Source organism: Oncorhynchus keta, chromosome 32 (genome assembly GCF_023373465.1).
Source record: "Oncorhynchus keta strain PuntledgeMale-10-30-2019 chromosome 32, Oket_V2, whole genome shotgun sequence".
NCBI lineage: Eukaryota > Metazoa > Chordata > Actinopteri > Salmoniformes > Salmonidae > Oncorhynchus > Oncorhynchus keta.
The window spans coordinates 1,595,941-1,740,119 of NC_068452.1; the positions used below are offsets into that span (position 1 = coordinate 1,595,941).

A 144,179-nucleotide genomic window follows, 5' to 3' on the forward strand; every position below is an offset into this window, starting at 1 on the left:
CCAGATGCACCTTAACATAGGTGCTACAAACATATTAGTGTAGACACACAGAAGGCCGAACTATCACAAAGGTCAACAATCATCAAATACCAGATGCACCTTAACATAGGTGCTACAAACATATTAGTGTAGACACACAGAAGGCCGAACTATCACAAAGGTCAACAATCATCAAATACCAGATGCACCTTAACATAGGTGCTACAAACATATTAGTATAGACACACAGAAGGCCGAACTATCACAAAGATCAACAATCATCAAACACCAGATGCACCTTAACATAGGTGCTACAAACATATTAGTATAGACACACAGAAGGCCGAACTATCACAAAGATCAACAATCATCAAACACCAGATTTACATTTACATTTACATTTAAGTCATTTAGCAGACGCTCTTATCCAGAGCGACTTACAAATTGGTGCATTCACCTTATGACATCCAGTGGAACAGCCACTTTACAATAGTGCATCTAAATCTTTAAGGGGGGGGGGTGAGAAGGATTACTTATCCTATCCTAGGTATTCCTTAAAGAGGTGGGGTTTCAGGTGTCTCCGGAAGGTGGTGATTGACTCCGCTGTCCTGGCGTCGTGAGGGAGTTTGTTCCACCATTGGGGGCCAGAGCAGCGAACAGTTTTGACTGGGCTGAGCGGGAACTGTACTTCCTCAGTGGTAGGGAGGCGAGCAGGCCAGAGGTGGATGAACGCAGTGCCCTTGTTTGGGTGTAGGGCCTGATCAGAGCCTGGAGGTACTGAGGTGCCGTTCCCCTCACAGCTCCGTAGGCAAGCACCATGGTCTTGTAGCGGATGCAAGCTTCAACTGGAAGCCAGTGGAGAGAGCGGAGGAGCGGGGTGACGTGAGAGAACTTGGGAAGGTTGAACACCAGACGGGCTGCGGCGTTCTGGATGAGTTGTAGGGGTTTAATGGCACAGGCAGGGAGCCCAGCCAACAGCGAGTTGCAGTAATCCAGACGGGAGATGACAAGTGCCTGGATTAGGACCTGCGCCGCTTCCTGTGTGAGGCAGGGTCGTACTCTGCGGATGTTGTAGAGCATGAACCTACAGGAACGGGCCACCGCCTTGATGTTAGTTGAGAACGACAGGGTGTTGTCCAGGATCACGCCAAGGTTCTTAGCACTCTGGGAGGAGGACACAATGGAGTTGTCAACCGTGATGGCGAGATCATGGAACGGGCAGTCCTTCCCGGGAGGAAGAGGAGCTCCGTCTTGCCGAGGTTCAGCTTGAGGTGGTGATCCGTCATCCACACTGATATGTCTGCCAGACATGCAGAGATGCGATTCGCCACCTGGTCATCAGAAGGGGGAAAGGAGAAGATTAATTGTGTGTCGTCTGCATAGCAATGATAGGAGAGACCATGTGAGGTTATGACAGAGCCAAGTGACTTGGTGTATAGCGAGAATAGGAGAGGGCCTAGAACAGAGCCCTGGGGGACACCAGTGGTGAGAGCGCGTGGTGAGGAGACAGATTCTCGCCACGCCACCTGGTAGGAGCGACCTGTCAGGTAGGACGCAATCCAGTAGCAGTGTTATCTGTGGTGATCCATGTTTCCGTCAGTGCCAAGAAGTTGAGGGACTGGAGGGAGGCATAGGCTGAGATGAACTCTGCCTTGTTGGCCGCAGATCGGCAGTTCCAGAGGCTACCGGAGACCTGGAACTCCACGTGGGTCGTGCGCGCTGGGACCACCAGATTAGGGTGGCCGCGGCCACGCGGTGTGGAGCGTTTGTATGGTCTGTGCAGAGAGGAGAGAACAGGGATAGACAGACACATAGTTGACAGGCTGCAGAAGAGGCTACGCTAATGCAAGGAGATTGGAATGACAAGTGGACTACACGTCTCGAATGTTCAGAAAGTTAAGCTTACGTAGCAAGAATCTTATTGACTAAAATGATTAAAATGATACAGTACTGCTGAAGTAGGCTAGCTGGCAGTGGCTGCGTTGTTGACACTACACTAATCAAGTCGTTCCATTGAGTGTAATAGTTTCTACAGTGGAGCTATTCGGGGGCTAGCTGGCTAGCTAGCAGTGTTGATTACGTTACGTTGCGTTAAAAGAACGACAATAGCTGGCTAGCTAACCTAGAAAATCGCTCTAGACTACACAATTATCTTTGATACAAAGACGGCTATGTAGCTAGCTATGTAGCTAGATACGATGAAGCAAATCAAACCGTTGTGCTGTAATGAAATGAAATGAAAATGTGATACTACCTGTGGAGCGAAGCGGAATGCGACCGGGTTGTTGAGTGCAGAAGTTAAATTCGGTAGACGTTGGCTAGCTGTTACCTGTTAGCTGTTAGCTAGCTAGCAGTGTCTACTACGTAAGGACGACAAATAGCTGGCTAGCTAACCTCGGTAAATTAAGATAATCACTCTAAGACTACACACTCTAAACTACACAATTATCTTGGATACGAAGACAGCAAAGACAACTATGTAGCTACCTAACACTACACTAATCAAGTCGTTCAGTTGAGTGTAATAGTTTCTGCAGTGCTGCTATACGGTGGACGTTAGCTATGTGGCTAGCTGCTGGGCAGTAGACTACGTTAGGACGACGAAATACGATAATTACGCAATTATCTTTGATACAAAGACGGCTATGTAGCTAGCTAAGAAGAAATTGCTAAGATTAGACAAATCAAACCGTTGTACTATAATGAAATGTAATGAAAAGTAATGAAAACATGAAAAGTAATACTACCTGCGGACCGAAGTGCGAATGCGACCGCTCGCTCCAACCCGGAAGAAAGACTTAAAGACGTTGCCATAAGCTCTGTATGCAAACAACTTGTTATGCACACACACAATAATTACTAAACTGTCATCATAATCATCATGTTATTTTTCGCTGGCTTGGTACCTGATCTGATCCTGCAGCTACAACCTCAGTAATTAAATAGAGGTCCCAAGCCATCTTCCACCTCATAGGATCCTGAATGTGGCAGGCAGGCGGAGCCATGTTCCTCCCAGTAGGAGTCTATGGAGGCATCCAGGTGGAGCAGGAAGTTAGGCCAGGCTAGTCTATCATCACCCTGGATAGTGACATAATGCCACTGTGTGAGCTGAAGCTGCACTAATTCATCAGGCCAATGACATTTTAAAGTCTGAAGCTCAGAGCTGTCAGAAAGTGAGCTTCATAGTTTCCCACTCGCGTCGATAAATCAAAACACCCACCAGATGAAGAGCCACTGATGAGTCCTGCCCGGCGACAGCCAAGAGACTGAGAGAGTGAGAGCTGCCAGGGAAACTTCTCTAAATGGTGGTTGAAGGACTGAGGATAACAGTTGTTGGTTCCACTCATCTATTCACATTGATGGAGGATTTCAATTTAGATCTATATGTATGTTATTGTGTTCTGAGGCTTGTTTAGCTGTGTACTTCAGAACGCAAAATGCTGACACCAACTGCAGAATTTTAAAAGTAGAACATGTGGTTTACCAGGAAAGAGAGCCAGAAAAAGAGAGAGTCATGATTTAAAGGTTATAAATGTAAGCATTTGAGGACATGTCAAGCGAACTATCTTATGTACAAGAACAAAAACATTGCGGCGCATGAGGGCAGGGAGGACATCGCACAGCATGTGTCACGTCTTCATCTAAAGAATCATTTATTCTAATGTGGTTTCAGGGAAAACACATAACATTATAAGAGCACAAACATTATCGCTTAAGCATATGGTGCGTTGCAGCCCCAAAGAGTGGGCGTCCCGCAGTCTGAATCACGGTCAAGGCTGCAAGATCTCACACAGGCCTCTTTCACCAGACAACAGCTTTTATATTGTCTGCAGTCAGCACGTTTACAGCTATGCCTTGGTCTTTAACGGAGGGAATAAATGGATTTTATTTTAACATTGGCCATATGACTGATATCAGTTAGATGGGACTATTGGATTTCATATCTGGAGGTGCTTTTTTATGAGTGAATGTGAGCATATTACTGTGACTGATACGTCACAAGCTGTCAGTCATGTCTCCACAAGGCAAAGTTCATTACTCCTTAGCACAAAGAGTCTGACAGTGTACTGGCCAGTCTGAAGGTGTCTTGGCCATAGAGAACCTGTATAGAAGCTGCACTATACAGTATGTGGTCAGTCTAGACAGCCATCCCTTCAACATGATCACTTTTTGTAGCTGTACATAGATATAGTACATGATATCACCAACACATGCTTGGGAACACTGCACTATCACTACCTATTCATTATGGTAGTGGATATGATGTGATGACTAAGATGACTGTCATTCTGTCCATCATGTCTGGATCCAGATTGACAGAGGAAACAGGGTGGCATCATATGACAACAGTCTCGGTCTTGTGGATGTTTAGCCTACTGTGAACCATTTATGAGCCCTAGGCTAAAATCACAGTCATTTGCAAGGCAAATGGCAGAATGTGTTTGACTTGTGCTTCCAATTAGTAACAGCAGAGAGAACTTCATACTGTAGCAGATCAAGTATAGAAGGATTTAAAATGTAATTTCAAGCCAGTAGTATTGAACATTGTTCAATTTGTTGGTGCCTTACTTCAGGCTACATACTTGAGTTGTTTCCGGGATTCATTCAGATACTCAACTTGAATCTTTTTTTCGCTAATGTTCTTGGCCCTGTGGTCAAAGATGTGTAGGAAAAACAAGCCTGCAGTCACATAAAGGTTATCTAAGGTTCTTCATATTATCTTGCTTCATTCTTCATCTGAACCCTGGAAGCTAGATATCACAACTGGCTTCTCTTTCGCCACCAAAACAACCTCATTCATTAAAAGGTCCAATATAGTAGTTTTTATCTCAATGTCACCAGGACGGCAAAAAATCCATTCCACCACAACAGGCTGAAGTTTCAGGCAGTCTATTGAAACATTAAAAGATCATTTTCAGTATTATTCCAACCTAATATTGCGGGCTACTATATATATATATATATATATATATATATATATATATATATATATATATATATATATAATTTATTTATTTATTTTACCTTTATTTAACTAGGCAAGTCAGTTAACCTGTTGAAGCTATGGGGGCACTATTTCATTATTGGATAAAAAAAACGTGCCCGTTTTAAGCGCAATATTTTGTCACAAAAAGATGCTCGACTATGCATATAATTGACAGCTTTGGAAAGAAAACACTCTGACGCTCTGCAAACTCATCAACAACAACTCTTCCTAGACCCAGCCACCTTTTATAGTTGTAGTTTAGTGGTGTGTAACGAGATTTTAAAAGGTTCATGTTATGTTTGAATAAGGTGATTGCACCAATTTGTAAGTCGCTCTGGATAAGAGCGTCTGCTAAATGACTTAAATGTAAATGTAAGGAAGTATTTTTCTTCTACATGTTTAGACTGTGAAAAAACATGGTGATTCACAATGCAAATTAATAGTACCAACTAAGTACTTAGGCTTGGTATGTCTGCATTGTTAACCAATTAGGCATAACTGATCTGTGAAGTGCTATGAGGTAAACGCAGAGAAAATGACACTATTAGTTCACTGCTAAAGGCAATATGTATTGTCTGCATTGTCATTGTCATGATAGTGGGTTTCAAATTAAAAGTCAATTAAAAACTTCTTAGGGCTGCAATCCCAATAACGGGATCAATATGACAACAGCCAGTGAAAGTGCAGGGTGCCAAATTCAAAACAACAGAAATCTCATAATTAAAATTCCTCAAACATTCATGCATTTTATACCGTTTTAAAGGTAATCTTGTTGTTAAACCCACCACAGTGTTCACCACAGATTTCAAATAGGCTTTACAGCAAAAGCACCACAAATGATTATGTTAGGTCACCACCAAGCCACAGAATAAACAGCCATTTTTCCAGCCAACGATAGGAGTCAGAAAAGCACAAATAGAGATCAAATGAATGACTAACCTTTGATGATCTTCATCAGATAACACTCTTAGGACTTCATGTTACACAATACATGTATGTTTTGTTTGATAAAGTTCATATTTATATAAGAAAAACCTGAGTTTACATTGGCGCATTAAGTTCAGTAGTTCCAAAAACATCCAGTGATTTTGCATAGCCACATCATACATTTAGATGAAAATACAAGTGTTACACATGGCATTATAGATATACCTCTTCTTATGGCAACCGCTGTGCCAGATTTCAAAAAATATTTACAGAAAAAGCAAACCATACAATAATCTGAGAACGGTGCTCAGATGTTTTTTTTTCATCCGCCATGGAGTCAACAGAGATCAGAAATAACATTATAAATATTCCCTTACCTTTGAGGATCTTCATCAGAATGACCCAGGAATCCTAGTTCCAAAATAAATGTTTAAATTGTTCGATAATGTCCATTATTTATGTCCAAGTAGCTACTTTTGTTAGGGCATTTAGTACACAAATCCAAACGCTCGTGCAGGTCCAGCCGAATGTCTGACGAAAAGTTCAAAAAGTTATATTACAGGTCGTAGAAACATTTCAAACTAAGTATAGAATCAATCTTTAGCATGTTTTAATCATAAATCTTCAATAACGTTCCAACCGGAGAAATCCATTGTCTGTAGAAAAGCAATGGAACGCATGTCGCTCTCATGTGAAATGTGCGTGACAAGGACCTGGCTCTCTGCCAGACCACTGACTCAAAGAGCTCTCATCCGGCCCCACATCACAGTAGAAGCCTCATTCAAGTTTCTAAAGATGGTTGACATCTAGTGGTAGCCCAACTTGAACCACATCCCACTGTGTATTCGATAGGGCTGAGTTAAAAAACTACAAACCTCAGATTTCCCACTTCCTGTTTGGATTTTGTCTCAGGTTTTTGCCTGCCATATGAGTTCTGTTTTACTCACAGACATCATTCAAACAGTTTTAGAAATGTCAGAGTTTTTTTATCCAAATAACTAATAATATTCATATATTAGCAACTGGGACTGAGGAGCAGGCCATTTACTCTGGGCACCTTATTCATCCAAGCTACTCAATACTGCCCCTGCAGCCATAGGAAGTTCTTAAAGGTGTCCTGAGAGGACCTGCTAGGTCCAGTGAACCGCAAGGGGAGCCGACCTGTTGCAGCTTCAGCTGACAAGTGGGTTGAGCACTAAAGATACCTGCCATCTGGAGGGGCATTGAGCTTAGAAATGCACCACAGCAGAGATGGAGAAGGAGCAGCCATTTTGGCTCTGGCTCAGTAACACCTTGCAGGGTCGCATCCAGATCTAAGGTAGGTGCGGGAGGGAAGGCATTTCGGTGGTGTTGGAGGCCATTTTGGATGTAGATCAGCACATACTGTGGGTACATTAATGGACACGAGTGTGTTTATATTGTGGAGGAACCAATTTGGGGTCTGACTCCACAGTACCTTGCTGGTCGCGTCATGACAAAGTGGGCCTATGCACTGCAGTGGTGGAGACTGGGGAGGCCATTTTGACTCAAGATGAACATCACCTTCGAGGATCAGTTTATGCGGAGGAGTGAAACTGCTGACATGAGGAAGCCATTTTGTCATGAAGTGTGTACCATTGCAGGGTTTGCACCACATAAAAGAATGCAACCACAGGTGGATACTAAAGCTTTACTACCTGGCGACAAGTCTGGGAACACACAAAAGGGGCAGATGTTGCTTCTGCTAACACAACACAATGTCCTTTATCAGAAAAATTGTTTACTGCTCTCTCTGTATTACAGTACATCTATTTAAGTCTTGTCGATGTCAGAAACGGGAGGTTTTAGAATGAAGAATCAGTATTGAGCAGCAGAAAGGTGTCAGCCACGGATTACAATGAAAAGAGATCCTGTAAGCGAAAGCGCTCTGGGATTTATAAATTCACTGACTCCTATTAGACAAGGATTGATTTAAACCAGCTTATCTGAAGGAGACTCCTCCAACGACCAGAGCTGAAACCCATCCACAGAAAGGCAATATCCAAGATATTACTATTATTACCACAGAATTGGAAATGCTAATACATTTTTATAGAGTCAATTTAATGCAAATGAAGACAAAAAAAACTAAAATCCTGAATAATATACTTTTTCTACTTATTTTCCATTGGTTTTGTCTCACCTACTTTATTGAGATTTAACCCTCTGATGCCCCCTGTCCTTCCATGTTGAAAGAATTCTTCTGCCGCACCTCGCCCTCCGGGTCGTCCCGAGGCCGGTGTCGTTTGCCTCTCCTTGTCCGGTCGACGTCACCGGTCTTCTAGCCATCATTGATCCATTTTTTATTTTCCATTGGTTTTGTCTAGTCTTCCCACACACCTGTTTTCAATCCCATTCATTATCTGTTGTGTATTTAACCCTCTGTTTCCCCTCATGTCTTTGTCAGAGATTGTTTGCCAGTGTTGTATAGGTGCGCGACGGGCCTCGTACCCATGTCTGTTTATATTCTGTTCTTATTAGTGTTATGGAGCATGTTGCGTGGACACTCATTAAAAGACTCAATTTTACACTCCGTTTGACTCTCCTGCGCCTGACTTCCTTACCACCTATACACACGACTCTGACACCCCCGTTAAATTTGGGCTAATGTTTAGCGGCAATATGATTCCTACCATTGCCTGATTTGTTTTTTGGTAGCTGCCCATTCTGCTGGCAAGCTGTCACGACTTCGGCCGAAGTTGGTCCCTCCCCTTCTTCGGGCGGTGTTCGGCAGTCGACGTCACCGGCTTTCTAGACACCACCGATCTGTTTAATTTTTGTTTTGTCATACACACCTGGTTTCTATTCCATTAATTATGTTCCTTATTTAACCCTCTGATTTCCCTCTCTGTTTTGTGCGTTATTGTTTGTCATGTGGGTTCTCATTGTTTGTGTTTGGGACTATTGTATTTGTTCCTTGTTGGAATCTTACTTATTTTGGAGTACATTTTGGATGATTACTCAGAACTGTGTCCTGCGCCTGACTCTGCATTTTTCCATGTTACCAAAGTCCTCACACAAGCTAAGCGCCACCAGCCAACATTCGGACACATGTCTTTGTGTCCTGAGTATTTTGAAAAGCAATTTTTTGAAAAGCAAAAACAATGGCAAGCAACAAATGTTGGAGAAGCCTAATCGACAAGGTTAATGAGGTAGAAACTGTCAAGAGAATGACCACATATGTTGTTTTGATGATATAACACCTTAGTGATTAGCAAAATTTTACTTCGGAGTCTTCTCCACTTATACAACTTAGTTCTGCCACAAAAGTTGTGCCCATTTTCCTTCGACAGTCAGTGTTATTTTATCATTTCCCAGCCTGTCTCTCTCTCCAGACTGATAATACCTCCTAAGACCCTGACAGACTGATGATGGGTTTGTCCAGATGTGGGCCGCTCCTGTTCAGTATGATCCCTGTGAAACCCAGAGAAGCCAAACTATCCCCCTGACATTTTCACATGCCCTTGAAGTATATGGTTTGCTCTGGGCTGCACTCAACTCCTGTTCATGACTTTATCTGAATAACAGAAAGAGGATGATAGGAGGGGGGTTGGGAGGGGGATTAGGAGTCCATCTATCACTCTACTCAGGATGAAAGACAAAAGGTAAAAAGGTACATTTCAGGCTGTTCCCTCTTTCATTATTCAGCCCACAGTACTTTAATTTGCTCCCCATCCAAAATGTTCCCTGCTGTTTCTTAAAATCACTATTCTTATACTTCCAGGTCACCTTGCTCTCTAAGTAAGTGTATGGCACAGTTGAACAACATGTTGTATCCTGTTGGGTTTCAGAGGATATTTCCTTCTAACAATGACCTGCGTCACACAAACTAGTATACTACAAAGTAGGCTGTACTGTGACATATTGGCAACATTATCTACAATGTTTGTACCAATTTGTAAGTCGCTCTGGATAAGTGCTAAATGACTTAAATGTAAATGTAATGTAAATGTTTCATACTCAATACAATACAAACATAAGTGTACATGGAATATGCCATTTTGAAAGAGTGATGTTGTTATATACCATTTTGTATGGTAGATTACTACTAAAAAATAGGTTTGTATTTAAAGCTGGAATCCTTAATGGTGAAACTGCAACGTCCATTTGCAATATTACAACAAAGAATTTACTTCAAACAATGAATACTGTTTTGTTTATCTCAGATGTCATTGCACGCACAATAGAACAGCAGAGTATGTACTGTGATTTATTTCTACTGCGATGCTGGATGTTCATCTCCTCAGTTACTTCAACTAAACAAAAGCAATAACACATGTGCTGGGAGGAACAGTGGCACTGTTTCACCTTATGCGGAGTTCAGCTTTACAAGCTTTATATATAGACATTTTGGTTCATGTCTCCGTGGTGGCACGATGAACATGTTAAAACCCCTGCATGCATGTTAACCTCTTCAACCTATGGGGGCGCTATGTCATTATTGGATAAAAAAAATTGCCCGTTTTAAGCGCAATATTTTGTCACGAAAAGATGCTCGAATATGCATATAATTGGCAGCTTTGGAAAGAAAACACTCTGACGTTTTCAAAACGGCAAAGATATTATCTGTGAGTGCCACAGAACTCATGCTACAGGCGAAACCAAGATGAAACCTCAAACAGGAAATGAGCAGAATATTTGAGGCTCTGTTTCCCATCGTCTCCTTATATGGCTGTGAATGTGTGATGAATGAACCTAAGCTCTCTGCCGTTCGTCCAAGATGTCTGCAGCATTGTGACCTATTTGTAGGCATATCATTGGAAGATTGGCCATAAGAGACTACATTTGCCAGGGGTCTGCCCGGTGTCCTTTGTCTAAATTGTTGCGTAATCTTCAGCTGCATGCATTTTGCCATGCGATTCAGAGGGGAAAGGACACTTCCACGAACCATATATCATCGAAGAGATATGTGAAAAACACCTTGAGGATTGGTTCTAAACAACGTTTGCCATGTTTCAGTCGATATTATGGAGTTAATTTGGAAAAAAAGTTTGGCGTTTGGATAACTGAATTTTCGTTTTTTTTTGGTAGCCAAACGTGACGCACAAATAATGTTTTTGGAAAAACTGACCATTTGCTATCTAACTGAGAGTCTCCTCATCTGAAGTTCTTCAAAGGTAAATGATTTTATTTGAATGCTTTTCTTGTTTTTGTGAAAATGTTGCATGCTAAATGCTAGGCTTAATGCTATGCTAGCTATAAATACTCTTACACAAATGCTTGTTTAGCTATGGTTCAAAAGCATATTTTGAAAATCTGAGATGACAGTGTTGTTAAGAGGTGAGGTTCAGCAAGAGGCAGAATCCATCACGTCAACCATTTTGGAAGGATGGCAGCTCTGGCACTGATACCCAGCTGATCCTATTTGCAAAGGTAAATGTCAGCCTTGTCCCTGGCCGAGATACTGAGATACACAGTCTGACTTCTGTCTGCAGAGGACGAGAAGAGGGGGATTCAAAAGGCAGAGACAGGGAGAAACAAGAGAGGGAGTGGGAGAGGTGTAATAAAGTGTCAGATCACCATCAGTGCCAGCTCAGGGAAGGGACGTATGCAAACTGTGTTTTCTCCCTCACTGTCACTGTAATATGGGCCAATAAGTTTAAATGAAAATAAGTGATTTTGACAGTGTCAAGGAGATCTCAGAAAGTGTCACACCCTGATCTGTTTCACCTGTTCCTGTGATTGTCTCCACCCCCTCCAGGTGTCGCTTTTTTCCCCCCAGTGTATTTATCCCTGTTTCCTGTCTCTCTCTGTACCAGTTCGTCTTGTATGTTTCCAAGTCAACCAGCGTTTTCCCGTTCTGCTTTTTGCTATTCTCCTTTTTCTAGTCCTCCCGGTTTTGACCCTTACTTGTTTCTGGACCCTGTACCCGCCTGCCTGACCATTCTGCCTTCCTTGACCACGAGCCTGTCTGCCACTCTGTACCTCCTGGACTCTTCACTGGTTTTTACCTTTTTTCCTGTCCACCACCATTCTCTTGCCTTCCCCTTTGGAATAATACACATTGTAGGACTCCAACCACCTGCCTCCTGTATCTGCATCTGGGTCTCACCTTGTGCCTTGATAGAAAGTTGGGGGGTTTGGAGTGTAAACTGAGAGATCGAGGTGAGAATATTCTGGAGGCCCAGTTTCCAAACATGAACAAACTGATCAACTGATCAAAGTGAATTCACTGCTATCAACAAATAACAGCGGTAGTAAAATAAAAGGTTAGGTTATTAAATCAACAGGTTGTTTACAAGATCATCCACATGTATCTATCACATTTTTTACTAATACTGTAGAACTTATCTGTACCCATGGGATGCAGTGATCACAATATAGTGGCACGTTTACAATAGCTGGGTCTCAAAATAGTGTATAAGAGATCATACAAAAGATTTTGCTGTGACTCTTATGTGGATGATAAAACAATATTTGTTGGTCTGATGTGAATAATGAGGAGCATCCAGACGCTGCACTTGATGACTTTATGATATTGCTTCTTCCAATTATTGATAAGCATGCACCTGTTAAGAAACGGACTGTTGGAACTGTTAAGGCTCCATGGATTGATGAGGAATTTAAAAACGGTATGGTTGAAAGACGGGGCTAATAAGTCTGGCTGCACATCTGACTGGCTGACTAACTGCAAACTGAGAAATGATGTGACTAAACTCAACAAAAAGAAGAATAAACTTTATTATGAAGCCAAGATCAATGATATAAAGAAAATACTTGAGTGCTTTAAATGACATTATCAACTCCATCTTTCATCGAATCAGATGGCTTATTTTTTACAAAACCATTTGATTTTGCCAATTCTTTTAATGATTATTTTGTTGGCAAACTTAGGCAGGAAATGCCAACAACGAACAGTGAGCAATTCATGCATAAAAAAAACTAATAATGAAAGAAAAGCATTGCAATTGAGTTTTGTAAAGTTAGTGTGGGAGAGGTGGGAAAATTATTGTTATCGATCAATAATGACAAGCGTCCTGGCATTGACAACTTAGATGGAAAGCTACTGAGGATGGTATCTTACTCTATTGCTACTCCTATCTGTCATATTTTTAATCTGAGCCTAGAGGGAAGTCTTTGTCCTCAGACCTGGAGGGAAGCCAAAGTAATTCCGTTATCCAAGAGTGGTAAAGTGGCCTTTACTGGTTCTAACAGCAGACCTATAAGCTTGCTGCCAGCTCTTAACAAACTGTTGGGAAAAATTGTGTTTGACCAAATACAATGCTATTTCTCTGTAAACAAATGAACAACAGACTTTCAGCATGCTGATAGAGAAGGGCACTCAAAATGTACTGCACTGATACAAATGACTGATAATTGGTTGAAAGAAATTGATAAATATTGTGGCAGCCTTTGATATTGTTATGGCTTTTCAACCTCTGCCATATTGTGGATTCAGAGCTATCTACAGTGCCTTGTGAAAGTATTCACCCCCTTGGCAATTTTCCTATTTTGTTGCCCTATAACCTGGAATAAAAATAGATTTTATTCACACAACATGCCTACCACTTTGAAGATGAAAATTTCAAATGATTTGTATAGTCAACTTACACACATCTCAAACACACATACTTATCCCACCAGACATGCCACCAGGGATCTTTTCACAGTCCCTAAATCCATAACAAATTTAAGAAAGTGTACAGTATTATATAGAGCCCTTATTGCATGGAACTTCAATCTCATATTGCTCAAATAAACAGCAAACCTGGTTTCACAAAACAGATAAAGCATCATCTCGCGGCACAAGGCCTCTCCCCTATTTGACCTAGATAGTTTGTGTGTATGCATTGATACTGTATGTAGGCTACGTGTGCCTTTTAAAGAATGTATGTAGTGATGCCCTTAAGCTGTTATTGTCTATTGATGTTCTCTATTATGCCATTCTGTATTACGTTCCATGTTTTGTGTGGACCACAGGAAGAGTAGCTGCTGCTTCTGCAACAGCTAATGGGGATCCTAATAAAATACCAAATATAAAAAACACCTCAAACTGAATTAAATGGTTTGTTTAATATTAATTCAATCATCCTTGAATCAAAGTCAATCTCCGTTTTACCCCAGTCTTTAATTCATCATCCTCACTCCCACTCCCTCTGCCTGTTACACACAAACACACCATCCTTCCTTCCCACACAACATACACACCTCCCCTACACACTACGTATCCCACCCACATGACTTGACAGCCGAATACCAATAAATTGACAGCTCCTCCACATAAAGGTTATGATGCCTCTGAAATATCAAAGCCTTCAGGTGATTGGATAGGAGTTCTAAACACACCCTGTGGACGAGTGGTCTTCACCAACAGCATGGAGGGCTACTCATAAGACATATCCTTTGGGTTATCATGCCCACATACAGTCAGTTCCAAAAATATGTTGCACCCTTGATGAAGATGAGCAAAAAAGACAGTATAAAATAAATAATACAAATACTGAGCTATGCAACAACAACAAAAAGTGCAGTGTGCATGGCCAAAGAGGTCTATTTTCATGTTATCTGACCGTTTCACAGGTTCCAATTCAGGTGCCAATGCCATTTACCAATCTCTAGGCATTTACATGTGTTGGATGACAAGAGAATATCGCTCTTTGGCCACGTACACAAGTAGTGGGTTTGGTGTCTAAAGAAAGATGCATATGAAGAGAAGAACCACATACCTGTAAATTATGGTGGTGGATCGTTGATGTTATGGGGATATTTGGCCTCCACTGGTCCTAGGGTCCTTGTTAATGACAACGGCATCATGAACTTTACCCAGTACCAGGACATTTTTGACAAAAACACAGCTGCCGCTGCAAGGAGGCTGAAACTTTGCCATAAGTGGATCTTTCAGCATGACGATAGCCACACATGAAAATCCTCAAAGAAATGGTTAATTGCAATAGCCATCTGTCTCCATACTTAAAACCCATTGTGATTTGAATTGAAGTGGCAGTCCATCAACTGGGGCTTTAAACTCAATATAAAGAGGCCAATATGATGAAAAACAAAGGATGTCACACCTCCACCATATCACCAAAGGAACACAGTTGTATGGTAAGAGAGGCCTAGCAACAACAAAAAGCTGTGTTTCTTACACACGCTACAATCTGTTTCCTTGTTGTTGGCACTCCACTCTCTATTTAACAGCACACCTCCATCCATCTGCTGTTGTGACAATGCATATCTGCTATTCCATTAATATAGTAGCTCCCCTCTGTTTGTGCTCTCTATCTCTCCTCACTGTATCCATCATTTCCTGTTGATTTCAGTCCTCTGTTCTCTCTGTTCTCTCTGTTCTCTCTGCTTTACTGTGCCAGTCCTGCCAAAACTGCATCGCCATGCATCCTATTGAGTTTGCGTTCCACCAAGCCTGTGTTTTCTAGTTTAGTCTTGTCTGTCTAAGTTTGGTGTTGGTGTGTATGCATGCATACCAGGCCTGTGCCTGTGCTTCAGCTCTGTATGTTTTCGAACAGGTAGGTGTGTGTGTTTACGTATGTGTGTTTGTGTGATTGCATCCCTAAAACTACATATACATCATCCAAAAAAACACCTTCTCCAGCTTTCTCCTCAGCTGGAAGAACCCCCTCCACAACAACTTCTTCAGCTTTATCCTCAGCAGGAAGAACCCACTCCACAACACCATTTAGTTATAGTATATTGTATTGGGCTTTGAGCCATCCTTCCCCCACGTGACTAATGACACTAATCCTGCTATCTGTAACACGGAACCCAAACCGGCTGCGTGCGTGCGCCATCGTGTATTTAGTATTTATGCTGCAGTAGTTTGTGTCGGGGGGCTAGTGTCCTTTTTAGCTAGCTTGCTGTTGCTAGCTAATTTGCCCTGGGATATAAACTTTGAGTTGTTATTTTACCTGAAATGCACAAGGTTGATAGAGGAATTTTTAAATTCCCTTATGCTTTATTATCAAAGCCAATCAAATTCGCACTCATTTCTAATTCATGATAAGTTGTAAGTTTATCATTTGCATGAATTAGCAGAGACCAGTCTTAAAAAACAAGTTCAGCATTTATTCTTGATGAGTACTGACCCAAAATACAAAGAACATTACATTTTAAATCTGAAGAAGACATAAAATGACGTCATCAGTTACACCCCCTCTCCCAGCCGTACAATGGCGCAGTATTCAGTCCTGGAGACAGTTTCACTCCCCCCATAAACTACATTCCAACCTGCCTAAAGGATATACTTCTCTCTGCTAATGGAATCCAACCAAAACATTCTTATCTGTTTGAAGTACTATCTTATCCCTGCTTCAAAACTTTCCCAGGAGACACAGACACAATTCATTTCTGCTTACATTTTCAGTAACCGTACAATTAAGAACCCATACTTTTCAGATCATAACAAATATAGTATTAGCATGAATGGTTCTAATCATTAAAGTATACATTTGATCATCTAAACTATATTTTCCTCTATCAAAGGTCCTCTACTCCGCCAATGAATCCACACATAAAGCGGTGAACCGAATCATTTCTAGTCATCTCTCCTCCTTCCAGGCTTTTTCTTCTCTTGACTTTATATTGCGATTGGCAACTTTCATAAATGAGGTGCATTACCGCCACTGACCTCGTTCGTCTTTCAGTCACCCACGTGGGTATAACTAATGAGGAGATGGCACGTGGGTACCTGCTTCTATAAACCAATGAGGAGATGGGAGAGGCAGGACTTGCAGCGCAATCTGCGTCACAGATCGAACTGACTTATTTTCTAGCCCTTGGTAATACAGACGCTGGTTGGCGCACGCATGCAGTGTGGGTGCAATAATGGAATAATATAGATTTATACATTTATTTTGCCATGCTCACGCACAGTTTATGAACGATGGCGCACGCGCGCAGCCGGTTTGAGTTCTGTGTAAGAGGCAACAAACCTAATGCAGACAAGGGGCCAATAAAATCCCCATACGCACTGTAGGGCAAGTGAGACAGAGACCGGAGAAGTCACAAACCCTGAGATAAACTAACACTTTATTCAAGCGGCGCTGTCTGGCAATGCAGATTATTTCCCCCAGTGAAAGGAATTACAAATAACCACATACTGAGCTGTTTGACATTCACTTTAAACGGGGCTTAGGCAGTGTGTTGGATTGCTTGCGATGTAATTGTGGTGCTGGGTGACTAGGCTGCAAATAGTGTATGCAGGTTATTGACACAACTCATTGGTTGTGTTTTTTTTTTTTTTTGGGGTGTAACTGTGTGCTTGTTCGACTATGCGAAGAAACTTAACTGGTTTCTGTTGATACATCCGAAGTGGAAAGTTTTTTGCTCAGTTTTTTCAGAGGTTGTTATCTAAGAGCAGCATGATTTGATTGTTGTACAGAATGCGGTAGACTGACGTTCTTCATCTGACATTGTGCGTCTGAGTGGGAGACTACGGGGGGCTGACAGGAACATTATTTGGGGAAAACAAAGTTATGTCAGACACCTGGGGTTCTCCTCTTGACATACCAACAACCAATTGATTAGAACACCAGTAACCTGCTAAGGGAGCTAAGGTGGCTAGATATTGCTAGATTTTGTGATAAACTGGATATTTTTGTACAATCAATGTTTAATGTCTGTCTGTGCTAATGTCATTTTATCTACAATAGCAGCTTTTTCTGAAGTGAATTATGTGCTCTTGTATACACTGAAACTACATAATGGGACCAAAACCACATTCCCAAGTGACCACACTAATTTCAATGTGTACTGAATAGGTCTGTCGTGGAATATTCTAATCAAGTGAGAGAGACTGTCATTTCTTCAAACAATCTTTATTTAAAATCGATTAATTATTGCAATAATGAGATTGGTCTACCCAACAGTCTTGATTATTGGGCCGAGCAGCCTAACTGATAATGAAAAAACAGATCTTATATAGGACCTCCCATAAGCCACCTTGGGTTCGTCCTGTGGTCATCTGCCTCTGGTGTTATTTCCCAGATGCAAGTGTAGCCGATGTGAAATGGCTAGCTAGTTAGCGGTGGTGCGCGCTAGTGGCGTTTCAATCGGTGACGTCACTTGGTCTGAGACCTTGAAGTAGTGGTTCCCCTTGCTCTGCAAGGGCCGTGGCTTTTGTGGAGTGATGGGTAACGATGCTTCGAGGGTGACTGTTGACGTGTGCAGAGCGTCCCTGGTTCGCGCCCAGGTCGGGGCGAGGGGACGGACATAAAGTCTATCCTGTTACACAAGGATGATAAACAATGAAATGTTCTATTGCTTCAGGCTACTATCTCGAGTCACACACACCACGTCTTATCTATGATTGCAGGCTCAGTCAGACCGGAGACATGTGTCTCACATAGACCACTAATCATAGAATGGAATGCAGATGTAAAGTGTTTTATCACCAAGCCATCACTTATCCAGTTGCCATCCCAAGCTTCAAAAGACTCCTCTCAGTTCACTCAGAATGAAGAGAGAGAGAGAGAGATCGAAGAATCCCACTCTATTGCATGAAAACAACCATTCGGTACAAAAACAGTATCATAACAATCTTGTAATTTTGCTACCCTAGGACCCAACAAGTTAACGTTTGAGCCGAGATACAATATGTTGAGAATGGAATACAACTTGAGTCGAGGGGACTTGTGTTTTTTTAAAAGGTTCATCTTCACTTCTGACACTATCACCACTAGCTTCCCACCCCCCCAACCAAAAACAGACTATAAATGCATTCAGAAAAATATTTTGGCTTTCTCGCTTTGAAGCAAAGGCAGGGAAGGTCTTACATGAATAACTGAACTGCACTAAACAACTCTGGCCTGACGTTGTCTAGCATATCAGCTCGTCAAAAGATGTATAAGTGTAACGGCTGATTTCCTCCTCTTCGTCTGTAGCAGGGATCGGACCAAAATGCAGCGTGGTAAGTGTCCATAGTAGAATTTAATGAATAAACCGTAAAAGCACAAAACGTGAAAAACTGAAACAGTACCATGTGGTGAAACAGACATGGAAACAATCACCCACAAAATACCCAAAGAACATGGCCGCCTAAATATGGTTCCCAATCAGGGACAAAGATAGACAGCTGCCTCTAATTGAGAACCAATCTAGGCAACCATAGACCTAGATTAGAAAACACCCCATAAACATACAAAACCCCTAGACCAGGGCAAACACAAATCCCCCATGTCACACCCTGACCTAACCAAAATAATAAAGAAAACAAAGATAACTAAGGCCAGGGCGTGACAATAAGACAAGCAGCTCTAATACTGAAGCCAATTAGGAGACTTGAACAGGTGAAAAGACCCAGAGGAACACAGAAGAAGAAGAAAAAAAGTTCTGTATTGTGTTGAGTAATCATGCCTTTACACTGCCCACATGTTCTGAGATAAGAGTCAAGAGGTCACCCAGAGTTCTAGAACTCGAAATAGAACAGTTTACTCCAGACATAGTAAAGAGACAGCGATTGACCTGCTTTGAATACATGAAGACTGAAGACAAGTAGTAAAGTGATCTGACAAAGCTTGAGACACAGCTGTTTGAATATAGGAAAACTCAATATGTTATCAATACAGGACAGACTGTTTTAAAAGTTGCACTTGTATCGACTCCCAACTAAATATACTTCATTATCTAATTGACTAATCACCATTGGATTTCATGTTACAGTTTTTCTCAGTCGCTTTGGTGCATTTCTTAGATCAAAAGTGCAATTCTTGATACTACTTGTACAAATTCCAAATCTAGTCACTTGTGCAATTCATTAAAGCAATTTCTTATTCCTTTGAACAAATTGCAATTGATAATGTACAAGTGTCGTCTTTTTTCCACATTATCAATTGCTCAGGTCATGTTGATCAAAATATAGTAGATGGTTCTCTGTTGAATAGTCTTACCCCTCAAAACATCTAGGCATTCGTTCCTTGCATAAGCCATTACATGCAAAATTGTTGAACTATTTGTCATAAACTGTCAAGCATAGTTTTACACATTTCTATTAGACCTTTTGTACAAAAACGTGAATTGATGAATCGTGCAGGTGAAATTGACCCTCACTCATGAAGGAATGTAAAGTGTTAGTTCAACCAACAATCAAGCAGTTGTCTAAATTGCTCAATGGTGCATCTCATGAAGAATCAATTGGCAAGCATATATAGACAGACCACAACACAGAGTTGCAATTTTCCAATCATGGATGGACCAGGAAACAAACAGGGTCAACAGCCAAGAGGAGGAAGTTCCGGGTTGGAGAGCGGTCGCATTCGCACTTCGCTCTGCAGGTTGTATAACTCTGCAGGTTGTATAACTTTTTCATTACATTTCATTATAGTACAACGGTTGATTTGTCTAATCTTAGCAATTCTTCTTAGCTAGCTACATAGCCGTCCTTGTATCAGAGATAATTGCATAATTATCGTATTTCGTCGCCCTAACGTAGCCTTCACTGCTATTCGCCCAGGAGCTAGCAACGCTAGCTAACGCACACGGATTAGCATCACTGTAGTGCTATTCACTCAACTGAACGACTTGATTAGTCTAGTGTTAGCTAGCTACATAGCTGTCTTTGTTTCCAAGATAATTGTGTAGTTTAGTGTGTGTAGCCTTGGAGTGATTATCTTAATTCACTGAGGGTCGCTAGCCAGCTATTTGTCGTCCTTAACGTAGGAGACTCTGCTAGCTAGCCAACAGCTAACAGCTAACAGCTAGCCAACGTCTACTGTTTCGAATTCAACAACCCGGTCAGGTAGTTTCACATTTTCATTTCATTTCATTTCATTACAGTACAACGGTTTGATTTGTTTGATCGTAGCTAGCTACATAGCTAGCTACATAGCCGTCTTTGTTTCAAAGATAATTGTGTAGTCTAGAGCGATTTCCTAGGTTAGCTAGCCAGCTATTGTCGTTCTTTTAACGCAACGTAACGTAAACAACACTGCTAGCTAGCCAGCTAGCCCCCGAATAGTAGCACTGTAGAAACTATTACACTCAACGGAACGACTTGATTAGTGTAGTGTCAACAACGCAGCTACTGCCAGCTAGCCTACTTTAGCAGTACTGTATCATTTTAATCATTTTAGTCAATAAGACTCTTGCTACGTAAGCTTAACTTTCTGAACATTCGAGACGTGTAGTCCACTTGTCATTCCAATCTCCTTGCATTAGCGTAGCCTTTTCTGTAGCCTGTCAACTATGTGTCTGTCTATCCCTGTTCTCTCCTCTCTGCACAGACCATACAAACGCTCCACACCGCGTGGCCGCGACCACCCTACTCTGGTGGTCCCAGCGCGTTACCCACGTGGAGTTCCAGGTCTCCGGTAGCCTCTGGAACTGCCGATCTGCGGCCAACAAGGCAGAGTTCATCTCAGCCTATGCCTCCCTCCAGTCCCTTGACTTCTTGGCACTGACGGAAACATGGATCACCACAGATAACACTGCTACTCCTACTGCTCTCTCCTCGTCCGCCCACGTGTTCTCGCACACCCCGAGAGCTTCTGGTCAGCGGGGTGGTGGCACCGGGATCCTCATCTCTCCCAAGTGGTCTTTCTCTCTTTCTCCCCTTACCCATCTGTCTATCGCCTCCTTTGAATTCCATGCTGTCACAGTTACCAGCCCTTTCAAGCTTAACATCCTTATCATTTATCGCCCTCCAGGTTCCTCGGAGAGTTCATCAATGAGCTTGATGCCTTGATAAGCTCCTTTCCTGAGGACGGCTCACCTCTCACAGTTCTGGGCGACTTTAACCTCCCCACGTCTACCTTTGACTCATTCCTCTCTGCCTCCTTCTTTCCACTCCTCTCCTCTTTTGACCTCACCCTCTCACCTTCCCCCTACTCACAAGGCAGGCAATACGCTTGACCTCATCTTTACTAGATGCTGTTCTTCCACTAACCTCATTGCAACTCCCCTCCAAGTCTCCGACCACTACCTTGTATCCTTTTCCCTCTCGCTCTCATCCAACACTTCCCACACTGCCCCTACTCGGATGGTATCGCGCCGTCCCAACCTTCGCTCTCTCTCCCCCGCTACTCTCTCCTCTTCCATCCTATCATCTCTTCCCTCTGCTCAAACTTTCTCCAACCTATCTCCTGATTCTGCCTCCTCAACCCTCCTCTCCTCCCTTACTGCATCCTTTGACTCTCTATGTCCCCTATCCTCCAGGCCGGCTCGGTCCTCCTCCCGCTCCGTGGCTCGACGACTCATTGCGAGCTCACAGAACAGGGCTCCGGGCAGCCGAGCGGAAATGGAGGAAAACTCGCCTCCCTGCGGACCTGGCATCCTTTCACTCCCTCCTCTCTACATTTTCCTCCTCTGTCTCTGCTGCTAAAGCCACTTTCTACCATTCTAAATTCCAAGCATCTGCCTCTAACCCTAGGAAGCTCTTTGCCACCTTCTCCTCCCTCCTGAATCCCCCCTCCTCCCTCTCTGCAGATGACTTCGTCAACCATTTTGAAAAGAAGGTCAACGACATCTGCTCACACTGCCCCACCCTATGCTCTGACCTCTTTCTCCCCTCTCTCTCCAGATGAAATCTCGCGTCTTGTGACGGCCGGCCGCCCAACAACCTGCCCGCTTGACCCTATCCCCTCCTCTCTTCTCCAGACCATTTCCGGAGACCTTCTCCCTTACCTCACCTCGCTCATCAACTCATCCCTGACCGCTGGCTACGTCCCTCCCGTCTTCAAGAGAGCGAGAGTTGCACCCCTTCTGAAAAACCTACACTCGATCCCTCCGATGTCAACAACTACAGACCAGTATCCCTTCTCTCTTTTCTCTCCAAAACTCTTGAGCGTGCCGTCCTTGGCCAGCTCTACCGCTATCTCTCTCAGAATGACCTTCTTGATCCAAATCAGTCAGGTTTCAAGACTAGTCATTCAACTGAGACTGCTCTTCTCTGTATCACGGAGGCGCTCCGCACTGCTAAAGCTAACTCTCTCTCCTCTGCTCTCATCCTTCTAGACCTATCGGCTGCCTTCGATACTGTGAACCATCAGATCCTCCTCTCCACCCTCTCCGAGTTGGGCATCTCCGGCGCGGCCCACGCTTGGATTGCGTCCTACCTGACAGGTCGCTCCTACCAGGTGGCGTGGCGAGAATCTGTCTCCTCACCACGCGCTCTCACCACTGGTGTCCCCAGGGCTCTGTTCTAGGCCCTCTTATTCTCGCTATACACCAAGTCACTTGGCTCTGTCATAACCTCACATGGTCTCTCCTATCATTGCTATGCAGACGACACACAATTAATCTTCTCCTTTCCCCCTTCTGATGACCAGGTGGCGAATCGCATCTCTGCATGTCTGGCAGACATATCAGTGTGGATGACGGATCACCACCTCAAGCTGAACCTCAGCAAGACGGAGCTCCTCTTCCTCCCGGGGAAGGACTGCCCGTTCCATGATCTCGCCATCACGGTTGACAACTCCATTGTGTCCTCCTCCCAGAGCGCTAAGAACCTTGGCGTGATCCTGGACAACACCCTGACGTTCTCAACTAACATCAAGGCGGTGTCCCGTTCCTGTAGGTTCATGATCTACAACATCCGCAGAGTACGACCCTGCCTCACACAGGAAGCGGCGCAGGTCCTAATCCAGGCACTTGTCATCTCCCGTCTTGATTACTGCAACTCGCTGTTGGCTGGGCTCCCTGCCTGTGCCATTAAACCCCTACAACTCATCCAGAACGCCGCAGCCCGTCTGGTGTTCAACCTTCCCAAGTTCTCGCACGTCACCCCGCTCCTCCGCTCTCTCCACTGGCTTCCAGTTGAAGCTCGCATCCGCTACAAGACCATGGTGCTTGCCTACGGAGCTGTGAGGGGGAACGGCACCTCAGTACCTCCAGGCTCTGATCAGGCCCTACACCCAAACAAGGGCACTGCGTTCATCCACCTCTGGCCTGCTCGCCTCCCTACCACTGAGGAAGTACAGTTCCCGCTCAGCCCAGTCAAAACTGTTCGCTGCTCTGGCCCCCAATGGTGGAACAAACTCCTTCACGACGCCAGGACAGCGGAGTCAATCACCACCTTCCGGAGACACCTGAAACCCTACCTCTTCAAGGAATACCTAGGATAGGGTAAGTAATCCTTCTCACCCCCTTCTCTCCCCCAAAAAAAAAAGATTTAGATGCAAGTGGCTGTTCCACTGGATGCCATAAGGTGTATGCACCAATTTGTAAGTCGCTCTGGATAAGAGCGTCTGCTAAATGACTTAAATGTAAATGTAAAAAGAAGAGGAGCAAGGATGTGTGGTGGAAGGCAAAACAGAGGAAGAGGCAGAAGAGGACATAGGCGCATATCTGATGACATAAGGGCCACTATTGTGGACCATGTTGTTAATCATGGTCTTACAATGGCTGAGGCGGGTCGAAGGGTGCAGCTGAATATTGGGAGATCAACCGTGTCCTCAATAGTTCAAACGTTTTATGTCCACCAATGTACAGTGCACTATTACTGTATATAAGCAGTATACTGTATACTTCCTACAATGCTTCATATTACAGTAGTCCACTTGTATTTCACAGCATACAGAAATATACTCTATACAGATACATACTACACCTTACATGCACCCACCTGTATGTTTTACAGTAAAATGTGTGTTCGCATAGTTTTTGTCTATGTGAAAGTGTGCGATGCATCACTGCATTTCCCCACATAGGACTGCAAGATTACCTCAAACCGGTGGCAGAGGACGCCTTTTCACACCTCAACAGGAGGAGGCTATTTGCACCATGGTCAATGCCATGAGACTCAGGGAAATACAAAGGACCATTATAGAAGACAACGATGTCTTTGAAAACATCCATACGGTTAGTATCTCAACCATCGACAGGGTGCTGCATAGAAACAAGATTAGTATAAAACAGCTGTACCGTGTACCATTCCAAAGGAATAAGGACAGAGTTAAGGAGCTACGGTACCAGTATGTACAGGTAAAACATATATCTATATAACTACTTTACAGCAACATTGTATGTGATACATAGTACAGTAAGCATAAACTGCACACATTTCCATTGCTGTGGAAGGAACATGCAATATATATGTACATTTTATGTCACTCTTCCTTACCAAAACAAATTCAACTGTGTGTTCTGGGATATGGAGTTGGAATCAAGTGAACTCTCTCACAACTTTGTATACGTGGATGAGGCTGGCTTCAACCTGACCAAATGCAGAAGGCGGGGTCGGAATATCATCGGTAACAGAACTACTGTGGATTTGCCAGGCCAACGGGGAGGAAATGTCACCATGTGTGCTGCTATTTCGGAGCATGGTGTCCTAACCCATATCCCCCTTATAGGGCCATACAACACCCAGCATCTACTCAACTTTTTAGAGACTCTCTACAGGGCTCTCATCCCTGATGATGAGAGGGGTCTGTTTAGAGAGGATTTGCCAAAGTATGTGGTCATTTGTGATAATGTGAGTTTCCCTCGATCAAACATCATAAGGCAATGGTTTGTGACCCACCGAGGATGCTCATAGAATTCATCCCACCTAATTCACCATTCCTTAACCCAATTGAGGAGTTCTTTTCAGTATGGAGGTGGAAGGTGTACGATCGTCAGCCACACACACAGATGACTCTGCTGGCTGCAATGGATGCAGCATGTGAGGACATCACAGTAGATGCCTGCAGAGGATGGATAAGGCATTCCAAAAGATTCTTTCCACGTTGCATTGGAAGGGAAAATATCCTGTGTGATGTGGATGAGAATATGTGGGCCGACAGACAGGAACGTCTGGATGTGTAGAGAGCACAACAGTGCTGCGGGCAAAGTTGTGCCTTAGGGGTGGTTTCCTGTATTTCTTTCTAATTTAGTTTTTATTCCGTGGTGCCCCTTGGGTTGTCCAGTCTCTTTCAATCAATAACCCACATACAGTAATATGTAAATAGTACTGTTGAAATTGATATATGCCATAGAAGTGCAGCCTTGTGCATTTTCAATACAGTAACTGTCATCCAAACTGTAGCCTAATTTTACGTCAGGTAATACTGTCAAAGTACACAGTTACATTGACAACATGCCTAAACATTTTGACGACCTTGTTCGTGAACAATGACTCAATGACTTATCATTCTGATGACACTGACATGATCATTGGCATGAATATTTACTTTTGAGAGATGTACTAAGGATGTTTAGTGACTGATAGAAACATATCTATTGTATATTGCAATTTGTATAAATTGTTCTGAGAAATGCACTTATTATTTTGCACATGTTAGGGATGATGTGAAAAATGCACCAAAGTGACTGAGAAAAACTGTAAGTTAATCATTTCATCAGAACTATAACTATAACATCTGTTCATAAAGGCGTCTTCTGAGAGAGTTCCATGTCCACAAAGGCCCATCCTTCTAATGTAAACAAAAATCACCAACATCTATAGTGTGCATTAAACAGTCCAAACGTTTGTTACAAATTCATATAGTCCACATTCTCCAACATAGGCCATCACAGACCGAAAGCGCAACAAATTACAACCTCTGGATCTGTCCAGGTTTCATTGTTATGACTGATATTGGGGTCAGTTAGCAACCCAAGGTGTCAGTCTTCCCCTCCTCCACCTAAACCAGACTTCCCTATGTGATAGCCATCTGGGTCGCCAGGTAAGAGGAGGTGGAAAGGGATAGAGAAAGAAAGAGGGAAGTTATTAGTAGAAATATTGAGAGAACGAGGGAGAGAGAGGGATGAGAAAGAGCGAGAAATAGAGAGAGAGAGAGGAGAAAGAGCTAGATAGAGGAGAAAGAGCTAGAGAGAGAGAGAGGAGAAAGAGCTAGAGAGAGAGCAAGAGGGAGGAGAAAGCGAGAAAGAGAGAAAGAGAAAGAGCTATAGAGAGAGAAAGAGAGAGCTAGAGAGAAAGAGAGAGAACGAGAGAGGAGAAAGAGCTAGAGAGAAAGAGAGAAAACAGCTAGAGAGAGAGAAAGAGCTAGAGAGAGAGAAAGAGCTAGAGAGAGAGAAAGAGCTAGAGAGAGAGGAGCTAGAGAGATAGAGATAGAGAGAGAAAAAAGAGCTAGAGCTAGAGAGAGAGAAAAGGAGAGGAGAAAGAGCTAGAGAGCTAGAGAGAGAGAGAGAGAGAGAGCTAGAGAGAGAAAGAGAGTGGCGAAAGAGCTAGAGAGAGAGAAAGGGAGAGAGGGAGAGAAAGAGAGAAATGTAGATACAGAGGAGTCAGAAAGAAAGAGTGAAGGGGTTACCATGTCAACACTCCAGGTCTATTGCTTGGCATGCATCAAGCTGCCACTAGCGCAAACACCTTCACCTTCATCTCTCGGCTCTGTTGCCATGGTTTTTTGGCCTCTTCCAGTGCTTTTCCAGGTCTGCTCTTTGGTGCACTTTGGCTTCCAGTCACCACTTTCCAAATATATGCCCTTTAATGAGATAGAGGTGGTTCAGAATAGCCCTGTGGACCTTTAGGTCAACCATGTGGGGGCCACAACACAACTGCAACAATAAGTTGCTATGTTAAAGAATAGGATAAGTTTTAAGAATAACGTTTTAAGAATATAGTGTAGATCAATAGGCTGTTGTGCTATGGTATTCTGTAACACACCTGTGTAGCAAGAGAGAACGCCATAACTCTGCGTTTACCAAGCGTGATCACATGTTCAGACGATGCATTTTTTTTTTACTATGTCTACATCTGTGATAAGAAAGAACAAATATTTGTGCAATTACGAATCATGTCTTTGTGGGATGCTCTATGTTACCATAGTGGGAGGAATCCTAATTCCATGCTAGGAATAATACAATCTCTACTTTCAGTGAAAATGTTAGTGTTTTGCTCCACATTTGATTAGGAATTTCACTCTCAAGAAAGCAATAACAGAGCAAGATCTGTAAAACTCAAAACATAATAGGAACACAAATGTAGGTATTAAGTACAATTATGTAAATTAGAGCACAAGGTCATGGTATCATACCAAAGACACTGTGAAAGTGCCCAATGTTGATACAACTTAGTTAAGATGAAGCCCTTGGTTTGGAAGCCTGTATGATATATAATATGAAATACTACATTGTAACAAAATCTGACCTTATTGGTCGACTATCTACAGTATTTCTTGGTATAATATGATTTTATTTGTGGGGGACGTAATATATAGAACCAGGGCCTATTTTCTCAAAGTAATCCATAGACATGTTGATTAATAAGACATATATAGCTCAAATATACTTTCTCTTTGTGATGTAATGCAATAAGACATTAACCTGACACCTGGCTTTAATAATAAACTACTAAACCCAGACAGAAGAAGGAGAAGGGAAAAGCGTGACTTGGATAGTGTCACAGCCCAAACTCCTGTGTTTTCTTTCACTGCAACAGATTTGAATTGGAAAAAGCAGCAGTGCATTTGTCACTGACAAAAATAACATCCTCTTTCCCCAGTTTTAACTAAGAATCCTCCCCACCCCTTTTTCCCCAGCTTTAACTAGGAATCTTTCCCACCCCTCTTTCCCCAGCTTTAACTAGGAATCCTCCCCACCCCTCTTTCCCCAGCTTTAACTAGGAATCTTTCCCACCCCTCTTTCCCCAGCTTTAACTAGGAATCCTCCCCACCCCTCTTTCCCCAGCTTTAACTAGGAATATTTCTCACCCCTCTTTCCCCAGCTTTAACTAGGAATCCTCCCCACCCCTCTTTCCCCATCTTTAACTAGGAATCCTCCCCACCCCTCTTTCCCCAGCTTTAACTAGGAATATTTCCCACACTCTTTCCCCGGCTTTAACAAGGAATACTCCCCATCCCTCTTTCCCCAGCTTTAACTAGGAATCCTCCCCACCCCTCTTTCCCCAGCTTTAACTAGGAATCCTCCCCACCCCTCTTTCCCCAGCTTTAACTAGGAATCCTCCCCACCCTTCTTTCCCCAGCTTTAACTAGGAATCCTCCCCACCCCTCTTTCCCCAGCTTTAACTAGGAATCCTCCCCACCCCTCTTTCCCCAGCTTTAACTAGGAATCCTCCCCACCCCTCTTTCCCCAGCTTTAACTAGGAATATTTCCCACACTCCCCTTTAACAAGGAATACTCCCCATCCCTCTTTCCCCAGCTTTAACTAGGAATCCTCCCCACCCCTCTTTCCCCAGCTTTAACTAGGAATCCTCCCCACCCCTCTTTCCCCAGCTTTAACTAGGAATCCTCCCCACCCTTCTTTCCCCAGCTTTAACTAGGAATCCTCCCCACCCCTCTTTCCCCAGCTTTAACTAGGAATCCTCCCCACCCCTCTTTCCCCATCTTTAACTAGGAATCCTCCCCACCCCTCTTTCCCCAGCTTTAACTAGGAATATTTCCCACACTAGGAATCCTCCCCACCCCAAGGAATCTTTCCCCAGCTTTAACTAGGAATCCTCCCCACCCCTCTTTCCCCAGCTTTAACTAGGAATCCTCCCCACCCCTCTTTCCCCAGCTTTAACTAGGAATCCTCCCCACCCCTCTTTCCCCAGCTTTAACTAGGAATCTTTCCCACCCCTCTTTCCCCAGCTTTAACTAGGAATCTTTCCCACCCCTCTTTCCCCAGCTTTAACTAGGAATCTTTCCCACCCCTCTTTCCCCAGCTTTAACTAGGAATCTTTCCCACCCCTCTTTCCCCAGCTTTAACTAGGAATCTTTTCCACCCCTCTTTCCCCAGCTTTAACTAGGAATCCTCCCCACCCCTCTTTCCCCAGCTTTAACTAGGAATCCTCCCCACCCCTCTTTCCCCAGCTTTAACTAGGAATCCTCCCCACCCCTCTTTCCCCAGCTTTAACTAGGAATCCTCCCCACCCCTCTTTCCCCAGCTTTAACTAGGAATCCTCCCCACCCCTCTTTCCCCAGCTTTAACTAGGAATCCTCCCCACCCCTCTTTCCCCAGCTTTAACTAGGAATCTTTCCCACCCCTCTTTCCCCAGCTTTAACTAGGAATCTTTCCCACCCCTCTTTCCCCAGCTTTAACTAGGAATCTTTCCCACCCCTCTTTCCCCAGCTTTAACTAGGAATCCTCCCCACCCCTCTTTCCCCAGCTTTAACTAGGAATCCTCCCCACCCCTCTTTCCCCAGCTTTAACTAGGAATCCTCCCCACCCCTCTTTCCCCAGCTTTAACTAGGAATCTTTCCCACCCCTCTTTCCCCAGCTTTAACTAGGAATCTTTCCCACCCCTCTTTCCCCAGCTTTAACTAGGAATCTTTCCCACCCCTCTTTCCCCAGCTTTAACTAGGAATCTTTCCCACCCCTCTTTCCCCAGCTTTAACTAGGAATCTTTCCCACCCCTCTTTCCCCAGCTTTAACTAGGAATCTTTCCCACCCCTCTTTCCCCAGCTTTAACTAGGAATCTTTCCCATCCCTCTTTCCCCAGCTTTAACTAGGAATCTTTCCCACCCCTCTTTCCCCAGCTTTAACTAGGAATCCTCCCCACCCCTCTTTCCCCAGCTTTAACTAGGAATCCTCCCCACCCCTCTTTCCCCAGCTTTAACTAGGAATCCTCCCCACCCCTCTTTCCCCAGCTTTAACTAGGAATCCTCCCCACCCCTCTTTCCCCAGCTTTAACTAGGAATCTTTCCCACCCCTCTTTCCCCAGCTTTAACTAGGAATCCTCCCCACCCCTCTTTCCCCAGCTTTAACTAGGAATCCTCCCCACCCCTCTTTCCCCAGCTTTAACTAGGAATCTTTCCCATCCCTCTTTCCCCAGCTTTAACTAGGAGACATTGGTTAGATACATTGGGTTTCATTAAGAGTCAATAAACAAACTGCGGATTCTGTGTCAGTTTCTCTTTTTTATTTTCCCATACATGTTTTGTTGTTGGCCTGACCTTGCCATTCATTACCCTAACCGAGGGACAACAAAGGGCCCCCTCTATTCCTCTCAAGTTCTAAGGCCCCGTCACATGTAATTTATAGTTTGTATGGTCAGGTCTAATCATTTTCTAAAATGTCGTATTAAGCGACAGCATTTATTATGAGTGGAAATTGTGTTTCACCTTGCATTTTTGATTATTCTGTCGGGCCCTTTCTCTCCGTCTCACCACTTAGAGGGGAAAGTACAAATGTTAGAGGTCCTTGAAGGGCCTGGGTGGATCAATGTTTCTTCACCACTGAATGTTTCTCAGCTCTCTAATAATAATTTAGGTGAGTCCTTTTCAACCAGGCTCCCTTTATATTTACTGTAATACATTTCATATTAAGACATATCTCTATTGAGGGCTTGTTGTGTAGCTGTGTGTATAGCTGTACTCTGTATATCCCCTATATCACTGTTGCATTTACTGGAAGGCATAACATACACTTTAAATGTTGACAATAAAAGGAATTGGATAAGTCTAGAAATGTATTAATTAACTGCCAAAGATGATTCATCTTAAACCAACCTGATTTAACTTCCTGCATGATAAATATGATTTGCCATGTGACATATTCAATAGTAAACCCTATTCACACAATTTTTCTTACAAAATGTACACAAATGTATTGGACAAATACCATAACTGGACTAAAAACATTCTCATAACCCATCTCTCAGTAGATTGAGTATATTTCCTTCTGAGATTGTTTATGTGGATCCATATGGGCATGTTTATCTGTTCCTGAATCAGTTTTAGGCACTAATTACCACGAGGGGAGGTTACGTAACAGCTCACATCATCAATAACTTTCAGGTCATCAAATATAACATAATTAAGGTCATTAAGATTTTGCTCCACATCCACTTGGCAATTGATCACCAATGCATCTACTGGGAAACAAAGAGGAACGAGGTTGGTAACAACTCTTAGATCAATACAGGCTGGAGGGATAACCTCCAACGACAGTCCAGCGACAGAGCTAATCGTCATGCGAGAAGTGCGATGGTCATTGCTGGGTTGTCGAAGGGGCTGAAGCCTGCTCTGACGGTGCTTGGGCCATCTGATGACCGCAAACAAAAGGGAAGAGAGGAGGAGATGATGCCTCACAGCAGATTAATCTTGTCAATCCCAGATCATTTGAGGTCTATCTGTGAGTGAACACTCTATAGCGAAGGTATAAATAAGCTCATTTCCGGTGAATTGGGACATCAAGTTACAACCATAGAAATAGAATGTCTATTCATTCTATGTCTATTAATTCCATATATATAATATATATCTCTAGAATGCTAGACTCTTCATTATTAGCAGTGGTTGTGAGTCAAACTGTGCAGAAGACCCTGGAATAAGGCTGAACATGCATAAGAGTGTCTTCTTGAAAAGCTTGAAGTTTAATGTCATGCATCATCATTCAAATATATTACCTGCTCTTAGAAAGTCATGCCTCTGGCTTTTTTACTTTAGACAACACGTGAGAATATAGTCGGTGACATTAACATAATCTTGTTGTGTGGAAAACAATCGATTGTCATTCTGGCTATCTATTTCCTTGTAGGAGAAAAAAACACCCTTGAGGCATTAAATACACAAATATATTGTCATGGTGATTTAAGGGTCATTACTGCCTCATCTCGACAGAGATAACTTTCTACGTGTTTTTCTCATGCTACACACGCAGATGTTATGCTTGGCCACTCGAATACAATGAGGGAAAAACAAGTCCCAGGTTATCCAGTAGAGAGTTGGGCTCATCCATCCATAATGAGATAACAGATAAGGTGAGGAGGATTGTGGGTCGGTTGAAGCCAGAGGTCAGTAATGATTGTCTACAAAACATGGCCCTAACAAGGGCATCTGGACATCATAGGATCTCGTGACTAGCTTCGACTGCAATGTAATTGACTAACTTGGGTGGAGAAAGACTTGAGGATCTTGTAGTTATCACCATAAAAGGGAGATGATAAAGCACTTGCAGCAAATCTGTTGCATGTCCACGTATCTTGTGTGTCTTTGGATCGGTTAGCCTATATCCCTGTACCTGGGAAATGTGCTGAATGGGCATACTCTACCTTCAACTACACCATAGGTTCTATTGCTAAATCCGGCCGGCCAGTGAGAAAATAGTCACAGGGTCAGACCGAGGTATTACTGAGTCCAATGCTGACGCAGGTTTAGTCCATCAGCTCAGTATCCCACAAACCCTCTCTTTTCATAGAGGGATTTTCAGGGTCAGGGTTAGTGATCTGTGGACTGATTTGACTCTCTTCAGGAGGCTTAGAAAGCCAGCTGGGGCCTTTTTCACTTCACATTACCAACAGAAAAAAGTTTATTAACGGACGGTGTGCTAGTGAGGGACCGTTACATGACCCTTAAAAAGGTTCAGGAGAGACTGAGACACCGGTGTTATAATGTGGAAGAGATGGTCTGCTTCCCAGAATAGAAATAATCTTCATTCAGAGAAGATGCTCCTACTTTTTTTTTTACTTCTTCGGGATCAGTGTCCCTTCCACGGACAGTTGAGCTAACGTAGGCTAATGCAATTAGCATGAGGTTGTAAGTAACAAGAACATTTCCCAGGACATAGAGATATCTGATATTGGCAGAAAGATTAAATTATTGTTAATCTAACTGCATTATCCAATTTACAGTAGCTATTACAGTGAAAGAATACAATGCTATTGTTTGAGGACAGTGCAAAATTTTGAACATGAAAAGTTATTAATAAACAAATTAGGCACATTTGGGCAGTCTTGATACAACATTTTGAACGAAAATACAATGGTTCATTGGATCAGTCTAAAACTTTGCACATACACTGATGCCATCTGGTGGCCAAAATCGAAATTGCAACTGGGCTGGAATAACACATTATGGCCTTTCTCTTGCATTTCAAAGATGGTACAAATAATGTTATTTTTTCTTGGTATAATCTTTTACCAGATCAATTGTGTTATATTCTAATACATTCCTTTCACATTTCCAGAAACGTCAAAGTGTTTCCTTTCAAATGGTACCAAGAATATGCATTTCCTTGCAACAGGAGCTGAGCTACAGACAGTTAGATTTGGGTATGTGAAACTTTCATTAAATCACACATGTAAGATACCAAATTAAAGCTACACTCGTTGTGAATCCAGCCAAAATGTCAGATTTCAAAAAGGCATATATTTGGCTCATTTGATCCAGAAAAAAAAACAGCTTCCAATTTGCACAACGTCACTACAAAATATCTAAAAAGTTACCTGTAAAGTTTGCCAAAACATTTCAAACTACTTTTGTAATACAACTTTAGGTATTTTTAAACATTAATAATTGATCAAATTGAAGACGGGTCTATCTGTTTTCAATACAGGAGGATCACAAACTAAAGCTACTTTCCTAGTCTTGTGCAACTCTCAAACAGTACACATAACGTTACCCTGATTGAAGATGGCCGTACTTCTTCATTTCACAAAGGAATAACCTCAACCTATGTCCAAAGACTGGTAACATCCAGTGGAAGCGGTAGGAACTGCAAAGTGCCTTAGAAATCTAGTTCCCCAATGAAAACTCATTGAATTGACAGGGACCTCAATCAAAAAATTCTGAATGGTTAGTCCTCGGGGTTTTGCCTGCTACATAAGTTCTGTTTTACTAACAGACATGATTCAAACAATTTTAGAAACGTCAGAGTGTTTTCTATCAAAAGCTACTAATAATATGCATATCTTAAATTCTTGGCATGAGTAGCAGGAAGTTGAAATTGGGCACGCTATTTATCCAAAAGTGAAAATGCTGCCCCCTATCCCAGAGAGGTTTTAAGAGTTTAATTTGTTTTGCACCAGCATGTAACTACACACCAACAAAACCCAAAAGCCTTGAATACATTTAGGTTTTCTAATAGCTCTTCATGGTCTCTGTGTTGTGTCATGGACAGTGCATCCGCCTTTATGTTCTGGGAACCAAATTCAAATTCTATAAGATAACGTAAACCGGAATCGGTTGAAGAACATGGCCCCCCTTGCCTGACGTGGGTTCAGTCTCCTAGCTGCCCCAATATACTCCAGATTCTGGTGGTCGGTATAGATGAGAAGGGGGTGCTTAGCCCCCTCAAGCCAGTGTCTCCACACCTTCAGAGCCCTTACCACCGCTAACAACTCCCGGTCCCCAACATCATAGTTACGCTCCGCTGGGCTGAGCTTCCTTGAAGAAAGCGCAGGGGCGGAGTTTTGGTGGCGTACCCGAGCTCTGTGATAGCACGGCACCCACCCCAGCCTCGGATGCGTCCACCTCCACTATGAATGCTAGAGAGGGGTCCGGATGCGCCAACACGGGTTCATCCGTGAACAGCGCCTTCAACCTGTTGAAAGCTCCGTCCACCTTTGCTGACCACCGCAACCGCACCGGGCCCCCCTTCAGCAGTGAGGTAATGGGAGCCGCTACCTGGCCAAAACCCTGGAAAAACCTCCGGTAGTAGTTGGCAAAACCCAAGAACTGCTGCACCTCTTTTACCGTGGTCGGAGTGGGCCAATTACGCACGGCCTTAATGCGGTCACCCTCCATTACCACCCCCGAGATGGAAATGCGATAACCCAGAAAGGAGACGGCTCGTTTGGAAAACACACACTTCTCAGCCTTGACGTATAGGTCATGCTCCAGCAGTCTACCAAGCACCTTGCGTACCAGAGACACATGCGCGGCGTGAGTGGCTGAGTAGATCAGAATGTCATCGATATAAACAACCACTCCCTGCCCGTGCAGGTCCCTGAGAATCTCATCTACAAAGGATTGAAAAATGGCCAGAGCATGCTTTAACCCATACGGCATGACACAGTACTCATAGTGGCCCGATGTGGTACTAAATGCTGTTTTCCACTTGTCTCCCTTCCAAATACGCACCACACTATACGCGCTCCTGAGATCCAGTTTTGTGAATAACTGCGCTCCGTGAAATGATTCCACCGCCGTAGCGATGAGAGGTAATGGGTAACTAAACCCCACTGTGATGGCATTTAGACCTCTATAATCAATGCACGGACGCAAACCTCCCTCCTTTTTCTTCACTAAAAAGAAACTCGAGGAGACGGGTGAGATGGAGGGCCGAATGTACCCCTGTCCCAGAGACTCCGTGACATATGTTATCTTATAGACTTCTCCTCTTGGGACAATGGGTACACGTGACTCTTGGGAAGCGCAGCATTTACCTGGAGATCTATCGCACAATCGCTTCCCGGTCGATGAGGTGGTAATTTAGTCGCTTTCTTTTTACTGAAAGCGGTTGCCAAATCGGCATACTCGGGGGGAATGCACACCGTGGGACCCTGGTCTGGACTCTCCACCAACGTGGCACCGATTTAAAAACTCCCAGACACCTTCCAGAACACTCCTCTGACCACCCCTGGAGAACCCCCTGTCTCCACGAAATTTTAGGATTGTGCCGGGCCAGCCAGAGAGTCCCTAGCACCACTGGAAACGCAGGCGAATCAATGATATAGAGACTGATACGCTCCCTATGATTCCCCTGCGTCACCATGTCCAGTGGAACCGTGGTCTCCCTAACCACCCCTGGCCGGCTATCTAGGGAGTGCACGGGAAAGGGAGAGTCTATCGGCACAAGCGGAACACCTAACTTAAGGGCGAGTCCGTGATTCATAAAGTTCCCAGCTGCGCCTGAATCGACTCGCACCCAATGCTGGGAAGAGGGAAAAAATTAAGGAAAAAAATCAAGACAAACATGTGACCGAAAGGGGGTTCTGGGTGAGTTTGGTGCTGACTCACCTGGGGTGATCGAGAAGTGTTCCGCCTGCCATCTCGACTCCCAGATGGACCCCCCCATCACCGATCGGCCGTGTGTCCTCTACGACCACAGCTGGTGCAGGGGGGGGCCTCCTCCTCCGGTACCCCTCGGCACGACCCCTCCACCCAGGAGGTGCTGGGTGGTGGAACGCACAGGACCCTCTCCGTATGCCCGCAGGCAGCCAGCAGATTGTCCAGTCGGATGGACATGTCAATCAGCTCATCCAGGGAAAGAGAGGTGTCCCGACACGCTAGCTCCCTGCGGACGTCCTCCCGGAGACTACACCATGGTCGTAAGGGCCCGGTAGTGGTCGATAAGGGCCCTGTCGTTCCACCCAGATCCTGCTGCCAAGGTCCGGAACTCCAGCGCGTAATCCTGGGCGCTCCTCTTCTCCTGCCTGAGATGGAATAGTCGTTCTCCCGCCGCTCGGCCCTCTGGAGGTTGGTCACACTCTGGGTAGTGCTCCTTCGCTGAGTCTGGGCCATTCCAGACTGCGTTCGCCCACTCCACAGCCCGACCCGTGAGACAGGAGACGAGGACACTCACCCTCTCCGCTCCCGAGGGAGTGGGTCTTACGGTGGCCAGGTATAGTTCCAGATGGAGTAAGAACCCCTGGCACCCCGCCGCCGCTCCATCATAATCCCTCGGGAGCGTAAGACGGAAAGCACTGGAGCCGGGGGATGGGGAGTCCTGGGCTGGGGGAGCCGAAGGTGGAGAGAGGAGACCACTCCTCTCCCATCGGTCCATTCTCTCCATTACTTGATCCATAGCCGATCCGATCTGATGGAGAATGGTGGTATGGTGGAGAACCCGTTCCTCCAATGGGAGAGGGTTGGCCGCTGCTCCTGCTGACTCCATTTAACGGGTGCGTGATTCTGTAACGTACTGGGTGTCGTGAGTATGAAGTCAGGCGCAGGGAAAACAGAGAGTTCAATAAGGTGCTCTTTTAATGCACACACGGTGAACCACGGCCACCCCACTAAACACTGGTTGCTCAAAACCAATCGGGGAACGAAAACAGTCCAGCACTATATACGAACATACACCAACACGTTCGTCTGTAACAAACACCAGGGTTACAATAAACAATCCTGCACAACGAAACGGGCGGTCCGGCTGACTAATAAAGCCCAACTAATTACAACCAACTCAAACAGGTGTAAGCTGGCAATCGTTGTCTCTAATTGGGGATCATACTTAATTAAGTAGCATTTTTTCCACCTGTGGGTTATGGGATATTGTTTATGTTTTGAGTTAGTGTTGTAGTCACGGTTCGTTGTTTGTTAGTTTCTTGTTTTATCTTTGCTAAAGCTTCATTTCTTTAATAAATGATGTGGTATACTCAACGTACGCTGCACCATTGGTCCGACATTCACTATAACGATAGTGACAGGGTGAATACTTTGGGCATCTCACAAATTACAAAAAACATTTCAATGCTTTAAAGAAAATATTTATTCAAACCATATTTATATTATTTTGTAGTTTGTCACCCGTCTAACCTTCACTTCGAGTTTGATTTGATCAAAAATAACAAATAGTGGCAGCAGAGAATGTACAATGAACAATTCAGTTCCAGTTAGCTCAACTAAACTTTCTTCTACGTCTTAGTCATTATTGTGTTATTGAAAATCACTCTTTTGAAGTTTGTCTTGCCTTTCTCTTGTTGGATGGACAGACATACAGATAACTCAGCACAGTCTTAGATCCCACTTTGTCATTCATCCTCTCATAGGTGGAGTCACAGTCTGTTGATCTGTAAATGAACAAACATGTGTTTAGACTGAGAGAAAAACAGACAGACAGGCAGTTCAATGTATAGACAATACAGACTTATAGACAGTGGTTATGTACCAACACCCACTTACAACCACATCTTAAGGTAGGTTTCTGACCTAATTACATAATCTTGTCTTTGAACCACGTCATGTGAAATATCCCTGTTACTGTACATCTTAAAGTACGTGGCTTTCTCACCCTTTTAACTACAGGAATCTAGGGTGCTCGAGGGCCTTTGATCATATAACATGTAAACTAAATATGTCGACCATGAAATATGATGAATGCAAAAAACATGTGGATGTTCCCCGAATCCAGGAGGCTTGAATAATTTAGCAGTGGGAAGGAGCTAAATGAGCTAAATGAGCTAAATGAGCTGCTAGCTGACAGACAAGTGCACAAATAGGTCTCTACCTGTGCAGAAGACATGCCCCTTTTCCCTTCCAGTCTCCAAACTGCCATTTTCAGTGGTAGTATAATTTCCTGCCCCACCCAAAAAAAAGGATGTTGTTCTGAACCCACTTGTAACGGCGTTCTTCGTTTGTAGAAAGAGAGTCGGACCGAAATGCAGCATGGTGGTTACTCATGTCTTTAATGAATGAAAAATGGAACGATACATGAAATAACTAATAAATACAAAAACAACAAACGGAACATGAAACCTATTACAGCCTATCTGGTGAACACTACACAAAGACAGGAACAATCACCCACGAAATACAAAGCGAAACCCAGGCTACCTAAATACGGTTCCCCATCAGAGACAACAAGAATCACCTGACTGATTGAGAACCGCCTCAGGCAGCCAAGCCTATACTGAACACACCCCTAATCAACCACAATCCCAATGCCTACAAAAAAAACAATAAGACAATACAATAACCCATGTCACACCCTGGCCTGAACAAATAATTAAAGAAAACACAAAATACTAAGACCAAGGCGTGACAGAACCTCCCCCCCATAAGGTGCGGACTCCCGGACGCACCTCAAAACCATAGGGAGGGTCCGGGTGGGCGTCTGTCCATGGTGGCGGTTCCGGCTCGGGACGTGGACCCCACTCCATTAATGTCCTAGTTCCTCCCCTTCGCGTCCTGGGATAATCCACCCTCGCCGCCGACCATGGCCTAATAGTCCTCACCCAGAACCCCACTGAACTGAGGAGCAGCTCGTGACTGAGGGGCAGCTCGGGACTGAGGGGCAGCTCGGGACTGAGGGGCAGCTCGGGACTGAGGGGCAGCTCGGGACTGAGGGGCAGCCCGGGATGGAGGGGAAGCACAGTACTGAGATAAAGCCCAGTACTGAGAGGAAGCCCAGTACTGAGATGAAGCTCAGGTAGGTAGTAGGATCCGGTAGATCCTGGCTGGCTGGCGGATCTGGAAGATTCAGGTTGACTAGCAGATCTGGAAGATTCTGGTTGACTGGCAGATCTGGTAGAATCTGGTTGACTGGCAGATCTAGCTGCTCTATGCAGACTGGCAGATCTGGAAGAGACTGGTTGACTGGCAGATCTAGAAGATCATGGCTGACTGGCGGATCTAGCTGCTCTATGCAGGCTGACAGCTCCTTGCAGACTGACAGCTCTTTGCAGACTGGCAGCTCTGGCTGCTTTATGCAGACTGACAGCTCTGGCTGCTTCATACAGACTGACAGCTCTGACTGCTCCATGCAGGCTGACAGCACCCTGCAGACTGGCAGCTCCTTGCAGACTGACAGCTCCTTGCAGACTGGCAGCTCTTTGCAGACTGACAGCTCTGGTTGCTTCATGCAGACTGACGGCACCTTGCAGACTGGCAGCTCAGGCTGCTCCGAACAGGCAGGAGGCTCCGGCAGCGCTGTAGAGGAGGAAGGCTCTGATAGCGCTGAACAGACAGGAGACTCCGGTAGTGCAGGAGAGGAGAAAGGCTCCGACAGCGCTGGAGAGGCGGGAGACTCCGACAGCACAGGAGAGGCGAGGCGCACTGTAGTCCTGATGCGTGGTGCTGGCACTGGTGATACTGGAGCGAGGACACGCACAGGAAGCCTGGTGCGGGGAGCTGCTAACGGAGGACTGGTATGTGGAGGTGGCTCTGGATAGACCGGACCGTGCAGGCGCACTGGAGCTCTTGAGCACCGAGCCTGCCCAAGCTTACCTGGCTCGATGCCCACTCTAGCCCGGCCAATACGAAGGACTGGTATGAACCGCACCGGGCTATGCACCCGCACTGGAAACACTGTGCGCTCCATAGCATAACACGGTGTCTTCCCGGTCTCTCTAGCCACCAGTAAGCACAGGGAGCTTGCACAGGTCTCCTACCTGGCATAGCCATACTCCCTTTAAGCCACCCCCCCAATATGATTAACAGGGAGAGTTGGCTCAGGTCTGACTCCTGACTCAGCCACTCTCCCTCTGAGCCCTCCCCCAATAAATATTTGGGGGTGACTTTCGGGTTTCGCTCTGCGCCGCCGTGTTTTTCTTTTCGACTCCAGTCGCCTATAGCCCTCTTCGCACTGCTCCTGCGAATCCCAGGCGGGCTCTGGCACTCTCTCTGGGTCGGCCGCCCACCTGTCTATTTCTTCCCACGTCGTATACTCCAAGCCTCTGCTGTCCATAACGTCCTCCCTTCGCTGCTGCCTGTTACACGCTGCTCGGTCCGTGTGTGGTGGGTGATTCTGTAACGGCGTTCTTTGTTTGTAGAAAGAGAGTCGGACCGAAATGCAGCGTGGTGGTTACTCATGTCTTTAATGAATGAAAAATGGAACGATACATGAAATAACTAATAAATACAAAAACAACAAACGGAACATGAAACCTATTACAGCCTATCTGGTGAACACTACACAAAGACAGGAACAATGACCCACGAAATACAAAGCGAAACCCAGGCTACGTAAATACGGTTCCCCATCAGAGACCACAATAATCACCTGACTCTGATTGAGAACCGCCTCAGGCAGCCAAGCCTATACTGGACACACCCCTAATCAACCACAATCCCAATGCCTACAAAAAAAACAATATGACAACACAATAAACCCATGTCACACCCTGGCCTGAACAAATATATAACGAAAACACAAAATACTAAGACCAAGGCGTGACACCACTGCCAGCAAGTAATATAAATTCTCATCTATGCTTCAGAACCAAAAGCTTGCACGTCTTGATTGTTGACCAATTTTTTTTCTTTATTTAACCAGGCAAGTCAGTTAAGAACAAATTCTTATTTTCAATGACAGCCTAGGAACAGTGGGTTAACTGCCTGTTCAGGGGCAGAATGACAGATTTGTACCTTGTCAGCTTGGGGATTTGAACTTGCCACCTTATGGTTACTAGTCCAACACTCTAACCACTAGGCTACCCTGCCGCAATTTCCAGACATCAGCATTGGAGCACAAAGGTGGGTGTGGAATATCCAAATTTGTGACGAAAAATTACTTTTATAATTTCTTACATTTCCCCTGATAAAAATAGAGTAGGCCTGTGTTTATCATCCACATAAAATATAATTTACTACTAATTCATCTACCTTGGGAGTTGATTGATAATTTTCATATTTCATAAAGGCCTGGTTTGGGTGCCTACTGGCTATACACAGAGTATACCAAACATTAAGAACTCCTTCTTAATATTGAGACCCCCCTCTTTTGCCCTCAGACTAACCCCAATTCGTCGAGGCGTGGACTCTATAAAAGGTTTTGAAAGCTTACCACAGGGATGCTGAGCCATGTTGACTCCAGTGTGTCAAGTTGGCTGGCACAGTGCAGACAGAACATACTTTCCTTTCCATCCAATCCTGCAACCACCGTAAAAAAAAATTGGACGTATGATTTTGCTTGCTCTGGACTCCAGAGAAGTGACGTGATATATGATATTAGCTGCTAATATGAATGACTTTGAGCTCAAAATGCAGGTGTAAAACAAAAGTGAAAATGCATCACTTTCTATTGTTGTAATTACAGGCTACCTTTTCATACTGATTGTGTGTACATGTTCGCGTGAGCCTAAGAATAGCATTCCCGTGATTACCTCATTATTTCTGGCTGAAGACTGAAAAAAGTCCACACCCATTCAGCAGTAACTCCCTTCGGATGTGTGGTGCAATTTACAGTATGAGTGAGGAAAGACAAATGGGAACAGATTATTATTTTATAGCTCTTCAGGGCTTTTTTTTCTCCTGGTGGCGTAGTCAGCAGAGAGAAGTACAGCTCTGCCAGTAATAGAGTTTCGATTGAAATTACAATAAGACATTTTTTCATTCCAGTTCTTTCCTGAATGTCGGGGAGAGACGGTCACGACGAATATAAAGTAGAATAACGAGAGAGACAAAAACTGCATGAGGGCATGCTGATATCTTCTACAGGATATTAAAAGAGAGTTGGGAAATTGAATGGGGCGATGACTGATTGGAGAGGAGAATATCATGTGGAATGGGCCTCCGAGCACGAGGGAGATCCCATGGGCCACGTTATATTGTTTGAGTTCTCTGGGTCTTCCATTCCTGTGGCAGTCCTCATTACAGCCCAGACACAGAATGTTGCCTGCGTGGCTTGTCAAGTTTAAATTGAAGTGACAGCTAGCTGCTGTGTGGTATTGTATGTAGGCTATGCATCAATTTTACTTACCCCCGCTTGGTTCTATCCTCAAGTACTAAAGCTCTGGTGTGAGAGTGTCACATACAATCAAACTTCCAAACCATAACGCACATGCCTCCTACAGTTAGTCTGATTAACGAGGCACCTTTTTTAAAATTCCAAAACCTAGAATGAATACATATTCATGAATGTCTGCGGGGAAGAAGGCTGTACTCATAATTAGCATTCAATTACAGTGTTTCAACCTGGCTACACCACCATACAATAGGCGTTTCTCTTCCTTCCTTATTTTTAATTCAGTCATTTCATCCTCATCAGCCCCTGTCCACTGAGACGATTGTTTATCTGGTGTTTGGTCTTTAGGTGTTTATGTCTATGTTCTGGTCTGGAGAAAATCTTCTGAGGGAAAGTGAGACAGAGGGAGCCAGAGACTCTGCTGCAAGTCAAAGGAGAGTCTGAGAAAAAGACAACACATAATTGAAGTTGCCTCAGTAGCACAGCAGAGAGGTTGGAGTAGCAGTTTATGAAATATCACAACGCCTTCCAAGGCATCTGAAACTAATGGGGTTTTGGCTTGCTGATGGAAGATAGCAGCAGTCTGAAATATTCCTTGACTATCAGAGAGGGGGTTAGGTACTGCAGTAGTTACACTGTCTGCTGTTGTTGTGTCTGCCTGCATTGAGGAAGAAACCCTGAGGTAGTGTGGATATTAGTGATTAAATGCTTTCACCATAGTAAAGAAGTCAGTTCTTGAAGATAAATGAGAGTGCTTGAAGAATTTTAATCAACCATTCCAATTGTACACAGTTTGAGGCAAGAGAAAACGTCTCTCATATCCTAGAGTTAAACTCTCATATACTAGGAGCTTCAATCCAATAACTTTCTTTTCCAAGCAATGAAAGGCAGTTGCTTCAGAATACAATATACCGACAGTGAAAGAGATTGGTATCTAAGTACCAAGTAATATTGTTGTGTTAAATTAAACACTGAGGGGTAAAATACCGTAAAAAGGTAAGACAGAGTGAGGCTAAATCTTGTTTGAAGATTCATGTAGAGATTATTCGTAAACACTAAAGCCATGCACCTCATACTGTAGATTGATTAGTAGTGTACATGTTACATATTAGGCAAAGGTTTTAGAACACCTACTCATTCAATGGTTTTACTTTATTTGTACTATTCAAAACATATGGAATCATTTAGCAACCAAAAAGTGTTCTCTTTTATATTCGAGATTCTTCAAATAGCCACCCTTTGCCTTAATGACAGGTTTGCACACGCTTGGCATGCTCTCAACCAGCTTTACCTGGAATGCTTTTCCAACAGTCTTGTAAGAGCTCCCACATACGCTGAGCACTTATTGGCTGCTTTTCCTTCACTCTGCGGTCTGACTCATGCCAAACCATCTCAATTTGGTTGAGGTCGGGGGATGCAGCACTCCATCACTCTCCTTCTTAGTAAAATAGCCCTTACACAGCCTGGAGGTGAGTTGGGTCATTGTCAAGTTGAAAAACAAATGAGTCCCACGAAGCCCAAACCAGATGGGATGGTGTATCGCTACAGAATGCTGTAGTATCCATGCTGGTTAAGTGTGCCTTGAATTCTAAATAATGAAATGTTTTACTTTTTTATTTAACCTTTATTTAACTAGGCAAGTCAAATAAATCACAGACATTGTCAGCAGCAAAGTACCCCAACACCATAACACCTCCTCCATGCTTTATGGTGGGAAATACACATGCTGAGATCATCTGTTCACCCACACCACATCTCACAAAGACATGGCGGTTGGAACCAAAATTCTCCAGTTTGGACTCTAGACCAAAGGAAAAATTTCCACCGATCTAATGTCCTTTGCACATGTTTCTTGGCTCAAGCAAGTCTCTTCGTATTATTGGTGTCCTTTAGTAGTGGTTTCTTTGAAGCAACTCAACCATGAAGGCCTGATTCACATTGTCTTCTCTGAACAGTTGATGCTGAGATGTGTATGTTACTTGAACTCTGTGAAGCATTTATTAATACTTCTTGCTACTAGGGGGCAGTATTTTAATTTTTGGATAAAAAACGTTCCTGTTTAAAACAAGTTAGTTTTTCACGAAAAGACATATAATTGACAGCTTTGGATAGTAAACACTCTGACGTTTCCAAAACTGCAAATATATGGTCTGTGAGTGCAACAGAACTGATGTTACAGGCGAAACCCAGATAAAAATCCAATCAGGAAGTGCCGCATTTTTTGAAACCGCTTCATGCCAATGACTCCTTATATGGCTGTGAATGAGCTACGAATGAGCTTACGTTTTCTACGTATTCCCCAAGGTGTCTACAGCATTGTGACGTCTTTTTACGCATTTATGTTGAAGAATAGCCGTAAGGGACCACATTGAGCAAGTGGTCACATGGTGGCTCCCTCAGAAAATCTTGCGTAAAGGACTGAGGTGGCCATTTTTCCAATAGCTTCTTATGAGAAACCAATTGTCCCGGTGGATATATTATCGAATAGATATGTGAAAAACACCTTGAGGATTGATTCTAAACAACGTTGCCATTTTTCTGTCGATATTATGGAGCTAATTTGGAAAAAAGTTTGACGTTGTAGTGACCATTTTCCGGTCGATTTCTCAGCCAAACATGACGAACAAACGGGAGCTATTTCACCTACAAAAAAATAATATTTTGGGAAAAAAGGAACATTTGCTATCTAACTGGGAGTCTCCTGAGTGAAAACATTCAAAGTTCTTCAAAGGTAGATGATTTCATTTGATTGCTTTTCTTATTTTTGTGAAAATGTTGCCTGCTGCCAGCAGAGCCAAGCATAGCATGATAGGCTCTGCATAGCATGATAAACTTACACAAATGCTTGTCTAGCGTTGGCTGTAAAGCATATTTAGAAAATCTGAGATGACAGTGTGATTAACAAAAGGCTAAGCTGTGTCTCAATATATTTCAGTTGTGATTTTCATGAATAGGAAGATTTTGTAGGAAGATTTATGTCCGCGGCGTTATGCTAATTAGTTTGAGGCGATGATTACGCTCCCGGATCCGGGATGGGTAGATCCGTGAGGTTAAGGCTGCAATTTCTGAGGCTGGTAACTCAAATGAACTTATCCTCTGCAGCAGAGGTAACTCTGGGTCTTCCATTCCTGTGGCGATCCTCATGAGAGCCAGTTTCATCATAGTGCTTTATGGTTTTTGCACTTGAAGAAACTTTCAAAGTTCTTGAAATTTTCCAGTCTTTTACCAAATAGGACTATCTTGTCACAACACAACTGATTGGCTCAAACTCATTGAGAAGGAAAGACATTCAACAAATTAACTTTTAACAAGGTACACCTGTTAATTGAAATGCATTCCAGGTGACTACTTCATGAAGCTGGTTTGGAGAATGTCAAAAGTGTGCAAAGCTGTCATCAAGGCAAGGGTGGCTATTTGAAGAATCTCAAATATATTTAAACACTTGTTTGGTTACTACATGATTCCATGTGTGGTATTTCATAGTTTTGGTGTCTTCATTATTATTCTACAATGTAGAAAATAGTAAAAAAAATAAAGAAAAACCCTTGAATGAGTAGGTGTTCTAAAACTTTTGACAGGTTGTGTTTTTGTAGCAGTCCAGGGAAATACCATAATACCGCCTTTTCTTCTCAGAATTCAACCCCCCCGCATTTTGACCAAGTTCCATCTGCAGTGACAAAGTGAATAGCTTGTTTTGTATAACTAAATCAATTTCAGAGAGGTGCGAGAGGGAGGGGGAAAACAATGGGCATGTTCCTCCATGAACATCAAATTAACAGTAAAAAAAAGTCAGTGACCACAAATCACATTAGACATTGTTGTGAGGCTTTGCCAGATGGCTGTTTGTAAAGCAGAACAAATAAGTGGTTGGTGTACAGAGGCACTGTGTGGAGAACGGCATCTGGGGAGAGTGGAAAAAGCTCCGTGCTTAAAAGCCGAGAGTGCGACCAAACTCCCAAACCAAATCACCTCAGTCTGTCGTAACACACAAAACAGAAGAGAAAAAGCCTGGGGCGTTCAGGAATGCAACGGACTCAGAGGTCCTATTCCTGTATTGTTCCAGCAGCGAAACTAAAGGTTTGTGATCTATCTTGCATCGCTAGCTCACAGACTGACATCTCTCTCTGCCTCTTGAAGCTGACTTGGCTGGCCGCTGACCACACCAAAGAGATTTTAACTGCGTTATTGAATAACAAATACTACTAAACAGACTAGCCAGGGAGAAAAACTGGGAGAACCCTGTCAAATTCCACCGGGGCCCAAAAAATGGACATGGTCAGGTTGTTGGTGACAGACGTGGGATTAGCAAAAAGGAACAACTTTACCTGACATTGCAACTGTGAGAGAGAGATGAGAGAAAACAGAAATGTTCTTAGCTGAAGACCCTGAGGCAAGATGAAGCCTTCAGGCACTAAACATGGTCTTTCCTCTGATTGATGGGCTTAAACATTGTTCTGAGCACAGACGAAGCCCAAGCATCCAGTCTTAAAGCGGTCGGAACACAATGTCTGAATCAACTGTGAAACATTTCTACAGCTATCGTTTGCGTTAATATTAGTCATTTTTGTTCTTAGCCAGACCACAGGGGAATGACGGATGGAATATGGGTCCAAACACCAGATCCTAGACCCGATGCATCGTATGAATCAATGCTGAGACCTCTGGACGACACAGGAAAATGAGAGATGAGACTTTAGTGACTGAGATTTGGTTGGCAGAGGCAAACCGCAGTGGGCATGAAGTGGGTTATGCCCTACATTCATTGCTTTGACAGATGGTACTGGAAAGCAGAGAGACTGTTGGGCTAGTGATCTTAAAAAGAGACAGATGAAGAGAGTTCATGTGAAAAGGTCAAGCAATTACCAACTGAAAGGGAAATACGGTGAATAATTGAGAGGGGAAAAAGCTGACGAACTATTCAACACCAAAATTGTTCAAACTCTTCATTATCATTCCTCATAGCAGATCACATTGTGAGATGCTGGAATAAAATGTGTTTCAACTTCAAAAAGAAGAAAACCATCTCTACCTTCTTGAAAAACAACTGAGAGAAGTGCAGTCAACACAGAGAATGTAGTAGAAAATGTTCTGCAGAGTCGGGGGGCCCATAAAGAAACAGTTATCTGATAATAATGCCCACAGTAAAAGGGACTGTGATAGCACATTGTCTCAGGCTAATCTAAACCCCTTAATGTACACCATTAACAATCAAATCTCCGGGACAAATCACGAGAGCCTCCCCATCATCAAAATGCCATCATTTTGAGTTCAGAGACAATAGCTGAGTTGAAAGTTTTGTGATGACTATAAAAATCCATTCCGCTAGAGCGTAAAGAAACAGAGAGAGAGAAAGACATGGAGAAAATGAAGAGGGGGGAAAAGAATGAAGAGAATGCATCAGTAGAGGAAGGGGTCGAGGGCAAAGGCAGCAAATAAAGCTTTTAATAATCAAATCAAATGTTATTTGTCAAATGTGCCAATTACAATAGGTTATTGGTGAAATGCTTACTTACAAGTCCTTAACCAAAAATAAGTGTTAAGTAAAAATAAATCAGGTAAAAATGTAATAAAATGTAAAATGTAAAAATAATTCAAGAGCAGCAGTTTAATAACAGAAGAGCGATAATGTACATGGGGTACTGGTACAGAGTCAATGTGCGGGGTCACAGGTAAGTCGAGGTAAATGAGGTAATATCTACATGTTGGTAGAGTTAAAATGACTATGCATAGATAATAAACAGAGAATAGCAGCAGTGTAAAAATGTTGTGGGGGTGGGGAGGGGGTACAATGCAAATAGTCTGGGTAGCCATTTGATTAGATGTTCAGGAGTCTTATGGCTTGGGGGGTAGAAGCTGTTAAGAAATCTTAATCCCTGCTACCATCAGCATACCTTATCTCAGGAAGAGGACCAGCATTGTACAAGCTGTCAGAGTGTTTATCTGTTGGAACATATACACAACGTAGAGGCATTGAGACACACACACACTTCTCACCCCTAAGGTACATTAGCTGTAGAATAATATCTCCTCTAATAACAGAATCCATTGAAGCATAATTGAAAATGACTTTTGGAGAATTGCCACAATAAGGGTACGGAAAGATATTTGTAGGTATTTGCCGGAAGAGCACAGTAGATTGTTGCTGAGAGACATGTAGGAGGGTGGAAACTCAAGCATGAATGAATAATGGAGGGAAAAACATTCACATTTACAGACTGGGTCAGCGAGAGACGTGTTTTTTCTTCTTTATCTCGACACTTGAGAAATATGAAACAGTCCACGTGTGAAACAGAACAACAACAGCAGGAACAGGGAAATGTGTCTGATGCACGAACAGATTCACTACACCACCTAGGCTCTCTGGCTTTCAGATAATAAACTAGGAAATCAATAAATATTCCCACTGTGTGAAATTAAGATGTTAGATAAGAACCAAGAGAAAGCACTATAGATACTGTACAGCTAGTGCAGGAAGGCTCAGGGGTTTAGAGCATTGGGTAAGGTCACTGGTTTGAATCCTGGAGCCGAAAAATCTGTCACTGGGCCCTTCAGCAAAGCACCTAAATCAAAATTGCTCCAGGGGCAATAGGAACACTTGTCACGAATACCACCGAAGGTGGCTCCCGTTCCTGTCCGGGTGGCGCTCGGCGGTTGCCATCGCCGGTCTACTAGCTGCCACCGAATCCCTTTTTCCTTTTCGTTTTGTTTTTGTCTAATTGTTTTCCTCTGTTCCTTGTTGGGGTTTTGGGGTGGGTGTTATTTAAGTTTGTTTAGCCCGCTGTTTGTGCGGGCTTGTGGTTATTTTACGTTCGTGGTGTTTGAGTACTTTTGGGTTTTCTCTGTCCGGTATTTTGGTAACAGTGGTTTTGGGGTTTGTTTGCGCCTGTGTTTTGGTAACAGTGGTTTTGGGGTTTGTTGCTCCTGTGTTTTGGTTACAGTGGTTTTGGGGTTTTGTTGCGCCTGTGTTTTGTTAACAGTGGTTTTGGGGTTTTGTTGCGCCTGTGTTTTGGTAACAGTGGTTTTGGGGTTTGTTGCGCCTGTGTTTTGGTAACAGTGGTTTTGGGGTTTTGTTGCGCCTGTGTTTTGTTTTGGTTTGTTGCGCCTGTGTTTTGGTAAGTGGTTTTGGCGTTTGTTGCGCCTGTGTTTTGGTAACAGTGGGTTTGGGGTTTGTTGCGCCTGTGTTTTGGTAACAGTGGGATTGGGGTTTTGTTGCGCCTGTGTTTTGGTAACAGTGGGATTGGGGTTTTGTTGCGCCTGTGTTTTGGTAACAGTGGTTTTGGGATTTGTTGCGCCTGTGTTTTGGTAACAGTGGTTTTGGGGTTTTGTTGCGCCTGTGTTTTGGTAACAGTGGTTTTGGGGTTTGTTGCGCCTGTGTTTTGGTAACAGTGGTTTTGGGGTTTGTTGCGCCTGTGTTTTGGTAACAGTGGTTTTGGGGTTTGTTGCACCTGTGTTTTGGTAACAGTGGTTTTGGGGTTATGTTGCGCCTGTGTTTTGTTTTGGGGTTTGTTGCGCCTGTGTTTTGGTAACAGTGGGTTTGGGGTTTGTTGCGCCTGGGTTTTGGTAACAGTGGGTTTGGGGTTTGTTGCGCCTGTGTTTTGGTGGTTTTGGGTGGTTTTGGGGTTTGTTGCGCCTGTGTTCTGGTAACAGTGGTTTTGGGGTTATGTTGCGCCTGTGTTTTGTTTTGGGGTTTGTTGCGCCTGTGTTTTGTTTTGGGGTTTGTTGCGCCTGTGTTTTGGTAACAGTGGGTTTGGGGTTTGTTGCGCCTGGGTTTTGGTAACAGTAGGTTTGGGGTTTGTTGCTCCTGTGTTTTTGGGCTTCACCCATGTTTGTCCCTGTTACTTGAGGACATTAAAGCGTCTACCTTCTGCTCTCTGCATCTGACTCCACACCCAACACTCTCCCGACATTACAACACTGGTCGTAACCCCACTCCCTGCGGGTGTCTCAGGGGGAGTTGGGATATGCAAGAAACACATTTCCATGACACACTTGTAACAGGACAAATATAAGTACCCCTAAATGTATTATTATTATTCTTCAAGTGTTACTGAGCAGTGTGGAGGAGAAAAGGTATAAGACAGGAATGTTTCAATCTCCCAATGTACCGAACCCTAACTTTGATGCAACTGTATGAATATAACCACCAAGAGTGAGCACATGTGTCATATGTCACGGGACACAGGGAATAACTAAGAGACATGAAAGTTTACATTTCACAAATCATACTTCCATGGAACTTTAGGCAAGGCCTTCATTACGTCAATCCATGGTTCCTTTCACAACCAAGAGTGAACACTAGATAAGGTATTTGTGACAAGCTACTGAACATGGTGAAAAGCATCTACGAGACATGAAAGTTTAAATCTCACTATGAACCTAAGTCATTCTTTCATGGCACTTTTATCATGGTCTTCATGGCATGTTTGCGTGTCATTACTTTCATTCACAAATGCACTCTTGAAGTGCTGTGAAGAACTATAGCGGAAGAAACACTGACATTTGGAGGATGTTTTTAAGTGACCTCACATACTGTCTCGTTGATACCTCTGTCACGTTCAACATTCCTCTTTCACTCCTGACTGTGCATCTTCAAGCGACTTAGCTTGACCTCGTGTTCTCCCCTGTTCTCCACATTCCACAAAGCTCTTTTCCAAAAAAAATCTTTCAATAAACATATAAAAGTTTGAGATTCCCCCTCCAGGCATGATTATTTTTGAAGAGCGCTTTTTAGGTCACACCGCGACTAATCCACGAGCGAGTCAGCGACATCTGCCTTTTTTACGCTCATCGTCAAGCATCAGCACTGACCTGAAAAGCAAAGGTGTTGACTCATCATGTGGTCACTTCATAACCGCTGACCTGACAACACCCTAACAACACCCTAACACGCTCTCTGCCCTTTCCTCACAAGTAAAGTTGTTGTGTGTGAATTGGTGGAGTCACGCTGGGGTCAGGGCAATCTTCAGGTGGGATCTTTGCTCTGGCTGGGCGGATATGGCAGGAGCACAACTGACTCCCATTCATTATTTAAAGCTAGAGGAAGCATTGGAGGGCTAACGCTGGACTATGACATACCGTAGCTAAGGATATCGCATTTCCCAGCTGCATCGTAAAGGTATGAATGTGAACTGGAACAGACCATGCTCAGGAGTGTTGGTACTGATGATAAGTGAAACCTCAGGGTCAGAGGAATGGACTTTAAGCATGAGAATGTAGTAGAGTTCTCTAGTGAGGAAGGATCCTGCCCATAAAGTGCCTGGGCCTGGGGGTGTAGACAGTATATTAAAGAGTTCAATCGAATGTTTAGTTGCAGAGCTAAAACAAAGGACGATATAGTCGATTCAATACAGTTTTACACTTACTAATGTAATGTACAGGTAACTGCCAAAATAATGGAAACACTTGAGTAAATGAGGGATACAAAGTCTATTAAAAGCAGGTGCTTCCACACATTTGTGGTTCCTGAGTTAATTTAGCAATTAACATCCCATCATGCTTAGAGTTATGTATAAAAATGATCAGTTTCCCATTATTTTGACTACCATGGCTAGAAGATGAGATCTCAGTGACTTTGAAAGAGGGGTCTCAAAGGAGCATAGGGGGTGTAAAGTGTGTGTGTGTGTGTTTGGTTTTACTATCCTTGTGGGAACCATAAGTCCTCACAAGGACAGTAAAACAAGGAACATTTGGACAAATTGGGACATTTCGCCATTTCTCACAAGGAAAAAGGCTGTTTTATGCTTAGGGATTAGGTTTAAGGTTAGGGTTAGAATTAGGGTTCAATATAGGTTTAGGGGTTAGGTTCAGGGGGTTTTGGGGCTACGGTTAGGGTTAGGGTTAAGGTTAGTTTTAGGTTAAGGTTTAGGGTTAGACATTAGGAAAAATAGGATTTTGAATAGGAATCAATAGTTTGGTCACCACAAGGATAGTAAAATAAACATACGCATGTGTTTGTCTCAGTCACCAGATCTCAACTCAATTAAACACTTATGGGAGATTGTGGCTTGGCGCCTGAGACAGAGTTTTTACACCAACATCAACAACATGTCTAATGGAACAATGGTGTCACATCACTCCAATAGAGTTCCAGACACTTGTAGAATCTACACCAAGGTGCAATGAAGCTGTTCTGGAGGCTTGTGGTGGCCAAATGCCCTACTAAGACACTTTATGCTAGTGTTTCCTTTATTTTGGCAGTTACCTGTACCTCTTCTTTAAATTCCTTTTTTCATCAAGATTGATTTGAACGTCAGTCTGATTAGACTGTTTTTTTGTGACCATTTTAAGGATATCTTTACTGCTCCCCAGTTCTGCTGCTTTTGCTTGTGGATGGAAGAATTCAAGGCTCCATTTCTCTTCACTATAAGCCTTGGGGGATGACGTGAAAAAGGTGTATGAATTCACACCATCTGTTCTAACCTGCTCCTTGGCATTTTGGGTAAGTCAATAAACCACCTCCCTTTAGTTGGATGCTGCCAAAGTATCTCGGCGCCTCTCTAAAGACTGCCACTCTTTCAAAACATTTGAGAAATCATACAAAAATAGAGTTACTCAGTAAGTGTGGGAAATAACAGGTTTGTCCCTTTTTCCGTGTGCACTTTAGCATTTACGATGATTGCAGAGAATCTTGCCAGGCTTTTCAAAGCTATATCATAATGAATGAGGGGCCACAAACAAACTCTTGATTTATATCTAGCCATTATTCTGGTTGATTGATGGGCATCATACTCTGTATGCAGAATCCAAAACGAAATAATTCCCCCCTCGCTGCCGAGTATAAATAACATTGTGGAAGGAATGGCATCCATGTAATTGTTAAACTGCAACCAGGGTTGTTTTTCGTGCTGGGATCTGGGGTTAAATAAATATGGTTAAAAGGCAATGCAGAAATAGTACAATATCGGAGACATCTTATATCAAACACATTCAGTTGCCTTACATCGCGCTGTGTTCCCCTCGACGGGTATGTGTTTTTTGTTTCCAGAAACTCTCCAAAGAGATATAGGCTATCACAGAGGAAGCCATATATTCCACCTCTTACATCCTTTGTCTGTTTCCTCCTTCTCCCTCTCTATAAGTAGTTTCAGAGCCAAACATTTAGAAATGTATAACTCGGGCATCATGAGGAGATGGGCTCGAGTTGATCTGAAGGAGGAAGCAAATCAAATAAAAATGTAATACCTCAGGAAGAGAAGGGTGAAGAAGTAACATTGTGCCTAATCTTTTTCATTGAAATGGATAATGTTGTTTTCCAAGCCAGGTTCACAGGGATCTGATAAGTCCGGCTGGCATTGAGGCAGTTCTTCTTGTTCTCTCTTGACACATCCATGTCACCTTCTCACAGTACCCAGAATGCTCTCAGAACTCTGTCACAGCGTTGGCAAAAGTCCATCCATAATCTCAATGGATTTAAGTCCTTGGCGTCCATGGCACCTCTGTTCACTATCGTGCAGTAGTGGCAAGAGGTCATTAAATTCAACTGACGCACCGAGGCCCACGTCACCAGCTAGCAACCACAGACAATCAGGACCCCTCAAAACGGTTGTCAGAAAGTAGCCTTCCTTTTAGTATTTCTGTCATTTGCACTGGTCAGTGTACAATCTGTACTAATACACACTGGTCTGTACATGGAATGATAAAGTCCAGTGAGTTAGAAAAAACAAAAACAAACCTGGTATCACAACAAAAGGTAAGAGGGTCGTAGAGATCGAATGACAACTTCTGTGCTGCACAAGAAAAATCAATCAGTTAAGCATTCACGCTCAAGAGGATCAATCATTTAGCCTTAATCAGTGTCACATTGTGGCGGCTTGATGAGATTTTAACTTGATAACCACAAGCAAAACCGAGAGATGCAGCTTTAAAAGGGAGCTGCTATTGTGTCACAATTGTGCTGAAAAAAAATATACTTTAAGCCTGCTGGCATTTAGAGCTGGTGATGAAATCCAACCATTTACTGTGATGACAGAACATAAATTATAGTGTGCTTCAGGACATGGGGAGAAAACCCAAGATGATGTCATTTCAAAAGGTACAAATTTAAATAGTATGAGATAGGAGCTACATAAATGACCTCTTCTATGACAGAGTGAGTCATTAATCTATCAGACACCAGGAAATTGGAAGGTGAGAAGCACATATACATTGACATGATTATAAACCCTATACAGAGAGCATAACTACAGTATGAGAGTTTTTTTTACATAAAATGAAAGATGTAGATATTGTATATCAAGGGATTCTTTCAAATTGTTACAATGCCAAGGACTAAAGCCTATCTGTTGACCCAAAGAACTATGTTGGCAAATCCTTTGTTTTGAGTCCTGGATGACATCTTTTTAGGAATAATCTAGATTGAGCTGCTTGGATATGGAATTTACTGTATGGTCCTTGACTTGAGGATAACACATTATGATAAACGTAGATATTCTACAATATATGAGAATCGATCTGAAAACACATACTGTTTTTTTGACGATCAAAATCAGATCTCAGTCATAGCACTTTTTGTAGACTTCCTACTTGAGGAAGTATTAGATTCCAATAAAAAGTTCTATAGCACCTCTGGGGTTTTGAGGTTACATCCAAGTCCAATTGTAATAGGTCAGAGACATCAGGTTGGTCCCCTTCTCTCGGCGACACAGGCCTTATTATAGGCACTGACCCGTGAAATACCAGCCAGCCTGTGAGTGAGCTCACTCTGCAAAATTATATAATTTGAAAGGATGTAACTCCTCACCCCATCATGACCCCACGGTGGTACATTGGGAGTGAGGGATGGGGGGAAGGAGGGTCTAAATGCAAGGGAGAGATGGAAGGGATGGCTCAGATTAACATTTTGCTTTGTCTTTCTATTTCTTGTCTTTCTCTCTGTATCTTGTCTTTGTCTCACTCGTCTCTCTGCCGCTGTGTGACTGCACGGGAATCTCCTCCACTCCAACTCACTAGATGTTACCTTCAGAAGACCTGCATGTCTAGTCAGCCAGACCTTTGCTCAGAGAATATACCCTTCACCATGGCACTGATGCCTTCTGAGTTCCAAGTAGCCACCTTTTTGCCAGTCGACATACCAGCCTATCCAGTCGTTTTAAAGGTTTTCTTTCTAGGACCAATTAAGGAGTGAATTGACCCCAACTAATTAATAGGAGAGTGTAACAATATGTTGAACTATGATACATTTCAGTTGGGAAAGTATTCATAGAAAGTGTGACATGAGAACACAACTACTACAACAGAGACTCATCAATACAAATGCCCAGAACATACTGTATGTTGTATTCTACAGTACACTTAATTTCACAGTTACACAATTAGTCTAGCCTTCTAACCTAACAATACCACTTCACACAACATTAAATATTTACCCGACATTGATTGCATTCGACATCCACTTGTACAATGCAATCCCATTTCAGATCATTATAATATTGCATTATGTTCACTTTTATTAACAGTAATTCCTGTCCGTTGTCATCATATGACTTCACCTTACAGCAAATCATTAAGACCACAATCAAGCGTCTAATAAGGGGATGGAGAGGGAAGAGGAGCATGCTTACGTTATCAGATGTGTAACGATTCTCCTCCTCGTCTGATGAGGAATATGAAGGATTGGACCAAAATGCAGCGTGGTACGTGTCCATGTTAACTTTATTAATCTGAACACAAAATAACAAAGGTCAACCAATGAAAAAATGAAACAGTCCTATCAGGTGACAAAACAACTACCCACAAACACAGGAGGGAACCGGCTACCTAAGTATGGTTCTCAATCAGAGACAACAATAGACAGCTGCCTCTGATTGAGAACCATACCAGGCCAAACACAGAAATACAAAACATAGAACAAAAACATAGATTGCCCACCCCAACTCACACGCTGACCAAACCAAAAATAGAGACATATAAAAGGAACTAAGGTCAGAACGTAACAAAATGGAGGAACAACTGCTCTCGAGGCAAGGAAGAGGCCAATTAGATGAAAACAATTATGCTCAATCGTATCATGATCATTTGGTGTGAAAATGTGTCTTAATGAACTGGAGAGAACAATAGACTAAGACTTGTAGAGAAGATACGTTGATTAAGAAGATATATTGACACATTGTTACATTGTGAATGTTGTGTTATGTTGAGGATTTTGCCAGCTATGTTAGCTAAGAGTGTTGCATTTTCACAACCTCTGTAAAAAAAATTATGTTGCCTAGAAGATATGTTGGCTTGAACAGTCAAAAGCTACAAGTTACGTTTCTGTCTAGCTATATTGAGTGTGTTGTGTTTTTGCGGCCTCTATATGTACGATATGCTGGTCCTGTTGAGTTGGTTTGGATTCAGGGGTATGATGTGTGAAGTCAGATACATACAGACAGGCTCATCTCTAAGAGGTTTCAGCATCTGGCATCCAGGCATCTGTAGGCTGTAATTTTACATCACATTGCTCTGCTGCAGTAGCACAGCCGAAAACATGACTTTTATGAGTTCCCTCCAGACTTCCGACTGAACGCTTAAGTGACAAGGTACATACTGTGAGTGTTTCTTCAGTTAGCACACTATAAATGCCCTTAGGAGCTAGAATCTCCAGTATGGGAGATCATTTTTGGCTACCTACACAAAAGTTGAAAAGGGTACTCCCAAGCAAATTCCCCATTGATTACATGCTAATGAAATTTTGCACTTGGGCACTTAATACGCAAATCATAACACAATGTACATCAAAAGCTTCTGTGTGTCTATACCTGTGCACCTATTTGATAAGACTGAATAATTAATGCGCAATAAACTGCTCAACCGCCAAGATGAAAAGAGGAGGCAGATCTGACTAACTTAAAAGAAAGTATTATTGCAAGAGTTCAATTATCATTGTTGGGGTACAGGGTAAACAGTGCCTTCAGTTCGCTCATATCCCTAAGCATCTAATTGAGATATGCGACCGCTCCTTTGAACATTACTCACAGGAATTGCTGATCTGCTTCCTTTGTTTAAGGTCAGGGCGTTCATTAAAATTGACAGGCTGACTTTCAGTTACTTGAAGGCGTTGGCTGGTGTCTTGACCTTTATTGAAAATTCAGCATCTGTCCTGCCATTTGGGTGACAGCATGGACACCGTGGTATAAACGGACTCTAACGGTCTCACCAGATCCGAAATCTTCTTAGCAGAGCTATGATCTCAATTAGCAATTAATATTATGGACAGAGAGGAAACAGAGCAAAGTTTATGGGTACGATCAGTTGTTGATTCATGGGTATGAACTATCATGTTCTGGAAGTTTCTGACTCGTATTTAGATTGACTCTTTGTTTCTACTCATTCTCTCTCAACCTCCCTCAGTGTCTCTCGATCCCACCAGGACTCATATGAACAAAGTCGAATACGATATTTTGTGCCCTTGTTTTGTAGATTCGGAATCCCAGCACTGTGGCAAGCGTCACAGTGACGTATCAGAAACCCAGCCAAGCAGGACATGTCTCATACAACGGGTGGTTTACTGCTCTAACTGCCTTCTCACGGCGGAGGGATATGACTCGGCTTAATGAATGCCAGGTCACATCTCAGAGGCTTGGGGATGTCAATGTTCTCCGAACACCCTGGACTATTTACTCTTCTTAATGATTACACCTGACTTCAATTACTTTAAATGCTGACAAAAACACCTGGCTTATTTATCCTTGTTCCTCCCCTGTAGCTCATTTTGAAGAGCTTCACTGTCGGATGATGAAATATATATTTTCTAAGACTATTCATTTTGGATTATTCTTGGAGACTGACTCGCAGAAGCAGATTGTTCTCTGCTCTGTAACTAATTAAATGGAACTCGCGATTTAACAATGTCTTAGGTTAGATACTTTTATTTTCATTATTTCTGTTTCCATTAGCATCTGACTCATACCTTGACATTCAACAGTAAGGGAACATTTAAAGGACATTTCTGAACTCCGTACAACTTAACCAGCTCCCTTTCTCTAGCCTCAATGAAAACCCCTACATACCCGTTGTCATTGTCAGACTATTTTTAGTCTGAATGTCTGTCGGAAAACCTCCTCAAACATGAAGGGTGGATTTGTTTTGTGCTCTGAAGAGAGACATTAACATTGAAATCCCATAGCCGCATACAGTCAGTGTTGTAGCTGACAATCTAAACAAGCCCAATTACTGGAGTCTATACTGGAGTCAAACACGGTGCAGTCTTATGTGTAACTAACAATAATACAAATGTGAATTGAACTGAACAAAATAAAAGATGAAGATTGAATCCTCTCTTGTTACCCAATGGAAAACGAATGCTGTACTGAAACACATGGAAAAGAAGCAAGGAATTTATAGTTTTCATTCAATGTCGGTCTTGGAATAACAAAACACAGAACATTAAAATAGTGAAGTCTGTTCATTGTTTCATCTCTCTCTCTCCCTCTCTCTCCTTCCCTCTCTTCCTTCTCGTCAGCCTGTCTTACTCAACAGGAGAGTGCTCTACACACGTCACAGTCTAACTATCTGGGTCCCACAATCTCACGCAGGAGCCACATCACTATAATCTTACAAGAACCATTCAACTTTCATTGATTTGACACACCAAATTGCCTGAAAGGACTGCAAGCTCTTGCTGTGTCACCACTACAGTCACCGCTAGCAAAAAGAACAAGAAAAACGGCAATTACAGTAATGAATGGAGACAACCTGTCCGCTACAAAAATATCTTGATGGTGGTTATGACTTATAGCTTCCAATTGACTCAAAAGGGACTTGTATACCCTCTCCTTTTGTCAGTGTATTTTTAATGCGCTTGTGTTACTCTGCGTGGTTTTTGTGTCAGTCTCCCTGTGAAGGTGGAAGGGGGACAGAGGTACATCATGTTAAACATGCAGTCAATTTACACAAGTGTCGAGACTAGTCATCGCTCTCCTGGGGCGCCCTGCCCAATGCTCAGTAGTGCAATGCTGCTTTGCATGCAGCAGTCTTGTACAAAGCAGTGAGGGAGAGAGAAAGAGAAAAGGGGTAGGGAGAGAGAAAGATGGAGGGGAGAGAGAGTTTTTTTAAAACACCTTCATGTGGCATGAGGGTCTGCTATACAAATCGATGGAATCTGGTGTTGGGGGAAAAAAATACGACACTATAAAATCCATATACACATGTTAAAAACCACACATTTCTTTCCAGAGGGCCGTGGAGTGAGACAGGGATGCAACTTAAGCCCCACCCTCTTCAACATATATCAACGAATTGGCAAGGGCACTTGAACAGTCTGCAGCACCCGGCCTCACCCTACTAGAATCTGAAGTCAAATTTCTACTGTTTGCTGATGATTTGGTGTTTCTGTCACCAGCCAAGGAGGGCACCTGATCTAGATCTTCTGCACAGATTCTGTCAGACCTGACAAAAATAGTGTTCTAAAAAAGTCCTGTCACCAGAACCACAAATACAAATTCCATCTATGCAGATGGAGAGTACCTGAACACTGTGACCGACCCAAACTTAAGGAATGCTTAGACTATGTGCAGACTCAGTGAGCATAGCCTTGCTATTGAGAAAGGCTGACTTAGGCAGACCTGGCTCTCAAGAGAAGACAGGCTATGTGCTCACTGCGCACAAAATGATGAGGTGGAAACTGAGCTGCACGTCCTAACCTGCCAAATGAATGACCATATTAGAGACACATGTTTCCCTCAGATTACACAAAGATTTTGAAAGCAAACCCAATTTTGATAAACTCCCATATCTACTGGGTGAAATACCACAGTGTGCCATCACAGCAGCAAGATTGGTGACCTGTTGACACAAGAAAAGGGACCAGTGAAGAACAAACACCATTGTAAATACAACCCATAATTATGCAGATTTTCTTCTCCCTTTTGTACTTGAACTATTTGCACATTGTTACAACACTGTACAGAGACATAATGTCACGGCTGCTCCCGCTCCCCCTCCCCAGCATTACGCACTCCTGCCAACATCGGTACGCACACCTACCTTTCCCCCCATCATGCGCATCAGCGATTATTGAACTCACGTACTCGCTTCTCATCTCCAGCATCGGTCCTTTCACATAATAAGGGTGGAGAGAGACTGCACTATTGTTCCTATGATGATTCTGAATACGTGTCAGAGGAGGGAGGGAAAGAAAGAAAGAGGGAGAGAGGAAGTGAGGGAGACAGAGAGGGAGATATGAAGAAAGGCTACAGTCTCTGTAGCACTCCCCAGATGAAAGTTGTAGACTTTGGTCAGGACCACCTGGAAACAAAACAGACATAACATGTGTTATAAATATGTAATAAGACATTGATTAACTCAAACCATTTAGATAATAAACATAAACATTTAAGAATACCACAGGTTATTCTTTCAGAAGATATGACAAAATTCAAAATAGATGTTTGTCAATACATTGGCATGTTATGAATGGCCCTTCAGATCTGTCCCCAACACAACACTAGTCAAGTGACACTGTGCCAGCCTGTATGCCCACTTTGAATCCTCTCTATTGATCCCTCAGTGCTGCCAGGCTTGGCCTCTGAGAAGCACCATCCTTCAGTCAGTCTCTGTTCCGATAGCTTTGAGGGGTTTGAAGAGCGGGAAAGAGAGAGAGGAGGGAAGGGGATCTTTGATAACCCACTTAACAGGGTAACGGGTGGATCACCATATTCTAGAGACCCAGTGGTCAGATTTGATTTCAAAACAGAGGACCAGAGAACTCGTGGGTTTTTGACTCGATGAAGCCTGAGGTGACATCTATCACTCAATCCCAAATCAACCCCTATACCTCCTCCCTAGGCACCCAGTGGGAAATGTTAGAATATTTTAGGTTTAAAAAGGCTTATGAAGTTTGTAATTTCCACTTTGAAATTTCAAACTTGATTTTCCCTTACAAAAAATGCATCGACCCCTGAAAATGTTTTATTTATAATACACATTATAATGTTAAAATGCTACTTTCACAAAATTCACTTTGTTATCTAATCCTACGAACCCAATAGAATCTGTCTTTTTTATTTGCATACTTGTCTCTTTATTTGCATACTTGTCTCCCCTCTATGCACCAAGCATTTGCTTCCTTAAAGTGTACAGACAAGCCTGATTTGAGTCACTTCGCCGCAAGGTGATTCGCTAGCTGTCTCTCTTCATCTTGCCTGACTACATTTAGAGATATACATCAGGAAAATGGAACTCAGGAGGGAGAAGGGAATAAAACCTACACCAGTTGTTAGACCTGACCTTGGTGGTCCATGTGTACAGGCTCCAGGCTTGGCCTTACTAGACTGGCTAGGCCTTAAGAGCCCCAAGGACTGGCCTGGACCCCATTGGGGAGCCACTGATGGTTCTCCCTGAGAGACGGTGCCACCACCCCGGGGCATCTCTCCTCCTCCTAAGACTGTGAGCAGATGGTTCGGGCCAAACAAGATTGCACTCCAAGAGAGGGCAATGTAGAAAGAGAAGAAGAATAACATGGAAGAAGAAAATTTGATTCATGCCATGCCTGTAAAATGCAAAGCAAACCTAAGTTTTTCTTGGAGTTTGGTTGTGTTAGTGTGTGTGTGTGTGTGTGTGTGTGTGTGTGTGTGTGTGTGTGTGTGTGTGTGTGTGTGTGTGTGTGTGTGTGTGTGTGTGTGTGTGTGTGTGTGTGTGTGTGTGTGTGTGTGTGTGATCAAATCAAAATCAAATCAAATTTGATTTGTCACATACACATGGTTAGCAGATGTTAACCTCATAGTCCGCCCCATCCCGCATGCGGTCGCGTTACTACAGCCTCAAGCTCATTACCATAACGCAACGTTAGCGATTTCTAAAAATCGCAAATGAAATGAAATAAATATGCCTGCTCTCAAGCTTATCCTTTTCTTAACAATCCTGTCGTCTCAGATTTTCAAAATATGCTTTAGAACCAGAGAAAATCAATAATTTGTGTAAGAGTGGTGATAGCTAGCTTAGCATTTAGCGTTAGCATTTAGCACGCAACATATTCACAAAAACCAGCAAAGGGATCAAATAAAATAATTTACCTTTGAAGAACTTCAGATGTTTCAATGAGGAGACACTCAGTTACATAGCAGATGTCCAGTTTTTCCTGAAAGATTCTTGTGTAGGACACATCGCTTACTATGCATTTGGCTACCCTAACCGAAAATTCAGTCACCTACACGTCAAACTTTTTTCCGAATTAACTCCATAATATCGACTGAAACATGGAAAACGTTGTTTGAATCATTCATCAAGGTGTTTTGTCATATATCTCTTCATTGAAATGGCAGTCCTAGAAGCCTTCTTTGTTCTCTGATTCGGATGGAAAAATACTGGTAGCTGACTTTTGCGCACCAATTTCCACGCAGACACCGTGCGGGACACTTGGTAATTGTAGTCTCTTATGGTCAATCTTCCAATGATATGCCTACAAATACGTCACAATGCTGCAGACACCTTGGGGAAACGCTAGAAAGTGTCCGTTCATTCCTGTCGCATTCACAGCCATAAGGCGATCATGGAAAACGTACCTTCAAAAATCCTGTTCATTTCCTGGTCGCTCAAACATCTTGGTTTTGCCTGAAGCTTTTGTTATAAGGCACTCACAGTGAAAATCTTTGCAGTTCTGGAAACGTAAGAGTGTCTTCTTTCCAAAACTATAAATTCCAAGCATAGTCGAGCATCTTTTCGTGACAAAATATTGCGCTTAAAATGGGCACGTCTTTTTATCCAAAAATGAAATAATGCCCCTAGTGGACTAACAGGTTAATGCGAGTGTAGCGAAATGCTTGTGCTTCTTGTTCCGACAATGCAGTAATATCCAGCGAGTAATCTAACCTAACAATTCCAAAACTACTACCTTATACACACAAGTGTAAAGGGATAAGTACATAAAGATATGAATGAGTGATGGTACAGAACAGGATGCAGTATATACATATGAGATGAGTGTGTGTGTGTGTGTGTGTGTGTGTGTGTGTGTGTGTGTGTGTGTGTGTGTGTGTGTGTGGAGGTTCCTGCAGGGGTCTGATGTTGTCAGACAAGCTCGCTCTCCTTTGTCAGGGGGTGGCACCACACAGACAGGAAGCAGTCCCCCTCCATGACAGTATGAATTGAAAATTCACATTGAATAACTGGGGCACCAGCTGAAATCCCAGAGAATACTTTGGTCCTCTCAGCTTGTATCACCCTCATGAAAATCATAATCATGTCTCAGAGAATGCCCTGCTCGCCCAACCACAAACGGAATGCAAATGGTGAAAGCATTAAATGTGGGGCGATTGCTAAAAAGACTAAACTTACAGCAAGTCCTTGAAACATATTGTCAAGTTTGTTTACAAAGTGCCGATCTTTGTTGGTCCTGTTTAGTCAAAAGGGCAGCGATTTCAATGCAATACAGATGGCACAAACTGTAAATAAATACGTTTCACAAGGCAGACATTTTTCTAGTACACTCTCTCCTCTTCAAAAACCCCAAATGACCCGCAATGAATGGAAGAAAATGCCTCGCAATTAAACAACTGTGGCGAAAACATACTATTAGCATAACTAAATGTCCGATGTCCACAAAGACCTATTCAAAGTGCATAACGCACATTTTAACGCTGATTTAGTTCAGGGTGCGCTAATGATAGGTCGCTAATGACTTTGAGAAAACAGGTAATCTCTCCTCCAAGCCAGTCAGAAGTTAAATTGTGTTAGCCCTATGAATTGCTGGTGTCTATCTAAATTAAATGTGCTTTTCGCTAGTGAATACTGAATGAGTATCTAGTCCCTCAGGAGTGTTAAATCAGTGTGGTGTGGTGGAAACGCCTGGCTAATAAAATAACACCTCAGAATGTCTGTGTCCTTGTGGACAACTGGCGCAGCATGTGACGACCGTGTTGCATCATGGTTGAATTAACCACACACAAGCTGTGTTATTGAACATGTCAAAGAATAATCATTAAAACATAAATGTAGTGTGGGGAACATTAGTTGACCATTTGTTTTAATATATTTTTCTTGAGACACCTGTATAGGTGTGTGTTAATGAGACCTCTGCCTGTTTACACAGCGAGTCCTCTCATTCAAAGACTTCAGTACCTATTCTACTTAATTGCATACTTAGAATGTAGATACACTGTATACCCTCCATAACCACACTACTGATCAGGTACACTCTACTCTGAAGGCCCAGGAACAGCACCATTTGACTCTGATGCAGAGAGAGAGAGAGAGAGAGAGTCTGAAAGCCACGTCCAAATCCCCAAAAAAGCGCTTGCAAATCAAACGTAAGAACAGATGACACCAAAATGGCAGCCAAATGAAACGCTGATCTTTACCCAAAAGTGATTAAGGCCCCCAGCCTTTCAGTAACGTGTCAGGGGCCAAACATTTACTCCATCAAGTGGAGGGAGAGGCCTGTTTATGAGAAAGGGAGATAGAGCCATCAAACACCTTCTATCCGGGCACACACACCACAAATAGAGAGGTTTGATGGTTCTGTGCGAGCGGTGTGTGTGTGTTTTATGGCGCCTGTCATTGGAAAACAGGTTCCTTTTCCTGTCTTGATCTGCCTTGAATGACATGTATGCTATAGAGCTGGCAGTGAGTATATTTACAAAGCACCTTTCAAATGGCACCCACACAATTATTTATAGCTCATTCATCCCCACTCCATCTCCCATGTAAGTATTCCCCAAGTTGTTTATGTAAATGAGAAAGTGTTCTCAGTGAACTTACATGGTAAAATAAGTGTTAAATAAATAGTGAGAGAAAAAAGTGTCTGTGTGTGTGAATGTTGGGGAAAATAGAGTACATTTGTGTGTAGGTGTGTGCGAGAGAGCGAGCGAGAGAGAGACAGAGAAGCTACATGAGCTTGTTGCACTACGCCTAAATCCTGCTGATACAAGGGGAAGCGCTGGCTGTTAAATAGTCTGTTCAGTAGCATGTTTACGCTGGCTCAGATGTTAGGGGAAACGGTGGGAGATCTCCCATTAAAATGTAACACATGAATATACTGTGCAGCGTTGTACATTTCATGAGTCATTCCCTCAATCCCTCTAATCGCCAACGGTCTCACACATAAATACACACACACACACACACACAGACATATTCAAACACACACATATACACAAACCAGTGGAAGCTGGTGGGAGGATCTATAGGAGGACAGGCTCATTGTAATGGAACAGTGTGAAACATGTAGTTTCCAATGTTACTTATGTTTGATACCGTTCCATTTATACCATTCCAGCCATTACAATGAGCCCAGTGTCAACAGTGAGTGGTATTACCATCAAGAAGGCTTGGGTTTTGAAAGGGCGTTGTGGACGGGGTTTGTGGATGGGCGTAATCTCATGGGTTAAGGTTTGGGACATGGTAAAAACATTAAGTTGAACCACTTATGCTGAACGGTTAAGGTTAAGGCTAAGGTTTGGGATATGGTAAAAACATTAAGTTGAACCACTTATGAACCACTTATGCTGAACGGTTAAGGTTAAGGCTAAGGTTTGGGATATGGTTTAACCAGTGTCCACAACTGGCGTTGAACACACAACCTTCTGATCCAGAGACATGGGATAGGATTGTGTGTTCGATGCCAGTCGGAGTTTGTTTGAACCCTATCCCAAACCTTAACCATTCAGATTGAGTGACTATACTTAACCCTTAACTTAGAAATGGAACGTTTGGTGAAATGGAACGATACTGAGCAGCAGGAGAAACAAAAACACTTAAAAATATACATTTTTTATTTTATTTATTTCACTTTTTATTTAACCAGGTAGGCTAGTTGAGAACAAGTTCTCGTTTGCAACTGCGACCTGGTCAAGATAAAGCGTAGCAATTCGACACATACAACAACATAGAGTTACACATGGAATAAACAAAACATACAGTCAATAATACAGTAGAAAAATAAGTCTATATACAATGTGAGCAAATGAGGTGAGATAAGGGAGGCAAAAAAAGGCCATGGTGGCGAGGTAAATACAATATAGCAAGTAAAACACTGGAATGGTAGATTTGCAGTGGGAGAATGTGCAAAGTAGAAATAATAGGGTGCAAAGGAGAAAACAAATAAAACAAAACCACTTTGAAATTTTTAGGACATGGATGGACGTCTAATGCTGCAGTGAGACTGAGAGCTTGTTGTACACACACACACACACACACACACACACACACACACACACACACACACACACACACACACACACACACACACACACACACACACACACACACACACACACACACACACACACTCACACACATGCACACACACAGTTAATATTTTTGGCCTTCAGCTGATACAGCCCTCATCTCCTTTATAAAATCCTTATTGATTCTCCTCAGCAAAGCAAGATATATACAGTAGTGGTCTGTGGAGCCAGCCCAAGGTTAAGTTTACAAATCATTACCTATTTAAATACTTCCAGGCGGAGTAAGTGGCTTAGTAAAACAGACAGGAAATACAGTATGAGAGAGAAGGTCTGGATGGAGCTCTACCTGTTCACCATTATAGCGATGGTGATTCTTATGCAGAACTAGTGAGGTAGCCAAGCCAAGGTTCCCCTATGGCGTTCTCCCTCCCTCTATCTCCCTTCCTACTTTCTCCTCTAACACTCCTCTCCCTCTATCCATGCCTCTCCTCCTTGCTGCCTCTTTCTTGCTATTTCTTTCCATTCTACACCTAATTTCTTTACCAGCTCTAAAGCAGCTCAAGAGAAAATGCTGCTTTTTGTACATTTGGACGATGTAACCTTTCACACCAACAGAAATGAACATGTTTCCATATGTTCCCATTATGTGGCATATTACTACACAACATTCTTCTATCTTTAGCCTAGTGATTAGAGCGTTGGGCCAGTAACCGAAAGGTTGCTAGATCGAATCCCCGAGCTGACAAGGTCTGTCATTCTGCCCATGAACAAGGCAGTTAGCCCACTGTTCCTAGGCCGTCATTGTAAATAAGAATTTGTTTTAAACTGAATTGGCTAGTTAAATAAAGGTTAAATAAAAAATAAATAATGTGGTGGCATTCCATTTCATAATCATCTGTCATTAACCTTTTTGGGATAGGGGGCAGTATTTTCACTTTTGGATGAATAGTGTGCCCAGAGTGAACTGCCTCCTACTCTGTCCTAGATGCTAATATATGCAAATTATTATTAGTATTGGATAGAAAACACTCTAAAGTTTCTAAAACTGTTTGAATGATGTCTGTGAGAATAACAGAACTCATATGGCAGGCGAAAACCTGAGAAAAGATCCAACCAGGAAGTGGGACATCTGAGGTTTGTAGTTTTTCAAAGCTTGGCTTACCGAATACACATTGAGATATGGATATAGTTGCACTTCCTACGGCTTCCACTAGATGTCAACCATCTTTAGAAACTTGAATGAGGATTTTACTATGAAGGAGGGCCTCATGAGACCTCTTTGAGTCAGTGGTCTTGCAGAGTTCCTTGGTCTCATGACGCGACAGAGTTACCTCTCGTTCCAGTGCTTTTTCTGAAGACAACGGAATTCTCCAGTTGGAACATTATTGATGTTTCATGTTAAAAACATCCTAAAGATTGATTTCATACATCGTTTGACATGTTTCTAAAGGACTGTAATGGAACTTTTCAAGTTTTTGTCTGGACGAAATGCTCACGCCTCATGAAGATGGATTACTGGGCTGAACACTCTAACAACATGGGCTGAACACGCTAACAACATGTGGCTATTTGGACATAAATGATGGAACTTCATTTATTGTCAAACTGGGATTCCTGGGAGTGCCTCTGATGAAGATCATCAAAGGTAAGTGAATATTTATGGTGTTGTTTCTAACTTTGTTGACTCCAAAATGGCAGATATTCCTCTGGCTGTTTGGGGTTCTGAGCGCCGTTCTCAAATTATGCTTTTTCCGTAAAGTTTTTAAAAAATCTGACACAGCAGTTGCATATCTTTAATTCTGTGAATAACATTTGTATCTTTTATCAATGTTTATTATGAGTATTTCTGCAAAATCACCGGATGTTCTGTAATCAAAACATTACTGCACGTAAGGCGCCAATGTAAACTGAGATTTTTGGATATAAATATGCACATTATCGAACAAACATACATGTATTGTGTAACATGATGTCCTATGAGTCACCTAATGAAGATCATCAAAGGTTAGTGAATAATTGTATCTATATTTCTGCTTTTTGTGACTCCTATCTTTGGCTGGAAAAATGGCTGTGTTTTTTCGACTTGGCTATGACCTAACATAATAATATGTTGTGCTTTTGCTATAAAGCATTTTTGGAATCGGACATGATGGGTAGATTAACAAGATGTACATCTTTCATTTGCTGTATTGGGCTTGTTAATGTGTGAAAGTTACATATTTCTAAAAAAGAAATATTTTGCACGTTGCCTTTTCAGCGGGATGTTGTCGAGGGGTTCCGCTCGAGAGGTTAACACTTTTCCTATTTCAACTTCATAGTCCAACGATAGAAGAGTGGTACGATAACAACCAGTATCTGAACTTAAATAATCACCCAGCACCATTTTGGATGGATATTTTCTAGAAACCAAAGAGTAACATTTAACCAGGCACAGCTAGCATTGGGATGGATACAACTCTCTACCAGACCATGACGTTTGGTGAGACTGGGTCACAGCTGCTGTTGCTCACAACAAAAGTCACCATGACCAGTTTGTTCCCTATTGTCCAAACTGGAGAACGGCATTTTCTACTTGTTTTATGATTCGGTGGTCTGACATGTGGGAACAAAGCATGACGATACGTGCTGGATTGTCATGAAAGGATTTAATATTTCATGTTCTATCCAATATGTCTCATCATTCATCCTCAGCTAACCATAAAAGAGATCAAATGCTAGGTATAACAGCAGGTTTAACAACATAACAAACATGAGTTTATTATACAGCACAAACAGACCAGAGTCAGACTAATACAACCCTAATCCCTGGCAAACAGGAACTCTGGAAAAGCTAACTTAATTATAATTTAATGTGTTATCAAATATGTTCTCTCAATGCTCCCTATACCTGTGCTATATGTTTGAAATTGAGGGCACAAGCTGCAGAGCTTCCTTCTCTTACATGACATTACGGTCACCCTTTTTCCTTCCCCGTGGGGCAACTGGCTCGCAGGCTGGCGCTAGATCTTGGAGTTAGTCAAGCAAATCAAACGCTATCTGGCTGCCCAGTAGAATCCTTGGTGGGGGTTTGAACGTGCACACTGAGGAAGAAGGATAAAAGCACAAGCCAGGCCTGGCGGACCCAGACACTCTCTCTCTCTGACTCCGTCTTATCTCCAGTCTTGAGTGGTGAGATATTTCCTTCCTTTTCTCTCCCTTGAACCTCTGGCCAGATACTTCAATGTCTCTCACAGACCTGTGAGAGTTATGGACTAAAATACACAAGGGTTAAGGACTAAGGGACAGAGAAAATGCAGGATGATGTGATGTGAGACCAGGTTTGGAGATATACTGGGGCATTGGTATGGTCTAATGCACAGTGTTCATCAGGGTAGAAGACGTAAGTAGACTAGGGTCTAAGAACAAGGCCATAAGTGGAGAGTACAGACAACTGAATGGTCTAAATATAGTCTTCAAAGTGGAATTAGATTAATCTTCCACGTCTTCTCTGACCGAACGCCTCCTCCAATCGCTGCAACAAATCCCGAACGCTTGCCCTTTCCCATTTAATTGAACCACTGACATATAATTTCTGGTTACTGAGACATATTCTACTTTATTCATCAAATGAAGGATAGGAATTAGTTTGGAGTCTTTTTTTATCTTCTCCTTTTCTTTCTCTTTTTCACAGTTCTGGTATTTTTCTCTGTTCCCCCTGTCAGGCAGAGAAGAGGTGAGGGAAAGAAGGAGGGAGTCTTTCTTCACCACAGGCATACCAGTGTGTGTCATTGTCAATCTTCCTCAGAGGTGACATGATGAGGCGACAGCAGGACACCTGATTAACTCTGTGCCTCATCTCCTAAAAAAATGTAATTATATTTTTTCAACGTTGGCTTCCTGTCAGTCACCTTGCTGGAGCAGCTGACTGATGTGTCCAATATGGAGGAGAAATAAATTAAGGTAATGCCTCCAGAGTGGCACAGCAGCCCAAGGCATTGCAGTGCTAGAGGCGTCACTACAGAACCGGGTTCAATCCCATGCTGTATCACAACTGGCCATGATCGGGAGCCCCATAGGGCAGTGCACAATTGGCCCAGTATCGTCTGGGTTAGGGGAGGTTTTGGTCGGTGGGGCTTTACTTGGCTCATCGCGCTCTAGCTACTCCTTGTGGCGGCTGTTATCAGTTTTCCTGCTGAACAGTTGGTCATCAGTTGTAACATTGTTGCGGCTGGCTTCCTGGTTAAGCAGGCAGGTGTTAAGAAGCACAGTTTGGCGGGTTTCGACTTTTGCATCCCGAGCCTGATGCAGAGTTTCAGGGATGAGACAAGATCGAAATTGGGTAGAAAAATTGGGTAAAATACAAAAAATAATAATAATACAATTAAATAAAGATAACCCTTTAAAAAATTGTAGTGTTACAGATAGTGTGCCGATGTCATAACATTTATCCTCCAGCATTAATAACATCCTTATAAGGCAAAGTCAGGGTGGTAGACGACAGCTGGTGTGCGTTACCGTGCCAATCCTCTCCCACCAGCCACGACGCCATCCATTATTGCTACAGTTTTTGCAACTGTTTATGATTGATCAGCCATTTTGGAGAATCCCTTTCGCCGTTGCTGCTTTTTGCGCTTTATACAATTGATTTATTTCCAGGTTAAAGATGAGAGATGTTAGTTACTCACAGAGGGGATGAAAACAGTGTGTTAAATACACTTACTGTAACATAGTCTGTCTGTCTGTCTGTCACAGATTCATTTCCATTATCTTCCCCTGTTGAGAGACATGGTCCTGCAGGCAAATCTGTACACTATTTTAATAGAAGAACATGAATATCTAATTTCATGTTTACAACTCAAAGGTTTAACCCTCTTGGTTAAAAACAGACCTGACAACGATTATGTGCCAAATTAATTGCATTTTGGAGTATTGAGATTAAGAAAACAAGCAAAGTTGTTTTTTCATTGTTAGGAGATTTAATTCTAATTCTAGTTATTGTTTTATTAGAGTTCTATATTTTTCCTTCTTAAAAACACAACTAAGCCAGAACCAACAACAATATATATTTCTACGATGTCCTTATTAGGACAGCATACTGTAACTCAGTGAAAGGTTGATGTTATATAATACACACAATCGTAAATTGTAAAAACATGGTGACTCAGTCATGCAGAAAGTCACTTTCAACTGTCACTATTGAACACAGGCCCTATAGGTCTAGCCATTGGCTCATTCAGGTCTGGCATGGGTCACTTCTACACAGTCGGCATCACCCAATCCCAGGCAGCCCTAACAAACAGTTTTGCCATTAGTTGCATGGTATGACCCATTCAGACATCCGTGGTCACCTCACAGGGCACATCCGATGAGTCAACCCAGAAAAGCGGACTGGGCCTGAGATACCCTAGCAGGGTTGGAGGGCGATCACCATGAAGCTATGGGGATTTGGGGAGATTTGAGGTCAGTTATGGCTACAGTGTAATGGGGACAGCCACTAAAGGCCGATTAGTTAGCCCCTGGAGCTAAAGGCTAGGCTGTCTGCTCTTGAGTCATGTGGATGACCAAGGTTCAATATATGATTCATTACAACAGCATCAAACAAGAAGTATGGTTGGCTGAAGGCTATGGTATCTGCTGTACTGTATGTGCTATTAGGTTGCAGCGTGATCGATAGGAGTTACCACAACTGTAGGCCTATGGGTGCTAAAGGTCATATAAACATTTTACAACATTTATTTCCGTGATACAGAAAGTTGATTGGATTGTCTAAAAAAGTGTTGGTCCTACAAGAGGTCATTTGAACCTCGGGTATATTTTCAATACTCTAACTGAACAGTCATCTAGTGAAGTTGCAATACTCGTGTGTTAGAGAGACTCTTTATTAACCAATTAGAAGTCTAAAAGGTCACAGCCTTGGAGGGGAAAAGATAAAACATAAATTGGTCCATGTTCAAATTTATCATCAGGTTATTCACTTAGAAATTAAATTGAGACGATGTGAGAGCTCTGGTCCATTCTTCTCCCTCTCTCTATCTGAGATTTCTGCAGTGGAGTGGAGAGGAACATGGGTTTATTAACACGTTTGGGCTCCGAAGGATCTGACAACGTGTATATGTTAAGTAGTTTTTCTTTATTCTCAATTTTCTACTCTGCTGACGAACACAATTGGAGCTAAAATAACTGATTAAAGCACGTAAATGCACATTTCCGAAAGTAGAACTTACTAGTGCGGAATGATGAAAGATTACAGGTACAGTTGAATTCGTAGGTTTACATACACTTAGGTTGGAGTCATTAAAACTTGTTTTTCAACCACTCCACACATTTCTTGTTAATTAACAAACTACAGTTTTGGCAAGTCAGTTAGGACATCTACTTTGTGCATGACAAGTAATTTATCCAACAATTGTTTACAGACAGATAATTTCACTTATATTTCACTGTATCACAATTCCAGTGGGTCAGAAGTTTACATACACTAAGATGACTGTGCCTTTAAACAGCTTGGACAGCTCCAGCTTGGACAGCTCCAGAAAATGATGTCATGGATTTAGAAGCTTCTGATAGGCTAATTTCCATCATTTTAGTCAATTGGAGGTGTACCTGTGGATGTATTTCAAGGCCTACCTTTAAATGCAGTGCCTCTTCGCTTGACATCATAGGAAAATCAAAAGAAATCAGCTAAGACCTCAGGAAACAAATTGTAGACATCCACAAGTCTGGTTCATCCTTGGAAGCAATTTCCAAATGCCTGAAGGTACCACATTCATCTGTACAAACAATAGTATGCAAGTATAAACACCATGGGACCACGCAGTCATCATACCACTCAGGAAGGAGAAGCATTCTGTCTCCTAGAGATGAACGTACTTCGAAGTGAAAAGTGCAAATCAATCCCAGAACAATAGCAAAGGACCCTGTGAAGATTTTGGAGGAAACGGGTACAAAAGTATCTATATACACAGTAAAACGAGTCCCATATCGACATAACCTGAAATGCACTCAGCAAGGAAGAAGCCACTCCTCCAAAACCACCATAAAAAAGCCAGACTACGGTTTGCAACTGCACATGGGAACAAAGATCATACTTTTTGGAGAAATGTCCTTTGCTCTGATGAAGCAAAAAGTTTTGGCCATAATGAACATCGTTATGTTTGGTGGAAAGAGGGGGAGGCTTGCAAGCCAATGAACATAATCCCAACTGTGAAGCATGGGGGTGGCAGCATCATGTTGTGTGGGTGCTTTGCTGCAGGGGGGGCTGGTGCACTTCGCAAAATGGATGGCATCATGAGGAAGGAAAATTATGTGGATATATTGAAGCAACATCTCAAGACATCAGTCAGGAAGTTGAAACTTGGTTGCAAGTGCATCTTCCAAATGGACAATGACCCCAAGCATACTTCCAAAGTTGTGGCAGAATGGCTTCAGGACAACAAAGTGAAGGTATTGGAGTGGGCATCACAAAGCCCTGACCTCAATCCTGTAGAAAATGTTTGGGCAGAACTGCTAAAGCTTGTGCGAATAAGGAGGCCTACAAACCTGACTCAATTACACCAGCTCTGTCAGGAGGAATGGGCCAGAATTCACCCAACTTTTGTGGGAAGCTTGTGGAAGGTTACCTGAAACATTTGACCCAAGTTAAAAAGAAAATGTAAGGCAATGCTACCAAATACTAATTGAGTTTATGTAAACCTCTGACCCACTGGGAATGTGATGAAAAAAATAAAAGCTGAAAAAAATAATTCTCTCTACTATTATCCTGACATTTCACATTTTTAAAATAAAGTGCTGATCCTAACTGCACTAAAATAGGGAATTGTTACTCAGATTAAATGTCAGGAATTGTGAAAACTGAGTTTAAATGTATTTGGCAAAGGTGTATGTAAACTTCCGACTTCAACTGTATATGATTGTTCTATAACACGCTAAACCACAGTCTTCTTCTAAGTTTTCTGTGTACTTTGAAAATGATTTTGCACAACAAACTCAAGCCCATTCAAAGAACACGTCATTTTCCACAATCATCTCGCCTAATACTTTTAAATATTTTTCTAAAGTAAAGAATCACCGCTTATGCAACCCTTTCATGTAAATAACATGCCTACAACAACTAAACGGCCCAAATTATAATCCTCCAAGCTAGTAATATCTCCTTTCCAACATCAAAATACCTAAATATCAGGCCTCCTGTTGTTACGACTCTCCAATCGACTTTATAGCTCTAAGTGTGTACTAGAAAATAAAGGATGTCCGATTGAGAAAGGCGAATTAAGTCTATTAAGTCTCATTAGTGGCTGTGATTTGGTCGGCATGGGCCTGTGTGCTGTGTTCCTTGGTATTCCACATGCTACGGAGATAGCGCCGACTGGGCTTAGAGTGATCATTACAATGAAGAGCAAATGTTTTTTCTTTGTCAGACGCGCCCCAGAGTCAGTGCCTTTCCATGAATTCCTAATTTCTTAAAGGGATACTTCTGGATTTTGGCACTAGCATGCTAGCAGATAACCACAGACGCTCAGTCCTTGCGCTAATGACTGGAAACAACCTCTAACTTCCTTCATACTGGACACAGAGACATAAGAATGGTATCCACTAGTTCCTCTGACTCTGGGGAAGTATATAAAGGGCCTCGTTATCAAAATCCCAAAGAATCCCTTTAAATTGATGGAGATGGGTGGAACATTTCTTCTGATGCACTGTTTGCAACAAGCTTTACTTATGCAATGGATGCATTCCACGAAGTGTGATTTCGATGTTGTAGCTACACCGGGATGTCAGGAGGGAGAGAAAGTAGGAGAGAAAGTAATATATTGAGAGACAAATCATCCATCTAGAATAGATCAACATCAGGGACGATATCCTGCAAATGCCAAAGAAGAGGTATAACTTTTAAATGAGCAGCCATTTTTATTCATGACAACAGTCCACAACAACAACACAACTAATGCCTAGTATCCTACAGCTTATTAATGCCCTTTGTCCTTTTGAATGACTTCTAGAAACAGCAAAGAATCGCACTCGTCTTGCTGTAGCTACAGTACAATGTCTATTTGTGCACGTCTGACTATCTCTCCTCCTGCTCCTCTCCTAAGTTACCTTGACTATAAATAGAAGAAACCCAGGAAAGCATGCAGGTTAATAAAGCTGTCAAAGCATCAAAATCACATTGAAGAATGACAGCTATGGCAACGTGTCTATGTATCCATTCAGGCTAATGCATCATTCCAAGGAAAGGCCTCATTATCAGGCAATGAATAAACGGGGGTTGAACGCTTTTGGCGGAGGCACACGAGTGTGGGCATGCTTTCAGGTAGCTTTCAGGTAGCTTTCAGGTAGCTTTCGGGTCGCTTTCAGGTCAGGTGTAATCTGGTCATGCAGAGGCTCAAAGACAGCTCAATTAGGACATTGCGGTACTTCTCACTCCTCAAGATCAAAACCTTCAGTGACTTTTTTCCCAGGGCTCTCTCTCTCTCTCTCTCTCTCTCTCTCTCTCTCTCTCTGCTGGAGTAGAGTCAACCAATCGGAGGGCTTGCAGACTGCAGTGAATTAGAACTGGCACCTTGCCTTCAGAGCTTTAAGGATTGCAGTCTGTAAATTGAGAGTGGGTGGGTGTCCTTCTGTGGAGTAAAAGGTAGCTGGTAGCTTTGTGATGTCTGATGTGTTAGATATGCTGTCAATTACGTGATTGAGTCATTCAGTGTCACCTGCTGCCATGTTAAGAAATAAAATGTTGGCATGTTGTATTATACTTTGATTATCTTAACAACTTAATAAATTGCAGACAACTCCCTGGTTGAAAAGACAGAAAAATACTTTATTGGTGTGTCCGTCATACTCTACTCTCAGGAATTACCTACAACATTATTAGGGTCTCATATTAGTCATCTACTGAACAACAGAAACCACACACGTTATCCTGACCACAACCTTATTTACTAACAGGAGGAGGTGCTGGAAGTACAATGCACCAGTGGAGTATAAAAGGCTCTCCAGTCACGGACACAAATTGGCATTGTCACCTCGCCCTAATTATACAATGATCATTATACATTTTAAAGGTGACCCGTTGTCTTAGCACAAGCTCCTTTAGTGGATTCCTTTTTGTTTTATTTCCCATCTTCCTCTCCTGCTCTAGCCTTTGTCTCTGTTGGCCTGGAAGGTGAATGTGGTTCTTGCGCGTACAGACATTTTCAGATGGGCCAATGCAAACAACTGATTTTCCTTTTTTCTGCTCTTGTTTTGATTCAGTTCCCTGGCCTGAAGGTTGGTTTTGTCTGACTCACTTTTCAGATCTAAATAACTAAATAACTCTAAGTACATTGCAGTCTTGTTAAGACAATATCATCTATACATTAGGGACGATTTAGGGAAGATTTGTTAAATTAGAATAAATGGAGGAAAAGAGATGTTTAAAAAACATAAGAGTAATGACTTTTTTTGGAAAGTATAACAAGGGTCCCTCTTTTAAAATGCATTGTACATGTACCTCTCCCTATCTGTCGTTTTCAACCGGGAAATGCAGGAAGCCGAAATAAATGAATGTACATTGAGGGAATCAATTCAACAGAAGCACTGGACCGTGGAGGAAACTAAATGCACGTAGCGCAAACTCTCAGCATTGCAGATATATATTCTCATTTACCCATAAACTGAAACGCCCTAGCAATAACTTCCAAAATCAATGTTGATTTAAGACGACATATTACTGACAACAACAAAACTACTTTTCCAATTATTCAATGTTGGAGTGCAGAGTAGAATCTTTGGTATATTATATATTGGAGTAAGGAAGTGTTGGCTTCTGCTAACATTGCTACTTCATCCTTTGGTCAAATTAAGCAAAATAATAAAAATACCTCCTATGAATATGTTTATAAGAATCAAACTTCAATCAGTAAAAATATAAACGCAACTTGTAAAGTCCCATGTTTCATGAGCTGAAATAAAAGATCCCAGAAATGTTCCATACGCACAAAAGTGTATTTCGTTCAAATTTTGCGCACAAATTTGTATACATCCCTGTAAGTGAGCATTTCTCCTTTTCCAAGATAATCCATCACAACCGCAGACCACGTGTAACAGTGCCAGACTACGTCCTCACCAGGGTCTAAACCTGACCACAGTTCAGTATCGAAACCAACTTCAGTGGGCAAATTCTCACCTTCGATGGCCACTGGCACACTGGAGAAGTGTGCTCTTCAAGGATTAATCCTGGTTTCAACTGTACTGGGCAGACGTCAGACACCATGATGTCGATGTTGAGAAACAATTGCCCCATAGTGGCGGCTGGGATAATGTTATGGGCAGGCATATGATACAGACAATGGTTAGAATTGCATTTTATCGATTGAAATTTGAATACACAGAGAGACCGTCCCAAGATCCTGAGGCTCATTGTAGTGCCATTCATCTGATGCGATCCCCTTATGCTTCAGCATGATAATGCACGACCCCATGTTGCATGAATTTGTACACAATTCCTCTAAGCTGAACATTTCCCAGTTCATTCATGGCCTGCAGACTTACCAGACATGTAACCCAATGAGCATGTTTGGGATGCTCTGGATCGATGTGTACGATAGTGTGTTCTAGTTCCCGACAAAATCCAGCAACTTCGCACAGCCATTTAAGAGGAGTGGGACAACATTCCACAGGCAACAAACAACAGCCTGATCAACTCTATGCGGAGGAGGCAAATGGCAGTCACAACAGATACTGACTGATTTTCTGATACACGCCCCTCCTTTTGTTTTAAAACTTATTTGGGATCGGTGTCCCTTCCACAGGACTGTTGAGCTAATGTAGGCTAATGCGATTAGCATGAGGTTGTAAATAACAAGAATATTTCCCAGGACATAGAAATATCTGATACTGGCAGAAAGCTTAAATTCTTGTTAATCTAACTACACTGTCCAATTTACAGTGGCTATTACAGTGAAAGAATACCATGCTATTGTTTGAAGAGAGTGCACAATTTGGAAAATGAAAAGTTATAAATAAACAAATTAGGCATATTTGGGCAGCCATGATACAACATTTAGAACAGAAATGCAATGGTTCATTGGATCAGTCTTAAACCTTGCACATACACTGATGCCATCTAGTGGCCAAAATCTAAATTGCACCTGGGGTGGAATAATACATTATGGCCTTTCTCTTGCACTTCAAAGATGGTACAAAAAATACAAAAGAAAGTTGTTTTTTTGTATTATCTTTTACCAGATCAATTATGTTATATTCTACTACATTCCTTTCACGTTTTCGTAAACTTCAAATTGTTTCCTTTTAAATGGTACCAAGAATATGTATATCTTTGCTTCAGGGCCTGAGTTACAGGCAGTCAGATTGGGGTAAGTCATTTTAGGTGAAAATGGAAAAATAGGACAAAATCCTTAAGAGGATGTATCTGTGACCAACAGATGCATATGTGTATTCCCAGTCATGTGAAATCCATAGTTTAGGGCCTAATTGCACTCGTGTCGAATAATGAAAGATTAGAGGTACAGTTGAAGTCGGAAGTTTACATTCACTCAGGTTGGAGTTATTAAAACTCATTTTTTCAACCACTCCACGCATTTCTTGTTTACAAACTATAGTTTGGGCAAGTCGGTTAGGACATCTACTTTGTGCATGACACAAGTAATTTTCCAACAATTGTTTACAGACAGATTATTTCACTTACATTTCACTGTATCACAATTCCAGTAGGTCAGAAGTTTACATACACTAAGTTGACTGTGCCTTTAAACAGCAAATTGTCATGGTTTTGGAAGCTTCTGGTAGACTAATTGCCATCATCTGAGGGAATTGGAGGTGTACCTGTAGATGTATTTCAAGGCCTACCTTCAAACTCAGTGCCTCTTTGCTTGACATCCATGGAAAAAAGAAATCAGCCAAGACCTCAGGAAAAAACATTGTAGACACCTTCCTGACCTACCGCTCAGGAAGGAGACACGTTCTGTCTAGAGATGGACGTACTTTAGTGTGAAAAGTGCAAATCAATGCCAGAACAACAGCAAAGGACCTTGTGAAGATGCTGGAGGAAACAGTCCCATATCGGCATAACCTGAAAGGCCGCTCAGCAAGGAAGAAACAACTGCTCCAAAACTGCCATTTAAAAGCCAGACTACGGTTTGCACATGGGGACAAAGATCATACTTTTGGAGAAATGTCCTTTGGTCTGATGAAACAAAAATAGAACTGTTTGGCCATAATGACCATCGTTATGTTTGATGGAAAAAGGGGGAGGCGTTCTAGCCGAAGAACACCATCCCAACAATGAAGCATGGGGGTGGCATCATTATGGTGTGGGGGTGCTTTGCTGCAGGAGGGACTGGAACACTTCACAAAATAGATGACGTCATGAAGGAGGAAATCTAGGTTGCAAATGGGTCTTCCAAATGGACAACGACCCCAAGTTTCTTCCAAAGTTGTGGCAAAATGGCTTAAGGACAACAAAGTCCAGGTATTGGAGTGGCCATCACAAAGCACTGATATGAATCCTATAGAACATTTGTGGGCAGAAGTGAAAAAGCATGTGAGAGCAAGGAGGCCTACAAAACCTGACTCAGCTCTGTAAGCAGGAATGGCCCAAAATTCACCCAACTTATTGTGAGAAGCTTGTGGAAGGCTACCCGAAACATTTGACCCACGCTAAACAATTTAAAGGCAATGCTACCAAATACTAATTTAGTGTATTTAAACTGCTGACCCACTGGGAATGAGATGAAAGAAATAAAAGCTGAAATAAATAATTCTCTCTACTATTATTCTGACATTCTTAAAATAAAGTGGTGATCCTAACTGTCCTAAGACAAGGAATTGAGTTTAAATGTGAAAAACTGAGTTTAAATGTATTTGGCAAAGGTGTATGTAAACTTCCAACTTCAACTGTACTAGACTAATCTGGTAAAAACCTCATAACCTCAAAAAGTGATGAGGGTCAGTAAAAAATTGAGCCCGGTCCTTACTTTGCCAATTGGGCAAATATCCCGATTTACATTGTAAATTAAAATAACTTAAAAGGCACTTTGCCCATCCCAGAAAATGCATAACAAACTTAATAATGTAAGCCATTGTTCCTCACAGTATTGCCTGAACCCTAATCTCTCTCGTGGACAGACTGTGTAACCATAAATAGTACCAAAGATCTGTCATGATAAAATCAACAGCATTATTTTTCGTGCTTGGGTTTTTTCCACTGGTTACTTCTGCAGTTCAGGATTTCGCAGGTGTTAACAACTTTCACATTCCAGAAGGGGAGGGAACATTTGTCCTATAGTCTTGCCCGTAACTTGCAAAGAGAGAAGGTGGAGCTCTTTGTTCTATCCTTTTTCATAACACGTATGGAGTCAGAATTTAATAGAGCATCTGACCAATTACAAAAAAACTTTAGTTCTGGTTTAACCTGAGGTTACCTAAACCCAAACCAAGACTCCCCCGACAGTTTCCTTATGTCCTTTGGATGATACAGCTAGTCTGCACGTCACTTCACCGAAGTAATCTGGTCAATTAAAAAGTTAAAACGACTATCTATCTTTCATTATTAAGCCTTTTATCTGAAATGTGAAAGATAAGGTGACAAAGAAGTGCTTGTCAAGGATTCTTCTGGCGGCCCTGGGCTTTAAGAAGATGGGAAACACACACCAGCCCCGTCACCCTTTCAACCTCAGCCTGCCATGTGAAGACTGTAGGCTCATCACGTTAGATCTCATGGAAGCAGTGGACACAACTCACACACTCTGAGTTTCACATTCACACATGCATGTAAGTGTACATTGCCATTAGCAGTAAAAAAAATATAAAGAAATATCTCTCCCCCTCTCTCTCTCTCTCTCTCTCTCTCTCTCTCTCTCTCTCTCCCTCTCTCTCTCTCTCTCTCTCTCTCTCTCTCTCTCTCTCTCTCTCTCTCTCTCTCTCTCTCTCTCTCTCTCTCTCTCTCTCTCTCTCTCTCTCTCTCTCTCTCTCTCACAGCACACACATATAATACACCACACTCTCTCCAGATCAATTCTCCTGAACTAATGGCCCGAGGCCTTCTAGCTGACTCATGGTGTCGCCATATATGGTGAGTTACTGGTGAATTAGGCCAGGCTGCCACTCTGTCATAAGCAATGATCCACTTTGTCAATCCTAATGTCCACCACTTGCCATCACAGACACCACCCCGCTCACCGCCGTGGGTGACCCTCCGTACTGTTCATGAATACAAACGAGGTACAGATGTCTCTTAAACAGCAGACAGCTGCATCTCGATGTGTTTGCTTAGCCAGCGAATCTTTACAAATGACCCCATAAGGAGCTGTTTGGGAAAATGGAGAGAAAATCAATGATTCGCCATCGATAAAATCCTGATTGATTCTTGGTTTTGTTTTTGTTTTTTAAAACGATTGGCAATCTAGTTTTTCTCTCGTCCCTAATAGAAGCTGAGAAAAAAATATATATAGGCAATTCGCCTAGAGTGAGTTTGTGAAACAAAGGCCCAGACAGAGGATTTCTTCCATTCTTTCATGCCTGGGTATTTCCATATGTCCCCCATAGCTCCCCTATCCATCCATCACATTTCACTGTGGGCTAGACAGCTGTCCAGGGCAAACACATACTCACAGTCCAGCAGTCGGTCAAATTTAATGTAATGCCATAATTCTTTAGCAGTCAAGGCGGGCAAACAGAGAGGTGAAATTCGGTGTGTGTTTTCTTCTTAGCCTTATTCAAGGGTTGAATAGGCTTCTTTATTTAAGTGGGGTGGGGGATTTGCTGTCTGTGTAAGTGTGCATGTCATTGTATCACGTGTGTGTGTGTTTGTGTTGCATGTGTTTGTGTCTGTGTGACCTGCCTGTGTGTGTCCGTGTGCGCCTGTGTGTGTGAGAGAGCGAGAGAGAGAGACTGAGTGAGTGAGTGAGAGAGAGGGAGAGAAAGAGGGCAAGAGTATAGTATAAAATATCTGCCTAACACTACAACTAAATAACATATTAGAGTATGGTGTAAAATGTCTGCCTAACACTACAACTAAATAACATATTAGAATATGGTATAAAATGTCTGCCTAACACCACAACTAAATAACATATTAGAGTATGGTATAAAATGTCTGCCTAACACTACAACTAAATAACATATTAGAGTATGGTATAAAATGTCTGCCTAACACTACAACTAAATAGCATATTAGAGTATGGTATAAAATATCTGCCTAACACTACAACTAAATAACATATTAGAGTATGGTATAAAATGTCTGCCTAACACTACAACTAAATAACATATTAGAGTATGGTATAAAATGTCTGCTAAACACTACAACTAAATAACATATTAGAGTATGGTATAAAATGTCTGCCTAACACTACAACTAAATAACATATTAGAGTATGGTATAACATGTCTGCCTAACAATACAACTAAATAACATATTAGAGTATGGTATAAAATGTCTGCCTAACAATACAACTAAATAACATATTAGAGTATAGTATAAAATGTCTGTCTAACACTACAGAGCAAAGCAAAGCACAGCAGACAAGGACAAACTCATGACCCAAATCATGGTACATGTGGATATCAGTTGTTATTGGTTTTAACTCAATGGAATCGATTGTGGCAAGGGGTGAATAGCCTCCGCTAGCCAAGTGACTGACAGTGGAGTACAAATCCCAGGAGCACAATTCCAAGACTTCCTTATTCCTTCCATCCCTCCTCATTCACCATTCCTCCTCATTCACCATCCCCTCTCTACCTGCCTGCTTCTATAAAAGTCCACCAACGTCACTTAAAAAGGTCCTCGGGGAAACACATTTTCAATGGCATGGTAAAACTCAAAGCTTACATGCCATTTCATGGCTTTTCAGACTGTGTGTGTGTTTGTGTGTGTGTACGAGCGAGTGTTTGGTTGATGGCTAATCTGATTGGGTTGGATTTGAATGAGGCCCATTGTTTTCCCAGACGGGGGTTTGCCACAGTCCCCTCCTCATGAAGATTGCCATATTAACCCACCTAGTGAGTGAGTACAGGATTGCACTTTATTTAATGTATGGTGGCAGCTCTCCAACAATGTATTTTTTTACATTACAGTGAGCTGTGAGCTCTGCCAGTGTCGCCACCACTCCAATCTCTTTCTATTATGGCTTCCCTCCTTCCTGCTTCATACCGACTCTCATCCCCATCATTACACTGTGATGAACTTCTGATGACGATCATCCTTTCAGAGAGACCAGTGGGAGTCATTTTCTGTCACTGAGGAATTGAGAGGCCTGATGAACACAAATGTGGTTGTATTTATACAGTATAAAATGCTCCCACTGAACAGAGTAATGAGGAGAGAGGTTGTTTTGCCATTCCTCTTTGCCTGCACACCTCCAATGTAATGTGGCCATTCACATTACATTCCTAAATAATCAAGATATGTTCTCCCATGAGTTTTGAGGGTACACACTGTCCATTTCTATTGTAGCTATTGGACATAGGCTTTATTAAAACAATAATCAAATGTACCTCTATTACAGTACCTTGAACATTACTTTAAAAACATTATTATATGGTCCTATGTAATGAATGTGACACATGGCTAAGGTGCTAAACAAGAATTTGAAGTTTTGACAAGGACAGACAAATTCAGATTTATTTTGTTTCAGCTCATGTGTGAATCTACTTTATAATGTTGCTGTGCAGACAGAATATAATTCCTCATCGTTACTGCCCTGTTCATCATGTAAAGGCACAATACAAAGAGACAGCAAGTCGGGACAATGAATATAGATTAAATCGGAAATATTTGCACAACCTCCATATGGCTTTCCGGTAAACAAAACGACAAGCTCCCGCAATATCACCGCCAGGTAACGGCCAAAACCCCAACACTATAATGATTTAATTCGCAACAAATTTAATGAAAATGGTTTTAGAAACCAGTGACAAATGATTGATATTTCAAATGGTTGTATTTGAAATAGCTTGTAGGAAAAATAATTGTACACAGAAGAAATGTTGTAGCCTAGCAATCAAGCCAAGTATTAATTTGTTGAAATGTGACATGTGGGTAAAGTTCACAGGAGTTTTTCCTTTTTTGGACTTTTAAAAGTGCTAGTACCGACAATCATTAAGTCCCTCTGAGGGCACAGAAAGACCTGGTGATTTATTCCTACTAATGTTTTATTAATACAGACGTCTGCCTGAGGGGGAAACGTTGCCTTTTCTCACCGCCACACTTCCATTTGACAATGTCAATAATTCTAACTCACAATTCTTTGCTAGGTAAAGCAGCACCCACCCGTAGAACGCGCTCCAGCAGGTATATTTCACTGGTCACCCCCAAAGCCAATTCCTCATTTGGCCGCCTTCCCTTCCAGTTCTCTGCTGCCAATGACTGGAAAGAACTACAAAAATCACTGAAGCTGGAGACTCATATCTCCCTCACTAACTTTAAGCACAAGCTGTCAGAGCAGCTCACAGATCACTGCACCTGTACATAGCCCCTCTGTAAATAGCCCATCCAACTACCTTATCCTCATACTGTATTTATTTATTTATTTATTTTGCTCCTTTGCACCCCAGTATCTTTACTTGCACATTCATCTTTTGCACATCTATCACTCCAGTGTTTAATTGCTATATTGTAATTACTTTGTCACCATGGCCTATTTATTGCCTTACCTCTCTTATCTTACCTCATTTGCACACAATGTATATAGACTTTTTCTACTATATTATTGACTGTATGTTTGTTTATTCCATGTGTAACGCTGTGTTGTTGTATGTGTCGAACTGCTTTGCTTTATCTTGGCCAGGTCGCAGTTTTAAATGAGAACTTGTTCTCAACTAACCTACCTGGTTACATAAAGGTGAAATAAAAAGTAAAATAAATGTAAAAAACTCTCTAATGACACCTCATCAAGCCTGACGGACTACAAACTCCTACCAGCTTTTAGGCTGAACTTTAGTCTGAAGGTCAAATTCAGATCAGAAACTGCTGATGGAAAGTGAAAGGCAGTACAGTGATTAAGGACATGTAACATGATGCTAAATATGATATCTGATAGGCAGTCTTATTAAACTTGAATGGCAATCGTGTTGTTTTGTGAGGTGTTTTGAGGTACTTAGGTATGAATATGTTCCTTATTAATGAAACAACAGTCTTAATACAGTCTCAAGAGAATAGACTGGACGTTTTATATAGTCCTATTAATATAATAATAATATATGCCATTTAGCAGACGCTTTTATCCAAAGTGACTTACAGTCATGTGTGCATACATTCTACGTATGGGTGGTCCCGGGAATCAAACCCACTACCCTGGCGTTACAAGCGCCATGCTCTACCAACTGTGCTACAGAAGGACCACTATTAACAGTGAGTCCCTTTCGTGTTGTTTTCAGAGTTATAAACTATTAATATGTTCTCAAATCTCTACCTTTTAAGAGAGCAGAGAGGGGATGGATGACCTTATGTTCATCCAAGTATATGTTATCACATGACAACAGTTACCAGCTACAGAACATGGATTTATAATGATTATATGCAGGATAAAATACAACCTCCCCATTTTTAGATTCCTTCCTTCCTTGTCCCAGTAAAATTCCACAGGCAATTGAAATTTTTCTGAGATTCCATTATGTAGAGACTAGCAAAACTCCATGGTAACGGAACCAGCCTTATCATTTATTTATTTTTAACACCCTGCTTGCCCTGATACCACCAGCATGACACAAAAGGGGTATTCAGACACATCCAATCTGGCAACCTTCCCCTAGTCTCTTTCCTTCTGCTGGACAAGAGGCTAAGAAAACAGACCACTGACCAGGGCCACAAACCTTCACCGCTCTTGCCACAGTGGGAGGTTGACGGGGAGAGTTCAGGACTATATGTGGAAAGAGGTTGTGAACCCACCGTCAAGTACTAAATGGTTCATTCCAACTCTATTCTGCAGCTAAAACAGCACCGTGAGGGAAGAGAGTCAGAGTTGACACCATTAACAACATAACAAGCTCCAGTGCCTCTCGGTAAAACGAATGAAATCATGAAGATGTGATTTTACATTACTTATTTCTTCACTTGCTTTGCTTCTAACCTTGGGGTCACAATCCACCATCATTCCTGCCTCGGCTCAGGTTTTCACTCATGTTAGTAATGTTCATATGGTGTCTCCAACTAAATACTTAATCTCATCCATCTGCCTTTTCTCTCTCTCTCTCTCTTTCTCTCTTCCCCCTGTACTTTTGGCCTTTGATAATAGGAGAAACGCTTGGCAAGCCACCTGGATGACGACTGGCCTCTTTATTAAATAAAAAAGTTGAAGGGCAACTCCATCACTTTCAGCTTCATTTTCATTATCTACTGCATAATACCAGTGTCAACATATGTGAAAAAAGCGCATTTCTAAGTTTTGTAGAAAATAATATACAGTTAAAAAGTTTTGCCCGATGACATCAAAGTTTAGACTTTTTTTTAAAGTGATTTTCAAACACTATGAGATTTGCTGTGAAGTGGGGAGCAAAAAAAATACTCTCCCTTGGGCTAGAAATTTGTTGCAGGTTTAGAAAATCACAGGTTTTTACATGTAATCTTACCGTGTGATGTCACAGGGAATACTGTTTTTTTAGGGCCTTATTTACATAGAAACGGGCTGTTATGACATACGGTATGTGGTAGAGGTCGACCGATTAATCGGAATGGCCGATTAATTAGGGCCGATTTCAAGTTTTCATAACAATCGGAAATCGGTATTTTTGTGCGCTGATACATTTATAGATATATATATATATATTTTTTTTTATACCTTTATTTAATCTTTATTTAACCAGTTATGCATTAGGGGGCGCTATTAACATTTTTGGATGAAAAACGTTCCCGTTTTAAACAAGATATTTTGTAACCAAAGATGCCTGACTATGCATATAATTGACAGCTTTGGAAAGAAAACACTCTGACGTTTCCAAATCTGCAAAGATATTATCTGTGAGTGCCACAGAACTGATGCTACAGGCGAAACCAAGATGAAATTTCAAACAGGAAATGCCCCAGATTTTGGAGGCGCTTTGTTCCAATGTCTCCTTATATGGCTGTGAATGCGCAAGGAATTGGCCTACACTTTCTGTCGTTTCCCCAAGGTGTCTGCAGCATTGTGACGTATTTGTAGGCATATCATTGGAAGATTGACCATAAGAGACTACATTTACCAGGTGTCCGCTTGGTGTCCCCCGTCAAAATTATTGCGTAATCTCCAGCTGCATGCATTTTCCCATGTTGTTTAGAGGAGAAACCAAACTGCCACGAATGACTTATCATCAAATAGATATGTGAAAAACACCTTGAGGATTGATTCTAAACAACGTTTGCCATGTTTCTGTCGATATTATGGAGTTAATCCAGAAAAAAGTTCTGCGTTTTGATGACTGAATTTTCGGGGGGTTTTCTCCGCCAAACGTGATGAACAAAACGGAGCGATTTCTCCTACACAAATAATCTTTTTGGAAAAACTGAACATTTGCTATCTAACTGAGAGTCTCCTCATTGAAAACATCCGAAGTTCTTCAAAGGTAAATTATTTTATTTGAATGCTTTTCTTGTTTTTGTGAAAATGTTGCCTGCTGAATGCTAGGCTTAATGCTATGCTAGCTATCAATACTCTTACACAAATGCTTGTTTTGCTATGGTTGAAAAGCATATTTTTAAAATCTGAGATGACAGTGTTGTTAACAAAAGGCTAAGCTTGAGAGCCAATATATTTATTTCATTTAATTTGCGATTTTCATGAATAGTTAACGTTGCGTTATGCTAATGAGCTTGAGGCTATACTTAAGATCCCGGATACGGGATTGCTCGTCGCAACAGGTTAACTTGGCAAGTCAGTTAAGAACACATTCTTATTTTCAATGACTGCCTAGAAACGGTGGGTTAACTGCCTCGTTCAGGGGCAGAACGACAGGTTTTCACCTTGTCAGCCCGGGGGATCCAATCTTGCAACCTTACAGTTTACTCGTCCAACGCAATAACGACCTGCCTCTCTCTCGTTGCACTCCACAAGGAGACTGCCTGTTACGCAAATGCAGCAAGCCAAGGTAAGTTGCTAGCTAGCATTAAACTTATCTTATAAAAAACAATCAATCATACTCACTAGTTAACTACACATGGTTGAGGATATTACTAGATAGTATCTAGCGTGTCCTGCGTTGCATATAATCTGACTGAGCATACAAGCATACAAGTATCTAAGTATATGACTGAGCGGTGGTAGGCAGAAGCAGGCGCGTAAAACATTCATTCAAACAGCACTCTCGTGCGTTTTGCCAGCAGCTCTTCGTTGTGTGTCAAGCATTGCACTGTTTATGACTTCAAGCCTATCAACTCCCGAGATGAGGCTGGTGTAACCAAAGTGAAATGGCTGGCTAGTTAGCGCGCGCATTAATATAAGTGTTCATTCAGTATTGTTGTAATTGTCATTATTACAAATACATTTAAAAAAAATAAAAATCGTCCGATTAATCGGTATCGACGTTCTCGGCCCTTCAATAATCGGTATCGGCGTTGAAAAATCATAATCGGTCGACCTCTAGTCTGTAGACACTGGTTTGGTGCTGGAGATGATGAATTGAGAAGTGGCCTAATTGCATTTTAACAAATGGAGGTTAAATATGACACAAAAAGGAACATTATCAAGATGAATTTGCATGAGAGGCAGAGCATAAGGCCATATTCAACCCAGCTACACAGACAGTTAAGAGAAATACATTATCACTGTGAATAATTAATAAGATTGTTCCGTGGGAAGATAAACTGTTTATTCGCTCATATTCCCACGGATTAGGAAGAGATTGTAAATAAAGGAGGCATAAGCGCGCGTGTGTGTGTGTGTGTGTGTGTGTGTGTGTGTGTGTGTGTGTGTGTGTGTGTGTGTGTGTGTGTGTGTTCAAATGGAGTAGGTGTCTATGTCTAGGTCACAGAGGCTGCCTCACAAAGCAATATTCATGTCCTTAAACACATCAGCCACAAAGGAGTTATGAACTAGGGCAGAGAATGGGAATGCATCAGTGCACCTGTACAACATCACACATCAAACTGGAAATTACTTGCCCTCCCTTGATCTCCAAACACAGAATTATAGGTAAAAAAATATATTATTTGCATGTGTTTGGTGTGTTATGAATAATTTTAAACCTCTTAACGACTATCAATTAACGACTACTTCAAATACTTACAAAAGTCTAATCATTTTGAATTGAAATAACCAACGGGGGTGTTAGATACTTAAGAGCCTGCAGCAAGATCACCGTCAGTCGTTATCTCATTTCACGAACAAGGACGGAGTCATCGAGAAATTTAGAAAACCACTTTGTGTGTCTACTTAGTGTGTATCCTCATCTGATGTCCATACGTCACAGACAATCGCTGTTTCACAAAGAGACCGTCTGGGACTCTCCTCTATCATCATGCATTCTTAACCAGGGTCCAACGATGATCAGTCGAGACACAGTAATCTGCCACCGTTTTTTAAAATAAATGTTATACTGTTTTTTTTTTTACTTCTTCAACGCTAAATCTGTTGTACTGTAGATGCCTGGTTGGATTCCAATTACAAAGCGTGAGAATGCGTGATGTAATTGTTTGAATAATTAGGGTTTCGTAATGACAGATGTGGTGATGAGGATGGAGTTTGTTTAGTTATTTAAATGTCCATGACATCACAACATTAAGGGTGTATTATGCAGTATGAGAGGGATAGATTATTCTCTTTTTGATGTGGATCAGAGATTTATGTCAAATGGCATTACCCCCTAAGCCCATACTATCCACAAAACAGCCATTCAATATCCCATGATCGTTTAATTTAAATGTCACTGGTTTTCTAGTCTGGAAACAAAGCGAAATAAAGCTACACTGAAAAACACATTGTTGTGTACATTCAACCAGATGGGGAAATAGATGAAAGGCAATGAAAAATAATCATTGAAAACACCTTATGTGACCTTTCTGAGACACTTGTTTCTCTTTAGCCTCAAAGAAAAAACAAAAAAAACGGACAAAATCAAAACAGTTTTGTGAAAAGACTTTTGTGTTAAAGTCAAATGAAGGAGAAAGACACAATCCCTCTCATGTAGCTCATTACTGGGATCTGGAGCGTTCTTTATGCGACTTAGCTCGACCCATCAGCTGTCAAACACCTGCTTTCCAAGTCTTGCGAGACAGAGACATAAAGACAGGAGCGCCTTAAGAGGTCAAGTGCAACCAGTCGGTATGACTGCAGGCACTTCCAAGGCAGCTGACATCAATAGGGATATAGGGAATATAGGGATATATTGCATCACAACGAGTACGATCACAACCTAAGACAACCTTTCGATTTTTTGTAGAATTGAGAAGTTCAGAGCAGCAACAAAAGCGTGATGAAGGATGCAGGTATTTCAATTAGATTGAAGAGTTTTAGAGTAACTTCTAGGTTCTTTTGTGTCACTAAAAACACATTCAACACTGTGATTTACATCTACACAGTGACTGACTTTCACAGAATAAAACATATTTTGGGGTTGGATTTTATTCCTTTTTACCTGATCTGAAATCTCAGAGGAATTAATTAGTGTCCGCTGTTAGTCGGGGTATAATTGTCACTCAATGTCACTCAAGCTAACACCTGTCCCACAGGAGGTTTAAGGGATACAGTATGTTCCGCTCTGTCATTTAGTCAATTGCATTGATCATTTTCTCATGTCAATGTGGACCTTGATGGTGCTATCATACCTCAGTGCACCCTCCCTAACTTTTCATCAGTGCCTGGTTAAAAGGAAAATTAATAATGAATCTAATTTTAAGATTATGAAGATTATGAGCAATCATATTGTCACGCCCTGACCTTAGAGATCCTCATTATTCTCTATGTTTGGTTAGGTCAGGGTGTGACTCGGGTGGGAAAGTCTATGTTTTCTATTTCTTTGTTTTTGGCCGTGTGTGTGTGTGTGTGTGTGTGTGTGTGTGTGTGTGTGTGTGTGTGTGTGTGTGTGTGTGTGTGTGTGTGTGTGTGTGTGTGTGTGTGTGTGTGTGTGTGTGTGTGTGTGTGTGTGGTTCCCAATCAGAGGCAGCTGTCTATCGTTGTCTCTGATTGGGGATCCTATATAAATTGTCATTTTGGGTTTTGTGGGATCTTGTTTTCTGTTTAGTGTCTGTGCTTGTGCATTTTCACTTTTGTTATTTTGTTTGAGTGTTTTTTTATATATTAAAATCATGAACACTTTCCACGCTGCATTTTGGTCATCTCTTCATTCAACAAACGAGAGCGGTAACAAATATAATATGCCTGATAGTAATGTTAACTTGAACAAATATAATGTCTTTATGACCATTTGATGACCTATTTATTTTCTAAAAAGTAGGTCTCTTTGTGCAGAATATTTTGCTGGTAGGAACAAGGGGGGTTTGAATAAAGATAAATTATATTCTCACCCCTCAGGCTCTCTCTTGTTCTACCAAGCAAGATTTCTCCCAGTTAATCTCCTCACTGACTAGGTCTATAAACAATGAAGAATTCAACAGACATCTCTCCTCCTTCTAGAGTGAAAAGGTTGAACTTAGCCCTGAGCTGCGTTGTTAGTACTTCTGTTTTGGCAACCTAGCAGAAGAAGGGGTGAGAAAAAGTACATCTTGCAGGACTGTGTTTTTTGTATTATTTAGTTTCCCAGTCTACTGCTAAATGAGTTAAATGTGAATGAAATAGATGGGAAATGGGAACATGTAGCAGTTTCAGGGCCACAACAGGGACCCAATTCATATGGCTCACCCTGGGTGACTTGATCTCACATTTAACCACTGCAAAATTAAATGTAGCTTGAATGTCAGCATGACAATATGAACTCACTGTGTGAACATGCAGAGTAAATGCAACAAACGACTGACAGGGCTCATTTACAAATGCTCCTTAATTTCTTCAACATATTCAGTGCTCATATATTACTGCAGCAAATCCCTACGTGAGAAGTCACCAACTGTCTGGAACTGTGGCAAAATACGTCCTACTCACGACTGTGTGTGTGAAACATTAATATAATTAATGTTTTCATCCCTTTGTTGCTGTTGTGGAAGCACTCTGGGGATCGCTCAATGGAGCTTTTCTACTGCTACTTTTAGTGCTTTGTACAAAGAGTTTTGCACTGCGTGAACTTACATGCAGTGTCATGAAATCTCAGTGATTTAATTGCCATTCATCTCTTTAATACTGGGGGGTATCCAAGAGTGAGATGGACCCCTATGTCCTTCAACATATGGGGGTGTGCAGTACAATCATTTTACCGTTCATTTTGAAAACTGCCATAAATGACTATTTTTGGTTTTTGCTCTCAATTTCTCACTGCTGTGCAGATCTCTGAACCCGCCAGTAGGCTGTATGCACGCCTGCTCTCCACTGGTCCAATGGCATTCACTTCCTCTGGCCACCTGGAGAGTATCACTGCTCATTACCCTCAGTGCACCGTTGTACCCCTGGGCTCCTCTCTGGGCCCTCTGTTTTTTCTCACTCGACGCCCACTCACTGGTCCATCTCGCTGCCTTTCCCAGTTGCCTCCTATCACTCCTATGCAGACGATACTTCTTCAACTGGTCCGTCTCACTGCCTTTCCCAGTTGCCTCCTATCACTCCTATGCAGACGATACTTCTTCAACTGGTCCGTCTCACTGCCTTTCCCAGTTGCCTCCTATCACTCCTATGCAGACGATACTTCTTCAACTGGTCCATCTCACTGCCTTTCCCAGTTGCCTCCTATCACTCCTATGCAGACGATACTTCTTCAACTGGTCCGTCTCACTGCCTTTCCCAGTTGCCTCCTATCACTCCTATGCAGACGATACTTCTTCAACTGGTCCGTCTCACTGCCTTTCCCAGTTGCCTCCTATCACTCCTATGCAGACGATACTTCTTCAACTGGTCCGTCTCACTGCCTTTCCCAGTTGCCTCCTATCACTCCTATGCAGACGATACTTCTTCAACTGGTCCGTCTCACTGCCTTTCCCAGTTGCCTCCTATCACTCCTATGCAGACGATACTTCTTCAACTGGTCCGTCTCACTGCCTTTCCCAGTTGCCTCCTATCACTCCTATGCAGACGATACTTCTTCAACACATTTTTTTTTTTATATCCGCTCTTTGTTTTTTCCATCTGTCCTTCTATCACGCTGGTCACAGACTCTCCTCCTGTTTGTCTCTGCCAACCACTTAAGGGTGACCTCCACCTCCTCGCTGTCTTCTCTCACATTAAACCACATTTACATTCTGAGTAGGTTCTCCCTTCCCCTCTACTCCTTTGTCAATTTCAAAGAGTGAATCTTGTGTTAATGCATTAAATATCACAAAATACTATCTCCATCCAGAGTTAAAAATGACCTTAAACCCACTCTATATTTCTCCAGTGCTACACTCTGATATGAAAAACACACAATACAGACTCTCGGAGGTCTCTTTACAAGCTCAGACACGTTTGAGGTTCTTGAGACGCGTCCTGCCAACGTACAGTATATGTTTGTTTTAATGATCAGAAGATTCAGAGGAAGATAAACTCAATTCATACAATTTAGACGTTGGAGACAACATCGAGGGCGGGGTTACCTTGCATGTCTATGGTCTTACGCAGCCTTACACTCCCAAGTCAATTCTACAATGTAATCTGAGAGAGATGAAACCAAGCCACTTCCATACACCAACTTTCTGTCACTGTCGGCTTCCTGCCCAAACCATGTCAGGAACATGGGGAGAAAGGCTTTGGAAGCTCCATGCCTCTGGCAAACTGGGAGCCATGGCATTTCAACATGTAATTCATTGGATTTAGGAACAGATGGTGTCAGCCGTTTACCAAGGGGTTTGAAATGGTAATGTCAATGCATTCTGTTTTCCCTGTCATATAGGAAAAAGTGGAATCGTGAACTCTCGGCACACATATTTTACATGTCATTCTCAATCTTTCATAAGTTGAGGGTTGTGATCATTTTGCATAATCAGAGTTCTTAAGTAAATAGTCTCAAGCAACCCCCTGTAATGCTCTTTACTCATATATTGATTATATTAGCATAGTTATTAAGTTGAGAATTTTGAAGACAACATATCTGTCTCTAAACATAGATATTAACTGTTTAGCTTCATATCTCTCATGAGTTGTAGTAATTTCACATCACCCTTGTTCTCCAGTAAAGAATCTCAAAGACACTGGATATTTAGCGTAGCTCTAGTAGGACAATTCCGGCTGAACTTCTCAGAGTCAAATGGAGCAGAAACTATAGGACTGTCCATTGTGTCCCATTTTAATGAAGTGACTAAACATTGCCTTGGGCTTGAATGTGAGTAGAACATTCATGAATCCATTACGTTCGCAAAAACGACTTTCATGTTACAACTGCTGAGACCCACGACTCTCTCTCTCCGTGTGTAAGAGCACAATAGTTTGTGGTTGTACAAAGGAGATGAGAGAAGGACTCAAAATGTATTATGAATTAAAATCCATGGGGGTCATATGGTGAAGGCATTCAATGGCTGATGAGTGTGTCATTTATTATTTAAAAAAGGCCTGTTTAATAGAATACATCTTAATAAACTGTAATGTACTGTCTTTAACAGCACAATAGGCCTTGGCAAAGCATTAACCCATTTCAACAAGTTCATTGATTCCTTCAGTACCTTCTCCATCCAAAAGAGCTAGACAATGTCACATCACATTTTTCTAATGTCAAAACACATTTATTTACTTTGTTGCCTCAAAGTATCCTTCTTCACGTCTAACAACACTCTAACAACACTTCTAACAACACACTCAACACACTTCTAACAACACTAGTCCTTTTCCAGGCAACAACCTTGAACCCCGGCCCACTCTCTCCCTTTCTATCCGCTCCTATCATATCCTCACCATTGTGATTTAGTTGGTGTTCTCACACTTTTGTCATAGCCAATGTGGTCTTCTCTCCGAATCCTCAACAGACTTCTTTTGCTTTTCACACCTCTGTTTCCAGCTCCCACTCTCAGGATCCCACTGGCCAATTGAAAGCTGGCAGACGGGCTGCATTCCCACCGAAACCGAGAGATGCAGGAGATCCACACAAGTTTCTTCAGTTCTGATTGCCATCCCTCCAGCTCCCCTCATCATCCCTCCTTCATCACACACCTCAACCCTTAAATCCTCACATTTTCTCCCAACTCTTACACAATTTGCAACCATCAATACCCGTCGAAGGCGCAATCCAATTTGTTCTCTTCTCTCTCATCTCCCCAACCGTCTCCTCCCTCCCGTTACCTCCATCCCACCACCTGCTCCACTTCCGTCTCCCCTCTCTCCACTTGTTTTTCATTTTCTGATGATGATTCCTCCTCATCTTTCACTGCAGCAATGACTATTATTCAAATTTCTGGGCTCCAGAAATGATAGTTCCTGCACAACTTAGTGCAATTTTTCAACGGACTCTTGCCTGTCAGAGCTTTAACCCTTGACCCTCCGCAGGTTTTTTGGGCATTTATTTTTCCCCCATGTTCCACCATTCATAGTTGGTATTGTGAACTGAAACTCTGACTATGAAATATAAACAGCTTTACATATAACTTCATATTAACTGGCTGATCTGCCATGGATGATTTAGGGAAAACTAGATTTGTTCAACAGATTTGATGTAGGTCGGATTTGAAAGTTGTCAAAATGACTTGTTGACAACATTTGTCCTTTCGTCATTTGTCCTTTAGATCAAGTTTGTCAGGATGACATGAGAACCCTTACCATGTGAGTACGGGACTCCCGTGGATATCTTAAATGTTATTATTTTTCACAAACCATAGCGACGCAGGGGACTTTCTCCCCATGTCTAATTACAGTGCATTGTGGGATTTTATTTCATCTTGAAGGAAAACAGATGGCATCAGAAGTGATGTGTTTACAACTAAATGGCTCATGAACATTGTGTCCTGACCACTTAGGACCACATTCCTAAAACAGAAAAATCTTCACTCTGTCTATTAATGTTTTTCTCTACAAAACCTCCTGTGGGACTTATTCTAGGTTTGAGGAGAGAAGTAATAGGCTTAGGATGGCAATGTCAACCTTCTCTCAATAATTGAGTTGATGATTAGATAAGTCATGTCCTTTTTGGTTTCAGGGTTATATTCTAGCTGGACGTCATGTTTTCGATAATCTATATCATTTGGCATCTATTCGTTTGACTCCGTGGGGAAACATATTAAAATGAACATGTGGACAGATGACTGTGAGGAGATGAATGACACTGCAATTATCTAATTTTGTAATGGAGTCCATCAACCGCCTGTCAGCCAGGTTATTCATTGGCATATTGTCCATGATGGACAGCCGATCATGACACACTACTCCAGCTCATTGTGATACACTCTGACATTATCAATACGAGACGAGGTAATGTTGAACACTGCTAATTCTCAGTTTGTAATTGCTAAACGAAACTCTGAACGGTCGACACATGAGACACATAGTAATGAGATAATACTGCTAGATGTTTAAAGGAGAGACGGAAGCCGTCTCCACTATGGTGAGCCTTGTGCGCTTATAAACCTCCATTATTTATTAGTATAACCCTAGTTTTGAGAATGCATGCATGTGTCATAATGTGGCACTTTCTGGGTGCAGATCGTGGCTTCCCCCTCTCTCACTCTCTCCTGCACCCAGGTTCTGTTATCTCAGGTGGTAAATTCCTGGCGGAGACTCTCTTCCCCTTTTCATGCAGAGAGAGAGACCACAGAGTGAACAACGGATTTCATGTGGCCGAACTCCTAGATTCCTAAAATGGGAAAATGACACTATATGTCCACTTGTGAGAATGTGGGAAGGGTCCATGGACACTTAAGGGACAGTTATGTTGAGTGTGTTTCATTTGTGGATCTCACGAAGGACAGAAAACACACATAGCTATATCTCTGAATGTGTAGATTGGTGTTTGCATCTAATTCTTGTATAAAATGAATGAGTAAAGATGAAACTATTTGTGAAATGATGTAATGGGATATAAACCTTTAATTTTGAGAGAATTGTATTCCCTGTAAAGTTTAATTAGTCAGCGGCCACGCCCCCATGAGCAAAGACATGAACTGGCGTCATGGAACCGCCTTTCTACTGTTACGAATAAAACCCCCTCCTGAGGAAATCCTCTTCAGACCACGCATACCTCGGTGTAAGCTGAGGTGGCACAGGTTTGAGTACCAAGACTAGAAAACCATACCATATGGAGCGTTGGAAATGGATAAACTCTGAGACTATCGATCCCTACAGAATAAGAGCAAATCTTAGATACTAATTACTAGTGTGCAGCTAGAAATGATGTAAACCTGGGATGCGAATACCAACAACGGCCGAAACATATATTCTAAGAACAATGGACGCCTGACGTATGCAGTACAACAGATAGTATCCGGAGGCACCGATAGACCTACAACCACTCTCTGATGAACTGAATCTCCAGCAGACGGACTGACGATTCCAACAGAGAATATCACAATGACATATGGGCGTAAATATATATTGAATGCAATTATCCCGAATGAGCGAGCATTCAAGTGCAAAGGATTAGCATTTCAATTAATATAAATATCAACTGTGTGTAATGATCCCTCTTGTCTTTCCCGGTCCTTTCTCAGTCCACACCCCCTTCCCTTTGTCCACCAAACCGTCATATCGGTTTTGCCCACTAGGGGATCTTCCCTATCATAGTTGGTAACCAATATCTACTGTTTGTTTGTTTGTGCAATTCTGTGAATATTTACTTAGTTAGTAAATAAATGATTAAGCCAATTGGTGTATGGATGATTCATAGTTTAGGCTGGGTTCGTGTAGATAACCAACAATTTACGACGTTTGGAATGAGACTGGCGTGAGGTAAAGAATAATTCAGATATCAGATATCAGATATTAAAATATAATCTGAAGATGTTCTGTGGTGCACTGACTTCCTAGTTAATTAAATTGACATGATTAGTTTAATCACGTAATAATAATTACAGAGAATTGATTTGATAAAATAAGTCACCTTCAATGATGCCAAAAACACGACACATGCATAGACGTGCAATGTTTGCTAACGGCTTCACTTAGCACGACATTTACACACCCATTAAATATCAATTAACATGTGTATTTAATTAATTTACATGGTTGGAAAATGTTAGCAAATAGCATTACATGGCAATGAACACCATAACCTGCCTTGTCCCTCATGACGTACTCTTCTGAGATCCCGCAGTACATAAATGCAGTGATTATTATTCTAAACTAAAAGTTCAGCACCTCCTAATCAAGAGCTTTGTTGCGTTCAGCTGATTTATGGTTTTGAATTTGCATAGCTTCTCACATTGCACCGAGGGTTGTATTGTAGGCGGTGGTGTACATGACAGTACTGTACAATGGTGTAAACTGTCTGAGACCTTACAGTTTCTCGTGCCTCAATCCTCTCTTTGTCCTACATAATGTTTTATAATAGAATATAATGACTGTAATTCAGAGACAAAAATTATAATTTACAAGCATTCAAGAGAGACAAAGTGATTGCATGACAAGTGACACCCGGGTAAAATGTACAGTCAACCCTTGGACCTAAAAATATCTTGCAAAATATCTTTAACAATCTAAGAATGGAATCAAATATATTATGATTTCTTAAATGCTTGGCAACAAAACATTTTTGTCACTGGACATTGACACATGGTGACAGCACTGCTATGCCTTTTAGGGAGAAGGGGGTATATTCTAAAATGTTACAAAACATTCTCTATGACTGTCTGTGCGAAACATAGACCCATGACACAGGGTACAGAAAAGCATCATCATAGTTGGCCCTCCTGGATAGTGATCTGTGATGCACTTTCTACCCTACTTGTAATAAAGAGAGAGAGAGAGAGGTCTGCTTGGGACAACAGACTGACAACAGGGCTCGATCTGTACTGTCAGATGGTCTCTCTCTCTGTTGAGCTCCTCTTCCAACGTCAAATCAAATCAACTAGGTAACAACTGGGCTCCGATTCCAAAAGCCCAGCCCTTGATAGCTACTGTCTCTTTGGCACAGATTGTCCAGTAAAATACACAACTACAGGACTTCTGAAAAACAGATTAAGTGAGCGTACCCACTGATCAGGTTTCCGAACTTTGGTAAGCAGTTAAAGGGTAATAACGTATTCATTAGCGACAGAAGTACATAGCTACATGAAATGACTTCTAAGAGAGCGATGCTTCCCCACTAACACTAACACTTGAGGAAATACACCAGACAAACTATATCTTTCCTCAGAACACCCCAGTAGAGTAAGAAGGTTCGTAAGGAGGTTTACGATCAGGGCATGTAGTATAGAGATAAACCATAGCAGCATGCTGGATCATGTTGCACGGTAAATGACCTGTGTAATAGCTGAGGTGGCTAAGAAAACACTCAAAAGGGAAGGGAGAGGTGGGGGGAGCTAGGATAGGGGTCTCTCTACAGTACACACTGAGAATTGTTATACCTCCTAAGATGACCCAAAACTGCTTCAATAAACAGACAAAAATAGACTTCTAATAAATTATTGGGAGCACTTAATTTTACATTACTATTTCCATTGGTAATTATCTAGTAGGAAACTAGATGGTAACCATGGGTACTTTATGGTACTTCAAAAAGACATGCTACAGTACTTACAAACATAATCACCTATACGTGTTTTATACTGAACATCATGATTGAGTCGGGTGCAATTTGAATATCTTTTAAAGGTTAACAGCATGTCAAAATCCTGCCAGATTTAACCTTTATTAAACTAGGTGTGTCAGTTAAGGACAAATTCTTATTTACAATGATGGCCTACCAGGGTACAGTTGGTTAACCGCCTAGTTCAGGGGCAGAAAGACAGATTTATAACATGTCAGCTTGGGGATTCGATCCAGAAACCTTTCTGTTAATGGCCCAACATTCTAACCACTAGGCTACCTGCCACCCCTTGCCACGGAGGAATGTCTACAGTTGAAGTCAGATTTTTACATACACTTAGGTTGGGAGTCATTAAAACTCGTCCTAAAGAAATTTTGTAGGCAGAACTGAAAAAGTGTGTGCGAGCAAGGAGCCCTACAAACCTGACTCAGTTACACCAGCTCTGTCAGGAGGAATGGGCCAAAATGCACACAACTTATTGTGGGAAGCTTGTGGAAGGCTACCTGAAACGTTTGACCCAAGTTAAACAATTTAAAGGCAATGCTACCAAATACTAATTGAGTGCATGTAAACTTCTGACCCACTGGGAATGTGATGAAAGAAATAAAAACTGAATAAGTCATTCTCTCTACTATTATTCTGACATTTCACAATCTTAAAATAAAGTGGTGATCCTAACTAACCTAAAACAGGGAATTTTTACTGGGATTAAATGTCAGGAATTGTGAAAAACAGAGTTTAAATGTATTTGGCTAAGGTGTATGAACACTTACGACTTCAACTGTATATAGTTGAAGTCGGAAGTTTACATAAACCTTAGGCTTGCAAGCCTCCCCCTTTTTCCTCCAAACATAATGATGGTCATTATGGTCAAACAGTTCTATTTTTGTTTCATCAGATCAGAGGACATTTCTCCAAAAAGTACAATCTTTGTCCCCATGTGCAGTTGCAAACTGTAGTCTGGCTTTTTTGGGCGGTTTTGGAGCAGTGGCTTCTTCCTTGCTGAGCGGCCTTTTAGGTTATGTCGATATCGGACTCGTTTTACTGTTGATATAGATACTTTTGTCCTTGTTTCCGTCAGCATCTTCACAAGGTCTTTTGCTGTTGTTATGGGATTGATTTGCACTTTTTTCACCAATATACATTGATCTCTAGGAGACAGAACGTGTCTCCTTCCTGAGCGGTATGACGGCTGCATGGTCCCACGGTGTTCATACTTGCGTACTATTGTTTGTACAGATGAACGTTGTACCTTCAGGCATTTGGAAATTGCTCCCAAGGATGAACCAGACTTGTGGAGGTCCGCAATTTTTTTCTGAGGTCTTGGCTGATTTCTTTTGATTCCCATGATGTCAAGCAAAGAGGCACTGAAATAATGAAACATGAAATAATCTTCTTGAATTTTCCAAGCTGTTTAAAGACACAGTCACCTTAGTGTGTGTAAACCTCTGACCCACTGGAATTGTGATACAGTTCATTTTAAGTGAAATAATATGTCTGTAAACAATTGTTGGAAAAATGACTTGTCTCAAGCACAAAGTAATATCCTAACCGACTTGCCAAAAATATAGTTTATTAACAAGAAATTTGTGGTGTTTGAAGAACGAATATTCATGACTAAAATCTAAGTGTATGTAAACTTCTGACTTTCATTTTACTAGGCAGGTCAGTTAAGAACAAATTCTTGTTTACAATGACAGCCTATGAACAGTGGGTTAACTGCCTGTTCAGCGGCAGAACAACAGACAGCTCGGGGGTTTGAACTTGAATCCTTCCTGTTATTAGTCCAACACTCTAACCACTGGGCTACCCTGCCGCCCATGTAGCTGGAGAAAGAGAAGACAGTCACCAATACACTGCAGGTATTTAAGGCATCCTCAGATCTCTGTGCTCTCTCAGGGGAGGCCACGGTTCAATATCCACCGCATTGATTTTTATTTCAAGCCCTGGCCACAAAAGCTGAAAACATTTCATCTGCTTGATTTTTAGGGCTTTTCTCTGACACCGCCTGGTATAGAGATCCTGATGGCAGGAAGCTTGGCCCCGGTGACGTACTGGGCCGTATGCACTACCCTCTGTAGTGTACTGCGGTCGGACGCCGAGCAGTTGCCTTTCCAGGCAGTGATGCAAGCTGGTGGTGGTGCAGCTGTAAAGCCTTTTGAGGATCTGAGGACCCATGCCAAATCTTTTCAGTCCCCTGAGGGGGAATAGGTTTTGTCGTGCCCTCTTCACGACTGTCTTGGTGTGCTTGGATCATGTTAGTTTGCTGGTGTTGGGGATGCCAAGGAAGTTGAAGCTCTCAACCTGCTCCACTATAGCCCCGTCGATGAGAATGGGGAGTGCTCGGGCCGCCTTTTCCTGTAATCCACTATCATCTCCTTTGTCTTGATTACGTTGAGGGATAGGCTGTTGTCATTGCACCACACTGTCAGGTCTCTGCCCTCATCGTTGTCGGTGATGACTGTTGCGTTATCAGCAAACTTAATGATGGTGTTGGAGTTCTGCCTGGCCGTGCAGTCATGAGTTAACAGGGAATACAGGAGGGGTCTCAGCACGCACCCCTGAGGGGCCCCCATATTGAGGATCAGCGTGGCGGATGTGTTGTTAGTTACCCTTACCGCCTGGGATCGGCCTGTCAGAATGTCCAGGATCCAGTTGCAGAGGGAGGTGTTTAGTCCCAGGGTCCTTAGCTTTCTGATGAGCTTTGAGGGCACTATGGTGTGGAACGCTGGGCTTTTGTCAATAAATAGTATTCTCACATAGGTGTTATTTTTGTCCAGGTGGGAAAGGGCAGTGTAGAGTGCATTAGAGATTGCATTATTTTGGTGCGGTATTCAAATTGTAGTGGGACTAGGATTTCTGGGATAATGGTGTTGATGTGAGCCATGACCAGTCTTTCAAAGCTACGGGTCGGTTGTCATTTAGGCAGTATACCTTAGTATTCTTGGCACAGGGACTATGGTGGTCTGCTTGAAACATGTTGATATTACAGAGTCAGTCAGGGAGAAGTTGAAAATGTCAGTGAAGACACATGCCAGTTTGTCAGTGCAAGCTCGGAGTAGTTCTGGTATTCCATCTGGCCCAGCAGCCTTGTGAATCTTGACCTGTTTAAAGGTCTTACTCACATCAGCTGTGGAGAAAATGATCACACAGTTGTCCAGAAGAGCTGATGCTCTCATGCATGTTTTAGTGTTACTTGCCTTGACGCGAGCAAGAAAGTTATTTAGCTCATCTGGTAGGCTCGTGTCACTGGGCAGCTCTCAGCTGTGCTTCCCTTTGTAGTCTGTAATAGTTTGCAAGTCCTGCCACATCCAACCAGCATTGGAGCCAGTGTAGTACGATTTGATCTTATTCCTGTATTGACGCTTTGCCTGTTTGATGGTTCATCAGAGGGCATAGCGGGATTTCTTATATCTTCTGGGTTAGAGTCCCGCTCTTTGAAAGCGGCAGCATCTACCCTTTAGCTCAGTGCGAATGTTGCCTGTAATCCATGCCTTCAGGTAGTATGTACATACAGTCACTGTGGGGATGACGTCATCAAAGCACTTATTGATCAAGCCAGTGACTGATGTGGTGTACTCCTCAATGCCATCGGAAGAATCCCGGTCTGTATTCCAGTCTGTGATAGCAAAACAGTCTTGTAGTTTAGCATTTGCTTCATCTGACCACTTTTTTATAGGCCGAGTCACTCGTGCTTCCTGCTTTAATTGCTGCTTGTAAACAGGAATCAGGAGGATAGCGTTATGCTCAGATTTGCCAAATGGAGGGCGAGGAAGAGCTTTTTACGTGTCTCTGTGTGTGGAGTAAAGGTGGTCCCGAATGTTTTTCCCTATGGTTACACAAATAACATGCTGATAGAAACTAGGTAAAACTGATTTAAGTTTCCCTGCATTAAAGTCCCTGGCCGCTCGGAACGCCACCTCTGGATGAGCGTTTTTCTGTTTCCTCTCTATCCCCTAATAGCTCTCTAACAACATCAGATATTGGGTTATCCTCATTGTGAACGAGGGAGAAATTATCTCTTAAACCAATTATTGAGTATTGCTTGAATAGCGTTTTCTAGGGGGGAGATTCACTCTCACACAGCACGCAGACACAGACCCTTTTCAAAAAGTGTAGCACAAGAACAGCGATGCATTATTTATTATTGTATTTTACCCGGGATGATATCAAACGAGAAAATGCCATAAATCTGTACTTGTCTTCGAAGCATCTTATCCTTGACGGGAGAAAACCCTCTTGAGATTGTTTACCGGCATCTCGTTTGCTAAAATAATGTATCCAGACAGAGGAAGAGAATACACTCTATCTAATTCAACATGATATTATAGTAGTGATAATAATAATAATAATAATAATCTGAATTTGGTGGATGCTGATATTCGTCCTATTTCACACATGTACAAGTTGTATTAAAGGGGAATGCAAACACTTTAGTTTGTATTAATAACCACGTGAATTGGAAATTAGTTTTTTTGCATATCCCACTCCCCCTGAGACACTCTCGGAGACTGGGGTCATGCCCGGGTTCTATTAGTTCAGCATGATATTACCTAATAAAGAAGAGGTGCTACAGGAAGGACAGTATTTAGTCCCGCCTTTCTGAACAGCAACATACAAGTGCAAGGATCTTATAGAAAGCATCATTTTAAAGATCATCATCCTTGAACAACACTATTTTGTCAATATGACCACCACTTCCATTGTTTCATTTCATGTCAACTTCATACCCAGTCCATTAGGCCTACATCATATAAGACAGAGGGTTTGACTATGGGTCCAAACTGAATCGGTACTGGGGACCGAACAGTATGCGGGCTGAACTGCGTTTGGACTCATTTAGGAAGTGGGGGGGAAATTAGATTTCTATCTCTTTATTTAATGAGTGCCCCTTCAGTGGTTATCTAATGATGAAGCGCCTGTCTCTGTCTCTTAGTTTTAAAATATTTAGATTAACCATTTAGATTTGACCATTCACCTCACACAGCTCTAAACCAGGCTTCTCCTCGGGCCTATAGAGGGGGAGGAGATGAAACATGAATGTCCAGGATAATCACAACTACTTCGTACCAAGTTGAATGGGAGCAGAGAGGGCCGGTCTGACAGAAACAGAGAGTGAGAGATAAAGAGAGATGATCTTTCTCTGTAGAGTAGAGACCTCCAGCCCAGGCCAGATCTGCAGCCCAGTTGAGTCATAGAATTCTACACGTCCATTAGTCTAGTCTGACTTTTAATGAGTCGAGTTGACGTAATTCAAAAGAACCTGGCTTGTGCCAAACAATCAAAGAGGAGAGAGTGTTCAGTCAAAACTCCAGGGAAGCTTATGTCTGTATGATAATTTTAAGTACATAGTATTAGGAGAGGAGAAGTAGGAAGAAGAGGACAGATACAGAGGGAAAGAAAGAAGATTGGGAGGAGAAAACACAAACAATGAGAGAGAGGATGACCCCTGTGCAAGCACGCAGGGGGGGTTATTTTCTTCTTCTATCCTCCGTCTCTGTTGAGTTGTTTAATTGTAGTCCTGTGAGAAACGTTGTTAAATACTCTCCCCTGTCAATGTCTAGCGCTACAGCCATCGCAACGCATACAGAAATAGAAAATAAAACTGGCAGATATACCATAATATACAGTGACTGGAAATAACAGAGGGTTAATCAACTCCCTCCCACACCTCCTCCACTCTGAATAATAAGGCTATAAACTCGACCTACATGTGCATATTACCTTAATTACCTCGACACCGGTGCCCCAGCACATTGACTCTGTATCGGCACCCCCTGTATATAGCCCCGCTATTGTTATATTACTGCTGCTCTTTAATTATTTTTATCTTTTACTTTTTGGGGGATATTTTCTTAAAACTGCATTGAGGGTTAAGGGCTTGTAAGTAAGCATTTCACTCTAAGGTCTACACCTGTTCTATTCGGCACATGTGACAAATACAATTTGATTTGATTTGACACACTTTACAAGCCAGGACAAAAGTAACCATCAACCACCTTATCTAACCATCAACTACTTGATGTCGCGTATTGCCTTAGAACATGGTGCAAAATGAAAGCCTGATCTAACGCAGCTCATGTACCACTTGTTGGCTTAATGAGGAGGATTATGCAAGAGTTTAGACAAGAGAGGGGGTTTAAAAAGTTACAGCTTTCTGTGTGTCATACTAGATGTACTGGATGTGTTGGAATCAAACAAACTTTGCTACAGTAAAGACATTTACAACCTAATTAGACGCTGTGTATCAGAAACATCAAGACTACACGTCGTCATCAAAGGATTCCATACAGATGTAGGTTCTTAATTTGACCAATATTCAGTCACAGCAAAATAATCCAGAAACAGGATTTGAACATTAAGTCTACAATGCTGCTTGATCAGTGGTTAGCTAAGACTGGCCAAAAGAATGCAACATGAAATGTTGAATATTGTTAATATAACTGTGTATTAGTGTGGATTTTCAGTGAATTTCTAGCTATCACGAAGCACATCTGCATTTCCTGCAGCGCAGGAAAATTCTCATCAACAAAAAAGCGATCAAATTAAAATCCTACATCTGCATGCAGTATATTGAATTATGGTATGATGTTACTGTTGCCTACATATGCTAGGACCTCTGAGTCTGCTTTAGAATCATGATTAAAGTCTAATGAAATGTAGACCAATTAAAAGCTTTTAAAAAGACAAATGAAGCACAGTTAAACACGTTTCCAAATATTGTGTTAAATTGCTCATTATTTTTGGTGATTATTCCATTTGAATTAAATTATCAAGCTAATCAGTGTGGGGAGTCATTAGAATGCCCATTGTTAGTCCTTTGTGTGCACTACCGAGCATAACGGGAAAATAAAATGTCCACTGAGGTGACTGACTGAGTAATCCTGCTGACTTGACCCTGAAGCTAAACATAGTTGGTCCTAGTCGGTCCCTGGATGGAAAACCAGATGCTGCTGGAAGTGGTGTTGGAAGGACAGTAGGAGGCACTCTTCCCTCTGGTCTAAGGAGATCCCTATGCCCCAGGGCAGTGAGTGGTGACATTGCCCTGTGTAAGGTGCTGTCTTTCGGATGGGACCATAAACGGGTGTTCTGACTCTCTAAGGTCACTAAAGATCCCATGTCACTTATTATAAGAGTAGAGGTGTTAACACTGGTGTCCTTGCTAAATTCCCAATCTGACCCTCATACCATCATGGCCACCTAATCATCCCCAGATTCCAATTGGCTCATTCATCCCCCTTCTCTCCCCTGTAAATATTCCCCAGGTCGCTGCTGTAAATAAGAATGTGTTCTCAGGGCTGTGTCCAAAATGGCACCCTATGAAGTGCACTACTTTTGACCAGTTCCCTTTAGCCCCTGGTCAAACATAGTGCACTATATAGGGAATATGGGCCAATTTCAGAAGCACAAATGGCACCCAGGGTCAACAAGAAAAAAGAAAAGAAAACAATCTTGCCACTGAGCTCTAGATTGCTCATAAATACATTGTGATTTCTCTTGATACAAAATAAGCAGATAACACGCAAAGATGGTTTCCGATTCCAAAGAATTTCCTTAGAATCGTATTATACACTGTGTCTGTGAGCACAGGAAACATGTTGATTCCACGATCGCAGCTGGCCAGCCCTTTCAGAAGAGATATTCCTCAAGAGGGGAGATACATTAGTCACTAAGTGCAAATTGCAGTGGGGCCCTAAGGGGAGGGGAGTCAATAACTAACAATGTGGCAGTCCACAGGAGATCTGCATGAAGAAAACACTAACACGGTACTGGAGCTAACCGCTAGCCAGATTGTCACGGCAACAGTCTAAATTTGGTTCTGTATATTATAGGTCTCTTTTGTCGATTTGAATGTAGCCTATATAGAGCCCTTCAGAACCCAACATGCAGCAATAAACTTTTTTTTTTCCAAGTCTGAAAGAAAGTGGTGTTTCTGCAAAAAACGAAATGTCCTTTTTTCAGGACCCTGTCTTTCAAAGATAATTCGTAAATATCCAAATGACTTCACAGATCTTCATTGTAAAGGGTTTAAACACTGTTTCCCATGCTTGTTCAGTGAACCATAAACAATTAATGAACATGCACCTGTGGAACGTTCGTTAAGACACTAACAGCTTACAGACGGTAGGCAATTAAGGTCACAGTTATGAAAACTTAGGACACTAAAGAGGCCTTTCTACTGACTCAGGGTCCCGGCTCATCTGAGTGAACGTGCCTTAGGCATGCTGCAAGGAGGCATGAGGACTGCAGATGTGGCCCAGGCAATAAATTGCCATGTCTGTACTGTGAGACACCTAAGACAGCGCTACAGGGAGACAGGATGGACAGCTGATTGTCGAAGCAGCGGCAGACCACATGTAACAACACCTACACAAGATCGGTACATCCGAACATCACACCTGCGGGACAGGTACAGGATGGCAATAAAAACTGCCCAAGATACACCAGGAATGCACAATCCCTCCATCAGTCCGTCTTGGTCTGGGGCGGTGTGTCACAGCATCATCGGACTGAACTTGTTGTCATTATAGGCAATCTCCACGCTCCTCCCTCATGTGGTACCCTTCCTGCGGGCTCTAGTCTTTCAGTGTATGGAAATGCACAGAAGTTTTTTCAAAATTTGTAGCATTTCACAGTAAGTTCTACACCTGTAGTATTTGGCAATTGCGACCAATAAAATCGAAACATAATTGAAAAGAGATAGCAGGCTTGCCAGTTTCATTCTGTATGGTTAATTGCTGCACCATGAAGTGATACTGAGTGGATCTGCCCCAGAATGTAGGCCTACTATGCCAGACTGAGAGCAAAGCACTGCCAGCCCCGTCTTACACCCACACCAAGAATACAAATTGGTATTTAAAAGAAACAGATGGATCCTGGAAAACTTGTTGGACTAGATTCCTGGGCCCGCATAAACAAAGCATCTTAGAGTAGGAAATGAGTGCTCAGTCAATAGTGTGAAATAAGTGCTCAGTCATTAGTGTGAAATGAGTGCTCAGTCATTAGTGTGAAATAAGTGCTCAGTCATTAGTGTGAAATGAGTGCTCAGTCATTGGTGTGAAATGAGTGCTCAGTCATTAGTGTGAAATGTGTGCTCAGTCATTAGTGTGAAATGTGTGCTCAGTCATTAGTGTGATATGAGTGCAGTCATTTCAGAAAGGTGCCAGTCGGTGACAAAATTACACATGGGACTAATTGAGGGAGGATAAGGTGTGAATTATGAGGAGCAGACTGACAAGTGAGGACAGAACTATTGTCTAACTGTATTGGTTAGATTAATACAAAAACAACCATAGGAGTGCAAAGGACAGTATTTCACTGATGGAATCATGATGAATTCATCCTGAACCTGTAGCATGACATTAAGATACATGAAACATACTGCACATTATAAAATCAAGAATGAAAACAGTGACTCCCTGGTAAAAACAAGAACCAAACATGCTCTCTAATATTAGTCAGTGATCATCTGACCTCTGTTCTCTCCCCACTGGACATTGGCTAAGTGTGGCTGACCATGTGACCTAGGTAAGCACCATGCTGCCTGCGAGCCATGGCTGTACAGCTTAGGAGGTGAAAACAGGGCACCAGTGAGAGAGGGAAGGCTACAATCTGAATCTAATGTAGAGTAATACCACAGTGGTTCAAATTATACAAATATGCAAAGTCTGTGTGGTTTAAACTGCATTGGGGTCTGCCAGGTGTTTTGAACAAATAACAGAATGTCATCCATGTATGATTATAATACCATGGTGTACTATCTAGATCAATGTTGTCCCATTCTGGCCATGGGGACACACAGACTATTATTTCAGCCCTGCACTATATCACCTGATTTAACTTAACACGGGTGATTAGATGATTAGTACAATCAGGTGTGTTAGTGCTAGGCTGGAACAAAACCCTGCACATACTGTGGGTCCCCAGGACCAGGATTATATAACAGTGATCAAGACAGAGTGAAACCCTTACAGAATGTAAGAGCTACTGTAATATCATCCTGTATCCAAGATGTTGTATGTGGACCAGTACAGTTCACAACAGGAGTGAAAAGCCACATTGCAACGTTGTACCTGTCCTCTAGGGAGCAGCAGCAGGTACATGAAAGGAGATGAGAGGAGCTTGATTGTGCATCAGCTTTCTTTTTGTCTGATGGAAGGAAGACCTTTAGGTAGCTAGCCTAGGGGGTTAGAGGAACTATCAGCTACAACCTCCCTCGCTACTTCCCACAGGACTCTCTTACTCCCTCTCTCTCTCTCTCTCTCTCTCTCCCTCCTTCATAAATACAGTTTAAGAAGTTCTGAGTGCCAACAGTCATGTATTGCTAAGGCATCAAAGAGAGAACATCGCTGGATCGAGTATATCGCCACACTGACAGTTTTTCCCCACGTTGGCTTGATAACATGAAACTGTAGCATCATACCATCAGCTATGACCCAACTACCTCATCCCCATATTGTTATTTCTCTTTTTTCTCTTTTGCTCCCGGTATCTCTACTTGCACATCATCTGCACATCTATCACTCCAGTGTTAATGCTAAATTGTAATTATTTAGCCTCTATGGCCTATTTATTGCCTTACCTCCCTACTCTTACACATTTGCACACACTGTACATATTTTTTTATTTTGTGTTATTGACTGTATGTTTGTTTATGTGTAACTCTATGTTGTTGTTTTTGTAGCACTGCTTTGCTTTATCTTGGCCAGGTTGCTGCTGTAAATGAGAACTTGTTCTCAACTGGCGTACCTGGTTAAATAAAGGTGAATTAAAAATAAATAAATAAAACGGAAAGGGTGCCAATAAATGTACAGTAGAAAGAGCACATTCTGCATTGTCACCTCACTCATTGTGAGTTAGCAGCACAAACAGTGATGTGGGCTGGTGTGGATAAAATGACAGGGATGAATTCTTGTCCCAGTTCACCCCTGACTGCAGCACACCATTATGTAGATCAAACAGGTATCACTGCATGATTAAAAACCGTGGTGACACTTCAGTCACCGGTAACCCCAATATACCAATCACTGACCTTGATCTAAAAATGGTGAAGTATAACTCCAAAATAATTAACATTCAGTAATTAACTGCAAGGTACCTTTATGCAAAAGCAGGAGTTTCATAGAATTTGAAGACGTATCAAATGTACCAGCGAAAACCTGAAGGTCGTCGTTAATTACAAGGCTAGATTAATACCCTTTGTTTGGCCTCCTTTTCTTTCCCCACTTAGAAAAAGAGAGAGAGAGAGCGGAAAGTAAGGGAGAGAAAAAAAGGGAAAGAGAGGGATAGAAAGAGTTAAAAAAAGAGAGAAAGAGAGGGGGACAAGAATGGAGAGAGAGAATTAGTGGAGAAAAAGAGGGAGAACAGAAGAGAAAGAGAGACATTAGAGGGGAGAGATGGAGGGATGATCAGAGGAGCTGAGCGGAGAAGAGGAGAGAGGTTTACTCTGTAAAGAGGTTTACTCTCCGGGTTAATTAACTGGAGACAGACTGTACACCTCAATTACCTCGTACCCCTGCACATCAGCTCGGTACTGGCACCCTGTGGACTGCATATAAAGCAAGTAATTGTTGCTCATCGTGTATTTATTGCTCGTGCTATGATTTTTCTATTTCCAAAAATTATCTGCATTGTTGTCAAAGGGTCCGTAAGTAAGCATTTCCCCGTTGGTATACACCTATTGTTTTATGATGCATGTGACAAATACAATTTAATTTGATCCCCATTGGCTGCGTTTAGACAGGCAGCTCAAATCTGATTCTTTTTTTTTTTTTTTTTTTTTTACAAATTGGTCTTTTGACCAATAAGATCAGCTCTGAAAAAGATCGGATGTGAAAAGATCTGATGTGATTAGTGGAAAAAAATATCAGAATTGGGCTGCCTGTGTGACCTGACTTTCTTTCTCTCTCTCTCTCTCTCTCTCTCCAGAAATCCAGTTTTGTCATACATGTTTACAACATGGAAATAGAGAAAAATGATCCACACTCTTCTAAGAAACCCAGTGGGCAAAACTGTGTAAAACTGGTTGAACAAACTTAATAATGGCGGTTGTAATGACGTTATCTCAACCAGTTTTGCCCGCTGGGAAGGGTGAACAGAAATAAAGCAGTTTATTCCATTTTAGACATGTCAATTCCATACTAGAAACTTCATTGGAACTTAAGTTTTAGGACCCATGGACCATGCATTTTTGGGGAAGACTGCTCCATCTTGGCTCCCTTACTGTCAACTGCGTTTATTTTCAGCAAACTTAATGTGAAATATTTGTATGAACATAACAAGATTCAACAACTGAGACATAAACTGAGCAAGTTCCACAGACACGTGACTAACATAAATGGAATAATGTGTCCCGAAACAAAGAGGGGGTCAAAATCAAAAGTAACAGTCAGTATCTGGTGTGGCCATCAGCTGCATTGAGTACTGCAGTACATCTCCTCCTCATGGACTGCACAGGATTTGCCAGTTCTTGCTGTGAGATGTTAACCCACTCTTCCACCATTCCCCTTCCATTTCTGGGGGGAATGGCCCTAGCCCTCACCCTCCGATCCAACAGGTCACAGATGTGCTCAATGGGATTGAGATCCGGGCTCTTCGCTGGCCATGGTAGAACACTGACATTCCTATCTTGCAGGAAATTATGCACAGAACGAGCAGTATGGCTGGTGGCATTGTCATGCTGGAGGGTAATGTCAGGATGAGCCTGCAGGAAGGGTAACACATGAGGGAGGAGGATGTCTTCCCTGTAACGCACATCGTTGAGATTGCCAGCAATGACAACAAGCTCAGTCCGATGATGCTGTGACACACCGCCCCAGACCATGACGGACCCTCCACCTATAAATCGATCCCGCTCTAGAGTACAGGCCTTGGTGTAATGCTCATTCCTTTGACGATAAACGCAAATCCGACCATCACTCCTGGTGAGACAAAACCGCGGCTCGTCAGTGAAGAGCACTTTTTGCCAGTCCTGTCTGGTCCAGCGGCGGTAGGTTTGTGCCCATAGGCGACGTTATTGCCGGTGATGTCTGGTGAGAAACTGCCTTACAACAGGCCTAGAAGCCCTCAGCCCAGCCTCTCTCAGCCTAGCCTCTCTCAGCCTATTGCGGACAGTCTGAGCACTGATGGAGGGATTGTTGGTTCCTGGTGTAACTTGGGCAGTTGTTGTTGCCATCCTGTACTTGTCCCGCAGGTGCGATGCTCGGATGTACCGATCCTGTGCAGGTGTTGTTACACATGGTCTGCCACTGCAAGGACAATCAGCTGTCCGTCCTGTATGGATATTGCAATTTATTGCCCTAACACATCTACAGTCCTCATGCCTCCTTGCAGAATGCCTAAGGCACGTTCACGCAGATGAGCAGGGACCCTGGGCATCTTTCTTTTGGTGTTTTTCAGTCAGTAGAAAGACCTCTTAAGTTTTCAGAACTGTGACCTTAATTGTAAGCTGTTAGTGTCTTATCAACCGTTTCACAGGTGCATGTTCATTAATTGTTTATGGTTCATTGAACAAGCATGGGAAACAGTGTTTAAACCCTTTACAATAAAGATCTGTGAAGTTATTTGGATTTTTACGAATTATCTTTGAAAGACAGGGTCCTGAAAAGGGAGGTTTGTTTTTTTTTGCTGAGTTTAGTGTTATAATTTTTCAGAATTCACTAATTCCCAATAGTGGATTGATGATGACATAGCTGCAAGAGGCCTGAAGAGAAATGACCAGAGATGAATGACTCATTGAACTGGGGGAGGCTTCCAACACAGACTTTGTGATGCATGCAATGTCTGTTCCGCATGTATGGATGTTGTTAGACATGACCCCAAAACAAGAACCTGAGGTGGAATTTTCGCAAGCAGGTTGGTCTCTCTCTCGCTCCCTGTCGTTCCATCTCTCTCTCTCTGGCCCTATTTTCCAGCATATTGCATATTTCACAATGTGAGCCAAATTCATAAATTGAACTACCTATATTCCAATTGCTTCGAGGCTGTTGATAATATCAGATGACATTGTCGTTGATTGTGAGGTAAAGTGAGCCAAACGGTAGGACAAGCTTGACAGGCAAACGCGAAGCAGTGATTGGCCAGCAGAAGCCTCCGGCAAGGTGCTGAATACATTGGCTGTAGTATTTCATGTGTAGTTATATATGTCCTTGTTTTGAAATAGCTAATTTACCAATGATCCCCTGAGAGAAAATGGCCACCAGTCTGTCAAATAAAAAAAACTTCAATTTGGCTCAACAGATATGTCGTTTCTCCGAAGAGGATGAAAAGTCACGTTCCCTCGAGTGTAGCCAATGGCTTTCTGGCGAAGGAGGAAGGAGGATGATATCTATCACGGTTTATTGTTAATGTGAAAATAGACATTGCATTCAAGGTCATTCCAATGAACAAGACAGACACTCTTGATGTCTAACTCAGAGATGGAAGAGCACTTGGAGGAGAGAAGGAAGGAGCAAGGAAAAGGAATAGGAGTAGAAGGAGGAGAGAAAGAAACAAATAGGAGCAAAGAAAATTAGAGAAAATTATAGAATGAGTGGAGAAAAGGAGAGTGAAAAACAGGAAAAAGATGGAATCCCTCAAACGAGTTGTTTGAGTTGATGGAGGAGGGGAGAGAGGAGGGAATGGGAGGGAAAATGAGATGGAATTCAATAATCCACAGACAAGTTTTTTGCCTGAGTTCCTCGTCCTTGTGGAGATTTGGATCCATCTGGGGACTTGGAAAGTATAGACAATTCACAGATTCTCTCCTTTAGGAACCATATGCTACTGCTTAACCTTTCTGGAATGCTGTCATATGCCAGACTATTGGGTTCTACTGGCAAGCATTTGTGAAAGAGTTAGAAGACCATGCATGCCAAATGTTCATTGTAATGTTTACTCCCAAGAAGACACCATTGACTTAATTCAGAAGATCTCACTAAAAGGCATGAATGGAATGTATTCAGGAGTATCGTATTGGTCCCTTGTGTCACATACAGACTGCATAGTATTATTCACCACCTATACAAGAAGTCCCCAAAAGAATAAGTAACAAACATAAAATTGAACAACTGTGGACATTTTGCTAGTCCCCTCAAAGTAAAATGCTATTTCAAGGGGGTTATGGGGTTAAGGTTAAAATTAGTGTTAGGGTTAGAATTATGTTAAGGGTTAGGAGCTAGGGTTAGTTATAGGGTCAGGGTTAGGAGCTAGGGTTAGGTTTAGGGCTAGGTTTTTGGGTTAAGGTTAGGGTAAGAGTACGGGTTAGGGTTCGGATTAGGTTTAGGTTTAGTGAAAATAGGAGTTTGAATGAGACTGAATTGTGTCTCCACACAAGGTTAGAGTGTGTGTGTGTGTGTGTGTGTGTGTGTGTGTGTGTGTGTGTGTGTGTGTGTGTGTGTGTGTGTGTGTGTGTGCGTGCATGTGTGTGTCAGTGTCTCTGTATGTTTTTTTTGTGTGTGTATGTCAGTGTCTCTGTATGTGTTTGTGTGTGTGTGTCTCTGTATGTGTTTGTGTGTGTGTCACGCCCTGGTCGAAGTATTTTGTGTTTTTCTTCATGTATTTGGTCAGGCCAGCGTGTGACATGGGTTTTTGTATGTGGTGTGTAGCTTAGTGGGATTGTAGCTTAGTGGGATTGTAGCTTAGTAGGGTGTTCTAGGAGAGTCTATGGCTGTCTGAAGTGGTTCTCAATCAGAGGCAGGTGTTTATCGTTGTCTCTGATTGGGAACCATATTTAGGCAGCCATATTCTTTGGTTGTATTGTGGGTGATTGTCCTGAGTGTCTTGATGGCCTTAGTCTGTGTTAGTTTGCACCAGTTAAGGCTGTTTCGGTTTTCACTACGTTTATTGTTTTGTAGAGTTTGTGTTTTGGATTCGTGTTACGTTGTGTGATTAAACATGGATCGCAATATACACGCTGCAGTTTGGTCCGACTCTCCTTCACCACATGAAAACCGTGACAGTGTGTGTGTGCATCTCTGTACATGTTTGTGTGTGTGTGCATCTCTGTATATGTTTGTGCGTTACTCTGGACCCTGATCTCTCTTTTGATGAACATATCAAGACTGTTTCAAGGACAGCTTATTTCCATCTACGTAACATTGCAAAAATCAGAAACTTCCTGTCCAAAAATGATGCAGAAAAATGTATCCATGCTTTTGTTACTTCTAGGTTAGACTACTGCAATGCTCTACTTTCTGGCTACCCGGATAAAGCACTAAATGAACTTCAGTTCGTGCTAAATGTCTCCTGACAGGAGGGGTCAGGAGACACTCTGGCCCCATCAGATGACACCCCCGGACAGGGCCAAACAGGCAGCCCCCACACCACTAGAGGGATATCTTCAACCACCAATTTACCATCCAGACACAAGACAGAGTATAGCCCACAAAGATCTCCGCAACGGCATATGATTGAGTGTAGTCTGGCCCAGGAGTGTGAAGGTGAATGGAAATGCTCTGGAGAAACGAACCGCCCTTGCTGTCACTGCCTGGCCGGTTCCCCTCTCTCCACTGGGATTCTCTGCCCGTAACAGGGGCTGAGTCACTGGCTTACTGGTGCTCTTTCATGCCGTCCCTAGGAGGGGTGCGTCACCTGAGTGGATTGAGTCACTGATGTGATGTGTACAAAAATATCTAGTTAACAGAAGAAAGGAAGACAAAATAAGGACAAAAGAAGGACAGAAGAAAAAGGAAAAGAAAGAGGACAACAAAGTGAAACAGTCAGCACTTCTATTGCAACTTCGTATTTCGTCGTCCTAACGTAGTCTACACTGCTATCTGCCCAGCAGCTAGCCAGCTAGCAAACGTCCACCGTCTACCGAATAGCAGCACTGTAGAAACTATTACACTCAACTGAACGACTTGATTAGTGTAGTGTTAGCTAGCTACATAGTTGTCTTTGCTGTCTTCGTATCCAAGATAATTGTGTAGTTTAGAGCGTGTAGTCTTAGAGTGATTATCTTAATTTACCGAGGTTAGCTAGCCAGCTATTTGTCGTCCTTAACGTAGGAGACACTGCTAGCTAGCCAACAGCTAGCCAACGTCTACTGAATAGAACTTCCGCACTCAACAACCCGGTCGCATTCCGCTTCGCTCCACAGGTAGTATCACATTTTCATTTCATTTCATTACAGCACAACGGTTTGATTTGTTTGATCGTAGCTAGCTACATAGCCGTCTGTGTATCAAAGATAATTGTGTAGTCTAGAGCGATTTTCTAGGTTAGCTAGCCAGCTATTGTCGTTCTTTTAACGCAACGTAACGTAATCAACACTGCTAGCTAGCCAGCTAGCCCCCGAATAGCAGCACTGTAGAAACTATTACACTCAACGGAACAACTTGATTAGTGTAGTGTCAACAACGCAGCCACTGCCAGCTAGCCTACAAAGTCAACAACGCAGCCACTGCCAGCTAGCCTACTTCAGCAGTACTGTATCATTTTAATCATTTTAGTCAATAAGATTCTTGCTACGTAAGCTTAACTTTCTGAACATTCGAGACGTGTAGTCCACTTGTCATTCCAATCTCCTTGCATTAGCGTAGCCTCTTCTGTAGCCTGTCAACTATGTGTCTGTCTATCCCTGTTCTCTCCTCTCTGCACAGACCATACAAACGCTCCACACCGCGTGGCCGCGGCCACCCTAATCTGGTGGTCCCAGCGCGCACGACCCACGTGGAGTTCCAGGTCTCCGGTAGCCTCTGGAACTGCCGATCTGCGGCCAACAAGGCAGAGTTCAACTCAGCCTATGCCTCCCTCCAGTCCCTATACTTCTTGGCACTGACGGAAACATGGATCACCACAGATAACACTGCTACTCCTACTGCTCTCTCTTCGTCCGCCCACGTGTTCTCGCACACCCCGAGAGCTTCTGGTCAGCGGGGTGGTGGCACCGGGATCCTCATCTCTCCCAAGTGGTCATTCTCTCTTTCTCCCCTTACCCATCTGTCTATCGCCTCCTTTGAATTTCATGCTGTCACAGTTACCAGCCCTTTCAAGCTTAACATCCTTATCATTTATCGCCCTCCAGGTCCCCTCGGAGAGTTCATCAATGAGCTTGATGCCTTGATAAGCTCCTTTCCTGAGGACGGCTCACCTCTCATAGTTCTGGGCGACTTTAACCTCCCCACGTCTACCTTGGACTCATTCCTCTCTGCCTCCTTCTTTCCACTCCTCTCCTCTTTTGACCTCACCCTCTCACCTTCCCCCTACTCACAAGGCAGGCAATACGCTCGACCTCATCTTTACTAGATGCTGTTCTTCCACTAACCTCATTGCAACTCCCCTCCAAGTCTCCGACCACTACCTTTGTATCCTTTTCCCTCTCGCTCTCATCCAACACTTCCCACACTGCCCCTACTCGGATGGTATCGCGCCGTCCCAACCTTCGCTCTCTCTCCCCCCGCTACTCTCTCCTCTTCCATCCTATCATCTCTTCCCTCTGCTCAAACCTTCTCCAACCTATCTCCTGATTCTGCCTCCTCAACCCTCCTCTCCTCCCTTTCTGCATCCTTTGACTCTCTATGTCCCCTATCCTCCAGGCCGGCTCGGTCCTCCCCTCCCGCTCCGTGGCTCGACGACTCATTGCGAGCTCACAGAACAGGGCTCCGGGCAGCCGAGCGGAAATGGAGGAAAACTCGCCTCCCTGCGGACCTGGCATCCTTTCACTCCCTCCTCTCTACATTTTCCTCCTCTGTCTCTGCTGCTAAAGCCACTTTCTACCACTCTAAATTCCAAGCATCTGCCTCTAACCCTAGGAAGCTCTTTGCCACCTTCTCCTCCCTCCTGAATCCTCCTCCCTCCTGAATCCTCCTCCCCCCCCCCCTCCTCCCTCTCTGCAGATGACTTCGTCAACCATTTTGAAAAGAAGGTCGACGACATCCGATCCTCGTTTGCTAAGTCAAACGAAACAGCTGGTTCTGCTCACACTGCCCTACCCTGTGCTCTGACCTCTTTCTCCCCTCTCTCTCCAGATGAAATCTTGCGTCTTGTGATGGCCGGCCGCCCAACAACCTGCCCGCTCGACCCTATCCCCTCCTCTCTTCTCCAGACCATTTCCGGAGACCTTCTCCCTTACCTCACCTCGCTCATCAACTCATCCCTGACCGCTGGCTACGTCTCTTCCGTCTTCAAGAGAGCGAGAGTTGCACCCCTTCTGAAAAAACCTACACTCGATCCCTCCGATGTCATCAACTACAGACCAGTATCCCTTCTTTCTTTTCTCTCCAAAACTCTTGAACGTGCCGTCCTTGGCCAGCTCTCCCGCTATCTCTCTCAGAATGACCTTCTTGATCCAAATCAGTCAGGTTTCAAGACTAGTCATTCAACTGAGACTGCTCTTCTCTGTATCACGGAGGCGCTCCGCACTGCTAAAGCTAACTCTCTCTCCTCTGCTCTCATCCTTCTAGACCTATCGGCTGCCTTCGATACTGTGAACCATCAGATCCTCCTCTCCACCCTCTCCGAGTTGGGCATCTCCGGCGCGGCCCACGCTTGGATTGCGTCCTACCTGACAGGTCGCTCCTACCAGGTGGCGTGGCGAGAATCTGTCTCCTCACCACGCGCTCTCACCACTGGTGTCCCCCAGGGCTCTGTTCTAGGCCCTCTCCTATTCTCGCTATACACCAAGTCACTTGGCTCTGTCATAACCTCACATGGTCTCTCCTATCATTGCTATGCAGACGACACACAATTAATCTTCTCCTTTCCCCCTTCTGATGACCAGGTGGCGAATCGCATCTCTGCATGTCTGGCAGACATATCAGTGTGGATGACGGATCACCACCTCGAGCTGAACCTCGGCAAGACGGAGCTGCTCTTCCTCCCGGGAAGGACTGCCCGTTCCATGATCTCGCCATCACGGTTGACAACTCCATTGTGTCCTCCTCCCAGAGCGCTAAGAACCTTGGCGTGATCCTGGACAACACCCTGTCGTTCTCAACTAACATCAAGGCGGTGGCCCGTTCCTGTAGGTTCATGCTCTACAACATCCGCAGAGTACGACCCTGCCTCACACAGGAAGCGGCGCAGGTCCTAATCCAGGCACTTGTCACCTCCCGTCTGGATTACTGCAACTCGCTGTTGGCTGGGCTCCCTGCCTGTGCCATTAAACCCCTACAACTCATCCAGAACGCCGCAGCCCGTCTGGTGTTCAACCTTCCCAAGTTCTCTCACGTCACCCCGCTCCTCCGCTCTCTCCACTGGCTTCCAGTTGAAGCTCGCATCCGCTACAAGACCATGGTGCTTGCCTACGGAGCTGTGAGGGGAACGGCACCTCAGTACCTCCAGGCTCTGATCAGGCCCTACACCCAAACAAGGGCACTGCGTTCATCCACCTCTGGCCTGCTCGCCTCCCTACCACTGAGGAAGTACAGTTCCCGCTCAGCCCAGTCAAAACTGTTCGCTGCTCTGGCCCCCAATGGTGGAACAAACTCCCCCACGACGCCAGGACAGCGGAGTCAATCACCACCTTCCGGAGACACCTGAAACCCCACCTCTTTAAGGAATACCTAGGATAGGATAAAGTAATCCTTCTCACCCCCCTTAAAAGATTTAGATGCACTATTGTAAAGTGGCTGTTCCACTGGATGTCATAAGGTGAATGCACCAATTTGTAAGTCGCTCTGGATAAGAGTGTCTGCTAAATGACTTAAATGTAAATGATGTAAATGTGATCTTCCTGTCTGTATTGGCACCCCCCCCTGGCCACACTGTTTTTTCAGAAACAGTTTATTTTTTAATGCAATGTTCAGACATTCACAGAAGTATCTACAGCATAACACAATCATCCAAACAGAAACAATATAGGCTACATTTGTCCTTGCGCTGAGGAAAGATTGACATAACACAAGCAGTCAAATTTTTATAACTCTCGGCTGACATAAACTACACTATGAATTAGCCAATAGCAATTACTATTATAATTAATCACATCACGGGAAAGTTTGGCGCGCTATCGAATGCGCTGCAAAAACATGCTCGTGTGGCAGAGTCGATTTCCTCGCTTATAAACCCAGGGTCGTTACACTATGCATGTTGAAGGGGGTGTGTCATCTACCATTGTTCACAAAAAATGAGTGAACCCTTACTCACCTCTTTTTGTTATAACATCTTTGGTCCAACAGACGATTACGTGACACCCAGAATGCATTGTATGTCAACAAACATGGCTCCACACATCGCTTGAATTAGCTTAGCTCAACATAATCAGTACCACCTACAAAAAAGTATTTTACACACATAATATGTGCCCATTACAATCTATGTAAGAATCGGAATGCATGATTTGTCTATAGAACTTGAAAATGTGAATAAAACAGTAAATATATCAATTATTGCCACACAAAACATTTTCTGATGGTGATTTATTGATACAAGTGGCGCGTACTGGCAGTCAATCATGTAACCTCTCACTCTCACTCTGAGCCATTCAGTGTTGTTGTTTATGTATGTGTATGTATGTAGCTAGTGAGATAATCTGAAGCATTAGCAATGTCTTTCAATAGGAGACAACTCACAAATACGGAAATTCTGGAGATTTTTACAATTCTGACAATGAGTGTGTAAGTCAGGAATCAAATTCTTACAGTGAGGAGCTGGCCCCAACCTTGTAGCCATTGAGAATTTACATGCTGGTAAAAATTTGGTAAAACTGATTTAAGTTTGCCTGCACTAAAGTCCCCGGCCACTAGGAGCTCTGCTTCTGGTCTTATAGAGTCTAGTGCCAGCTTCGTTCTGTGGTGGTAAATAGATGGCTGCGAATAATATAGGTCAGAACTCTCTTGGTAGATAGTGTGGTCTACAGCTTATCATAAGATACTCAAGCGAGCAATACCTCAAGACTTCTTTAATATTAGACGTGTTACCAATCGGCCTGTTACCAACCTTTAGTAAACTTTTGGGTAAAATGTATTCTTCAATGCTAACAGACTTTCAGCACGCTTATAGGGAAGAACGTTCAACAAGCACAGCACTTACACAAATGACTGATGATTGGCTGAGAGAAATCAATGATAAAAATACTGTTTTGTTCGACTTCAGTGCTGCTTTTGACAATATCGATCAAAATCTGCTGCTGGAAAAACATATGTGTTATGGCTTTACAACCCCTGCTATATTGTGGATAAATAGTTACCTGTCTAACAGAACACAGAGGGTGTTCTTTAATGGAAGCCTCTCCAACGTAATCCAGGTAGATTCAGGAATGCCCCAGGGCAGTTGTCTAGACCCCTAACTTTTTTCAATCTTTACTAACGACTTTGAGTAAAGCCAGTGTATCTATCTATATATGCGGATGACTCAACACTATACAAGTCAGCTACTACAGCGACTGGAATGAATGCTTTTAACAAAAGAGCTACAGTTTGTTTCAGAGTGGGTGACAAGGAATAAGTTAGTCCTAAATATTTCTACAACTAAAAGCATTGTATTTGGAACAAATAATTCACTAAACCCTAAACCTCAACTAAATCTTGTAATAAATAATGTGGAAATTGAGCAAATTGAGGTGACAAACTGCTCAGAGTAACCCTGGACTGTAAACGGTCATGGTCAAAACATATTCATTAAACAGTAGCTAAGATGGGGAGATGTCTGTCCATAATAAAGCGCTGTTCTACCTTCGTAACAGCACTATCAACAAGGCAGGTCCAACAGGCCCTGGTTTTGACACACCTGGACTACTGCTCAGTCGTGTGGTCAGGTGCCACAAAAAGGGACTTCGGAAAATTGCAATTGGCTCAGAACAGGGCAGCATGACTGGACCTTGGATGTACACAGAGAGCTAACATTAACAACATGCATGTCAATCTCTCATGTCTCAAAGTGGAGGAGAGATTGACTTCATCACTACTTGTATTTATGAGAAGTATTGACATGTTGAATTCACCAAGCTGTGTGTTTGAATTACTGGCACACAGCTCGGACAACCATGCATACCCCACAAAACATGCCAAGAGAGGTGTCTTCACAGTCCCCAAGTCCAGAACAGAGCCACGCAGTACTACATGGGAGGTGCACAGGACTTGAAGTTACATCAAGTAACTGATGCAAGCAGTAAAATTAGATTTAAAAAACAAATAAAAATACACCTTATGGAACAGTGGGAACTGTGAAGCAACACAAACATAGGCACCTACACATGCTTACACATTCAAGAAAACATACGCACTATGCACACACTTATACATGAATTTTGTACTGTAGATATGTGGAAGTGGTGGAGTAGGGGCCTGAGGGCACACAGTGTGTTGTGAAACCTGTGAATGTATTGTATTTTTATTTTATTTATTTTAACTGCCTTCATTCTTCTGGACCCCAGGAAGAGTAGCTGCTGCCTTGGGGATCCATAATAAATACAAATACAAATAAATGTATGTTTTATTTTCTAACAATTGAGGTTTGCTGCACTGCGATGCTCCCAACCCCCCCTTGACATGTCAGTGAATGGTTTAACCCGGCCCTGTCTGACCTCACATCAGCTCTTTGGTGCACATCACTCTGAGCTCAGGGAGGTAGGTGACAGCATGCCGCTGTGGCCATTGAACCTGTTGTTGACAACTTCAGGCCCCCTCAAGTTGCAGCGAGAAAGGCTCGTACATCTCATCAATATTGTAGCTGGAATGGCGATGACATAAAATCTTATATTCATTATATACCCAAGACGGAAGATATTTGAATGCCTTTCCTGTTGAGGTATTGCACTGGAGTAATAAGAAAAGATAGAAGGTAAATATGCAAATATGAATAAATTGTGATGTATTGTAATCCGCTTTAACCTCTGTCTTCTTGTAGGTTCATTTTGACTTAAATTAACATTACAGATTGTAGTTATGGTAAATCTCTATTCTCCCGGGTGCATGTCAAATGTCAGGCAGATTTCAAATGTGTAGCTTGAAATCTGTATGTATATGTAATACATGTACAGTACAATGATTGGCAAAAGTATTCATCCCATTTGGAGTTTTTCCTATTTGGTTGCATTACAACCTGTAATTTAAATAGATGTTTATTTGGATTACATTTAATGGACATATACAAAATAGTCCAAATTGGTGAAGTGAAATGAAAAAATAACCTAAACAATTATTTTTTTTAAATGGAAAATTGGTACATGCACACAGTGGGGCAAAAAAGTATTTAGTCATCCACGAATTGTGCAAGTTCTCCCACTTAAAAAGATGAGAGAGGCCTGTAATTTTCATCATAGGTACACTTCAACCATGACAGACAAAATGAGAAAAAAAATCCAGAAAATCACATTTTTTAATGAATTTATTTGCAAATTATGGTGGAAAATAAGAATTTGGTCAATAACAAAAGTTTATCTCAATACTTTGTTATATACCCTTTGTTGGCAATGACAGAGGTCAAACGTCTTCACAAGGGTTTCACATGCTGTTGCTGGTATTTTGGCCCATTCCTCCATGCAGATCTCCTCTAGAGCAGTGATATTTTGGGGCTGTTGCTGGCCAACACGGACTTTCAACTCCCTCCAAAGATTTTCTATGGGTTTGAGATCTGGAGACTGGCTAGGCCACTCCAGGACCTTGAAATGCTTCTTACGAAGCCACTCCTTCGTTGCACGGGCGGTGTGTTTGGGATCATTCTCATGCTTTCCTTTACATGGATCAGTCGTCCTGGTCCCTTTGCAGAAAAACAGCCGCAAAGCATGATGTTTCCACCCCCATGCTTCACAATAGGTATGGCGTTCTTTGGATGCAACTCAGCATTCTTTGTCCTCTAAACACGACAAGTTGAGTTTCTATCAAAAAATAGTTGAAGTGTACCTATGATGAAAATTACAGGCCTCTCTTCACCCCTTTTGCTATGAAGCCCCTAAATAAGATCTGGTGCAACCAATTACCTTCAGAAGTCACATCATTTATTAAATAAAGTCCACCTGTGTGCAATCTACGTGTCACATGATCTGTCACATGATCTTAGTATATATACACCAGTTCTGAAAGGCCCCAGAGTCTGCAACACCACGAAGCAAGGGGCACCACCAAGCAAGCAGCACCATGAAGACCAAGAAGCTCGCCAAACAGGTCAGGGACAAAGTTGTGGAGAAGTACAGATCAGGGTTGGGTTATAAAAAATATCTGAAACTTTGAACATCCCACGGAGCACCATTAAATCGATTATAAAAAATTTAAAGAATATGGCATCACAACAAACCTGTCAAGAGAGGGCCGCCCACCAAAACCAATGGACCAGGCAAGGTGGACATTAATCAGAGAGGCAACAAAGAGACCAAAAATAACCCTGAAGGAGCTTGCAAAGCTCCACAGCTGAGACTGGAGTATCTGTCCATAGGACCACTTTAAGCCGTACACGCCACAGAGCTAAGCTTTACGGAAGAGTGGCCAGAAAAAAGCCATTGCTTAAAGTAAAGAATAAGCAAACATGTTTGGTGTTTGCCAAAAGTCATGTGGGAGGCTCCCCAAACATATGGAAGAAGGTACTCTGGTCAGATGAGACTAAACTTTTTGGCAATCAAGGAAAACACTATGTCTGGGACAAACCATTGTAAGTCGCTCTGGATAAGAGCGTCTGCTAAATGACTTAAATGTAAATGTAAATGTAAACCCAAAACCTCTCATCACCCGAGAACAACATCCCCACAGTGAAGCATGGTGGTGGCAGCATCATGCTATGGGGATGTTTTTCATTGGCAGGGACTGGGTGTAACGGTTTTCGGCCTCCTCTTCTGAGGAGGAGAAGGAAGGATCGGACCAATGCGCAGCGTGGTAAGTGTCCATAATATAATTTTAATGAAATATAACTGAACACAGACAACAAAATAATAAGAGAATAAATGGAAACCGACACAGTCCTGTATGGAGCAAACACTGACACGGAAAATAATCACCCACAACCAAAATGGGGAAAACAGGCTACCTAAGTATGATTCTCAATCAGAGACAATGATCGACAGCTGCCTCTGATTGAGATCCATACCAGGCCAAACACAGAAATACAACATAGAAAAAAGAACATAGACTACCCACCCCAACTCACGCCCTGACCATACTAACACAAAGACATAATAAAGGAAGTAAGGTCAGAACGTGACACTGGGAAACTGGTCAGAACTGAAGGAATGATAGATGCCGCTAAATACAGGGAAATTATTGAAAGAAACCTGTTTTAATCTTCCAGAGATTTGAGACTGGGATGACGGTTCACCTTCCAGCAGGACAATGACTCTAAGCATACTGCTAAAACAACACTCGAATGGTTTAAGGGGAAACATTTATATGTCTTGGAATGGCCTAGTCAAAGACCAGACCACAAACCAATTGAGAATCTGTGGTATGACTTAAAGATTGCTGTACACCAGCGGAACCCATCCAAGTTGAAGGAGCTGGAGCAGTTTTTCCTTGAAGAATGGGCAAACATCCCAGTGGCTAGATGTGCCAAGCTTATAGAGACATATCCCAAGACCTGCAGCTGTAATTGCTGCGAAATGTGGCTCTACAAAGTATTGACTTGGTGGGGATGAATAGTTGTGCACGCTCAAGTTTTCCGTTTCTTTGTCTTATTTCTTGTTTGTTTCACAAGAAAACATATTTTGCATCTTCAAAGTGGTAGGCATGTTGTGTAAATTAATTAATATAATTAATTAATATAAACTAAATATAAATCTATTTTAATTCCAGGTTGTAAGGCAAGAAAATAGGAAAAATGACAAGGAGGGTGAATACTTTCACAAGCCACTATAGTACATTTAAATTACATACAAATTAAGTCAAGAATAAACACACTATAGCCATGCTGTCATACTAACAAATCACACAAAGCCAGACTGAGGCTGAGACTGAGACAGTGGTGGTAGACACTAGCGATATTAAACATGAGCGAACTCCAGCTACTAATGTCTCTCTGTGTCTCTGTGTGTGTGAATGTCTCTGTGTGTGATTCTGTCTCTCTCTCCTCGCCCTCTCTGTCTCAGACCACTCCAGCTCCATCTACCCATCCTGTCTGTTGGCCCATGTTAGTGCTAATCCAGACAGAACACTCCCTCTAGTGTTGTACACAGGCAGCTCATGAGGACGAGCCAACAGACACTGTGAATGTGGCCATCCACAACAGACTCGCAGAGACAGCCCATGCAGGCTAGTTTGTATGTGATAATGTGATGTCCCCACTGCTAACTAGGAAACATAGTGTATTGAGAGGATGGTTGATACTGTAGGTCTTAGGATATAGGTTTATACTGAATAAAAACACATGCATGAACTCATTCTCTCTTTCTCTGTCCTTCTATCTGTCTCTCTTTCACAAAAACATCCCTCACACCAATTGAGAAACCATCCTGATTGAACACTTCTCTTACGTGCAAAGTATGTTCAGAAAGAAAACCCCACGTGTACATTTACCCATTAGAAAAGATAACAATGCATGGTTTGTCAATAGGGCTCTGCTCCTTCAGGGTAGCTCACTGCCAATGCCAAGCGTCATATGAAGATGGTACTATAACTACAGTCAGTGAGCACGATATGCTATATCAAATCCCCTGATGGAAGAAACAGAACCCGTACAGGTGGGGGCTGGGTTGGTGGTGGGATATCAGAAACAGCAAACATAGAGGGTAACAGCTAGTTACAGCAGCAAGAGACACCAGCGCATGAGAGCGGGTGACATCCGGCATCGAGGAAGCATGTGTAGAACTGGTCGACTAAATAGGCCGCATGAAATTAGAGTGTGAATCCAATTGGTGCAATAAAAGCTGATGCAATCAACCACACTCAGGTTTCCATTCTGAACTGGCTACGCTTCATTTCACACACGTAGATAATTAAAAGCATCCTGATTGAACGCTTCCTCCTATGTGCCAAGTATGTTCATTTGTATTTAAGCGGGGTGCTACCGCCCATCATTACCTGATGGTTTGTCTTCCATCCGTATACACTGGCTATACGCCGTGGGATCCAAATGAGACGTAAATGCCAGTCCCAGAGCCCCATCCATCTCACTGGGGGGGATGATGTAGCAATGCCTTCAATGCTGCATGTTAATAATCAGCCAACCGGCATGTGTGGGCGTGTGTGGGCATGTGTGGGCGTGTGTGGGCGTGTGTGGGCATGTGTGGGCATGTGCGTGCGTGCGTGTGACTGTGTGTGTGCTGAAACCATACTGTTTGTGTTTGAAGATAACTATTATGGAAAGGTTATTCATATTCACACTGACTGCATTAATGATTAAAGTTTGAATTCATTCATAACCTGGACCCATTCTATACACTGAGTGTACAAAACAGTAGGAACTACTGCTCTTCACTTGACATAGACTGGCCAAGTGAATCCAGGTGACAGCTATGACCCCTTATTGATGTCACTTGTTAAATCCACTTCAATCAGTGTAGATGAAGGGGAGGAGGCAGGTTAAAAAATGATTTTTAAGCCTTGTGACAATTGAGACATTGGATGTGTATGTGTGCCATTCAGAAAGTGAATGGGCAAGACAAGAGATTGATCTGCCTTTGAATGGGTTATGGTAGTAGATCCCAGGCGCACCAGTTTGACTGTGTCAAGAACTATAACGCCGCTGGGTTTTTCACAATCAACAGTTTCCCCGTGTGTATCAAGAAGGGTCCACCAACTAAAGGCCATCCAGCCAACTTGACACAACTGTGGGAAGCACGGGTGTCAACATGGGCCAGAGTCCTGCATGACACTCAGCAGGAAAAGGAGGCACTGTATTCATAATTCATATGTTTTAAATGAGCAACTTTCTTTCAGTGTTTCTGGCCGTGGCAGCCAGAAGAGCAAAAAGTAGTGTGTAAGCTGAAACACCTGAAATGTGTCTGGGTAAGTATTTATTTAGTTACAGACTTGTTACCATTCATTACTCAACTTTACTGCAGGTGTTCAGCTCAACTCTGTCTGAACTCAGGCTTTATAATACAGTATGAACATAGAAAGAGAGAGAGACTAACAATTTTACATATTTAAGATAGCAGGGGGAGGGAGAGGTGAACAACCTCAACGTGATCAAGACAAAGGAGATGATTGTGGACTACAGGAACAAGCACACCCCCATTAACATCGACGGGCTATATTGGAGGAGGTTGAGAGCTTCAAGTTCCTTGGTGTCCACATCACCACAACAAACTAACATGGTCCAAGCACACCAATACAGTCGTGAAGATGGCAAGACAAAACCAATTCCCCCTCAGGAGACTGACATTATTACTGAAATTATTATTATTATTATTAATTATTTGGCATGGGTCCTCAGATCCTCAAAAGATTCTACAGCTGCACCATCGAGAGCATCCTGACTGGTTGCATCACTGCCTTGTATGGCAACAGCTCGGCCTCCGACCGCAAGGCACTACAGAGGGTAGTGCGTACAGTGCAGTACATCACTGGGGCCAAGCTTCCTGCCATCCAGGACCTCTACACCAGGCACTGTCAGAGGAAGGCCCTAAAAATGGTCTAAAACTCCAGCCACCCTAGTCATAGACTGTTCTCTCTGCTACCACACGGCAAGCATTATCGGAGCGCCAAGTCTAGGTCCAAGAGGCTTCTAAACAGCTTCTACCCCCAGTCCATAAGACTCCTGAACATCTAATCAAATTGCTACCCAGACTATTTGCATTCCCCCCCCCTCTCTTTCACACCACTGCTACTCTGTTGTTATCATTTATGCATAGTCACTTTAATAACTCTACCCACATTTACATATTACCTCAACTAACCGGTGCCCCCGCACATTGACTCTGTACCAGTACCCCTCAGTGTATAGTTTCGTTATTGTTATTTTACTGCTGCTCTTTAATTACTTGTTACTTTTATTTCTTATTCTTACTTTTTTTTAAACTGCATTGTTGGTTAGGGGCTCGTAAGTAAGCATTTCACTGTAAGGTACACATGTTGTATTTGGCCCATGTGACTAATAAAAGTTGATTTGATAATTTATTTAGAGGCTACTTTCATGATCATAGTCAACCTCAGACATAGAGAGAGATTAAACGAGGAATAGAGTCTTCCTTTAGCAAATACAATGGAGAGACAGGAGTTCAAAGTTATATACGGCTTGCTTCCCGAGACTAACTCTGTTAGCAAATTGCCTATCATTGAGCAGCATCCATTTCCCTCCACTAAATGAAAGATGCTAAAACAATATGTTTTGTAATGGCCGATTTTTCAGCAGGTTTTCATCATTCGAATCTAAATGGGAATAAAAAGAGAAGGAGAAGGGTATAGTGAAGTTAATGTGGCATGGCCCTGTTTTATGGCCACACACAGTCTCCATCATAGATAAACTGCTAGATTATTTGAATTAGACAGTGTGTTAAATGAGTGTGGGTCCTGAGGTATAATATGTCATTATTAGCCTGCATCAATGGCCACCCCTCACGAGCGTGACACCATTCACATGAGCGAGTGAGAAAGAGAGAGAGAGAGGAACAGAAAGAGAAAGGGGGAGAAAAATTGTGTTTGCGTGTCAGAGAGACAGAGAGAAGGGGGTATTGTGTGAATAAAAGAGAGAGAGAGGGAGGGGGAGAGAGAGAGAAGAGGGAGTGTGTGAATGAGAGAGAAATAGATTTTGTTTGTGTGTGTTCAAGATAGAGATTAATGAGTGAAAGACAGAGAGAGGAAGAAAGAGGACGAGAGAGAGAGATAGGTGATCTCCCCTCTCAATATCCTCTCTGACACCAATACTTACTCATCAACCTCAGGAGGCTGAAGAAATTTGGCTTGGCACATAAAACCCTCACAAACTTACAGATGGTCATTTGAGAACATCCTGTTGGGCTGTATCATCGCCTGGTATGGCAACTGCACCTTCTGCAACCGCAGGGCTCTCCATATGGCGGTGTGGTCTGCCCAATGCATCACCTCGGGCAAACTACCTGCCCTCCAGGACACCTACACCACCCCATTTCACAGGAAGGCCAAAATGATCATCAAGGACAACAACCACCTGAGCCACTGCCTGTTCACCCCGCTATCATCCAGAAGGCGAGGTCAGTACAGGTGCATCAAAGCTGGACCGAGAGACTGAAAAACAGTTTATATCTCAAGGCCATCAGAGTGTTAAATAGCCAACGCTAGCACATTAGAGGCTGCTGCCCTGTATACATAGACTTGAAATCACTGGCCATACATAATAATGGAACACTAGTCACTTTAAAAATGTTTACATATTTCGCATTACTCATCTCATATGTATATACTGTATTCTATCCTGTTCTACTCTATCTTAGTCTATGTCACTCTGCCATTGCTCATCCAAATATTTATATATTCTTAATTCCATTCCTTTACTTTAGATGTGTGTATTGTGTGTATTTTTGTGAAATTGATAGATATTACTGCACTGCTGGAACTAGAAACACAAACATTTTGCTACACCGCAATAACATCTGCTAAACACATGTACAGTTGAAGTCGGAAGTTTACATACACTTAGGTGGTTGGAGTAATTAAAACTTGTTTTTCAACCACTCCACAAATTTCTTGTTAACAAACTACAAGTCGGTTAGGACATGTCGGTTAGGACATGTATTTTCTGCATGACACAAGTCATTTTTCCAACAATTGTTTACAGACAGATTATTTCACGTATAATTCACAATTCCAGTGGGTCAGAAGTTTACATACACTAAGTTGACTGTGCCTTTAAAAAGCTTGGAAAATTAAAAAAAATTATGTCATGGCTTTAGAAGCTTCTGATTATTAATTATCACCATTTGAGTCAATTGGAGGTGTACCTGTGGATGTATTTCAAGGCCTACCTTCAAACTCAGTGCCTCTTTTCTTGACATCATGGGAAAATAAAAAGAAATCAGCCAAGAAAAAGAATTGTAGACCTCCACATGTCACAAACAATAGCACGCAAGTATAAACACCATGGGACCAAGCAGCCGTCATACCGCTCAGGAAGGAGCCACGTTCTGTCTCCTAGAGAAAGGACCTCATGAAGATGTGTTGTGGAAATTTCCTGTATTTACCAAATCATGAGAGCAAACCACACACAAGTCAGAGTTATCACAAAGTCCATTTTTAATTATATGAGCTCCATCACAACCCTGTGACTCTCAGATCAAATCAGTGTCTATAAATGAATTCTCTGAGAGTCCCTTACACATTGCAACTGAGATCCTTTATAGCATAGACACACATAGCCAGACAGCATTGGCATAATTTATCGTTCAGCTTTGTCTCCTAAACTATGTACTTTTCTCAAACGCAGAACCTAAACAAATCCTCACATCAACAGGCATATATCAAAAATATCTTACCTATGTTACCAACTAATTCTGATTATTCCCCAACAGATGCTGCAGGAAACAGGTACAAAAGTATCTATATCCACAGTAAAACGAGTCATATATCGACATAACCTGAAAGGCCGCTCAGCAAGGAAGAAGCCACTGCTCCAAAACCGCCATAAAAAAAGCCAGACTATGGTTTGCAACTGCACATGGGTACAAAGATATTACTTTTTGGAGAAATGTCTTCTGGTCTGATGAAACAAAAACAGAACTGTTTGGCCATAATGACCATCGTTATGTTTGGAGGAAAAAGGTGGAGGCTTGCAAGCCGTAGAACACCATCCCAACCGGGAAGTACGGAGGTGGCAACATCATGTTGTGGGGGTGCTTTGCTGCAAGAGGGACTGGTGCACTTCACAAAATAGATGGCATAATGAGGCAGGAAAATTATGTGGATATATTGAAGCAAGACGAGACATCAGTCAGGAAGTTAAAGCTTGGTCGCAAATGGGACTATCAAATGGACAATGACCCCAAGCATACTTCCAAAGTTGTGGCAAAATGGCTTAAGGACAACGAAGTCAAGGTATTGGAGTGGCCATCACAATGCCCTGACCTCAATCCTATAGAAAAGTTGTGGGCAGAATTGAAAAAGCGTGTGCGAGCAAGGAGGCCTACAAACTTGACTCAGTTACACCAACTCTGTCAAGAGGAATTCACCCAACTTACTGTGGTAAGCTTGTGGAAGGCTACCCGAAACGTTTGACCCAAGTTAAACAGTTTAAAGGCAATGCTACCAAATACTAATTGAGTGATTTCAACTTCTGAACCACTGGGAATGTGATGAAAGAAATAAAAGCTGAAATAAGTCATTATCTCTACTATTATTCTGACATTTCACATTCTTAAAATAAAGTGGTGATCCTAACTGACCTAAGACAGGGAATTTTTACCTTGAATAAATGTCAGGAATTGTGAAAAACTGAGTTTAAATGTACTTGGCTAAGGTGTATGAAAACTTCCGACTTCAACTGTAAGTGACAAATAAAAATTGATTTGATCTGATCGCATACTGCCTAGCGTGCTAATGTTCAGAAAATGCCAAGAGAGGTCGACATTACAAGGTATCCCAATTTGCCTAAAAAAGCAGGCGGTAAAGGTCAAGACTACATGCCCAGGGGAGCATGCTGCAGATAGAGCTGTTAGAGAGTCAGAGACAATGGCAGAGTCCTGAGATACCCCCCATGAGAAAAGGGATTTAATAAATCAAATCACATTTGACACTCTGTTATGTCAATGTAATTAACACTCACACGCAGACACTCTCTCTCTAACACACTCACACACATTTTCTGTACGCCACACACACACACACACACACACAGACATGCGGCTCGTTGCTCTGTCTTCACCCTTGTACAGCAGAACGAGATGAGTGGCCAAGCGTATTACTACACTCAAGTCAAACAGTCTTAACGTATTCTTCCACCAAGGCCTACTCTAGTACCGCTACTGTGGCGATGGTGCAAGAAACATAACGAGACCATTAGCTTGATGATTGGCTGCCTTCAACACCTTTCATCCAATGGGTAGCTCCGAGCCATGCAGGAAACGTCTCAAAGCTTTTTAGTGACTTCTGAGGTCTTAGATGTTGCTCTGTTCCAACAGCAGGTGCTATGTAATGTGATTGTAAATGACCCGGAATGTGTTGTATGGAAGGCATCAATCCAGCATCAATGCAGGCATACTGGGAACATGTGTGGCTATCAGTGCTGAGGGAAGGACGGTTCACAATAATGGCTGGACCAGAGCAAATGGAATGGCATCAAACACATGGGAACCATGTGTTTGTTGTAATTGATACCATTCCACTGATTCAGCTCCATTACCACGAGCCCATCCTCCCCAATTAAGGTGTCACCAACCTCCTGTGGTGGTTAACAGATGCTGATAAGCCAACTGTAGTTACAGAAACCTTCCTTCATCGGTAGGTCTTGGAAAGCAGTTATGATAAGGATTTTCATGAAAGGTTCACCAAGGTAAAACAAGGACCCTTGGTATAATTCCATCGCCTTTCACATGTATCTCTTAATCCAGTCCGTTAACGAGAAAATAAATGATATGCATGTAGTCGATCTTGATAAAGCGACCAAACAAGATGCTGAACACAAACACACAGCTCGGCGCTAGTCTGAAAAGGTTGGGCCAAGTGCCCCATTTGGAATCCCGGCCAAGATGTTAGCTCTGGGGGGCAAGTCAAGATGAATCCTTTGTCTAGTCATAGCGGCGCATGGCGTCTTGCCACCAAGCTTCACTACTTCCACTGCGGAGAGGAAACAAGGTCTGGGAAAACACAAAGTAGATGAAGAGGAGAGGGGACGGAGGGATGACATGAGGAAGTCCCTTTGGAAGAGTCCTCCTCTCTTCACCTTCTTCCTCCAGAGCAATTAGTTCCTCCATAGTGCTAGGTATCAAAATAGTGCCACTTTATATCCATTAGCATCACTAAATGGAAGGGAAGCCATCCAAGGGGTGAGAAGAGACAGACAGGGGTAGGAACAAGCCCCTGTGTACCTCCTAAATCATGTTCCAGGTCTCTGCATGGATGCCAGAGCTGTGTTCAGCTATGCCAACCAACTACGCCACCCTCTCCTCACTGTTGGTGGGTGAGGTACAACGATATTCTTCCAGATGATTGGATGTTGACTAAGGAAGTTAATTTTAGTTCAGTTCATTTAAGGTCATTTCAGTTCAATTCATTTAGGTTCAGTTTATTTAATTTCAATTCAATTAATTTCAGTTTAGTTCAGTTTATTTCAAATGGCAGAATCCATGTGTACTAACATATTCCTTCATTCAGGTTGAGGAGCCAGGTGCTTGAGTCTACTAAATGTACTGAAATGTATCCAATTATGGTCTATACAATATGCCTTACAACCTAAATATTACAGTGGACAGTTACTTACTAATTGTGCATGAAAGACTTTCATGTGTACAGTACATTACACAATGCCTTACAAAATGGGCCTATGGGCCTGTGTGTGTGTGTGTGTGTGTGTGTGTGTGTGTGTGTGTGTGTGTGTGTGTGTGTGTGTGTGTGTGTGTGTGTGTGTGTGTGTGTGTGTGTGTGTGTGTGTGTGTGTGTGTGTGTGTGTGCGTCTATTAGCTCTCTGAAAGAGATTTAGGCATTTCAAAAGGCTAGCTCACTACATTGATAACCTGCCAGATATGTAATGAACTCTCTCTGACCAGCTCCCGGAGTCCCACTCTGCATCTTATGCAAATCCATAACATCGAGAAAAATAATTTCCATTGATCACACCAGGGCTGGCAGATTTTCCTGCAATATTGACAAATATGTAGATATTTACTAACAGTGAAGTGCATTACTGGAAGGATCAAATTAAAAAGTGAGTTGATGGATGAAATAAATTATTAAGGTTTTTCATTTTCCCCGAGATGGCATAGCAGTTCAGACGTCTTTTGTCCTCATCTTGTCGTGTCCTGTATATATATATATTTACAACTTTTTTTCATGTACATTTTATTTTTATTTTCCATCAACTCATCTTCAAAACACTCTCCTGCAACCCGCCTCACCAATTTATATTTATAAATAAGTATTATTTACCTCAAATCTGCAATCCTCCAAGAAGCTAGCCAGAAGCTAGCCAGAAACTCCAAGAAGCTAGCCAGAAACTAACCAGAAGCTAGCCAGGAGCTAGCTAGAAGCTAATCAGAAGCTAGTTCAGAAGCTAGTTAGCTTCTTTACTGGCAAATCGTTAGTATTCAGCTAACCACGGTTTGTGGTCATCAGCTATCCTTTAGCTCGAAAATCTATCGCCAGTTTTGTACGGCGCAGCGCGGCTCGGAACGGAACATACCGGACCAATTTTTCTCTCCATGTCCTTGGATTTCAACTGCTCTCTGGACATTCATTCCCGGATCTCACAGCTAGCTAGCTGCTATCCGTGTGTCTATCTGCTCTCGTCAATTCCGGAGCAAACATCAATTACTCCGGAGCTAGCCAGCTCCGTCAATCACTCCTGAGCTCCGTCAATCACTCCTGGGCTGCAGTCACCTATCCGGACCCGTTCTACCGCCTACGCGGAGCCCCACCGGGCCTTCACAACTGGACTGCCGACGTTATCTACCCGAAGGAGATCCGGCTGGCTCCTCCGTCGCGACATTACCTGAACGCCCATCTGCGGCCTGCTAACCGTTAGCTGTCTTACCGGCTGCTCTCAGAATAGACAATCGGACAATTTATTTATTTTTATAATTATTATGTTTCTTCTTGTGATTTGGACTAATCCCCTCTACCACATGGAACCCCACTAATCTACTGACGGAACGCAAGAGGTGGCTAACAACAGACCTCCATGCTATGCTAGCTTGCTACCGATGTCCTGGCTAGCTGTCTAAATCGCCGTGAACCCCAAACCAACCACTCCATTCACTGGACTCTTTTGATCACTCGACTAAGGATGCCTCTCCTTAATGTCAATATGTCTTGTCCATTGCTGTTCTGGTTAGTGTTTATTGGCTTATTTCACTGTAGAGCCTCTAGTCCTGCTCACTATACCTTATCCAATTTATTAGTTCCACCACCCACACATGCAATGACATCTCCTGGTTTCAATGATGTTTCTAGAGACAATATCTCTCTCTTCATCACTCAATACCTAGGTTTACCTCCACTGTATTCACATCCTACCATACCTTTGTCTGTACATTATACCTTGATGCTATTTTATCGCCCCCAGAAACCTCCTTTTACTCTCTGTTCCAGACGTTCTAGACGACCAATTCTTATTGCTTTTAGCCGTACCCTTATTCTTCTCCTCCTATGTTCCTCTGGCGATGTAGAGGTGAATCCAGGCCCTGCAGTGCCTAGCGCCACTCCTATTCCCCAGGCGCTCTCTTTTGATGACTTCTGTAACCGTAATAGCCTTGGTTTCATGCATGTTAACATTAGAAGCCTCCTCCCTAAGTTTGTTCTATTCACTGCTTTAGCACACTCTGCCAACCCGGATGTTCTAGCTGTGTCTGAATCCTGGCTTAGGAAGACCACCAAAAATTCTGAAATTTTAATTCCAAATTACAACATTTTCAGACAAGATAGAACTGCCAAAGGGGCGGTGTTGCAATCTACTGCAAAGATAGCCTGCAGAGTTCTGTCCTACTATCCAGGTCTGTACCCAAACTATTTGAACTTCTACTTTTAAAAATCCACCTCTCTAAAAACAAGTCTCTCACCGTTGCCGCCTGCTATAGACCACCCTCTGCCCCCAGCTGTGCTCTGGATACCATATGTGAACTGATTGCCCCCATCTATCTTCAGAGCTCGTGCTGCTAGGCGACCTAAACTGGAACATGCTTAACACCCCAGCCATCCTACAATCTAAACTTGATGCCCTCAATCTCACTCAAATTATCAATGAACCTACCAGGTACCCCCCAAAGCCTTAAACACGGGCACCCTCATAGATATCATCCTAACCAACTTCCCCTCTAAATACACCTCTGCTGTCTTCAACCAAGATCTCAGCGATCACTGCCTCATTGCCTGCATCCGTAATGGGTCAGCGGTCAAACGACCCCCAGTCATCACTGTAAAACGCTCCCTGAAACACTTCAGCGAGCAGGCCTTTCTAATCGACCTGGCCGGGGTATCCTGGAAGGATATTGATCTCATCCCATCAGTAGAGGATGCCTGGATATTTTTTTAAATGCCTTCCTAACCATCTTAAATAAACATGCCCCATTCAAGAAATTTAGAACCAGGAACAGATATAGCCCTTGGTTCTCCCCAGACCTGACTGCCCTTAACCAACACAAAAACATCCTATGGCGTTCTGCATTAGCATCGAACAGCCCCGTGATATGCAGCTGTTCAGGGAAGCTAGAAACCGTTATACACAGGCAGTTAGAAAAGCCAAGGCTAGCTTTTTCAAGCAGAAATTTGCTTCCTGCAACACTAACTCAAAAAGTTCTGGGACACTGTAAAGTCCATGGAGAATAAGAACACCTCCTCCCAGCTGCCCACTGCACTGAAGATAGGAAACACTGTCACCACTGATAAATCCACCATAATTGAGAATTTCAATAAGCATTTTTCTACGGCTGGCCATGCTTTCCACCTGGCTACTCCTACCCCGGTCAACAGCACTGCACCCCCAACAGCAACTCGCCCAAGTCTTCCCCATTTCTCCTTCTCCCAAATCCATTCAGCTGATGTTCTGAAAGAGCTGAAAAATCTGGACCCCTACAAATCAGCCGGGCTAGACAATGTGGACCCTTTCTTTCTAAAATTATCTGCCGAAATTGTTGCCACCCCTATTACTAGCCTGTTCAACCTCTCTTTCGTGTCGTCTGAGATTCCCAAAGATTGGAAAGCAGCTGCGGTCATCCCCCTCTTCAAAGGGGGGGACACTCTTGACCCAAACTGCTACAGACCTATATCTATCCTACCATGCCTTTCTAAGGTCTTCGAAAGCCAAGTCAACAAACAGATTACCGACCATTTCGAATCTCACCATACCTTATCTGCTATTCAATCTGGTTTCAGAGCTGGTCATGGGTGCACCTCAGCCACGCTCAAGGTCCTAAACGATATCTTAACCGCCATCGATAAGAAACATTACTGTGCAGCCGTATTCATTGATCTGGCCAAGGCTTTCGACTCTGTCAACCACCACATCCTCATCGGCAGACTCGACAGCCTTGGTTTCTCAAATGATTGCCTCGCCTGGTTCACCAACTACTTCTCTGATAGAGTTCAGTGTGTCAAATCGGAGGGTCTGCTGTCCGGACCTCTGGCAGTCTCTATGGGGGTGCCACAGGGTTCAATTCTTGGACCGACTCTCTTCTCTGTATACATCAATGAGGTCGCTCTTGCTGCAGGTGAGTCCCTGATCCACCTCTACGCAGACGACACCATTCTGTATACTTCCGGCCCTTCTTTGGACACTATGTTAACAACCCTCCAGGCAAGCTTCAATGCCATACAACTCTCCTTCCGTGGCCTCCAATTGCTCTTAAATACAAGTAAAACTAAATGCATGCTCTTCAACCGATCGCTACCTGCACCTACCCGCCTGTCCAACATCACTACTCTGGACGGCTCTGACTTAGAATACGTGGACAACTACAAATACTTAGGTGTCTGGTTAGACTGTAAACTCTCCTTGCAGACCCATATCAAACATCTCCAATCCAAAGTTAAATCTAGAATTGGCTTCCTATTTCGCAACAAAGCATCCTTCACTCATGCTGCCAAACATACCCTTGTAAAACTGACCATCCTACCAATCCTCGACTTTGGCGATGTCATTTACAAAATAGCCTCCAATACCCTACTCAACAAATTGGATGCAGTCTATCACAGTGCAATCCATTTTGTCACCAAAGCCCCATATACTACCCACCATTGCAACCTGTACGCTCTCGTTGGCTGGCCCTTGCTTCATACTCGTCGCCAAACCCACTGGCTCCATGTCATCTACAAGACCCTGCTAGGTAAAGTCCCCCCTTATCTCAGCTCGCTGGTCACCATAGCATCTCCCACCTGTAGCACACGCTCCAGCAGGTATATCTCTCTAGTCACCCCCAAAACCAATTCTTTCTTTGGCCGCCTCTCCTTCCAGTTCTCTGCTGCCAATGACTGGAACGAACTACAAAAATCTCTGAAACTGGAAACACTTATCTCCCTCACTAGCTTTAAGCACCAACTGTCAGAGCATCTTACAGATTACTGCACCTGTACATAGCCCACCTATAATTTAGCCCAAACAACTACCTCTTTCCCAACTGTATTTAATTTATTTATTTATTTTGCTCCTTTGCACCCCATTATTTTTATTTCTACTTTGCACATTCTTCCATTGCAAAACTACCATTCCAGTGTTTTACTTGCTATATTGTATTTACTTTGCCACCATGGCCTTTTTGCCTTTACCTCCCTTCCCACCTAATTTGCTCACATTGTATATAGACTTGTTTATACTGTATTATTGACTGTATGTTTGTTTTACTCCATGTGTAACTCTGTGTCGTTGTATCTGTCGAACTGCTTTGCTTTATCTTGGCCAGGTCGCAATTGTAAATGAGAACTTGTTCTCAACTTGCCTACCTGGTTAAATAAAGGTGAAATAAAATAAAAACATGTTTTTAAAAAGGTTGAAAATCCCTTAGGAAAGTGGCTTTTATGATAATAACGATCAGCATGAGGCACAATAATGGTGGCCATTTTGGATCCACACTATTCATATTACATTTTTAATTTAACCTTATTTTAACTAGGCAAGTCAGTTAAGAACAAATTCTAATTTACAATGACGGCCTACCAGCTGATAAAGGAACCCTGCCATTATATTCATAAACACCACTGAGACTGAGAAACTCGACACTGAGCCCATCTCTCTTCCTATAGGGCGTCTAGGCTAGGATAGTATCCACCCAGGGCTCAGGCACAGACAGACAGGCAGGCAGGCAGGCAGGCAGAGGACACAACCTGTCTTGGGGAACATAACACCACTACTACCCAGGTCATCCTAGAGGGAATAGTGGTAAAACACACCACAGCACAGCTCTGGCAGCACAAGCAGAGCAGGGTATTCTGGGAGAAGTATGGAATAAAAGAGAGAATAAGGGAAATGGTGACACAACAGCAAGTGAGTGAATGAATTGGTGAGGCCAGAGTAAACTCAGTCACCTGTTCAGCCACCCACCCCCACCACACACACACCAACCCCAACTGCTGTTGTTAAGTTAGAGGACTTCAGGCTCCATCAGGCCGTCCTTGAGGGCTTAATTCATCACCCACTCAATCAGGAGCTAAAGCCCAATGAAGATAAAGTAGCCCAGTACTAGTGTCTGAGAGCTGGAGAAAACATGCAGGCAGTCAGTCCCCATCACCTGGCAAGAAGAAAATGTTTCAAAATGGATGCCAGTTTCCATGTTATTATAGATATTATAGATATTTATTAAAGATTTACAGCTAAGGGAAAATGGAGGCAGGAAGGAAGGATGAGGTAGACAGTACACCCAGCAACCCTGTTTTACAGGCACGCAAGGGCATACACACACCGAGACAGACACACACACACTTCCCCCAAACGGGTTAAAAAACAGGTTCATGCAGCATGTCATCATCGTTCCAGACAAGAGAACGGAAACTTGTTTCTCCTTTATCTGAATGAAATCAAGCAAAAAGTAGCAGCCACAACAACAAATTAAATATGTACGAATGAGTGAAGTGGCTGTGTGGTCCCAAGTCTAAGAATAAGGCTCTCTTTTCATAGTTTAAAATTATAAACATTCAACATTGGCCATGCTGTCCATGAAGCATGTTTTGTTTCTTGCTCAAAACAACTGTTAACTCGGAACAGCAACATCTGACTTTAGCGAGTTCAAGACAACTGGGAACTCTTGGAAAAATAAGCTACGACTTTGTAAACTCGGAATTGTAAATAGGGAACTCGGCCTCTTTCTAAAGCACCGACCTGAAGATCCCTGACTTCATCATGATTCAACCTTTTTTTTGAGTTCCCAGTTGTCTTGAAGGCACCATAAATCCAGAGAATGCCAGACTTTGATGACAAAGTTTCATGACTAAATTTGACCAGGAAGGACCATCGCACCACTTTCCTGTTCAAGTGAGCAATTGTCAGTAGAAACAATATTCATTTAAGTAAGTCAGACATATCAGCTATGTTTTTTTTTTAAGGCCGTAAATGAGGCTCCATGAACTATTTCCCTGCCAGACAAGGCTCCGCTGATAGCCAGGTGTAGCATTGGTAAGGTGTTGAGACTGCTGTTGGGACAGCTTTATGTAGGCCCTAACAGTTTGTGTGTGCCGTTTGTCACCGTTATAGTGCAATTAATGTATTGTGTAGTGTTGTGTCATGTAGTGGATGTGGATTTTCTGGCATGCATCCCACATGTTTTTTTTTTTTTTGCCCCACCAAGATTGACGTGTTAAAATTGCCACTGCCCTCATGTAGACTGCCAGATTTTGGTGGCAGAACAACATGAAGCAGTTATGGACCAAAATCAGATACGACGTAACAATTATTCTGTGTGAATGTGTACGCCTGCTACCATGGGCTCATGGCCTGACAATCAATGTAATTGCACTCTTAACCATCAGATATTGATAATATAGGCCTAAAAAGGCATATTTACAACAGTGTTATAAGTGTTGTGGATGTTTTGCAAAGAGAGTTAAGAGTAGATCCTCCACTAGATGATGACATTGGCTCTGTAGCCCTCCAATAATAAACAATTGCAGATTCTGCTTTAAGGAAGCCTAATGATAACCCTCATACAAAGTCCACATACTACATAGGCATAGAATCGAATAAATGAAACAAGGCCTAATCAATAGCTTTTGTAAAGGCACTGTGAAGGTAGAAGTGGCAAGAACAAGCCAGCAATTCAGATTAAAATATAGGCTCTCATTCTCAAGGAAATGTAATTACAAGTAAAGATTTCGAAGAATAATTTATAGCCCCGTCAAAAATGATGTACAACTCTGCCCAGTCAATCAAATTGGATGAATGATCTCGGATCTGAAGCAAAGTACTAATGATAGCCTATTACCAAGCATATCTATTTCAAAACACAAGACAAGTTAAGGGTTAGGATTTATTTCACTCGTTTTCATTACATATAAATAAACTACAACTAATTGCGGAATTAACCTGTCAGAGTATGCTGTAGTCTACGCGCAACCTATAGTGAGTGTTTTTCAACCGATATGTATGGCCCGGGCACGGAGTCTGCAGCAAATCTCTGCAGCAAGCAAATCGCATTTGGTGAATAATCATCACTTACGCAGCGGTTTTCTCCCGAACAGTAAACCACTGCGTGGTTGTGCGCGGAGTGACAGGCCAAGGCGAAAGTAGTGCTGTTTAGTTTGGGATTATCTCCTCTGGAAGTCCCTCTCCTCTCGTCCGTGTTACACTTTAATTCGAATCGGACCAGTCTTTCTGTCCAGTAATGGACCAGGACTCCTCTCATCCGAGTTATCTCCTTCCAAACAGAGGCCATCGGTCCTCAGGCTCTCGCTTAAACATGGGGGTTTCGGGACCGCTTCACTCACTCGTTTTCACTACACCCGGTTGAATCTTCCAGAGCGACTTTTGCGGTAACTCCATCATCAGTGAGACTCGGCTCATCCTTAGAAACACCTGCCTGTTGGGTGTTGCTTAGTACTCAAGTAATTTGTTAGTACTCCAGCCAGACCTGTTCCAGAGCTTTGGCCGCCTGGTTCGGACCAGCAGCCACGCGTGTACCGGTATCCAGCTGTCATTCGTCCAGGTGTATTTGGACCGGGGACGGGCACAACGAGCAAATGATCCCCACCTTGGCATTTAGATGGGTATGAGCAGAGATCAGAAACCAGCTACACAGAGTTAAGTGTAAGCAGGTGCGTCA

The 144,179-nt window shown here is 42.6% G+C and overlaps 1 protein-coding gene across 1 annotated transcript; it reads left to right on the plus strand.

Annotated features, from left to right (window-relative positions):
• Positions 1–23,011: 23,011 nt before the first annotated feature.
• On the plus strand, positions 23,012–121,033 carry LOC127914412 (uncharacterized). The gene is made up of 2 exons (XM_052490258.1): positions 23,012–23,375; positions 120,481–121,033. Exons 1-2 carry the CDS (start codon positions 23,173–23,175, stop codon positions 120,992–120,994), a joined length of 717 nt encoding a protein of 238 aa, XP_052346218.1. The 5' UTR covers positions 23,012–23,172; the 3' UTR covers positions 120,995–121,033.
• Positions 121,034–144,179: the final 23,146 nt, after the last annotated feature.

Excerpts from the sequence above, each read along its gene's own strand:
- LOC127914412 (XM_052490258.1), top strand. The coding sequence starts at position 23,173 with ATGACGGATCACCACCTCAAGCTGAACCTCAGCAAGACGGAGCTCCTC. Across the intron at positions 23,376-120,480 it reads GCGGTGTCCCGTTCCTGTAG|GTTCATGCTCTACAACATCC; the intron begins GTTCATGATCTA and ends CCGTTCCTGTAG.